This window comes from Chlorocebus sabaeus, chromosome 15 (genome assembly GCF_047675955.1).
Source record: "Chlorocebus sabaeus isolate Y175 chromosome 15, mChlSab1.0.hap1, whole genome shotgun sequence".
Lineage (NCBI taxonomy): Eukaryota > Metazoa > Chordata > Mammalia > Primates > Cercopithecidae > Chlorocebus > Chlorocebus sabaeus.
Window position 1 is genome coordinate 91,689,671 of NC_132918.1, and position 116,961 is coordinate 91,806,631.

The window sequence follows — 116,961 nt, forward strand, 5'->3', positions numbered from 1 at the left end:
AGTGAGCTACTGAAACAATGAGGGCCAAAGGGGCTAAGATTCTGGAGAGGGGAAACCCAGCAAGCAAACTGATGTTTGCAGCCACTTTTTTCCCTGCTAGTATGAGCTACTTTGTAAGATAAGGCTGGGCAACGTGGCTCATGCCTTTACTCCCAGCACTTAGGGAGGCTGAGGCAGGAGGATCACTTGAGCCCAGGAGTTAAAAACCAACCTGAGCAACACAATGAGAATCCAACTCTACAAAAAATGTAAAAATTAGCCCGGTGTAGTGGTGCGCGCCTGGAGTTCCAGCTACTTGGAAGGCTGAGGTGGGAGGATTGCTCAAGCCCAGGGGTTTGAAACCAGCTTGGGCAGCATAGTGAGACCTTGTCTCTACAGAAAGAAAAGGAAAAAAGACCAGCCGGGCATGGTGGCTTCAGCCTGTAGTTCCAGCCACGTAGGAGGCTGAAGCAGGAGGATCACCTGAGCCTGGGAGGTCAAGGCTGCACTTCAGCCTGGGCAACAGAGTGAGAGTATCTTTAAAAAAAAAAAAAAAAAAAAAAGGGAAATTGAACTATAGGATCAGTTAACTTTTTTTTTTTTTTTTTAGAGACAGTCTTACTCTGCTCCCCAGGCTGGAGTGCAGTGGTGCGATCATAGCTCACTGCGACCTCCAATTCCTGGACTCTAGCAGTCCTTCTGCCTCAGCCTCCCAAGTGGAAGGGTCGCTGGGACTACAGGAACATCCCACAACACCCTGCTAATTCAAACAATTTGTTCTGGTAGAGATGGGGGTCTCGCTGTGTTGCCCAGGCTGGTCTTGAACTCCTGGCTGCAAGCAATCCTCCCACCTCGGCCTCCCAAAGCATTGGGATGACAGGTGTGAGCCACCATGCCTGGCAGGCCCAGTAACTTTGACATGAGTTTGAGAATCAAACCAGAGTCATGTCATGCAGGAGGGAAAAAATAAAATAATTTTCTTTGTAACTTGGTCTCTACTTGTGTGACCTTGCGGGAGCTAGTTAGCTTTCATTACATCACTTTTAAATTTGTGATGAGGGGCCGGGCGCGGTGGCTCAAGCCTGTAATCCCAGCACTTTGGGAGGCCGAGACGGGCGGATCACGAGGTCAGGAGATCGAGACCATCCTGGCCTACACGGTGAAACCCTGTCTCTACTGAAAAATACAGAAAACTAGCCGGGCGAGGAGGCGGGCGCCTGTAGTCCCAGCTACTCGGGAGGCTGAGGCAGGAGAATGGTGTCAACCCGGGAGGCGGAGCTTGCAGTGAGCTGAGATCCGGCCACTACACTCCAGCCTGGGTGACAGAGCGAGACTCCGTCTCAAAAAAAAAAATAAATAAATAAAATCAATAAATAAATAAATAAATAAATTTGTGATGAGGCTGGGTGCGTTGGCTCACACCTGTAATCCCAGAACACTGGGAGGCCAAGGCAGGCGGATGATCACCTGAGGTCAGGAGTTCAAGACCAGCCTGACCAACATGCTGAAACTCCGTCTCTACTAAAAATACAAATACTAGCTGGGCGTGGTGGTGCATACCTGTAATCCCAGCTACTCAGGAGGCTAAGGCAGGAGAATCATTTGAACCCGGGAGGCAGAAGTTGCAGCAAGCAGAGATGGCACCACTGCACTCCAGCCTGGGCGACACAGCGAGAGTCTGTCTTAAAAAAAGAAGAAGAAGAAGATTGTAATGGACATCATAATGTAACCACCAGAGTGGCTAAGTACCGTGTAAAGCAGCTGGCACGGCCCTGAGAAAAATAGTCCTTAATAAGTGACAGTTCCTTCCTTCTGGCTCTTCTCCACCCCCACTGCTCTGCCAGTCCCACTTTTTTCTTGGAAGTCTCGCTTCTTGGAGTCATCCGTGACTTTGTGCCACCTTAAGTCCCCAGATATGGCATCCAATAAATTGCAGTGACCTGTCTTCTGATGAAGGCTCCACTTACTTCTTCCCTGCCAGATGTATCCTGGGTCACAAGAGACCTTGGCTCAAGAAGAAACTGATTCTCAGAAATGCCTCTTGACTTACTCAAGTTCTCATACTAGCTCTGCATATGTGGTGTGGATCAAAGTTTGGAAAACAGACACCAAAAACTTGGAGGTATTAAAAAGGCAGGATCATGCAGGTGAGGAGTAATCCCAACCTGTAATCACAACACTTTGGAAGGTCGAGCTGGGAGGATTGACGAAGCCCAGGAATTCCAAACCAGCTTGGGCAAAATGTTGAAACCCCATCTCTAATATATTTTTAAAATTTTATTTATTTTTTTAAAGACAGGATCCATTTGGAAGGACATACAAGAAAAATAAAAAGACTGGAGAGTTGAGTGTCTATTGTGGGAGAGTTGAGTGTGTATTGTAGGGGAGTTGAGTGTGTATTGTGGGAGAATTGAATCTATTGTGGGAGAGTTGAGTGTGTATTGTGGGAAAGTTGAGTCTGTATTGTAGGGGAGTTGAGTCTGAATTGTGGGAGAGTTGAGTGTGTATCGTAGGGGAGTTGAGTGTGTATCGTAGGGGAGTTGAGTGTGTATTGTAGGGGAGTTGAGTCTGTATTGTAGGGGAGTTGAGTGTGTATTGTGGGAGAATTGAGTCTGTATTGTGGGAGAAGTGAGTCTGTATTGTAGGAGAGTTGAGTGTGTATTGTGGGAGAGTTGAGTGTGTATTGTGGGAGAGTTGAGTGTGTATTGTGGGAGAGTTGAGTCTGTATTGTGGGAGAGTTGAGTGTGTATTGTGGGAGAGTTGAGTCTGTATTGTGGGAGAGTTGAGTCTATTGTAGGAGTTGAGTGTGTATTGTGGGAGAGGTGAGTCTGTATGGTAGGAGAGTTGAGTGTGTATTGTGGGAGAGTTGAGTGTGTATTGTGGGAGAGGTGAGTGTGTATTGTAGGAGAGTTGAGTGTGTATTGTGGGAGAGTTGAGTCTGTATTGTAGGGGAGTTGAGTGTGTATTGTGGGAGAGTTGAGTCTGTATTGTAGGAGAGTTGAGCGTGTATTGTGGGAGAGTTGAGTCTGTATTGTAGGAGAGTTGAGCGTGTATTGTGGGAGCGTTGAGCCTGTATTGTAGGGAAGTTGAGTGTGTATTGTGGGAGAGTTGAGTGTGTATTGTGGGAGAGTTGAGTGTTTATTGTGGGAGAGTTGAGTCTATTTTACGAGAGTTGAGTGTGTATTGTGGGAGAATTGAGTCTGTATTGTGGGAGAGGTGAGTCTGTATTGTAGGAGAGTTGAGTGTGTATTGTAGGAGAGTTGAGTGTGTATTGTGGGAGAGTTGAGTGTGTATTGTGGGAGAGTTGAGTCTGTATTGTAGGGGAGTTGAGTCTGTATTGTGGGAGAGGTGAGTCTGTATTGTAGGAGAGTTGAGTGTGTATTGTAGGAGAGTTGAGTGTGTATTGTGGGAGAGTTGAGTGTGTATTGTGGGAGAGTTGAGTCTGTATTGTAGGGGAGTTGAGTGTGTATTGTGGGAGAGGTGAGTGTGTATTGTAGGAGTGTTGAGTGTGTATTTTGGGAGAGTTGAGGCTGTATTGTAGGAGAGTTGAGCGTGTATTGTGGGAGAGTTGAGCCTGTATTGTAGGGAAGTTGAGTGTGTATTGTGAGAGAATTGAGTCTGTATTGTGGAAGAGGTGAGTCTGTATTGTAGGAGAGTTGAGTGTGTATTGTAGGAGAGTTGAGCGTGTATTGTGGGAGAGTTGCGCCTGTATTGTAGGGAAGTTGAGTGTGTATTCTGGGAGAGTTGAGTGTGTATTGTGGGAGAGTTGAGTGTGTATTGTGGGAGAGTTGAGCCTGTATTGTAGGGAAGTTGAGTGTGTATTGTGGGAGAGTTGAGTGTGTATTGTAAGAGAGTTGAGTCTGTATTGTAGGGGAGTTGAGTGTGTATTGTGGGAGAGTTGAGTGTGTATTGTGGGAGAGTTGAGTGTGTATTGTGGGAGAGGTGAGTCTGTATTGTAGGAGAGTTGAGTGTGTATTGTAGGAGAGTTGAGTGTGTATTGTAGGGAAGTTGAGTGTGTATTGTGGGAGAGTTGAGTGTGTATTGTAGGGGAGTTGAGTCTGTGTTGTGGGAGAGTTGAGTCTGTATTGTGGGAGAGTTGAGCCTGTATTGTATTTTTACCCATTTCTTCTTCCTATGTAAAGATCATCATAAACAATCATAACTTTAAATTTTCAGTCTGATTATTTTCTAGAATATTTTGCCTGGTTTTGGCAGGATTTGTAACATGGACCCTGAGTTCAATGTGAGTTTGGGGCAACCTTGACTTTTGTGGTGTCAGGCTGCTACAAGTAGGCTTCATCCCTACAGCTTGAATTCCGAAGTCTCTCTCTTGGGGAGGGATCATAAATTGAGTCTGCCTGTCCATACTTTCTTTTTTCTTTTGTTTTCTTTCTTTCTTTCTTTCTTTCTTTTTTTTTTTTTTTTTTTGAGACAGACTCTTGCTCTGTCTCCCAGGCTGGAGTGCAGTGGTGCCATCTCGGCTCACTGCAACCTCCACCTCTTGGGTTCAAGTAATTCTCCTGCCTCAACCTCCCAAGTAGCTGGGACTACAGATGCCTGCCACCACCAGGCCCGGCTAGCTTTTGTATTTTTAGTAGAGATGGGATTTCACCGTCTTCGCCAGGCTAGTCTTGAACACCTGACCTCAGGTGAGCCACTTGCCTCGGCCTCCCAAAGTGCTGGGATTACAGGCGTGAGCCACCGCACCTGGCCCCTGTCCATACTTTTCATCATTGCTTTCCATGTCTTAAGGCTCATGAAATGTTCAGTTGTCTCTTTTTACTTCAGGTCAGACTGACTCACCATGGACTTCTTGAGTTGCAGGATGAGGAGGAGAGCTCTGTTCATGCTGGTTATAACTGGGCATATTGTTCAGGGTCTGGTTGAGAAAACAGAAACAATGATAAGGATTTCAGCAGAGGGTATTCAGTAGAGGGAATTGGTTACACAGGTTTTGGAGGAAAAGGGAACACTGAGATCACCTAAGGACGGTAAGCGGAGGAAGTGGCTCCCCACTTCAAAGGTGAGAAACAAAAGGGAAGGGTTTCGATGACTGGAAGGTAGGAGTTGAGGGCTGGGGTAAGTGGACCCTGCAGACCCTGAAGAAGTGTGCAGACCTCTGAGGAGGCACCTCCCAGCTGCTGCTGCTACCTCTGAAATGTCCCAGTGAGTCTACTTCTAGAAGGGCTGGAAGAATTTGGAGGCTGGAGTCAACTGGCACTGCTGGGCACCATGGACAAGAGGAACAAAGAAGAAGCCTCCTTGGCCGGGCGCGGTGGCTCACGCCTGTAATCCCAGCACGCTGGGAGGCCGAGGGGGGCAGATCACTAGATCAGGAGTTCAGGACCAGCCTGGCCAACATGGTGAAACCCCATCTCTACTAAAAATACAATAAATTAGCCAGTGTGGTGGCGGCGCCTGTAGTCCCAGCTATTCAAGAGGCTGAGGCAGGAGAATCGCTTGAACCTGGGAGATGGAGCTTGCAGTGAACCGAGACCAGGCCACTGCACTCCAGTCTGGGTGACACAACAAGTCTCTGTCTCAAAAAAAAAAAAAAAAAAAAAAAAAAAAAGAAGAAGCCTCCTTTGCCCTTCCTCCTTCCTAGGACCGCTTATTGATAGAACTTTACAGGAAGCCAACTGGCAAAGGAGTCTGGGCAAAAGGTTTTTATATCAGCAGAGTTTAGAATGGCAGGTTTGACGCTACAAGACAAGAGAGGGAAAGAAAACACACCAGAGATGTTTTCCTTTAATAGATTCTGGACTAAGGTGTCTTGAAATGTCTAAGGCACAAACCTATAATGCTCCTATCCAGACAAGATGGATTAGTATGTGTGGAAAAATGATGCTTATTCACAAATTCCCGGGAGAGGTTAAGCCTCATTAAGGATCTATAGGAGAAAACTAAAGAACCTTTATTTTTATTTATTTTATTTTATGTTTTTGAGATGGAGTCTCGCTCTGTCACCCAGGCTGGAATGCAGTGGTGTGATCTCGGCTCACTGCAAGCTCCGCCTCCTGGGTTCAAGTGATTCTCCTGCCTCAGCCTCCCGAGTAGCTGGGATTACAGGAGTCTGCCACCACGCCTAACTAATTTTTGTATTTTTGGTAGAGATGGGGTTTCACCATGTTGGCCAGGATGGTCTTGATTTATTGACCTCGTGATCTGCCTGTCTCGGCCTCCCAAAGTGCTGGGATTACAGGTGTGAGCCCCTGCGCCCAGCAAATGCCCTCATTTTAATAGACAGATCAGGCTGGGCACAGTGGCTAACACCTGTAATCCCAACACTTTGGGAGGCCGAGGTGGGTGGATCACCTGAGGTAAGGAGTTTAAGACCAACCTGGCCAACATGGTGAAACCCCATGTCTACTAAAAATACAAAAATTAGCCAGGTGTGGTGGCGGCGCCTGTAATCCCAGCTACTTGGGAGGCTGAGGCAGGAGAATCTCTTGAACACGGGAGGTGGAGGTTGCAGTGAACCGACATTGCACTCCAGCCTGGGCAACAGAGCAAGACTCTGTCTCAAAAAAAAAAAAAAAAAAAAAAAAAAAGGGAGGGCATTGGAATAATTAAAAATAGATCATAATGAAGTAATTCCCCAGAGTAAACCTACATTACAACAAATCAAGAGAGAGAAGTTGTATAACAATTGTAGCAGGAGGCACTGACATGATACTAAATCAACTTGGTTTTAACATGCGAGAGAACCTTTCCACCCACAGAGAGCTCGAGCAAGGTGCTTTAATTTGTACAACACTATTATCAGTTTATTGACTGGAAAACAGTGCTTAAAAATCTCAGAATCAGGGGCCGGGCGTGGTGGCTCACGCCTGTAATCCCAGCACTTTGGGAGGCCGAGGCGGGTGGATCACGAGGTCAGGAGATCGAGACCATCCTGGCTAACCCGGTGAAACCCCGTCTCTACTAAAAAATACAAAAAACTAGCCGGGTGAGGTGGCGGGCGCCTGTAGTCCCAGCTACTCGGGAGGCTGAGGCAGGAGAATGGTGTGAACCCGGGAGGCGGAGCTTGCAGTGAGCTGAGATCCAGCCACTGCACTCCAGCCTGGGCGACAGAGCGAGACTCCGTCTCAAAAAAAAAAAAAAAAAAATCTCAGAATCTCAGGAATCTCCCAGCACTTTGGGAGGCCAATGTGGTAGGACTACTTGAGGCAAGGAGTTGGAGAAGAGTCTGGGCAACGTGGAAAAGAATCTTATAAACAAAAAAATTGAATGGATTCCTTCTATTGGCAAATGCTTAGAAAACATTTTAAATCTTTTATTTGGGTAAAGCTAAAAATGACATGAATTTAACTAGCTTGATTTTAGAAGAATTTAACTTTTTAAATGAATAGTACTTTTTGTTTGTTTTTTACTTGCCACACGTTGGGCGCAAACCAGTGGTACTTTTTAAAGCATGATCTTAAAAACAAATGTTCCTTTGGGGCTGGGAAGAATAGGTCACAGTCTGAGAACACGATGAGAGCTAATTATCTCAGACTTAGGTCTTTAGAGGAGGAAGTGGCAATTTAAATGTTACGTAATAGCAAAAGCCTTAAGTTTCTACGGCAACCAAAAGGGTTCTGAACTAACCACTCCTCTTTTCTTTGGCTTTAAAAAATCATTCGTGGCCAGGCCCGGTGGCTCACGGCTGTAATCCCAGCACTTTGGGAAGCTGAGGCGGGCGGATCACCTGAGGTCAGGAGTTCGAGACCGGCCTGGCCAACATGGAGAAGCCCCGTCTCTACTAAAAATACAAAATTAGCTGGGCGTGGTGGCACATGCCTGTAATCCCAGCTACTCGGAAGACTGAGGCAGGAGAATTGCTTGAACCCGGGAGGCAGAGGTTGCAGTGAGCCGAGATCGCACCACTGCACTCCAGCCTGGGTGACAGACCAAAACCTCCATTTCGGAAAAAAAAAAAAAAAAAAGAAGAAAGTGAAAACATTTATTATGACTGAGGTTGAGGTTAGGCTTTTTTTTTCCCCAGTGTTCTGAGCCATTTGTAATTATTTGAGCTCTTTTCCTATTTTTCTATTGGTTTGTTGGTCATTTTCTTCTCAATTTCTAGATTTTTTTTTTTTTTTTTTTTTTGACAGGATGTTGCTGTTGCCAGGCTGGAGTGCAGTGGCGTGATCATAGCTCACTTCAGCCTTGAACCCCTGGGCTCAAGCGATCCTTCTGTGTCAGCCTCCCTATTAGCTAGGACTACATGCGTGAGCAACAATAACTGGCTGAATTTTTTTTTTTTTTTTTTTTTTTTTTGGTGGGGTGGGTGGTAGAGACAGGGTCTCACTATGTTGTCCAGACTATTCTCCAACTCCTTGCCTCAAGCGGTCCTACCACACCGGCCTCCCAAAGTGCTGGAATTATGAGGGGGAGCCACTGCACCCGACCTTAGGTGGTCTTTGTATATTAGGAAGATTGACCCTTTCTATATAATGAGTTACAGAAACATTTCCAAATGCAAATCAGAGTTCCCACACTCCTAGGAAAAGAGATTGTTCTACAGCCAACAAGTAACCACTAGAACAGGTTATAAATCTATCAAATCAGTCAGGGACAACTTGGTTCATTGAATACACCTCAAAATCAACAGTCATTGACAGACTCATATTTTGAAAGTCAGCGCATGGCTGGGCACGGTGGCTGTAATCCCAGCACTTTGGGAGGCTCAGGTGGGTGGATCTCCCAGGTCAGGAGTTCAAGACCAGCCTGATCAACATGGAGAAACCCCATCTCCACTAAAATACAAAATTAGCCAGGTGTGGTGGCATGCACCTAAAATCCCAGCTACTTGGGAGGCTGAGGCAGAAGAATCACTTGAAACCGGGAGGTGGAGGTTGCAGTGAGCTGATATCACGCCATTGCACTCCAGCCTGGGCGACAAGAGTGAAACGCCATCTCAAAAAAAAAAAAAAAGAAAAGAAAAGAAAGAAAGTTATCTCATATCAGTTATTTCAAACCAGAAAATGCAGTTCTTTTCTTTTCTTTTCTTTTCTTTTTTGAGATGGAGTCTCACTCGGTCCCACAGGCTGGAGTGCAGTGGCACAATCTTGACTCACTGCAACCTCTTCCTCCTGGGTTCAAGTGCGTCAGCCTCCCAAGTAGCTGGGACTACAGGTGTGTGCCACCATGCCTAGCTAATGTTTCTATTTTTAGTAGAGATGGCGTTTCACCGCCAGGCTGGTCTCGAACTCCTGGCCTCAGGTGATCTGCCTGCCTTGGCCTCCCAAAGTGCTGGGGTTGCAGACTTGATTGAGCCGCCTCGCCCAGCCATCATGGGAGCTCTTGCTTGAGAGCACTAGCTTTCCCAGTCTCCGCTGACAGAAAGCAGGACAGTGGCTAATGAGATTTGCAGAGACAGTAGAGACACCTCTTTGGATTCCTTTGTTTACCTTTTTCTTATGGCAGCCACTGCTATAGCAACCAGTTCTTTCTTCCAGTGTTTTTTAGAGGAAAAGCGTCCCTCTGTTGCCCAGGCTGGAGTGCCATGACGTGATCACGTCTCACTGCAACCTCAAACTCCTGGCTCAAATGATCCGCCCACCTCAGCCTCCTAAGTGGCTGAGACCACAGCCATGCTAATTTAAAAAACAAAATTTATAGAGACAAGATCTCCCTGTATTGGTCGGGCGCGGTGGCTCATTCCTGTAATCCCAGCACTTTGGGAGGCCAAGGCGGGTGGATTGCCTGAGCTCAGGAGTTCAAAACCACCCTGGGCAACATGATGAAACCCCATCTTTACTAAAATACAAAAAAATTAGCCAGGCGTGGCAGCGAGAGCCTGTAACCCCAGCTACTTGGGAGGTGGAGGTGGGAGAATCACTTCAGCCTGAGAGGCGGAGCTTGCAGTGAGCCGAGATTACGCCACTGTACTCCAGCTTGGGCAACAGAGTGAGACTCCATCTACAAAAAAAAAAAAAAAAAACAAAAACAAAAACTCCCTGTATTGCTCAGGGTGATTTCAACCCCTTGGGCTCAAGCAATCCTCCTGCCTCAGCCTCCCAAAGTGCTGGGATTACAGGCAGGAGCCACTGGGCCCGGTCTCTAGCACCCAGTTCTCACTGGGCTCCGAACAGCTTCTGGTGGTTACCACCACCCAGCGCCTGACCTCAAGCCTGTGCCATGTGTCAGGTCTAGGATGATTTTACTAACAAGCTAGTAAGAGCCTATTACTGCTTCATGAATGTTGGCAGAGGACATTCAATTCCTGGTGTGAGAGAAAGGACTTTATTACTCATGGCACAGCAAGCAGCAAGAATATCATGTTTGTGTCAGTTCTCCTTGCCAAGGAGTACAGACGAGGGAGCCGCAGTACTTCATAAAGGAAACTCATTCTTGGATAGCTACAAGAATCTTTTGGGGAGGCGTTTTGAAGGAAGCTGAGGTTCTGTGTGAGCAAATGAGGGGTGAGCTGCCAGCAAAGTTGTGGGTAAGTGCTAATGTGACCTTATTTGCACCCCTAGGCTGATAAGAACTGGAACATTCAAGTTACACTTTTAAATGCCTGTAGGTATTGTATGATGAGATGTCAAGGACAGGATCCTAGAATCAGATAGACATGGATTCAAATTCTGCTTCTATTTTTTGTTTTGTTTTGTTTTTTGAGATGCAGTCTCGCTCTGTCACCCGGGCTGGAGTGCAATGGCACGATCTCAGCTCACTGCGACCTCCACCTCCCGGGTTCGGGCAATTCTCCTGCCTCAGCCTCAGTATCTGGGATTACAGGCGTGAGCCACTGCGCCTGGCCAAATTCTGCTTCTAGCTGTGTAGCCCTAACCTCTCTGAATGTTTCCTAAACTATAAAATAGAAGTTATTTCTCATAAAATTGTTGAAAAGATTCAGTGACATCGCATATGCATGATAGGATAAGTTTTTAAAATATTAACCAATATTTTACCCTATCCTTGGATTACGTGATCCTTCCCTCATTTAGTCACCTGGGCCATTCTCCATTTCTTCCTTCAGGAAAGGGTTCACCTGGGAGAAAAAGAAGTTAGTTTCATGCTTTTGCATTTCAAAAATCTACCTTTCAGAGAGAAACAGAACGAACTCAACACAAGAAAATAGATTTGTAAGTATACCTGATGTTGGCTGGGTGTGGTGGCTCACACCTGTCATCCCAGCAATGTGGGAGGCCAAGGCGGGCAGATCACGAGGTCAGGAGTTCAAGACCAGCCTAGCCAACGTGGTGAAACCCTGTCTCTGCTGAAAATACAAGTAATTAGTCAGGCCTGGTGGCAGCGCCTGTAATCCCAGCTACTCGGGAGGGTGAGGCAGGACAATCGCTTGAACTCGGGAGGCGGAGGTGGTGGTGAGCCGAGATCACGCCATTGCACTCCAGCCTGGGCAATAAGAGCAAAACTCCTTCTCAAAAAAAAAAAGAAGCCGGGCGCAGTGGCTCACGCCTGTAGTCCCAGCACTTTAGGAAGCTGAGGCGGGTGGATCACGAGGTCAGGAGATCGAGACCATCCTGGCTAACACAGAGAAACCCCGTCTCTACTAAAAATACCAAAAAAAACTAGCTGGGCGTGGTGGCAGCACCTGTAGTCCCAGCTACTTGGGAGGCTGAGGCAGGAGAATGGCGTGAACCCAGGAGGTGGAGCTTGCAGTGAGCCGAGATCACGCCACTGCACTCCAGCCTGGGCGACTGAGCGAGACTCTGTCTCAAAAAAAAAAAAAAGAATACCTGATGTTGAGTGAGACAGGGTTCCCTGACCTCAAACCAAATAAAGACTTCCTGGGTCAGAAGAGGTGGTGAAGAAGCAGCATTACAAGTTCATGGCCAGGCCCGGTGGCTCACACCTGTAATCCCAGCACTTTGGGAGGTTGAGGCAGGCTGATCACCTGAGGTCAGGAGTTCAAGACCAGCCTGACCAATATGGTGAAACCCCATCTCTACTAAAAATACAAAAATTAGCCGGGCGTGGTGGCAGGCACCTGTAATCCCAGCTATTCAGGGGGCTGAGGCAAAAGGATCACTTAAACCTGGGAGGCAGAGTTTGCAGTGAGCCGAGATCGCACCACTGCACTCCATCCTGGGTGACAGAGTGAGACTCCATCTCAAAAAAAAGAAGCATTACAAGTTCAGGTGCAGTGTGAGCTCCTAGAGAACGACACCTTGAGCCCCAGACCCCTGCAAGCTCCAAAACAACATAGCAAGGGTGACAGCCTTAGCTCTGAGCTTTCCTTGCCCCAACATTTCCTGTATGCTCAAGGGTGACACAGACTGGCAGGCCAGACAACCTTTAGGCATGAAGGCACCCTACAGATGAGAACGCGGGAGAACGCCCCCGCCCCGTCTTGGAGGGGGTGAAGCAGCCCAGAGACCATGAGGATAATTCAAGGATCGTCGTGTGGGTAGATGACAAAGCTCATGTGCCTCCCGAGGCAGGATGTGTGTGTGCTAGAGTAAGTCCCCTTAGAATGTAGGCATCACTTAGTGCTTGAGGAAACCAATTTAACTGAAACTAGATTTTGCTACTGCAGATGGAGGTTAACAATAAAAATAACCTTGAATTATAGGATAGTAAAGCTACTGTACAACTATTTCTGGCTCAAGGTTAGTATCAGTTATTTGTGGAGTTCATCCAGGATGTCTTAGAATTCCAGGGGTCCCATATCCATTTGATATGACTCAAAAAAACAAATAGAAAAAAAAAAAACACACACACACACACACTAACCCTAGACTAGAATTAGAACTGAGGGCCAAGCACGGTGGCTCACACCTGTAATCCCAGCAGTTTGGGAGGCTGAGGCGGGAGGATCACTTGAGGTCAGGAGTTTGAGATCAACCTGGCCAACATGGTGAAACCTCATCTCTACTAAAAATACACAAATTAGCAGGGTATGGTGGCGCTCACCCATAATCCCAGCTACTCGGGAGGCTGAGGCAGGAGAATCCCTTGAACCCAGGAGGCAGAGGTTGCAGTAAGCTGAGACTGCACCACTGCACTCCAGCCTGGGTGATAGAGCAAGACTGTTTCAGGAAAAGAAAAAAAAAAAAAAAGAATGGTGGCCGTGCTTGCATCAGCAGCACATATCCTAAAATGGGAACAATACAAAGAAGATTAGCATGGCTCTTGCTCAAGGATGACACTAAAATTCATAAAGTGTCCCATAAAGTTTTAAGATTTTTAATTCTTTTTTTAAAAAAGAAAAGAGGCCGGGTGCAGTGGCTCACACCTGTAATCCCAGCACTTTGGGAGGCCGAGGTGGGTGGATCACGAGGTCAGGAGATCGAGACCATCCTGGCCAACATGGTGAAACCCTGTCTCTACTAAAAATACAAAACATTAGCTGGGTGTGGTAGCGGGTGCCTATAGTCCCAGCTACTGGGGAGGCTGAGGCAGGAGAATGGCTTGAACCTGGGAGGCGGAGCCTGCAGGGAGCCGAGATTGCACCACTGCACTCCAGCCTGGGCGACAGAGCAAGCTTCCGTCTCAAAAAAAAAAAAAAAAAAAAAAGGCTGGGCGTGGTGGTTCACACCTGTAATGTCAGCACTTTGGGACACTAAGGTGGGAGGATTACTTGAGCCCAGGAGTTTGAGACCAGCCTGGGCTACATAAGGAGACCCTGTCTCTATTGATGTTAAAGAAAAAAAAAGAGCCTAGATTAGTTGGTGATCATCTTACCCCTTGGGTAGACAACCAACGCCCTGAAACTGGCCTATGTCGTCTGAGAAGGAAGATGAGAGATGGCATGGCTGGCCGTTAGGCTCCTGTTGCTTTTAAGCTGAGTTGGTGGCTCTGCCTTTTATTTATTTATTTATTTATTTATTTATTTTGAGATGGAGTTTCACTCTTGTTGCCCAGGCTGGAGTGCAATGGTGCGATCTCGGCTCACTGCAATGTCCGCCTCCCGGGTTCAAGCGATTTTCCTGCCTCAGCCTCCCGAGTAGCTGGAATTACAGGTGCCCACCACCACACCCGGCTAATTTTTGTATTTTTAGCAGAGACAGGGTTTCAGCATATTGGCCAGGCTGGTCTCGAACTCCTGACCGTGTGATCTACCCGCCTCGGCCTACCAAAGTGCTGGGATTACAGGCGTGAGCCACCGTGCCCAGCTGAATCTGCCCTTTTTAAAAGGCATACGAGACCCATCAGATGAGGCACCTAGCTCAACGGAAGTCATGTCCCTGGCGAGCAGAGGGAATGGAAGGAACGGAAGCGTTATTCCAGCAGGAAAACTCTACAGGGGAGAAGAAAGAGGGACTCAGGCAAGTGGATGCAGGTGAGCACATCGCCTTGGATCCAGGCTTTTCGAAAGACTTGAGGAGCCGTAATGTATTGTCTATGGCTGTGTAACAAAGTACTCCAAAATGACAATTACTCAAATGACAATAAACATGTATTATGTTACATAATAAATGATCTCACATAGCTCCTGTGGGTGAGGAATTCGGGGGTAGCTTAGCTGGGTGGTTCCGGCAGGGCTCTCCTCAGGTTCTAGCGAAGATGTCAGCTGCGGCTGCAGGATCTGAATGTTTGAACAGGGCTGGAAAGTCAGCGCTGGCTGTGGGCAGGAGGCCTCAGTTCCTGAGCTGCTTGAGTGTTCTCATGACACGGCAGCTGGTTTTCCCCAGGACGAGTGATGTACGAGAAAACAAAATGAAAGCTGCCATGTTTTTGATGACCTCGTCTTGGAAGTCTCACACTTCTACCACATTTTCATTAAAAGCAAGTCATTAAATATGGCCCCACTCAAAAGGGGAGAGAAAGTAGGTATCATTTTGTTTCCTCTTTTTATCACGGCTGCAGTCAAGGGAAGGAATCATTTTTTGAAGAAAGGTATGTCAAACAATTCATACTGTATTTATTTATTATTTCTTGCTCTGTCACCCAGACTGGAGTGCAGTGGCGTATTCATAGCTCATTGTCAGCTCAACTCCTGGACTCAAGTGATTCTCCTGATGGCAGCAGGTGGCCCATCTGGAGCGGCTACTGCCATCACGCTGGCTGCAGCAGGGAGGCATGGCCAGGGCTGCACGCTCCACAGGACCGGTGGGAGCCAGAGACAGGTGGGAGCCCAGCCCCTTTCGAGTTGGTGGGGCGGGACCTGCCCAGGTGCAGCTGCCCAAATTGTGGCTGCAGATCTGGGCCTCCCGCTCCAGGTAGCAGGCAGGAGCCCTGCCCCTCCCCACCTTGGACACAGCTGCAGCCGCCCAAACCGCAGCTGCGGACCGAGGCATCCCTGCACTCCTGGGGGCCAGAGAAGGCCCCGCCAGCCCTCACGGGCTCAGAAGCGCCTGCTCTTGCTGTCTGGCTTCTCCCTGCTGTTGGCACCTGCTCCAATCTCAGAGCAAAGTTGGGGCTGAGCCTGGGTGCTGTCACAGCCTGGCCAGGTGTGCACATACTCAAAGCGGTGCTGACACACCAGTCCCCGGCCGTCTCAGCCCCCTCCAGACTTTGGGTGCTGACAAGCATAAGAGGGAAGCCAATGGGAGACTGAGGACAGCTCAGTGCCAGCGTGCAGGCACCTCTTGGCACCTACAGCCTGGGCACCATGAATGGGAACAGGAGGCAGACACGTTCCTGGGTGGAAGGGGATAGGTCCCTGGTGAAGCCCCACCTTCAGACCTGGGAGGTCCTGAAGGTTGGGGGCCAGGCTGCCAGGCCACAGACTGGAGTCGGAACTTGTGCTGCCTTTTCCGGGCTTGCCCATGCGCGTGGGGTCTGGCCACTGTGCACAGTCAGGCGTGCTGACTTTTTTTCAGTAGAGATTAGGTCTCACTATATGTGCCCAGGCTGGCCTTGAACTCCTGGCCTCAAGTGATCCTCTCACCTCAGCCTCCCAGGTGTGAGCCACCATGCCTGGTGGATAATATTTTTAAACCACCATAGCCCTGAATTGCTTTGTAAGAGGGAGTTCCTGGGGCCAGGGGCGGTGGCTCACGCCTGTAATCCCAGCACTTTGGGAGGCCAAGGTGGGCGGATCATGAGGTCAGGAGACCGAGACCATCCTGGCTAACACGGTGAAACCCCGTCTCTACTAAAAATCCAAAAAATCAGCCGGGCATGGTGGCGGGCACCTGTAATCCCAGCTACTCGGGAGGCTGAGGCAGGAGAATGGCATGAACCCGGGAGTGGAGCTTGCAGTGAGCTGAGATGGCGCCACTCACTCCAGCCTGGACGACAGAGCGAGACTCCATCTCAGAAAAAAAAAAAAAAGAGGGAGTTCTTTTTCTGTGGAATTAAATCTAGACAAATACCCAGATCCCATTATCATAAGGTGAGGGACTTGGATAAGAAGTAATTTCCTTTGCAATTATGCCCTATAACACAATCAGGGCCAAAGAGAGAAATGCAAGAATCCACTGGGGGGCTCTGGAAAAGCTCTTGCTTTGTCCTTCAATGTTCGTGACTTAAGCACTGGCACGATGGCTGGAGCTGCAAAAGCTTTCCCGCAGACACGAGCAAAAGGCCAAGAGTTATCGCTCTGACCTCACTGGACCAGTACCAGCCTGCCTTCTTGTTATGTAAGAGAAACAGGCTGGGCGCGGTGGCTCACCCCATAATCCCAGCACTTGGGAGGCCGAGGCGAGTGGATCATGAGGTCAAGAGATTGAGACCAGCCTGGCCAAGATGGTGAAACCCTGTCTCTACTAAAAATACAAAAATTAGCCGGGCGCGGTGGCGTGGGCACCTGTAATCCCAGCTACTTGGGAGGCTGAGGCAGGAGAATTGCTTGAATCCGGGAGGCGGAGGTTACCGTGAGCTGAGATCGCACCACTGCACTCCAGCCCGGCGACAGAGTGAGGCTCCATCTCAATTAAAAAAACAAAAAACAAAAACCCCAGAGAAACAGTCTTCGATCACTAAAGCCTCTGGTATTCAAACGTTCTGTTATTCGCAGCCAAAAGCAGTCCTGACTAATGCCATTGACACAGTAGCAAGTTAGGGGAATGAGGGAAGAAAGGAATAAGTTGTTAGCTTTTGTGTTTTTGTTTTTTTTTTTTTGTTTTTTTGTTTTTTTTTGGACAGACAAGGTCTTCACTCTAGTTCCCTTCTGAAAAAAATAAATGAAAATGTTAAAAAAAAAAAAAAAAAAAAAAAAGAGGAGAGAGAGACAAAGCCTTGCTCTCTTGTCCAGGCTGGAGTACGGCGGTGTGATCATAGTTCGCTGTAACCTCCAGCTCCTGGGCTCAAGTGATCCTTCCACCTCCGCCTCCTGAGTAGCCAGGGCTACGTGTGTACCACCCCCCCTAGTCATTCTTAAAACGTTTTTGTAGAGACAAGGTCTCCTATGTTGTCCAGGCTAGTCTTGAACTCTTGGTCTCAAGGCATCCTCCGGCCTTGGCCTCCCAGAGTGATGAGATTAGAGGCGTGAGCCACAGCCACAGCTTTTGCTTTTTTTCTTTTTTTGGAGACAGGGTCTCCCTCTGTTACCGAGGCTGGAGATTATGGCTCACTGCAGCCTCAACCTCCCAAGGCTCAAGTGATCCTCCTGCCTCAGCCACCTGAGTAGCTGGGACAAGAGGTGCACACCACCACACTGGGCTAATTTTTGTATTTTTAGTAGAAACAGGGTTTTGCCATGTCGGCCAGGCTGGTCTCAGACCCCTGAGTTCAGGCAATCCACTCACCTTAGCCTCCCAAGTGCAGGGATTACTAGCTTGAGCCACCATGCCTGGCCAGCTTTTGAATTTTAAAACCTAAGCCTCGTTGTTACTTTTTTTCGTTGTTACTTTTCCTATGGTGCTGATGGGGATAATAAAAAGTAAATTGTTAAACTGAGTTATAGAAAAATAAAATTATATTTCCTGTTACATGAGTTTGTGTATGAAGATACACACTTACAATATAGCAATTCTCATTTGATTGAAAATGTTATTCCTTTCTTACCTTTTGATGTCTTACTATTACACTTTTCTCTGCATGTCCATGGGGAATTGGTTCCAGGACCTCACTTGGATATCAAAATTTGAGGATTAGCCACGCACGGTGGCTCACATTTGTAATCCCAGCACTTTGGGAAGCTGAGGCAGGCGGATCACTTGATGTCAGGCGTTCGAGACCAGTCTGGCCAACATGGTGAAAACCCATCTCTATAAAAAACCCCAAGAAATTAGCTGGGGCCTGGTGCGGCGGCTCATGCCTGTAATCCCAGCACTTTGGGAGGCCAAGGTGGGCCTGAGGTGGGCTGAGGATTACCTGAGGTCAGGAGTTTGAGACCAGCCTGGCCAACATGGTGAAACTCCATCTCTAACAAAAATACAAAAATTAGCCGGCATGGTGGCGGTTGCCTGTAATCCCAGCTACTTGGGAGGCTGAGGCAGAAGAATCACTTGAACCTGGGAGGCGGAGGTTGCAGTGAGCCGAGATCATGGCAAAGCACTCCAGCCTGGGAAACAGGGCAAGACTCTATCTAAAAAAAAAAAAAAAAAAAAAAAAAAATTAGCCAGGCTTGGTGGCAATCACCTCTAATCCCAGCTACTCAGGAGGCTGAGGCAGGAGAATCACTTGAACCTGGGAGGCAGAGGTTGCAGTGAGCAGAGATTGCACCAGGGCACTCCAGCCTGGGACACAGAGTGAGACTCTGTCTTACAAAACACACACACACACACAGACACACACACAAACACACACCCCAAAATCTGAGGATGTTCAAACCCCTGATATAAAATGTGTACTATATGCATATAACCTACATACACCTTCCTGTGTACTTTAAGTCATGTCTAGGTTACTCAGGGTACCTAATAACAACATGCACGTTGGTCACGTGCAGTGGCTCACGCCTGTAATTCCAGCACTTTCAGAGGCCGAGATGGGTAGATCACTCGAGGTTAGAAATTCGAGACCAGCTTGGGCAACCTGGCAAAACCCTGTCTCTACAAAAAATACAAAAATTAGACCAGGTGCAGTGGCTCACGCCTATAATCCCAACACTTTGGGAGGCCCACGTGGGCAGATCACCTGAGGTCAGGAGTTTGAGACCAGCCTGGCCAACATGGTGAAACCCCATCTCTACTAAAAATACAAAAATTAACCGAGTATGGTGGCACATGCCTGTAATCCCAGCTACTCAGAAGGCTGAGGTAGGAGAATCGCTTGAACCCAGGTGGAGGTTGCAGTGAGCCGAGATCGCACCACTGCCCTTCAGCCTGGGCGACAGAATGAGACTCTGTCTTAAAGAAACAAAACAAAACAAAAAACATATAAATGCTATGCAATAGTTGTTATATTGTATTGTTTAGTGAACAAATGACCAAAAAAAAAAAAAAAGCTTATACATGTCCAGTACAGATAAAAACCAAAGTCGGTTGTTGTCTGAAAATTTGCTTTTCTTTCTGACCTCTTGCTAGAAACAAACTTTTTATCATTTTTTGGTTTGTTTTAATTTGTTTTTTACTTTTATTTTTTTGAAACCTTTTTTTAATCTCCTTCCAGGTTTAAAACCTTGAAGTTGCCCTTCACTTTTTCCTCTTCCTCAGCTCCTCGGTCCCTCTGCTGTCATTTCTTGACTTCTCTACCTTTTAGCTGATCTGTGGGGGAAGGTATTTGAATAGACAATGAGAATAACTGAAAAGCTAGATATTGTTTTAAAACAAACAAATATCCCTCTTAAAGTCATCACAGAGGTGGCAAGATAGTAAGGAATGAGTGGGACAAATCAAATCTTAGAAAGGAAAAGGAAGGCTGGACACGGTGGCTCACACCTGTAATCCCAGCACTTTGGGAGGCCAAGGCAGGCGGATCACCTGAGGTCAGGAGTTTGAGACCAGCCTGGCCAACATGGTGAAATCCCATCTCTACAAAAATTAGCAAGGCGTGGTGGCTCACGTCTGTAATCCCAGCTACTCGGGAGGCTGAAGCGGGAGAATTGCTTGAACTCAGGAGGTGGAGGTTGCAGTGAGCTGAGATCGTGCCATTGCACTCCAGCCTGGGCAACTGAGAGAGACTCCATCATCTCAAAAAAAAAAAAAAAAAAGAAAACAAGAAAAAAGGAAAGAAACAAAAGAAAAGAAAAGAAAAGACAGTGGTGGCTGGGCACGGTGGCTCATGCCTGTAATCCCAGCACTTTGGGAGGCCGAGGCGGGTGGATCACCTGAGGTCAGGAGTTCGAGACCAGCCTGACCAACATGGTGAAACCCTGTCTCTACCAAAAATACAAAAAAAATTGAGCCAGGCGTGGTGGCGCCTCCCTGTAATCCCAGCTACTTGGGAGGCTGAGGCAGGAGAATCACTTGAACCTGGGAGGTGGAGATTGCAGTGAGCCGAAATTGTGCCATTGCACTCCATCCTGGGCAACAGAGTGAAACTCCGTCTAGAAAAAAAAAAAAAAGTAAGCTGCAGACATCATCTTTTACCCAAGTATGTTAGAGTGCATCTCTTAGAAATGAGAACACTCGGGCCGGGCGCGGTGGCTCACGCTTGTAATTCCAGCACTTTGGGAGGCCGAGGCAGGCGGATTATCTGAGGTAGGGAGTTTGAGACCAGCCTGACCAACATGGAGAAACACCCTGTCTCTACTAAAAATACAAAATTAGCCAGGCATGGTGGCGCATGCCTGTAATCCCAGCTATTTGGGAGGCTGAGGAAGGAGAATCGCCTGAACCTGGGAGGTGGAGGTTGTGGTGAGCCAAGATAGCACCATTGTACTCCAACCAGGGCAACAAGAGTGAAACTCTCTCTCAAAAAAAAAAAAAAAAAAAAAGAAATAAGAACACTCTTTTCTATAACTATGATGTAATTAAAACATCTAAGAAAATTCTAACTTTGTAATGTTATCTCATAATATTGAGTCCCTTTATAATTGTATTTCCCCAAAAAAGTCTTCCATAGATTTTTTTTTTTTTAATGACCAGGATTCAATCAAAGTTTTGCATCTGCTTGTAATGTCTTTTTACTCTCTTTTCATTCATAGTAGTTCCCCTGTTTCCCTCTCTCCCCGTCTGTTTTCCACCTGTGACATTGACTTTTTATTGCTTTGGTTTTTATTTGTTGACTTTCACTTTTTTTTTTTTTTTTTCTTGAGGCAGAGTCTCGCTCTGCTGCCCAGGCTGGAGTGCAGTTGCAACCTCCACCTCCCAGGGCAAGCAACTGTTATGCCTCAGCCTCCCGAGTAGCTGGGATTACAGGTGCCCGCCACCATGCCTGGCTAATTTTTGTATTTTTTGTAGAGATGGGGTTTCACCATGTTGGCCAGGCTAGTCTCCAACTCCTGACCTCAAGTGATCCTCCCACCTCGGCCTCCCAAAGTGCTGCGATTACAGGTGTAAGCCATTGCGCCTGGCCTTTTAAATTAAATTAAATTTTTTTTTTTTTGAGACGGAGTCTTGGTCTGTGGCCCAGGCTGGACGGCAGTGGCACAATCTCAGCTCACTGCAACCTCTGCCTCTCAGGTTCAAGCAATTCTCCTGCCTCAGCCTCCCTAGTGGCTGGGATTACAGGCACCCACTCTCCATGCCAGGGTAATTTTTGTATTTTTGCTAGTGATCGGGTTTTTGCCATGTTGGTCAGGCTGGTCTCGAACTCCTGACCTCAGGCGATCTGCTTGCCTCGACCTCCCAAGGTGCTGGATGGACAGGCTGAGCCACTGAGCCCGGCTGACATTCACTTTTTGAAGGGACCAGGACAGTTATCTTATGAATGCCCGTAGCCTAGATTTGCCTGAGTGCTTCCTCATGGCCTCCTTTAATTTGTATCTTGATCTTCCCATACATTTGGTAGTCTAGAAACTAGGCCTAGAGGCTTGATTGGCACAATTTTGCCAAGAATACGTCATACTGCACATTTCCTAACACATCACATCAAAATTATCAGGTTGTCCCACTCTTATTGGTGTTAAGTTGGATCACTTGGTTAAAGTCATGGTTGCCAGATAGCTTCCCCAATTTGACATTAAGAATCACAGGCCAGGCCGGGCGCGGTGGCTCACACCTGTAATCCCAGCACTTTGGGAGGCTGAGGTGGGTGGATCACCTGAGGTCGGGAGTTCGAGACCAGTCTGATTAACATGGAGAAACTCCATCTGTATTAAAAATACAAAACTTAGCCAGGAGTGGTGGCTCACGCCTGTAATCCCAGCTACTTGGGAGGCTGAGGCAGGAGAATATGCTTGAACCCAGGAGACGGAGGTTGCAGTGAGCCAAGATTGTGCCATTGTACTCAAGCCTGGGCGACACAGCGAGACTCTGTCTAAAAAAAAAAAAAAAAAATTAAATAAAAAATAAGGAATCACAGGACAGTTTTTCAGCTTCTTATAATGTCAAATATACACTCACAGCCCGGTGGGATGGCTCACGCCTGTAATCCCAGCACTTTGGGAGGCTGAGACGGGTGTATCACCTGAGGTCAGGCATTTGAGACCAGCCTGGCCAACATGGCGAAACCACATCTCTACTAAAAATACAAAAATTAGCCGGGCGTGGTGGCGGGTGACTCTAATCCCAGCTACTCGGGAGGCTGAGGCTGGAGAATGGCGTGAACCTGGGAGGCGGAGGTTGCGTGAATCGAAATTGTGTCACTGCACTCCAGCCTGGGCGACAGAGCGAGATTCTGTCTCAAAAAAAAAAAAAAAAAAAAAAAAAAAAAAAAAAAAAAAATACACTCACTATATGAGCCAGCAATTCCTCATGTAGGTGTTTTTCGAAGAGAAATAAAAACTTATGTTCATACAGAAACTTGTACATGAGTTTATAGTAGCTTTATTCATAATTGCCCCTAACTGTAGATAACCGAAATTCTCTTCAACTGGGGAATGGATAAACAGACTGGGATGCATCCTTATGATGGAATGATACTCAGCAATGAAAAGGAAAAAAATACAGACGCAGACACCACCATGATGAATTTTAAATGCATTGTGCTAAGTGTAAGAAGCCAGACTCGAAAGACTACTGCATTCTGTTTGATTCCATTTACATAACATTCTAGAAATAGCAAAAATCAGAGGAACAGAAAACCCTAATCCTAAACCAAAATATCAATTTTTAAATTTAATATTGAGAGAGAGATGTTTTCAGTGACTGACATACTCATTCAGTACTTTCCTAGTATCAAGAAATCTGGAAAAGTTAAGTGTCAATCAGAAAGACTCTAGGCAAAGGTGGAATCAGAACAAAGGGAAGTGCAGGAAGCTTCGTGAATGGAGCGGATTTTGTTAATTGCCTAATTAACATTCATTCCCCTCCTTCTTTCTCCTTAAAAGCACCAAACTTTGGGGAGGTATCCACCTTCCTCCACAAAGCCATATGCTTTACTACACCAGTTATGTTTATCTCACATCCCTTGGCAGAGACTGGTTTAGGAACAGAATTGTGACTCAATTCAGACTCGATTCAGACGAATTTTGAAGGAATCTCTCTCCCAAGAGACTTCTAGGAACTATGTCCTTTCCCACAGAAGAGACGAGATGCTGCTGCTTCCTTTGCATGTCACTGCACCTGAATGTGATGCTTCAAACTACTGCAGCTGTCTTGCTACCAGCCTAGAACAAAGCTCAGGCAGACCTGGGAAAGTCGGGAGAATCAGAGGCAGAGCTGGAGCCCTGCGGTGCTGGACATCGGCTCTACCCTATGTCCTATATTTAAGCTAGCTACATTGGGTTTTCCCGATATAACACCCAATACCCTAAACAACTTAATGCCCGTCCCACAATATAATATGTGTTTTTGGTGGTAGCAAGATTGGCCCACCTGAGAGGTGCTGAAAAAATAACTGAAATGTTTTTATTCTTTGAACTTTCTTTTTATATAATAATTGCTATGCACATCACGTCCCCAAACTTTTCGTCAATTCATTTTGTCTGGGTTCAAATCCCAGTTTCACCTCTTACATTACAGCTGTTTCTTTCTTTCTGTCTGTCTGTCTTTTTTTTTTTTTTTTTGACAGTCTCACTCTGTTGCCCAGGCTGGAGTGCAGCGGCGAGATCTCAGTTCACTGCAACCTCTGCCTCCCAGGTTCTAGCGATTCTTATGCCTCAGCCTCCTGAGTAGCTGGGATTACAGGTGTGTGCTACCACGCCCGGCTAGTTTTTGTATTTTTAGTAGAGATGGGATTTCATCATGTTGGCCAGGCTGGTCTCCAACTCTGGGCCTCAAGGGATCCACCTGTCTCAGCCTCCCAAAGTGCTGGGGTAACAGGAGTGAACTGCCGTACCTGACCAACAGATGTTTCTAATTTTAATGAAGTCAGCTTTATTAGTCATTGCCATTATGGTTTCTGATTTTATGTCTTCGTTATAAAATCTTCCCCTGGCCGGGCGCGGTGACTCAAGCCTGTAATCCCAGCACTTTGGGAGGCCGAGATGGGCGGATCACGAGGTCAGGAGATCGAGACCATCCTGGCTAACACGGTGAAACCCCATCTCTACTAAAAATACAAAAAAATAAGCCGGGCGAGGTGGCGGGCGCCTATAGTCCCAGCTGCTTGGGAGGCTGAGGCAGGAGAATTGCGCGAACCCGGGAGGCGGAGCTTGCAGTGAGCTGAGATCTGGCCACTGCACTCCAGCCTGGGTGACAGAGCGAGACTCCGTCTCAAAAAAAAAATAAAAAATAAAAAATAAAATAAAATAAAATAAAATCTTCCCCTTCCTTGATCTGGACTTCCATGATCCACAACTTCAAGGCTGTCCAGTTTTGTCATGTTGTGTGCAGGGCACTTCCTGGGACACAGAGTGGATGACATCCCCTTTAAGTTGTGCAAAGCAATTCTATTTGAAATCACTAGAATAAGCCCCTATATTTTCTTGTGAAAGTTGTCAAGTTTTGACCAGGTGCAGTGGCTCACGCCTGTAATCCCAGCACTTTGGGAGGCCAAGGTGGGCAGATCACCTGAGGTCCGGAGTTTGAGACCAGCCTGGCCAACATGGAGAAAACAGCCTCTACTAAAAATACAAAATTAGCCAGGCGTAGTGCTGCATGCCTGTAATCCCAGCTACTCAGGAGGCTGAGGCAGGAGAATCACTTGAACCCGGGAGGCAGAGGTTGTGGTGAGCCGAGATTGCGCCACTGCACTCCAGCCTGGGCGACAAGATCGAAATTCTGTCCCCCAACCCCCCCCAAAAAGAGAAAGTTTTGCATTTTGTTATTCTCATTTAAATCTTTCGGAAACATATAATTTATTTTTGTATCTGATTTGGGATTGGAATCCAATTTTACCTGGTCCCGGGGTCCTAGTGCATCCTATCCTCCACTGGTTAGTAATGCCACTTCTGCCAGTGTCTGTATATATTTGTGTTGTTTTTGGACTCTCTATTCTGTACTCTATTTGTTTACTCCCTACCAATACCACAGTGTGAGTAGTCTTAGTTACTACACCTTTATTTTATATATATATATATATATAGAGAGAGAGAGAGAGAGAGAGAGGCAGAGTCTTGTTTCTATCACCCAGGCTAGAGTACAGTGGCATGATCTTGGCTCACTACAACTTCTGCCCCCAGGCTCAAGCGATTCTCCTGCCTCTGCCTCCCAAGTAGCTGGCATTACAGGCACGTGCCACCACCCCCAGCTAATTTTTGTATTTTTAGTAGTGACGGGGTTTCACCTGTTGGCCAGGCTGGTCTTGAGCTCCTGACCTCAAGTGATCCGCCTGCCTCGGCTCCCAAAGTGCTGGGATTACAGGCGTGAGCCACTCCGCCTGGACTATAAAAATTCTTGATATGAGGTAGGGCAAGACTTCCACGTGTCCTTTTACTTCAAAAGTGTTTTGATTATTGTTGACTCTTTACTCATGAATTTAAAAATAACCTTACAAAAATGCTTGAGAGACTCTGTGGGATTTTGATTGGAATTAAATTGAATTTGCTGACTAATATATGGAAAACTGGCATCTTTATAATATTGAGTCTTTCCATACACGAATATAGCTTTTTTTTTTTTTTTTTTTTTTTTTGAGATAGGGTCACACTCCATCCCCCAGGCTGGAGTGCAGTGGTGCGGTCATGATGGCTCACTGCAGCTTCAACCTCCTGGGCTCAATCAGTCCTCCCATCTTGGCCTCCCAGGGAGCTAGGACCACAGGCATGTGCCACCATGCCTGAATAATTAAAAAAAAAATTTTGTTTTTGTAGTAATGAGGTCTCACTATGTTGCCCGGGCTGGTCTCGAACACCTGCGCTCCAAGCGATGCTCCCACTTAGGCCTCCCAAAGTGTTGGGAGTATAGGTGTGAATCAAGGCGCCTGGCCCTGAATATAGGTTTTCAATTTACTGCCTATTCTTGTCTTACTGCCATGGTTAGGCCCTCTAGAATGATACTGAGTAGACGTAATGATAGAACACATTCTTCTTAGTGACGTTAAATGTCTAATTATTAAGTATGATGTTGTTTACTCTGCATTTTTGGTAGATACATTTTATTAGATTAAGGAAGTTTCTTTATCTAGTTTGTTAAGGTTTTTAAAAAATTTTGTGAATGGGTATGCATTTATATCAATGGTTTTCCTGTCTGATCAAATGAATCAAATAATTTATCTTATTTATTTTACTATGGTGAATTACATTGACAGAGTTTTTTCTTCTTCTTCTTTTTTTAATCTGGAGTCTCTGTTGTCCAAGCTGGAGTGCACAGGGTGCAATTTTAGCTCATTCAGCTTCAAACTCCTATACAGTTGGGCTCCAGCGGTCCTCCTACCTCAGCCTCCTGAGTAGCTGGGATTACAGGGGTGAGCAACTGTGCCCAGTTTGAAAGAGTTTTTACTGTAAAATCATGCTGGCATTCCTGAAGTAAACCCAATAAGAACATATGTACATGTATGTATGAATATGTGGATTTCTTTTTTTTTTTTTTTTTTTTTTTTTTTTTTTGAGATGGAGTCTTGCTCTGTCGCCCAGGCTGGAGTGCAGTGGCGCGATCTTGGCTCCCTGCAAGCTCCGCCTCCCGGGTTCTCGCCATTCTCCTGCCTCAGCCTCCCGAGTAGCTGGAACTACAGGCGTCCGCCATCTCGCCCGGCTAATTTTTTGTATTTTCAGTAGAGACGGGGTTTCACCGTGTTAGCCAGGATGGTCTCGATCTCCTGACCTCGTGATCCGCCCGCCTCGGCCTCCCAAAGTGCTGGGATTACAGGCGTGAGCCACCGCGCCCGGCGAATATGTGGATTTCTGAATTCTGGTTTAAGGTATCTGTTTGAGTAGTCATGAGTGCGGATGAGTTCTCATTTATTATTTTGTTTGATTTGATATCAGGGTTAGGCTACCCTTATAGAAGGAGCTATTTGTTCCCACTGTTCTTTACCTGGAAGCATTTGCATAAGTTTGGGATAATCTGTTTCTTAACTTTTTTGGTAGTGATCTCCTGTAAAATTACTGGGGTGTGGTTATTTGTGTGGCAGATTTCATTTTGTTAATGGTCATAAGTCTACGCATAGTTGAGTCCCATTTTGTTAATTATTTCTTCTAGGAAACTGTAATTTATCTTCTAATTCATCAGCATAAAATTATTCATAATATTCTCTTATTTTTCAAGCCACGGCTCTATCTGCCATGTCTTTTTTTCATAATATTGTTTGTGTCTCTTTTTTCTTAATCTGTCAAAGGTTTTATTTTTATTTTTATTTTTTGTTTATTTTTTGAGATGGAGTCTCACTCTGTCATCCAGGTTGGAGTGCAATGGTGTAATCTCGGCTCACTGCAACCTCCACCTCCTGGGTTCAAGTGATTCTCCTGCCTCAGCCTCCTGAGTAACTGCGAATACAGGCACGTGCCACCATGCCCAGCTAATTTTTGTATTTTTAGTAGAGACGAAGTTTCACCATGTCGGCCAGGCTGGTCTGAAACTCTTGACCTCAGGTGATCTGCCCACTTCGGCCTCCCAAAGTGCTGGGCCTACAGGCATGAGCTACCACACCTGGCCTATCAAAGGTTTTCAATATTGTTATTTCAGAGAACCAGCTTTTGGTTTTAAGAGTCCTCTCTTCTGTATTTTGTATTCTATTTTATCAGTTTCTGCTCTTTATTGTATTTTCTTCATATTTTTCCTGTCACATTTCCCTGTTTGCTGAGTTGTTGTTCCTTCATTAACTTCTTGATTAAATGCTGCGCTACTTATTTTCCAGTCTTCTTCTCTAATATAACCAGTTAAGGTTATATATTTTCCTTTAGCTTCTGTTAAAACTCCACAAGTTTTGGGCCAGGTTCTGTGGCTCACCCCCGCTGTAATCCCAGCACTTTGGGAGGCCGAGACAGGTGGATCACTTGATGTCAGGAGTTCGAGACTAGCCTGGCCAACATGGTGAAACCCCTTCTCTACTAAAAATACAAAAATTAGCCGGGCATGGTGGTGTGCTCCTGTAATCCCAGCTACTTGGGAGGCTGAGGCAGGAGAATCGCTTGAACCCAGGAGGCAGAGGTTGCAGTGAGCCAAGATCTTGCCACTGCACTCCAGCCTGGGTGACAGAGAGAAACTGTCTCAAAAAACAAAACAGGATGAAACAAAAAAGACCCAAACAAACCAGAAAGCTCCACAAGTTTTGAAATGTATTTCCATGACCATTCCGTTTTAAGTCTGTGCCCATACATTTCCTCTTTTCCATCCTGCTCTCTGCCCACGGGGCTGCCTGTGGGAACTACCAGGGGCTGCTCGCTGTGCCTTCTGTCTTCCATTTGGGTTCGGCCATTGAGGATTCCCGGCAGGAGACGAAAGAGGAGATCGAGGTCAGGGTATTTATTTCCCTGGGCTCTTCTCTGAGATTGCCTCAACCTGCTCATGTCCCTTGACAGAAGGTCATTGCTTCTTGCATGGTGGTTTGCTCTACAAAAAATCTCATTTGGGATTTCTCTAACTTCTGTCTGTTCTCATCTCTTTGGATGTATGGGTTGTGACAGTTCTACTGTTACTAGATCTTCCACTGTTTCTTGTGATTTCCACATATCTTACCCAGGCTGGAGTGCAGTGGTGCCATCACGGCTCACTGCAGCCTCGACCACCTGGGCCCAAGTGATCCTCCCACCTCAGCCTCCAGAATAGGTGGGACTACACGCTTGCACCACCATGCCTGGATAATTAAAATTTGTTTTTCTTTTTTCAGAGATAAGGTCTCCCTATGTTGCCTAGGCTGGTCTCGAGCTCCTGGGTTCAAGTGATCCTCCTGCCTTGGCCTCCCAAAGTGCTGGGATTACAGGCATGAGCCACCGCACCCATCCTTCATGTTCATAATCACTCTTTTTTTTTTTTTTTTTTTTTTTTGTGAGATGGAGTCTCACTCTGTTGCCCAGGCTGGAGTGCAGTAGTGCAATCCTGGCTCACCGCAACCTTCACCTCCTGGGCTCAAGTGATTCTCCCGCTTCAGCCACACGAGTAGCTGGGATTACAGGGGCGCGCCATCATGCCCAGCTAATTTTGTATTTTTAGTAGAGACGGTGTTTCACCATGTTGGTCAGGCCAGTTTGGAGCTCCTGACGTCAGGTGATCCCCAGCTTCAGCCTCCCAAAATGCTGGGATTACAGGTGTGAGCCACTGCACCCAGTCAGTCCTTCATATTCTTTAATAATCCAAAAAAGCTTTTCTTTTCTTTCTTTCTTTCTTTTTTTTTTTTGAGATGGAGTCTCGCTCTGTGGCCCAGGCTGGAGTGAGTAGCGTGATCTCGGCTCACGGCAAGCTCCGCCTCCCGGGTTCACGCCATTCTCCTGCCTCAGCCTCCCGAGTGGCTGGGACTATAGGCGCCGCCGCCACGCCCGGCTATTTTTTTTTGTATTTTTTAGTAGAAATGAGGTTTCACTGTGTTAGCCAGGATGGTTTCGATCTCCTGACCTCATGATCCACCCACCTCGGCCTCCCAAAGTGCTGGGATTACAGGCTTGAGCCACCGCGCCCGGCGCAAAAAAGCTTTTCAAGGTTGTATTATTCATCAATTCGTTATTTATTTTTCCCAGTTCCCTGGTTATCCATGGAAACTGTCTCATTTTCTTCCCTTCCTTCCCTCCCACCCCCCACCGTGGAATCTTTTTGGCCCCTGTCTCATTTTCTTTTATCTTATTTTTTAATTTCTAAAAAAATGCCTTCTGGAGTTGTGGATGCCACAGCCTTTATCACCTTTTCTTGCACTGTTAATCTAAATCATATCATTAAATCTGAATTATAAGACTCTGGAAATAAACCTGGTAAGCCTGCAGAGCTCATTGCTAGCTTCTCCATCTGATGGAGGTACAGTAATCACTGTGTTAGTTTTTGTAGTTAATGGTGTTATACCATTTTATGTGGAGCTTGATTTTGCATGGGTGGCTAGTGACTCAGCCTTTAGGATGAAGGGTTAGGGAGACAGAGATAACACTTTCTTGATTTGACTTTCTTCCCTTGCGTGTTTTTGCACCTCTGCATCAAAGGTGAAGGAATCAGCTTCTGAAATTCATGACTGGTCCCTGTCCTTCCTCGGCCCATCTAGAGAACGGCAGCAACCTGGAAGGCAGTGCCAGGACCAATCTGTCATTGAACTTAAAATACTTTTTTTTTTTGAGACAGAGTCTTGCTCTGTCACCCAGGCTGGAGTGCAGTGGCATGATCTAGGCTCACTGCAACCTCCGCTTCCCGGGTTCAAGCGATTCTCCTGCCTCAGCCTCCCAAGTAGCAGGGATTACAGGTGCCTGCACCACCACAGCGGCTAATTTTTGTATTTTCAGTAAAGGTAGGGTTTCGCCATGTTGGCCAGGCTGGTCTCGAACTCCTGACTTCAGGTGATCCGCCCGCCTTGGCCTCCCAAAGTGCTGGGATTACTGGAGTCTGCTTTCTTTTACATTAATCATATCTTCTTGAAACAACAGCCCGGCCGGGCACGATGGTTCACGCCTGTAATCCCAACACTTTGGGAGGCTGAAGCAGGTGGATCACTTGAGGTCAGCAGTTTGAGACTAGCCTGGTCAACATCATCTCTACTAAAAATACAAAAATTAGCCGGGTGTGGTGGTTCGTGCCTGTAATCCTAGTTACTCGGGAGGCTGAGGCAGGAGAATCGCTTGAACTCAGGAGACGGAGGTTGCAGTGAGCTGAGATTGCGCCACTGCACTCCAGCCTGGGCAACAGAGCAAGACTCCCTGTCAAACAAAACAAAACAAAACAAAACAAAACAAAACAAAACACTATACCCCTTGATTTGACATGGCTATTTAAATTCTCCCCAATACCATATTTACTCTTAAGATGTGTCAATTCTTCAGATAGCTCATCCCATCTTTTATTGGGCCGTTTTCTTCGGACGATGCAAAATATGTGGGTGGAGGCTGGAAAGTGGGAGGCTAAAACAAACGGAATCACATGGAATCTCTTTTTTTTTTTTTTTTTTTTGAGACAGAGTCTTGCTCAGTTGCCCAGGCTGGAGTGCAGTGGTGCAATCTCGGCTCACTGCAAGCTCCACCTCCCGGGCTCACGCCATTCTCCTGCCTCAGTCTCCCCAGCAGCTGGGCCTTTAGGTGCCCGCCACCATGCCCGGCTAATTTTTTTGTATTTTTAGTAGAGACGGGGTTTCACCGTGTTAGCCAGGATGGTCTCGATCTCCTGACCTCATGATCCGCCCACCTCGGCCTCCCAAAGTGCTGGGATTACAGGCGTGAGCCACCGCGCCCGGCCGCACGGAATCTCTTTTAACTTTATGGGCAAGGTGGGGGATCATTAGATTTGAGCGCACCCCACTCATGTAACTGTTTTACAAAATACTTAAAATTATTCAAGTAACACACGAATATATATATATATACACACACACATGAATATATATATATATATATATTTTTTTTTTTTTTTTTGAGATGGATTCTTGATATATTTCCCAGTCTGGTCTCGAACTCCTTGCCTCAAGCGATTCTCCCACCTCGGCCTTCCAAAGTGCTGGGATTACAGTCATAAGCCACCGCGCCCGGCCAATAATGTTTGTTTAAAAATAAAAAGATAAATAAGAAACTCGAAGTAAAGTCTGCTTTGACCATCGTGCCCATCGTTCTCCTCTCTGAAGGTAACCATTACCAGCGTTTTGAGCACACTTTTCCAGTGTCCTTTCTATATGTCTTCTTAACTCTATTGCATATACAGAGTTTCTTTTTATACACATGACACCTCTTGGGGTCTCACTAAGACGCTAACGGGAGACGTGATGGCCGATTTATTGAAGGAAAGCAGACTAAATAATCGCTGATGAAAACCCACTGGGTGTCAACCCTGCGCTAGGTGCTTTCTTTGGCACGAAGGGTTCTGGAATTTCACTCGCCACAGTCGGTGAGCTGAGCCATTAGTCTAGAGGCTCGGGGGCGGGGACGGGGAGAGTCGCTTTAAAGCGAGGAGGCAGGGTTTGTATTTTGATGGGACCTAACAGAGTGCGGAGCAACTGCGAAGCAGAAAAAATACCGTTACCGGAGTTGGCCCTGTCAATAAAGCTCGCGAAGCTGAAATGCGAAATATCTGCGAAGACCGAAGCTTCCTTCGGAATGTAGGAATCGACACTGCGCCTGCGAGACTAGCCTTGGAGCCCGGAGAGGAAAGCACCAGCAGCGGCAAAAACGATGCACCGGGCAGGCAGCAACCGAACAGCCAACCGGAGAGCGGGGAGCGCTCCGGCCCGGTGGGCAAGTGCGCCTGCGCAGACCGCGGGGGGGCCAGGGAGGGGCGGGGCTTGGGGGCGGGGCTTGAGGGGCGGTCAATGCGCCTGCGCACACCGCGCGGCGAGGTGGGGGAGGGCGGTCCGTGTGTGTCTGTGTTGTTGTTCGGCGGCGGCGGCGGCGGCGGTAAGATGGCTGCCCACGGGGGCTCCGCGGCGTCCTCGGCGCTGAAGGGGTTAATTCAACAGTTCACCGCCATCACCGGTAAGAGACGCGGTTACCGGAAGGTGGGGGGGGGGGTTCGGAGCGGGCGGCGGGTCTGCCCCGGGCTTCCCCTCACCTTCAGGCATTCCTCCTTCGGGCTTTCCCCACAGCTCCCGTCCTCCCTCCTGAGGAAGAGGCGACGACGGCGTCGGGGTCTCCGGGTTCAGGCGGGAGACAGCCCCCCGCGCTCCCGAGACCCTCGTTCTCTGTCTCCTAGTGGTGTGGAGGGAGATCCCCCAGCCCCCCGCCAGCCCAGACCTGGGAATGGGCCGAGTCCGCCGCCCCCGCCGGCCCGGGGACCCGGGGGCGGGAGGAGTGGGGGGCCGCACCCGGGCCACCGCCCTCCTCCTCCTCCTTCATCCTCTCCCTTCTCCGTGCAGCCCTGCGGGGCGGTGCGTCTCCTCACCTCCGTTTTCCTTTCTTCCCCGGCCAGGTCATCCTGCCCCGGTCCCCGGCCTGCCCTTCCCCTTTCCGGGCCCCTCGGAGCCATCGCCGTGGCCCTGGCGGGTTCGGGCCCTCCCGCCTTCACGGCGAGGCCGGTGGGTTCGGCCGTGCCCGTACACTTCCCGGGGGATCGGCCGCCAGAAGCGGGGGTGCCGAGGAGGACCTCGGGGACTGCGGCTTAGAGGGAAGAATGAGGGGGAACCCCGAAGCCGAAGCGGGGAGGCCTGGAGGAATCCTGGGTGGCGTTTCCCACCTCCCCATAATAAAATCATAAAGACGGAGACGATGGCGCCGGGGCCTCCTGCTGATAAGATAGGGATGGCGGCAGAAACTTCTTTGAGAGAAAATCTGTTTCTGGGTGTCGGTATCCCCGAAACCCTAGGCCTAGGTTGTTCTCTCCCTTTGGACCCCTGCGAAGGGCACACGCAGATCCTCTTACCGCCTGGAGGAAAGGCCCTAAAGCCATTCTCTGAATTGTGTCTTGTTTCCCTCTGATGGTGCTGAACTTTTCTTGCATGAGTTATTAGAGGGCGGAGCAAATGATGAAGTGCTCTGTGGAGGGATTTGAGGGAAGAGTACTCCAGTGTGCCTGAGTGTGATTTTGCCGTTCTAGTTTGTCATTTTGGAAGGAGGTCAGAATGTTAGTTCCCTTTCTCAACGGATCTTTACTTTATCTCGGAATGTGTTAGATGCGGAGAATGTTTCCATGTTAACGTTCCTAGAGTTTAACGTGCAATATCTGGTTAAGTAAAATTTTATATTGTTTTAACTACTATAGGTTGTATACTAAAGTTTTATATTAAAGCTAGCTTTATTTTTTTGCTTTGCAGTGATAACGAGATATTTGACGCATTGTTATCTAGCTTGTGGGCATGGAACATCAGGTCAAAGTTAGTAAAGTAAAATTTGTAATGAAATTGGGGTGAGGAGTTACATGATAACTTCTCTTAATATTTTTAAACTTTGTGATTGGATTATTGAAGATATAAAGGATTTAATTATTATATTAAATATATAAAGGATTTCATAATGTCTAACATCATTGCTATGGAGAAGATTATTGTGTATATAAGTTAGTGTTGATGCGTTATGCTTATATAGAAAAATTTTCGCAGTGAATCTGATAGAGAAGTGAATATCACTATTAATCCTTTCTTTAGATTTCCTAGAGATGGTTTATGATGCCACTTGGGCCTGGCGCGGTGTCTCACACCTGTAATCCCAGCAGTTTGGGAGACGGAGGCTGGAGATTCACATGAGGCAAGGAGTTGGAAACCATCCTTGGCAAGACATAGTGAGGCCCCATCTATACAGAAAAAAAAAAGTGAGCTGGATGTAGTGGCACCGACATGTAGTCCCAGCTACTGGGGAGGCTGAGGTGGGAGGATTGCTTGAGCCTAGGAGTTCAAGGCTGCAGTGAGTTGATCATGCCACTGTACTCCATCCCTGGCAGGAGAGCAAGACCATTTCTCAAAAAACAAAAAGAAGGAAAAAAAGCCACATTATTATTATTATTTTGAGACAGAGTCTCGCTCTGTTGCCCAGACTGGAGTGCAGTGGCACGATCTCGGCTCACTGCAACCTCCACCTCCCGGGTTCAAGCGATTCTCCTGTCTCAGCCTCCCTAGTAGCTGGGACTACAGGCGCCTGCCACGAGGCCCGGCTAATTTTTGTATTTTTAGTAAAGACGGGGTTTCGTCATGTTGGCCTGGCTGGTCTTGAACTCCTGTCCTCAAATGATCCACTCACCTCAGCCTCCCAAAGTGCTAGGATTACAGGCGTGAGCCACCTTGCCTGGCCCTAAAAGCCACTTAATTAATTTTCAGGTTCTTATGCTAATTACTAGTCTTCCCAAACTCTGATTGGTTTAACGCCACTTTACTACTTCTGTTGCAACATTTTTATTAGGTGCACAAAAAAACCAAAGTGTGATGAGATGAATTGACTCACTTAATTGCTTCAATTCTGTTTCTGTTAGTCTACACAGCTTGATTTCTGGATCAAGTTGGAGGCCCTCAATCAGTAGACAATGATATCTGAAAATCTACAGAGGGAAGATACCTTAGAGTGTTCTTGAAATACTGTGAATTTCTATTGATAATTTTTGGGATTCTTCTTACAAGTTAGTGATTAACCATTAGAAACACATGATTGGTTTCTTTTTGCCTTTTTTACATGCCTTAAAAAGAATTTTTTTGGAGTTCTCTCCACATATGTTTAAATCGTAGTGTTTATGATTAAAAGGTATTTTACATTTATTAATTGCTGGATGAATTATAGTGACCTTAATCGCTTATGCTCTGATTTCACAGAGGTTTTACTTGGAAGCTCAACATTCTTGTAAAAACAAATGCATCATCAAAAATGTGAGTCCTTATTCCTTAGGCAGGAGGGAAAAAAAGAAAAAGAAAAAAATTAAAATAAATGTGAGTCTTATCTTTTCTTTGGCATTTAGAAATAGAACGGAAAATTGAAAGATTTTAGAAAAGTCTTATTTCTTACTGAATAGAATAGATCTCTCTCTGATTCAGTGAGTATGACATAATGACTGATTTTTGATTTTTTTTTTTTTTTTTTTTTTTAAAGAGATGGAGGTCTCCTCTCTTTGTTGCCCAGGCTGTTTTCCAACTTCTGGGCTCAGCCATCCTCTTGCCTCAGCCCTCCCGGTAACTGGGGCTACAGGTGCACATCAGTGTGCCTGGTTCAGTAATGGCTGATTAAAAAAAGAGATTATTAAAAAGATAATATCATAATAACTTTTGTTGTTGTTGTTGTTGTTTTGAGATGAATTGGGTCTTAAACTGCCACGCAGACTGAAGTGCAGTGGTCTGATCATGGCTCACTGCAGTCTCCTCCTCTTGGGTTCAAGCGATCCTCCCCCCTCAGCATCCAGGGTAACTTTCTATATTTTTTGTGGAGATGGGTCTCACTTTGTTGCGCAGGCTGGTCTTGAACTCCTAGGCTCAAGCAGTCCACCCACCTTGGCCTCCCAAAGTGCTGGGATTACAGGCGTGGGCCACTGCACCTGGCTGAAATAATTTTGATAAAAGGGAAAAGAACTAATCCTCCTTCTCACAACAGCAATATTTGTTTTACATATTCCACTTCTTGTTTATATACTTATTTTTACATTGTAGATCATAGTATATACAATTTCTGAGATTTCTTTTTCTTTTCTTTTCTTTTTTTTTTAAAAGATGGTCTTGTTCTGTCACTCAGGCTGGAGTACTGGAGTACAGTGGCATAGTCATAGCTTGCTGCATCCTTTACTGTCTGGGCTCAGGTGATCTCCTGCCTCAGCCTTCAGAGCAAGTTAGGACTACAAGCGTGTGCTGCCATGCCCAACTAAAAGACACAGTTCTGGAATTCTCACTAACATTATGCCATAAACAGTTTTTGCATGGTCAGACTGATAAGCAGGTGGCCAAGAGAAGTTACGACCTTTGTAGTAACCATACTGAGAAGCTATGTACAGCATGGTTTGCCATTTATGCTTGCTTTTTGGGTCCCCCCCCCCCCACAGAATTTCACTAAGTCACCCAGTCTGGAGCGCAATGGCGTGATTTCAGCTCACTGCTGCCTAAGAAAACCCGTCTTGTTACTTTTATAGTCATTCCACATTTTACAATACTACTGTTTGATCTCCTCTGATTTATCTTTGAATTACTGTTGAACACTTTCAGAAGTCATATCAATTCTCAAAACATGAAGGAAAAATATGCAGCTGGATCTATTCTGAAATAGCAGTTTTTAAAAGTATGTTTTGAAGCCGGGTGTGGTGGCTCACACCTGTAATGCCAAGCACTTTGGGAGGCCAATGCGGGTGGATCACCGGAGTTCAGGAGCTTGAGACCAGCCTGGCCAACATGGTGAAACCCTGTATCTGCTAAAAATATAAAAATTAGCTGGGCATGGTGGTGCGCGCCTGTAATCCCAGCTACTCAGGAGGCTGAGGCAGGAGAATCTGGTGAACCCAGGCGACAGAGGTTGCAGTGAGCCGAGATCGGGCCACTGTACTCCAGCCTGGGCGACAGAGCGAGACTCTGTCTCAAAAAAATAAAATAAAATAAAATAAAATTAAATTAAATTAAAGTATTTTGAGCCATGGCAGTATTCCATTAGCACCAACTTTGGGCTGACATCTGTCACACATATACACTAGTGCACATGTGTAATCAGAATAATTCATGGAGTGAAGGTGAGGGATACATAGACACTATAGAACAGGTGCAAAATAAACTAGAAGGTAAGGACAAATGTGAGGGCATAGAAAGTAGAGGCTAAGAAGAGTACAAGAGGTTACTGGTACAGAAATTCATAGAGCTTTGTGCACAGTGGCAATCACCTACTTCAGAAAATTATAGAACCTCAGTTGTAGAAGAGGCCTTAATCTTTCAAATTGTTGAGTGAGTACATATTTATTATAAAAATTAGGAACTGTCATGTTTATAGTATTTAGCTTGATGGCCAATTTCCATTCATATTCCTTTTTTTTTTTTTTGAGACGGAGTCTCACTCTGTGGCCCATGCTGGAGTGCAAAGGCATGATCTTAGCTCACTGCAGCCTCTGCCTCCTGGGTTCAAGCAATTCTCCTGTCTCAGCCTCCTGAGTAGCTGGGATTACAGGCATGTGCCACTGTGCCTGGCTCATTTTGTATTTTTAGTAGAGACTGGGTTTCTCCATTTTGGTCAGGTTGGTCTTGAACTCCCGAACTCAGGTGATCCTCCTGCCTTGGCTTCCCAAAGTGCTGGGATTATAGGTGTGAACCGCTGTGCCCAGCCTCATTCATATTCTTTTGTACGGAACATTTCCTTTCTCTTGGGTTAATATTAAAATGTGAGGCCGGGCGCGGTGGCTCAAGCCTATAATCCCAGCACTTTGGGAGGCCGAGGCGGGTGGATCACAAGGTCAGGAGATCAAGACCATCCTGGCTAACACGGTGAAACCCCGTCTCTACTAAAAAATACAAAAAACTAGCTGGGCAACGTGGTGGGCGCCTGTAGTCCCAGCTACTCGGGAGGCTGAGGCAGGAGAATGGTGTAAACCCAGGAGGCGGAGCTTGCAGTGAGCTGAGATCCGGCCACTGCACTCCAGCCTGGGCGGCAGAGCGAGACTCTGTCTCAAAATAAATTAAAAAAAAAAAATTAAAATGTGATTAAGTTCTCTGTGTCCGGAAAGGTGGTCACAGTATTATAGATGTTAAGAGAAAACTTCAGGAATTTTAACAATAGTTTCAATAGGTGATAATTAAGTTTCAGAATTTCTTTTTTTTTTTTTTTTTTTGAGACCAAGTCTCATCCTGTCACCCCGGCTGGAGTACAGTGGTGCGATCTTGGCTCACTGCAATCTCTGCCTCCCCAGTTCAAGTGATTCTCCTGCCTCAGCCTCCGTAGTGGCTGGGACCACAGACACGAATGCTCGGCTAAATTTTTTGTATTTTTAATGGAGATGGGGTTTCATCTTGTTGGCCAGGCTGGTCTCAAACTCTTGACCTCAGGTGATCCACCGACCTCAGCCTCCCAAAGTGCTGGGATTACAGGTGTGAGCCACCACGCCTGGCTGAAGTTTCAGAAATTTAAGGGAGGTAATTTTGAGTTGCGAATGGAATCTTATTAGTAAATTCATTATTTATTGATAGACTGCTATGTGCACAGGCGTGGTTCATATCTTAAGGATACAATTGTGAGCAAGCCATGGTGTCTGTCCTCAGAAAGCTTAAAGGTTAACAGGAATAGAGACACATGAATAGGTATTAGAATCCAGTGAGAGAATGGTAAGGAGCTAATACGGGAGCACTAAAGAGGTAGGTCAAGAAAGGCTTCCCAGGAGAAATAATTTTTTATCTAAAATCTGGAAGGTGTTTCTGGTAGGAGGAATGTGCAGAGACTTGGAAGAGAATTGGGCAGACATATATACAGACAGAGATGAGAGAGGTGAGACAATAGGTTTAGGGAATTGATAATTCCAAATGAGTAAAGCACAGCTAGTGCAATAAATGGACTTCAGGAGATAAATGGGAGATTGGATTGGGCCTTGTAAGCCATGTTAAAAAAAATCTTGGCTTTATTCTGAGAATAGTGGGGAGTCAAGGGTTTTAATTAGAAGAGTGAGACTGGGCACTGTGACTCACACCTATAATTCCTGCACTTTGGGAGGCTGAGGTGGGAGGATCCCTTAAGGCCAGGAACTTGAGATCAGCCTGGGCAGCATAGTGAGACCCCATCTCTACAAAATATATTAAAAATGTATTTATTAAAAAGGAGTTACATCTGATTTGGCCTTTTTTTTTTTTTTTTTTTTTAAAGAAAGAGTTACTTGGCTGTAGTGGAGAAGAGATAGGTTCAGAGATCAGTATTGTATAATCAGTATAATACTGTTGTATTAACCCAGGAAAGATAGATAGTGGTGTCCTGAAAAAAAGTTAGTGGCAGAGAAGTGGACTCCAAAAGATAAGGGAAGAAATCAGAGTTAAAATGAAGTTTAGGATTCTGTTTTGGACACCTAGGTATGTAACAGTGCTATTTATGAAGGTATGGAATAGCAAAAAGGTGTGGGGAGAAGGTGGTTAGCTCAGTTTTGGATAAGTTAAGGTGCTGCTGATAAGACTTCCAAATGGAGCTGTTCAAGCAGGTGAATATTTGGATCTAGAAAGAAGTGTGAGAAATCTGTCATATTGATGGCAGTTAAAGTTATAAAAATGGGGCCGGGCACGGTGGCTCACACCTGTAATCTCAGCACTTTGGGAGGCCAAGGTGGGTGGATCACCTGAGGTCAGGAGTTTGAGACTAGCCTGACCAACATGGTGAAATCCCATCTCTACTAAAAATACAAAATTAGCCGGGCATGGTGGCGTGTGCCTGTAATCCCAGCCAATCAGGAGATTGAGGCAGAAGAATTGCTTGAACCTGGGAGGCGGAGGTTGTAGTGAGCCAAGATCGCTCCATTGCTCTCCAACCTGGGCGACAGAGCGAGACTCTGTCTTTAAAAAAAAAAAAAAAGTTGTAAAAATGGATGAGGCAAGGCCTAGTGGCTCACACCTGTAATCCTAGCACTTTGGGATGCCAAGGTGGAAGGATTACTTGAGGTCAGAAATTCAAGAGCAGCTTGGACAACATAGCAAAGAGCCTGTCTCTACAAAAAGTTAAAAAAAAATTAACTGGGCCTGTTGGTGCGTGCCTGTAATCCTGGTTGACTTGGGAAGATTGCTTGAGCCCAGAACTTTGAGGGTACAGTGAGCTATGCTCCTGCTGCTACCCTCCAGCCTGGGTGACAGAGAGAGACCTTGTCTCTAAAAAAAAAAAAAATTAGGAAAAGAGAAAGGATGGCATCTTACAGGAGAGAGTGTAGTGTGGGAAATAGTAGACTCCAGGACACAATGCTGAAGGGACCCCAACATCTGGGGGACTGCAAAGAGGAAAGTGCAGAGAAGACTCAGGAAAAACCAAAGATGTAGGAGGAAAACCAGGAGAATATCATGGCACTTAAAACATCAGGAGTGGCCACGCATGGTGGCTCACACCTGTAATCCCAGCACTTTGGGAGGCTGAGGCGGGTGGATCACACGAGGTTAGGAGTTTGAGACCAGCCTGGCCAATATGGTGAAACCCTGTCTCCACTAAATATACAAAAAATGAGCTGGGCATGGTGGTGAGCTCCTGTAATCCCAGCTACTCGGGAGGCTGAGGCAGGAGAATCGCTGGAACCTGAGAGGCGGAGCTTGCAGTGAGCCGAGATCATGCCACTGCATTCCAGCCTGGGCAAGATGAGAGTGTGACTCTGTCTCAAAAGAAAAAGAAAAGAAAAGTGAAAAATTATTTTGTAGATGGAATAATGATTACTCTCTAATTTGTCCTTTGTTTAGCTTAACACAATTAGCTTCAAGATGACTCTCTTCTGTCCCTGTGGTACTTCAGAATCTTAGTGTTGATAAAATTCACGTAAGTGCTCCAAGGTACTTTGGGTTTATTCACTCACCCTGTCAGGTGGATAAGTCAGATGGGGGTTGAGGGCCAGGCAGGTAAGCAACTGGTCTCCGAGACTGGGATTGTCCTGCTCTGCCCCGCCTTATGCTCCCTGAGGCTCTGAGCCGAGTTTCAGGCCTCTGCCATGTCCCTACTCTTCCATGCCCCAGCTCCACAGTTTCCCAAGGATACAGTGAAGCCAGCTGGCACCTGATGGTCAGGCAGGAGGGGAACAAGTACCCCAATGCCCATCACAGCCAAGAAAAGAGGCACAGTGGCCAGGCCACAATCTGGAGCGAGTGAGGGGGCCAGCTCCACCCATCCCAGTGGGATACCTGGCCCTGCAGCTCCAGAGAGGGTCCGCTGGCCCACATAGGCACTATCCACACACTTCTCTCAGGGACCGGCTTGTTGGAGGGCTTGTTGCCAATGTTCGTATACATGATAGATGCTCAGTAAATGTTTGCTGGCGTGGAAACACTTACGCATTGCGGCGGCCTGCCAGTTTAGCCCACATGCCTGGCCTTCTGCCCTCCCTCCCCAGGGCAGCTGTACCTCAGCCCCTTGTGGTAGAGACGATCCCCAGACCAGGTGGTGACTGGCCCCGCTAGGTTGGGCTGTTGTGTCCTCTGGCTGTGGCTTGGTCAGGCTGGCGTGCAGCCAGGCGAGGACTTGGCGGGCTGGGCTGCCTATAGCCTAATCTGTTTTTAGTCTCCTGTTTTCCAGAATGTCATGTAAGTGGAATCACAATATGTAGCCTTTTGAGTCTGGCTTCTTGCTCTTAAGCTTTTGCATTTGAGATTCATTCATGTTGTCGTGGTTCGTAGTTCCTTCCTATTTATTGGGGAATAGTATACCGTTGTATAGTTATACTGTGGTTTGTGTATGCATTTATCAAATGAAGGGTACTTTCCAGTTTGGGGATATTATAAATAAAGCCAGAAACAGTAGTGTACAAGTGTGTGAATATTTTTTGAAAAATACCTAGGAGTGTGTTTATTGGATCGTATAATAATAGTTATATTAACTTTCTAAGAAGCTGACAAAGAATTTGTGGCTTTCTGGTATAGTGACTTTCTAAAGTCACTTTGGAAAGTATAGTGGCTTTGAGAGGCTGTGGGAGGATTGCTGGAGGCCAGGAGTTTGACGCCAACCTGGACAACAAAGGAGACCCCTCCCATCTCTATTAAAAAAATAAGAGGCCGGGCGCGGTGGCTCAAGCCTGTAATCCCAGCACTTAGGGAGGCCCAGACGGGTGGATCACGAGGTCAGGAGATCGAGACCATCCTGGCTAACACGGTGAAACCCCGTCTCTACTAAAAATACAAAAAACTAGCCGGGCGAGGTGGCGGGCGCCTGTAGTCCCAGCTACTCCGGAGGCTGAGGCAGGAGAATGGCGTGAACCCGGGAGGCGGAGCTTGCAGTGAGCTGAGATCTGGCCACTGCACTCCAGCCCGGGCTACAGAGCAAGACTCCGTCTCAAAAATAAAAAATAAAAAAATAAAAAATAAAAAAAAAAAATAAGAATAGTCCGGGCGCGGTGGCTCACGCCTGTAATCCCAGCACTTTGGGAGGCCGAGGCGGGCGGATCATGAGGTAAGGAGATCAAGACCATCCTGGCTAACACGGTGGAACCCTGTCTTTACTGAAAAATAGAAAAAATTAGCTGGGCGTAGCGTCAGGCGCCTGTAGTCCCAGCTACTCGGGAGGCTGAGGCAGGAGAATGGCGTGAACCTGGGAGGCGGAGCTTGCAGTGAGCCGAGATGGCGCCACTGCACTCCAGCCTGGGTGACAGCGAGACTATGTCTCAAAAAAAAATTAAAAAATAAAAATAATAGTAATAATAAAAGAGAGTTCCAGTTGTTCTGCATTCTTGCCATCATTTGGTATTTTTAGTTGTCTTTTTTTTTCTTTTGGTACAAGATCTCACTCTCTTGCCCAGGGTGGAATGCAGCCGTGTTGTCGCAGCTTACTGCAGCCTCAAGCTCATGGGGTCAAGTGATCCTCCTGCCTCAGCCTCCTATGTAGTTGGGACTACAGGCACACACCACCATGCCCAGCTAATGTTTTATTTTCTGTATAGATGAGGTCTTCCTGTGTTGCCCAGGCTGGTCTCAAACTCCTGCCTTGGTCTCCCCCAGTGCTGGGGTTACTGGTGTGAGCCTCCACACCTGGGGTTGTTTTGTTTGTTTGTTTTTTGTTTTTGAGATGGAGTCTCACCCTGTCACCCAGGCTGGAGTGCAGTGGCGTGATCTCGGTTTATTGCAACCTCTGCCTCCTGGGTTCAAGCGATTCTCCTGCCTCACCCTCCCAAGTAACTGGGACTACAGGCGCACACCACCATGCCTGGATAATTTTTGTATTTTTATTAGAGACAGGGTTTCACCATGTTGGCCAATCTGGTCTTGAACTCCTGGCCTCAAGTGATCTGCCCGCCTCAACCTCTCAAAGTGTTGGGATTACTATGAGCTACCATGTCCGGCCATTTTTTTTTTAAAGCTATTTCAATAAGTGTGTAATGGTATGTCATTGTGGTCTTAATTTGCATTTCTCAGATGACTAATGATATGGGGCATTTTTCATGTAATAACGTACCATCTAGAAATCTTTTTTTTTTTTGTTTTTTTTTTTTTGAGATGGAGTCTCGCTCTGTTGCCAGGCTGGAGTGCAGTGGTGCGATCTCGGCTCACTGCAGCTTCCACCTCCCAAGTTCAAGCTGTTCTCCTGCCTCAGCCTCCCAAGTAGCTGGGATTACAGGCGCCCGCCACCACACCCAGCTAATTTTTTGTATTTTTAGTAGAGACGGGGATTTCATCATGTTGGCCAGGATGGTCTTGATCTCCTGACCTTGTGATCCTCCTGCCTTGGCCTCCCAAAGTGCTGGGATTACGGGTGTGAGCCAATGCGCCTGTCCATCATCCATAAATCTTTCACGCCCCAACTTTTAATTATTAGATTCAACAGACATAAAATTACTCTATCAGATTGCTGTAAATGTTTCTGAATGCTTCCACTAGAATTTGTATTTTTATCTTGTCACAGACTAGTAAGAGATAGCTGGTCTAAGGACTACCGTTTGGGTAGCACTGGCCTAGGTGATGGCAGAACAGGAACTGGAACTCAGGCATCTTGGCTTCTAGGCGCATGCATTTCCCACCATTAGCACTAGTTCCCGCACCACTGGTTCCTTTTGTGAACTGATGAATGTTTGCCTTATCTATCCCCTAACTTAATAATTCGATTTCTCTGTACTCACTTAGTTTTTTTTGGTATGCATTTAAAAATGTTTTCAATATTTGAAAACTTAAAAACTCCAGGATTAGAGGCTGAGGTTAAAATTTCAGCTTATTTCTCACAACTCTCATCCACTCCCATATCCTTGGCAAGTAGTTTAGCTTACTTTGGTATCATTGCTGGGGAAAATGTGGAACGGAAAAGTAACCTCTTGTCCCTGTCATTTCTGTACGGGGATGAGGATGATTGTTTTAAAGTCTCTGTGACTGCTATACTTTGGTTTCTGGATGGTAGTGAAGAGATGATCACTGTCCTTCTTTTGGCACTGAGAGTAGTGTAGACAGTGTACGTAAGAATATAAACTAGAAGATAGCAGCATGAAAATGGCCATCATAAATTGTGTGCCACAGCTGGGTTAAGTAATGCCCTTTGGTGCCATTCATTAGCAAGTGTAAGACAGATGGAGAGAAGGGCAGATAAAGGAAGTTTCAGAAGGGGGTTCATGTGGTGAGAAACAAAGTAGGACTCCTGTCATGGGGTATAGATGACTGGATTAAATTAAGCTACCCTGCTGCTGCCTACAATATTGGAGCCTCAAAATAAGCCCATTTTTAATTTTTTTTTTTTCCTTTTTTTTGTTTTTGAGACGGAGTCTTGCTCTGTCACTCAGGCTGGAGTGCAATGGCGCAATCTTGGCTCACTGCAACCTCCACCTCCCAGGGTCAAACGATTCTCCTGCCTCAGACTCCTGAGTAGCTGGGATTACAGGCGCGCATCACCACGACTGGCTAATTTTTTTGGTACTTACAGTAGAGATGGGGTATCACCATGTTGGCTGGTTTCTCCTGACTTCAGGTGATCCGTCCACCTTGGCCTCCCAAAGTGCTGGGATTGCAGACGTGAGACACAGTGCCCAGTCCCAGTAAGCCCATTTTTAACAAGTTTGCAAATAGTTTAAATCTGTAAACTTGTCGAACTTGTTTTATTAGCCCCTGCTTAAAAAAAAAAAAAAAGTTATGTTCTTCTAACTGCAGTAAGATAGAAGTCCAAATTCTTTACAGCTGATCCATCAGTAATTGTTAAGTACCTCTCGGGTGTATAGGTAAAATGTAGGTAAAATGTGTAACTTCACTAAACTTGTTTATCACTGTTCCTTGCCTTACATCATTTAGCCCTCCTTACTTTTCAACCTCTTCCCTTTCAGTTAACCTTCACTTCTTCATATTCCTCTGTGTAGCTCAGTGATAGTGTTATTGGCAATTGCAGTAGGACAGTTCTATCCATTCCAGAAGTTTAACACTTTTAGTTGCCTTGCTGACAAATTACGGCAAATTGAGTGGTTTAACACACATTTATTCTGTCATGGTTCTGGAGGCTGGAAGTCTGAAATGAAGGGTCGAGTAGTCTTTTTTTGTTTGTTTGTTTGTTTTTTTTTTTTGAGACGGAGTCTCGCTCTGTCGCCCAGGCTGGAGCGCAGTGGCCGGATCTCAGCTCACTGCAAGCTCCGCCTCCCGGGTTCACGCCATTCTCCTGCCTCAGCCTCCCAAGTAGCTGGGACTACAGGCGCCCACCACCTCGCCCGGCTAGTTTTTTGTATTTTTTTAGTAGAGACGGGGTTTCACCATGTTAGCCAGGATGGTCTCGATCTCCTGACCTCGTGATCCGCCCGTCTCGGCCTCCCAAAGTGCTGGGATTACAGGCTTGAGCCACCGTGCCCGGCCTCGAGTAGTCTTTTGGGGGACATTTTTCAGTCCACCACATCACCCCTGGCTTCTCTCCACGAAATTCCAGTAGTGTCCCCAACTCCCCAGGCATGAAACACCAAAAATGGTCTCTCATGTTACTGAATGCCTCCAGGGCTCCGACACTGAGAACCACTGGAACCTTTAATTCTCTTTCAGTTAGCTCCTGTTTCTAAAATGATTCACTAAGTGTTACGCTAAGAACAACTGATGATATAGGAACAGATGGCTCAGTTTGGCTTTATTTAAGAGAGTGAATGGTATACTTTGCTTCATGGACTTCTTTCTAGCACTACCTTTGTTCAGACTTACCAAGATTTAGCATGTGCTTCCTTTTTAAAAAATCTGTGTGTGTAGTGGCACTTTTTTTGGAAAGCTCTTGCAGGTCACTGTCCTGACAGAATCCAAAGATGGAAGTCATCCTGTCATATTATTTATTTATTTATTTAGAGATAGGGTCTTGCTCTGTTGCCCAGGCTGGAGTGCAATGGCATGATCTTGGCTCACTGCAACCCGCGCCTTCTGGGTTCAAGTGATTCTCCCACCTCAGCCTCCCTAGTAGCTGGGACTACCGACGCCCACTACCAGGCCCGGCTCATTTTGGTTATTTTTAGTAGAGATGGGGTTTCGCCATGTGGGCCAGGCTGGTCTCCATCTCCTGGCCTCAAGTGATCTGCCCGCCTCGGCCTCCCAAAGTGCTGGGATTACACGCATGAGCCACTACGCCTGACCTCAGATTGTTACCAGTGGTATGGTAGCACCATCTCAGGAATATACTCCCTAAAGGTTAGGTTGTCACATTAAATGGTTGTGTGAAGACTGTAGAAAGAATGGCAAAATAGTCTTTCCCCATCCTCTAACTCTGGACCCTGAGTGCTGACATCATCTGCCCCAAAATATTACAGTTGTTATTTCCTTTACTATAGTTTTATTTGTTGTGCATTGTAATGCCATTCGGTGTAGAATCCTTTTAATAAATTCTCTTGTAATGTTTAACTCTATAGACCTATGAATCTTAGAAATTTTAGAATACATACTGTACTTCTCTTTAGTTTTCTACTGCCTTTATATCAGCTCTCAATGCTTCTCAGTCACACTGGAGTGCTGTTACAGATTTCTTTGAAGCAGATCCCTTGCATGTATCCTTTTGTTCTCTATGCATACCATTCACTTTCTAGTGTAACAGTTTTTTGCTGTCTTCATTGTACTGCCCTTAAAAAAAAATGAGTGTTTAACTTGAATGAGACACATGTTCATAGCATCAGATGAGTGAGAAAAAGAAAAATGAGATGTCTTTCTCTGCCTGTTTACTGTCAAAAATGTATTTCTCCATAAGCTATATATATTCACACTTTATACGTCCATGTCATTTACATATAGAGTACTGTAAACTTGGGACTGTCCGTCCATCTCCCTCCCTCCCTCCCTCCCTCCCTTCCTTCCTTCCTTCTTTGTCTTGTCTTCTTTTCTTTCTTGAGACGGAGTCTTGCTCTGTCACCCAGGCTGGAGTGCAGTGGCGTGATCTCGGCTCACAGCAACCTCTGCCTCCTGGGTTCCAGCGATTCTCCCACCCCAGCCTCCCGAGTAGCTGGGATTACAGACTCCTACCATCATGCCCAGCTAATTTTGTGTTTTTAGTAGAGACAGGGTTTCACATGTTGGTCAGGCTGGTCTTGAACTCCTGACTTCAAGTGAGCCACCGTGCCTGGCCAGTCTGTTAATAGCTAACTGCTAATTGAGAGGTATCCCAAGTTCTTTAATGTGAATTTTTTTTTTCTTTAAGAGACAGGATTTTACTCTGTCACCCAGGTTGGAGTGGTATGATCATAGCTCACAGCAGCCTCAAAACTCCTGGACTTAATCAGTCCTTCCATCTCAGCCTCCCGAGTAGCTGGGACTATAGGCACTTGCCACCACGCCTGGCTCATCTTTTTATTTTTTGTAGAGATGGGGGTTTTTTACCATGTTGCCCAGACTGGTCTCAAACTTGTGAGCTCAAGCAATCTGTCTGCCTCCGCCTTCCAAAGTGTTGGGATTACAGTGTGAGCCACCACGCCCAGCTGAATTCTCTTTTTTTTTTTTTTTGAGATGGAGTCTCGCTCTGTTGACCAGGCTGGAGTGCAGTGGCCGGATCTCAGCTCACTGCAAGCTCCGCCTCCCAGGTTTACGCCGTTCTCCTGCCTCAGCCTCCCGAGTAGCTGGGATTACAGGTGCCCGCCACCTCGCCCGGCTAATTTTTTGTATTTTTTTGGTAGAGACAGGGTTTCACCGTGTTAGCCAGGATGGTCTCGATCTCCTGACCTCGTGATCCGCCCGTCTCGGCCTCCCAAAGTGCTGGGATTACAGGCTTGAGCCACCGTGCCCGGCCTCCAGGCTCTTACTAAATCATGTCTATTCTGTACTCCTTAGCATGAGTACAGAAGGGAATTTGAAGAATATTTTCTCTTTGTTACTGGGCATAAGACAGGGCAGAGGCAGGCCGGGCGCGGTGGCTCACGCCTGTAATCCCAGCACTTTGGGAGGCCAAGGCGGGTGGATCATGAGGTCAGGAGATCGAGACCATGCTGGCTAACACAGTGAAACCCCGTCTCTACTAAAAATATGAAAAAATTAGCCAGGCGTGGTGGCGGGTGCCTATAGTCCCAGCTACTCCGGAGGCTGAGGCAGGAGAATGGCGCAAACCCGGGAGGTGGAGCTGGCAGTGAGCTGAGATCATGCCACTGCACTCCAGTCTGGGGGACAGAGTGAGACTCCGTCTCAAAAAAAAAAAAAAAAAAAAAAGGCAGGGCAGAGGCAAAGGTTTTTATACATTAATTTTAACTTCTTGCTGTGTCTGTGGCTCCAGGTGCTTAATGTCTTTTCATGCCCTAAGTTGCCCTCACGTGGTACTGCAGGCCTTTCTGACCTCTTCCCTGAAAGGCACTTGTGACGCTAAAGCTACTTATATCCCTCTTCTTCTAAATCAACACCCTTTTCCTCTATGTATCAACTCTAAATTCACTGTTACTAGCTTCTAAGAGAAGGCAATATGATTGAATTAATTTAGATTATGAAATGATTGATACATCCTTAACTCTAGTAAGTCTTCATATTTTTAAATAGGATGTTTGTTTACCCAAATTAATCTCTGAATTGGAAGTATTTTAGGCAGCATAATAACATGAAAAAAAAATAGGCACTTAGGAAAAGACTTTTGGGCTAGGCAGACTAAAATGTTGACAGGCCTGCTGCTTGAGGATTGACTTTACAAGTTCTGATTCTTACCAGAACCCACAAATTCTCTAAATGGTTCCCCTGGCAGTGGCATTGGAGTTCTGGTAGGTGAAGGGTGGTGGAAAGGGTGGCAACAATATTTGTATGCAGTGGCATTTTTAAGTTGAATTTCCTTTTTTTTTTGAGACAGTCTTGCTCAGTCGCCTAGGCTGGAGTGCAGTGGTGCGATCTCAGCTCACTACAACCTCCGCCTCCTGGGTTCAAGTGATTCTCCCGTCTCAGCCTCCTGAGTAGCTGGGATTATATGCTCCTACCATCGTGCCTGGCCAATTTTTGCAGAGACAGAGTTTCACCATGTTGGCCAGGCTGGTCTCGAACTCCTGACCTCAGGTGATCTGCCCCCCTCAGCCTCCCGAAGTGCTGGGATTACAGGCGTGAGCCACCATGCCTGGTATAAGTTGAATTTCCTATGACCAGATATGTTTGTGAGTGAAAGTAGCCAGCATTGGTTGCTGTTACGGCAGAAGTGAGTTTAACTTCACCATCAACATGTTCTTTCTGCTTTTTTGTAGTGCTGTAGTGCAGTATGAGCACTTAGACAAGAGCCACAATAGTGTAAACTTGGCCACTGAATTCTCTGAAAAGAAAGTTTGGTCCATACCTTGAGAAGCTAGTTTTAGGGTTCATTGGGAGGCAGATGTTAACAGATTGTGCATCTCTGCTAGAACAAGCAGCCAACAGTAGTCTTCCTGTAAGAAACCTTTAATTTTCAGCTGCTGTCTAAATTAAAGTGGTAAGAGTACAGTAGTCACTGAACTTTTTTTTTTTTTTCCCCGAGACGGAATCTCTTACTGTCTCCCAGGCTGGAGTGCAGTGGCACGATCTGGGCTCACTGAAAGCTCCGCCTCCTGAGTTCACACCATTCTCCTGCCCCAGCCTTCCGAGTAGCTGGGACTGCAGGCGCCTGCCACCATGCCTGGCTAATTTTTTGTGTTTTTTAGTGGAGACAGGGTTTCACTGTTAGCCAGGAGAGTGTCCATCTCCTTACCTCGTGACCCGCCCGCCTCGGCCTCCCAAAGTGCTGGGATTACAGACGTGAGCCACCACGCCCAGCCTTTTTTTTTTTTTTTTGGGGGATGGGAGTCTCGTTCTGTTGCCAGGCTGGAGTGCAGTGGCGCAATCTCAGCTCACCGCAACCTCTGACTCCCTGGTTCAAGCGATTTTCCCACTTCAGACTCCCAAGTAGCCGGGATTACAGGCACACGCCACCACACCCAGCTTTTTTTTTTTTTTTTTTTTTTGGTATCTTTTTAGTAGAGATGGGGTTTCACCATGTTGGCCAGGATGGTCTTGATCTCCTGACCTCGTGATCCACTTGGCCTCTTGGCCTCCCAAAGTGCTGGGATTACAGGCGTGAGCCACCGTGCCCAGCCCACTGAACTTTTATAGACTAGCATTTAAGAAGTATGATAATATGGCCGGGCGTGGTGGCTCACGCCTGTAATCCCAGCACTTTGGGAGGCCGAGGTGGGCAGATCACAAGGTCAGGAGATCGAGACCATCCTGGCCAACACAGTGAAACCCCATCTCTACTAAAAATACAAAAATTAGTTGAGCATGGTGGTGGCGCCTGTAGTCCCAGCTACTCGGGAGACTGAGACAGGAGAACCGCTTGAACCTGGGAGACGGAGGTTGCAGTGAGGCAAGATGGTGCCACTGCACTCCAGCCTGGGCAAAAGAGCGAGACTCTGTCTCAACAAAAAAAAAAAAAGAAAAGAAGAAGTATGATAATACAACACAATGTAACTGGAGACAGTGTACAAATATTAGGGAAACACTGAAAGCCTCAGGTTTTATGAATAAGATTATGGTAGCATATGTGTCTTGAAATTGTTTATCAAATTTGTGCTGTTTTTGCCCGAAGAATTTGTATTTAGTTGCATAACATAAGGTTGGCTGTGGGGATATTAGAACTTTTCCTTTCCTTCAAAAAATTGCATTTGTGTTTTTGTTTTGATATTTCATTTTTTAAAGTGTTTTATGATATTTAGAATGTTAAATTTGTATATACTGCAATTTAACTTTTGGTTCAGCTCCACTGAGAACTTAGGAAGAAGTAACTGGGATGACAAAAGTGAGATCTGGGCTAGTTGAGTGAGCTTTTAAAGTTTGAGAGACAGAAGAGCTAGCAGAGACAAGGGTAGAAATTATGACTCACTGGAAAAGTATATATTTGTTCCTGCTTCAGAGTGAGCAGGGAGGGGAAATGTTCAGAACGTAACAGAAAAGTGGGTGTTTGGTTTGTTGTCCCAACTGCTATCCAAATCATGCAAACATAGGGCTTTATAAAGTCCTACCAAGGGAACTGCCTATATGATGCCGGTAGGTCCGTGTGGCTGAGGGGATGGTACAGAGGTGAGATGAGAGTAGAGGGATATAAAATGGGAGGGGTAAGGAACAAATCTTGTATGCAGCTTGAGAGGGATTAAAACTTTTCCAGTCAGTAAGACAGAACCGTTGAAATAGGAAGATAGACAATTGAACTTACATTATTTTGCTGTGTTGGAGGTACACCCGGCCCTCCATATCTATGGGTTCTGTATTGGTGAATTTAGCCTGTGTATTGAAAATATTCAGGGAAAAGACCAGGTGCAGTGCAGTGGCGCATGCCTCATAATCCCAACACTTTGGGAGGCCAAGGTGGGCAGATCACCTGAGGTCAGGAGTTCAGGACCAGCCTGGCCAACATGGCGAAACCCTGTCTCTACTAAACATACAAAATTAGCTGGGTGTGTTGGCAGACGCCTGTAATCCCAGCTACCTGGGAGGCTGAGGCAGGAGAATTGCTTGAACCTGGGAGACAGAGGTTGCAGTGAGCAGAGATGGTACCACTGCACTCCAGCAAAAAGAAACAAAATATTCAGGGAAAAAGAAAACATTGTTGCATCTCTACTGAACACATAGGCTTTTCTGTTTGTTATTATTTTCTACAGTATAACAACTGTTTACATTGTATTAGGTACAGTGTAATAGCATTTACATTGTATTAGATGCTATAAGTAATCTAGAGATGATTTAAAGTATAGATTGTTTGCAAATACTGTACCATTTTGTGTGAAGAACTTGAACATTCTCAAATTTTGGTATTTGGGCGGTAGTGGAACCAATGCCCCATGGATACTGGAGGGATGACATATTATATATCAAAGGGGGCCAAGAGGCGTGAGATACAGTAATTCATGTAAGAGATGTTGAGGGCTTGAGCTAAGACTGTGGCAGTGGACATAGGAAAGGCTGGATAGGAGTGGTATTAACTAGAAGGAACTATAGGCCTCTTTGGTTAACTGATGGGATGTTCACTTGGGGGAGTAAGAAGTCTAAGAATGTTTCTCAAATTTGAGTAATGTATGAAGCTCTTTGGAAAAACCTCCCTGGTCCTGTGTAACTTAAATTACCATACATACCCCGATAAAAGGCAGACTCCAAATGAAAGGCAATTGTTTTTCTCTAATTTCCCAAAAGGGTGTTTTTTTCAATTTTTAAAATTGTATTAACATATACATAACAAAATTTATCATTTTAACCTTTTTTTGAGACAGAGTTTTGCTCTTGTTGCCCAGGCTGGAGTGCAATGGAGTGACCTCAGCTCACTGCAGCCTTTGCCTCCTGGGTTCAAGCGCTTCTCTACCCTCAGCCTCCCTAGTAGCTGGAATTACAGGTGCCCACCACACCCGGCTAATTTTTGTATTTTTTAGTAGAGACGGGGTTTTACCATGTTGGCCAGGCTGGTCTCAAACTCCTGACCTCAAGTGATCTGCCCACATCAGCCTCCTAAAGTGCTAGGATTACAGCTGCGAGCTACCGTGCTTGGCCCATTTTAACCATTTTTAAGGGTACAGTTCAGTGGTATTAAATACATTAATAATGTGTAACCATTACCACCGACCCTCTCTGTAACTCTTTGTCTTGTAAAACTAAAACTGTATACCCATTAAAAAATAACTCCCTATTCCTCATTCTACCTTCCTCCAGCCCCTGGCAACCATCATTCTACTTTCTGACTGTGATTTTAGTGCTCTAAATATCTCACATAAGTGGAATCATATGGCATTTGTATTTTTGTGACTGGCTTATTTCATTTAGCATAATGTCCTCAAGGTTCATTCATGTCAGAATTTCTTTCCTTTTTAAGGCTCTATGATATTCCATTGTATGAATATACTACTTTAGTTTATCCATTCATGTGTTGGTGGGTACTTGAGTGACTTCCATGTTTTACCTACTGTGAATAATGCTGTTATGAAAATGGGCATGTAAATATCTTTTTGAGACCCTGCTTTCAGTTCTCTGGGTATATCTCCAGAAGTGAAATTACTGGATCATATGGTAATTCTGTTGTTAGTTTTTTGAGGAATCACCATAGTTTTCCACCCTAGTTGTACCATTTTATATTCCCATCAAGAGTGCATGGTGGTTCCAGTTTCTCCACATCCTCACCCACACTTGTTATTTTTTGTTTTTTACTAGTAGCCTTTTTAATGGGTATAACCTGGTACTAAAAAAACAGTTGACTGTCAACTATGTGCGTTTCTAGAGATTTAAGTGAAATGATCAGGTGCTTTCTTGGGTAATTTTTATTGATTTAACATTATTACACACATTGTATATTCATGCCTTTTTTTTTTTTTTTTTTTGAGATGAAGTCTCGTTCTGTCACCCAAACTGAAGTGCAGTGGTGTGATCTCAGCTTGCTGTAACCTCCGCCTGTTGGATTCAAGAGAATTTCCTGCCTCAGCCTCCCTAATAGCTGAGATTTCAGATGCCTGCCACCATGCCTGGCTGATTTTTGTATTTCTAGTAGAAGACGGGGTTTCACCCTGTTGGCCAGGCAGTCTGGAACTCCTGAGCTCAAATGATGCCCCTGCCTCAACCTCCCAAAGTGCCAGGTTTACAGGCACGAGCCACCGCACCTGGCTGCCTTTTTTCAGTCATATTTTATGAAATGAGTTTATTCAGTTGTTTTCATTTGCACCTTAAATATATATCTTTACCAGTTTTCAGAAAAGGCTATAGCTACTCCATGTCATCTGCTAGTTTGTTTGTTTTTGAGATGAAATCTTACTCTTGTGCCCCAGGCTGGAGTGCAACGGCTCACTGCAACCTCTGCTCCCAGGCTAAGTGATTCTCCTGCCTCAGCCTCCTGAGTAGCTGGAATTACAAGCGCCTGCCACCACGTCTGGCTAATTTTTGCATTTTTAGTAGAGAAGGGGTTTCACCATGTTGGTCAGGCTGGTCTTGAACTCCTGACCTCAGCTGATCTGCCTGCCTCGGCCTCCCAAAGTGCTGGGATTACAGGTGTGAGCCACTGTGCTCGGCCATCCGCTAGTTTTTTGAAGCATGTTATTTTCACTTCTTTTTAAATGTATCTTAAATCCATTAATCCAGCGTATCCATTTGCCATTTATTTCCACAGTGTAACCATACTGCTTTATAAATTAATTTTAAAACATAAGTATATGCACGAAGTACAAAATTAAATTGTTATAAAAGGGTTGCCAGAGGTTTTGACTAAGGCCTGCTCCCTCTCTCTCTAGTGTATAGCTAATGAGTTAAAGTACTATGAGATATCACTAAGTTTATCAGACATTGATCACATGCAAGCAAGCCTGATGCCAGGTGCTGGGAGATACCGAGGCAAGAAAACCAGTTCCTCTGCTCAAGAACCGTCTATTCTTTTAGGGGAGCCAGAAAATAAACCAGCATTTATTAGTAGTATATCCATGGATATAATAGAACGTTATCTCAGGGATGGGAATGGTCAGGTAGGCTAGTATACAAATCAACAAAGTAACATTTCTGTTGATTTCAGCATGCATGAACTAGATGAGGGGATGATGGGGAGGATAAGCATTCCAAGCAGGTAATGAATTTGACTATAGTAAACTATGTAGGATGAGGAAGAAGAAAGGCAAAGCCAGAGAAATAAGCTGAGGCCTGATCACAAAGGGCTTTCCAGATCATAAAGACTTGAATTTATACTGCAGGCATCAGAAGAAAGCCGTTAAGGGATTTTTTTTGTTTTTGTTTTTGTTTTTTTGAAACGGGGTCTTGCTCTGTTGACCAAGCTGGAGTGAAGTGGCACAATCTCAGCTCACTGCAACCTCCGCCTCCCAGGTTCAAGTGATTCTCCTGCCTCAGCCTCCTGAGTAGCTGGGATTGCAGGTGTGTGCCAACACACCTGGCTAATTTTTGTATTTTTAGTAGAGACGGGGTTTCACCATGTTGGTCAGGCTGGTCTCGAACTCCTAACCTCCTAACCGCCTACTTTGGCCTCCAAAAGTGCTGGGATTACAGGTGTGAGCCACCATGCCTGGTCGCCATTAAGGGATTTTAAACAGGAGGATGATACAATGAGACTTATATTTTGGAACATACCCTCTGCAGCAAGGTGGAAGATGGAATAATGATCAGTTAGGAGCCTGTTGAAGTAATTGAGGTAAGTATTAAGGATTTGCCTTAGAGACAGTAGTAGTACAGAAGAGAAAACAAATGAGAGACAGTAAGAGTAGAGTTAGCACTTCCATTTCTTGCAGTAAGGATAATGTAGAGTGATAACATGAATAACCCTGCTGCTGAGAAAAACAGTGCTGAAGAATGTATGTATTCAAAAAAATTTTTAAGGCCTAGTGTGGTGATTCACTCCTGTAATCCCTGCACTTTGGGAGGCTGAGGCGGGCGGATCACCTGATGGGCGGATCACCTGAGGTCAGGAGGTCAAGACCAGCCTGGCCAACATGGTGAAACCTTGTCTCTACTAAAAATACAAAAATTAGCCCGGCGTGGTGGCAGGCACCTGTAATCTCAGCCACTTGGGAGGCTGAGACAGGATTGTTACAGTCACATTTCCCATGTGGTCTTGAAACACTTCCAAGTCAGAAATGCGTTTAAAGTGATCTCTGCTAGTGCCCGTGGGTGCCTTGAAAAGTCTGTCAAATCATATCCTCTTAGGATGAAATGTACCTTCAACCCAAGCTTCAGAATTCTGCAGATTAAAATTTCAAGGCACATGACATCACAGTGAAAAAAACACAAATCAGACAAAAACTGTGGCATAGTGAGCAAGATCCAGCAGAAACATGAGATAGTGACCTATAGAAACTGTAGAAATTTTATATTTTCCCTTAGTGATTCCAATAAGTTTGGTTAATGTGCTTGAAGAAATGAAAGATTGAAATAGGAGTATGAATTAAGGATCTCCAAAACATGATCAAGCAGATGAGGAAGTAAACAAAAACAGAACTTCCAGTTATAAAAAATTAGCTGAAATCAAAAGCTCAGTGAGCAAGGGAAGAAACAGATTGGCACAGCTAAAAGGAAAATGTGTGAACTCGAAATAGCATTGAAGAGATTAGCCACAATGCACATAGAGAGCTAAAGAGACAATACGCATGTGAAAGAAAGGTTGAGACATAAAGGTTAGAGTGAAGAGTTGTAACGTACATCTAATTGGAGTTACAGAGGAGATAAGTGTGAATGGAGGGTGAGGCAGCGATCAAATAGAAATTGCTGCGACTTTTTCAGAATTGATAAAAGACAATCTTCAAGTGGTAAAAGTCCACTGAATCCCAGAGAGGATAAATAAAATCAACCCTGACAAATCAGAGTGAAATTGCAGAAGGCTAAAGACGGAAGGTCTTAAAAGCAACTAGAAACAACAGATTGCTATAAAAACATTTTTCTGTAGTCTGGCAACTGATTTCCCAGCAGCAACAACAGAAGCCAGAGGACATTGGAATGCTATCTTCAATATTCTGAGAGAAAATAGCTGTCAGCTTTGAAATGAAATACCCAGTAAAACTGTCAGGAATGACAGCGAAATAAAGACATTTTCAGGCAAAAACTTAAGAGCATTTACCATCAAGAGAAGGAGATTCTAAGGGACATGATTCAGATAGAAGAAAAATCATCCCAAATGGAAAGCTTGAGGTGCTTTTTAGTGGCCATAAAATGTTCAATTTACATTCTATCATTAGACATTTTTGTTGTTTCCAACTTTTCAATATAAACTGAAGCTATGCTGGACATGTGTATGAACATGTTTGTGCATATAGTATTTTATGTAGATTTTATTTTATTTTGACTAGAAGCCGAAATTACTGAGTCAAAAAAGGAATGAGTATTTTTGTTTCTGGAATACATGTTGTAAAATTGTTTTCTTAAAGGACCTTACCAATTTACATTTCATTTAGCAGAGTCCGTTAGCTTTACTTTATTTACAAATGAGTTAGTTTGTAATAGGGACATTTTTAAATGATGAAGATTGACATTTCTTACCAGATTTTGACTTAGTTATGTCTTAGACAAAAAAATGTTCCTTCTCACTTGTTTGTCATTGGTATTAAAGATGCCTTTTTTTTTTTTTTTTTTTTTTTTTGAGACAGAGTCTCGCTTTGTTGCCCAGGCTGGAGTGCAGTGGCATGACCTTGGCTCGCTGCAAGCTCTGCCTCCTGGGTTCAAGCGATTCTCCTGCCTCAGCCTCCCGAGTAACTGGGACTATAGGTGCCTGCCACCATGCTTGGCACATTTTTGTTTTTAGTAGAGACGGGGCTTCACCATGTTAGTTGGGCTGGTCTCCAACTCCTGACCTCGTGATCCAGCCGCCTCGGCCTCCCAAGGTGTTGGGATTATAGATGTGAGCCACTGTGCCCAGCCTGATGCTTTCTTTTTAACAGAAACAGAAATGCTAACTGAAATGTATTCTTTCTAACAAAGCATTTCTAACTTTCTAGAACGTAGTCTTTCATTTTTCTTTATCTTTTTTCAGCTTATTCCCAAATATATACTTTGGCCATTTAAATAAATGGCCAAAAAAAAAAAAAAAAAAAACCAGAAGTGGCCAAAAAATGCTTTAATATTTAGTTTTTGTTTTATTATGAAGGATGATTACTCTTTAATGCTTCTACATTCTTTTCTAGCTCTGTGTGTTTCACTTCAAGAATGTGTGCATTTTTTTCTAGCTCGGTGTATTTCACAAGAAATTCATTCTAAAAGGGAAAAATACTATTGATTTACTTGGGAATTCTAATACGAGCTGAAAAAAGAGGCTGTCTTTTTTTTTTTTTTTTTTTTAACGTTTTTCCTGTCTTTTTACTGTTTCAGGTGCAAGTGAAAGTGTAGGAAAACATATGCTTGAAGCGTGCAACAATAATCTGGAAATGGCAGTCACTATGTTTTTGGATGGTGGAGGAATCGCTGAAGAGCCCAGTACCAGTTCAGCAAGTGTCTCTACTGTCAGACCACACACAGAGTACGAATTTAATATGTATTGTCAGGAGCTATCCATTGCCTAAATTAAGTAGTTGCATTTTTATCAAAGCTAGGTCAATTCTCTGGTTTTGAAATAAATGAAAGGCTGAAAGCCTGTGAAAAAGTATGCAGTGGAAATTTTGTAGTAACATACGTTCGATTCTTTAGACACTGTCTTGCCGTGTTGAATCCTCAAAGGAACCATGTAGGCTCTGTGAAGTCGGGGAGATGGGGTTGGTGGGAGAGTGTGGCTCTGTGAAGTCGGGGAGATGGGGTTGGTGGGAGTGTGGGTGCTGCTCTGCTGGGATTGGCCCGTGGCCAGCAGGGCCTGTGTGCCTCACGGCAGCAACAAATAAACAGAAACCTTATTGGATGGCATTATCAACATTTTACCAATAAGGAAGCAGAGGCATAGCCATTTCCGCAAACTACACAGCATTAAGTCGCAATAAAGCTCAGATTTCCCAATTATAGATTTTTCTACATTCACAGAAATGTTTTGAGTTGCCATGAAAAATGTTTGAAACTAGGCTGGGCATGGTGGCTCACACCTATAATCCCAGCACTTTGGGAGGCCGAGGCAGGCTGATCATGAGGTCAGGAGTTCAAGACCAGCGTGATCAACATGGTGAAACCCTGTCTCTACTAAAAAGATACAGAAATTAGCCAGGCGTGGTGGCGGGTGCCTGTAATCCCAACTACTCGGGAGGCTGAGGCACAAGAATTGCTTCAGCCCAGGAGGCAGAGGTTGCAGTGACCAGAGATCATGCCGCTACACTCCAGCCTGGGTGACAGAGCAAGACTCTGTCTCAAAAATTAAATAAATAAATAAATAAATAAATAAATAAATAAATAAAAATAATTTTGTGTAGAGTTTTTTTCTGTTAATGTTGGCCATGTATTTCACTCCCAATATAGTTCAGACTTTTAACAGAAATCAGTATGAGAACCTAATACTTAAAAAAAAAGTCCAGGCGTGGTAGCTCATGCCTGTAATTCTAGTACTTTGGGAGGCCAAGGCAGGAGGATGGCTTGAGCCCAAGAGTTTGAGACCAGCTTGGACAATATAGCAAAAACCTGTCTCTACAAAAAAATAGAAAAATTAGCCAGGTGTGGTGGTGCGCAGCTGTAGTCCCAGCTACTTGGGAGGCTGAGATGGGAGGATCACATGAGCCTGGGAGGTTGAGGTTGCAATGAGCCATGATTGTGCCACTGCACTCCAACCTGGTTGACACAGAGTGACCCCCTGTCTCAAAAAAAAAAAAAAAAAAAAAAAGATTAAAAACAAAAAACCACCTAATACAGAAACTTGAATGGCAAATATTCATAGTTGATTTGGGAGAGCATATTTATCCTCATTGTATAAAACATGTTTTCTCAATTGTGTTGAAAAATAGTTTTGGTAAATGAATATCTTTTCCTAATGAATTCCCCTATATATATTTTGGCTTAGATAGTTTGTATTGCTAGTTGATCAACATTCAATAATGGCTCCTAATTCCTAAAGTATGATTTTCTTTATTCACTTTTTTCTATTGCATCCTTCCATTCTTGGTAGCTGACAGTCTTGGTACAGATACCCTCAGATAATGTGGTAATCAAGACTTTTCATGTAAGGACAACTGTACTGTTTAATCCACCCCTCTAATTGATGCATTTAGTCAGATTAAAGTTTGTTTATAGAACAATTCAGTTGTCTGAGATTGAGACAATTGTGTGTGTGTGTATATATATATATATGCTGTAAAGCGAGGTATAACAATAATGGAAGGTTTTGTTTAGGTAGAAGTTTTCTTTCTTTCTTGTTTTTTTGTTTTTTGAGACAGAGTCTCTATCGCTAGGCTGGAGTGCAGTGTGGTGATCTCGGCTCACTGCAACCTCCACCTCCTGGGTTCCAGTGATTTTCCTGCTTCAGCCTCCTAAGTAGTTGGGACTACCGGCACACGCCACCATGCCTGGCTAATTTTTGTATTTTTAGTGGAGACGGGGTTGCAGCATGTTGACCAGGATGGTCCCGATCTCCTGACCTCGTGATCTGCCCACCTCGGCCTCCCAAGGTGCTGGGTTTACAGGCATGAGCCATTGTGTGCGGCCAGTTTTCTTTTTTTTTTTTTTTTTCAGGCTGGAGTGCAGTGGTGCAATCTCGGCTCACTGCAAGCTCCGCTTCCCAGGTTCACACTGTTCTCCTGCCTCAGCCTCCAGAGTAGCTGGAACTACAGGCGCCGCCACCACTCCCGGCTAATTTTTTGTATTTTTCTTTAGTAGAGACCGGGTTTCAGCATGTTAGCCAGGATGGTCTTGATCTCCTGACCTTGTGATCCACCGGCCTTGGCCTCCCAAAGTGCTGGGATTACAGGCGTGAGCCACCATGCCCAGCCAATGGCCAATTTTCTTAAGATAATTAGCTCTTTTTTTAAAAACACAGTCTTCCTCTGTCACTCAGGCTGGAATGTAGGGGTGTGATCTCTGCTCACTGCTCTCGATTCACTGCAACCTCTGCCTCCCGGGTTCAAGCAACCTCAGCTCCTCAAGTAACTGGGACTATAGGCACATGCCACCACACTTGGCTGATTTTTGTATTTTTTGAAAGATGGGGTTTTGCCTTGTTGCCCAGGCTGGTCTTGAACTCCTGAGCTCAAGCAATCCACCTGCCTTGGCCTCTCAAAATGCTAGGATTGCAGGTGTGAGCCACCATGGCTGGCCGGCCTATTTCCTTTTGATGAAAGGATTGACAGAGCTTCCTCTTATAGATGTATTGTCTGTTTCTTCAGATGATTGACATTTTGTGTGTGAGCACCAGGAAAGAGTACTTAACATAATTTTGAATTATCCTTTAGTCACGTGGTTTATTGGAAATTTCTTTAACTGGTTGTTCTTTGATTACAGGATGTTATTGTTGACAAATGAGTATTCCTACTTCATTTCATAAAGGATGTTTTGGAGTTCCAATGCTTAAATATCAAAAACAAGGTCTTTAGTTGTTACTATTCAGAACACCTGAATGAAAACCATTAGGGCTAACATAAATTTATATGGAATTTACATGCTTATATAATACTTATTATAAGCAGGAAGATAATGAAAATTAGGAAGTTACTATTTGCTGTGAACATTAATCAGCAAAGTTCAATACTTGAGTTACAACTATAAAACTATTTCTTTTTCTTTTTCTTTTTTTTAGAGATGGAGTCTTGCTATGTTGCCAAGGTTGGTCTCGAACTCCTGGGCTCAAGTGAGCCTCCCGCCTCCTCTCCCAAAGCACTGGGATTACAGGCATGAGCCACCGTGCCCAACCTAAAATAAAGTGTTCTTTAAAGGCACACACCATTTTTACAGTGTATCTGAATGAGTTTTTTGTTACTGGAAGAGATGGATTATCAGTAAACCCTGTGAATGTAAACTTTGAAGACAATAGGCTTTTAAAAGATGAGTAATTACTTTTTTTGTTCTGTATATTAGGATCTTTTTAGTAAATAATCCAAGATCATACCTGTTAGCCTCTTTCATAATTAGCATGAAATTCACTGCCTTTTAAAGTTTATTTTAATATGTCCTTATGATTTAATTATTCTTTGATGTAGTAGTAATGTGATATTGCTTCTATTAAGCCTATATTTTTCTATTCATTTCTGCCTGATTATTTTGGGGAAAATTTTTTTCTTTTTTTCTGACAGAATTTAAGGTAGGAAACTTGAGAGGGAAAGGGAAATTGTTTTTATTTCTAAACCATTTGAGCTATATATTCCAGGTACTCATTTCCACTTGAGCTTTATGTGGAAACCATCTAAAACTCACTTATCAGCTGGATGCAGTAGCTCACGCCTGTAATCCTAGCACTTTGGGAGGCTGAGGTGGGTGGACTGCCTGAGCTCAGGAGTTCAAGACCGGCCTGGCCAACATGGCGCAACCCTGTCATTACTAAAAATACGAAAAAAAATTAGCCAGGTGTGATGGTGCATGCCTGTAGTCCCAGCTACTAGGGAGGCCGAGGCACAAGATTTGCTTTAACTCGGGAGGTGGAGGTTGCAGTGAGTCAAGATCGTGTCAGTCCACTCCAGCCTGGGCGACAGAGTGAGACACTGTCTCCCCTGCCAAAAAAAAAAAACCAACAAAATAAATGTATCATTATTACTGTGCTTCTAAAAGTCACTAAGTTAATTTGAATATATTCACAGTAATTACAGAAAGCAAACAGGTAGCAGAAAACAGTTTTCATTTTTTATTTTCCCATTTTTTTTTTAATAGAGAAGAAGTTCGTGCCCCAATTCCTCAAAAGCAGGAAATACTGGTGGAACCAGAACCATTATTTGGTGGTAAGTTCACTTTTTTCCCTTAGCTTTATTTGATTTTGTTCTTTAGGATTTTAATCAAACCATCAAAAGATGTGAAGGCTTCCTAGGAGACTGTTAGAAGTGTAGTGTCAGTTCTTACCTTGTTTTTCTATAGTCCTGTCAGGAAAGTTGCACAGTTGACTCATAAGGAGTGAAGCAGATGTTTCAAATTGATATTTGTTGGAAAAGGCCAAAAGGAGGAACGTTAGCAAGAAGAATTGCTGCCTTGTAATGGGAATGCATAATGATAAAAGGTTCTGATTATTTTCCTTTTCTGGATACCTGCTTGACTGCCAAGTCCCTACTCTCTAGATAGGCCGTACCTTCTCTCTCAATTTCTAGAAGTGCTAATCCTAATTTGAATGAAGGGCACAGTAACCCCTAATTCATGTAAAACATTGGGATATTAGTCTGGATAGAGAATGGTGATAGAGAATGGGACATTTAATCAGATTAATTTATAGTTAAATAAGCACGTATTTCCCTTTTGTAAACCAAAGAGTTTATGTGTTATTCATGAGTTTATATAGAAAAAATACAAGATAGAATTATAATCTGGTTGGTCAGACCAAGACAGAAAACTGTATATAGTATATATTGAGAATAATTATGCAGAGAAATACTTTGTGTTGAGGTGGCTCACACCTGTAATCCCAGCACTTTGGGAGGCTGAGGTGGGCAGATCACTCAAGGCCAGGAGTTCGAGACCAGTCTGGCCAACATGTCAAAATCCCATCTCTACTAAAAGTACAAAAATTAGGCATGGTAGCACATGCCTGTAATCCCAGCTACTTGGGAGACTGAGGCATGAGAATCACGTAAACTGGGAGGCTGAGGTTGCAGGGAGCCGAGATCGTGCTACTGCACTGTAGTCTGGGCAGTAGAGTAAGACTCTGTCTCAAATAAATAAATACAATTGAGTACAAGAGACATAAACTTTTTTCCCTCCAACTTTTTTTTAGGTTCGGGGTACATGTGCACGTTTGTTACATGGGTAAATTGCATGTTGCGTGGGTTTGGTGTACAGATTACCACCCAGGTAATGAGCATAGTAGCCAATAGGTAGCTTTTCTGTTTTCTTTTTTTTCTTTTCTTTTCTCTTTTCTTCCCCTCCCCTTTTCTTTTCTTTAACAGACACGGAGTCTTGCTATGTTGCTCAGGCTGGTCCCAAACTCCTGGGCTCAAGCAATCCTCTGGCCTCAACCTCCCAAAGTGCTAGGATTACAGGAGCGAGCCACCATGCCTGGCTTACAGGTATTTTTTCCAATCCTCGCCCTCCATCCTCAAGTAGGCTCTGGTGTCTGTTCCCTTCTTTGTGTCCATGTACGCTCAGTGTTTAGCTCTCTCTTATGAGAACATGCGGTATTTGGCTTTCTGTTCCTGCATTAATTTACTTAGGATGGTACATATGTAGCCTTCATGGGTAGACTAAGACAGAGGAGGAAATACACGTTATAACAAAAGAATGAATAAAATTATATGTATGTCTTTTGATTTGATAAAGTACTTTAGTTGAGAGTTTTTATGAGATAAACGTTTTTAACTTGGCAGCTTTGGTGTTTATTATAGAAAGAAACAAAAGAATATACTGTCTAGATTCAGAAATAAAAGGCAAGAGGAAAGCTGTAAAGTCTGAGTACTGTAGTGTAATGAAGTGCTTTCTGGCTGTTCAATGCGGATAGTCATTATGCTGTTGATATACCAGATTGCTCATAATTTTACAAATATAAATGCTAGGAATAGATTTGGAGCAAAAGAGTAATGCCCTTGGAAGCTTTATCTTCTCTTTATTGCAAGGAATAATACAGGATCTTTGAGCAAGTGGAACTATAGGAAGTAAATTCTGTGCTATATTGCTTTTGAACAGAGGCAAAAGAATTCCATTTGAAAGTCCCACTTTACTCTTTTTTTTTTTTTCTTTTGTATTACAGAGATGGAGTCTCTGTTGCCCAGGCTGGAGTGCGGTGACGCAATCCTAGCTTACTGCAGTCTCAAACTCCTGGGCTCAAGAATTCCTCCCACCTCAGCCTTCTATAGGTGTGTGCCACCACACCTGGCTAATTGTTTTGTTTTGTTTTGTTTTGTTTGTGGAGACAGGGCATTGCTGTGTTGCCCTGGCTGCTGTGGAACTGATCTCAAGCAATCCTGCCACCTTGGCCTTGGCCTACCAAAGTACTGGAGTTACGGGCGTGAGCTACCGCACCTGGCCGCTTTCTTCCTTTTTTTATCTCTGAATTGATGTACAGTAAGGAGGATGCTAAGAATGACTTTTTACAGTTAGGAAGTCATTCTTACCTTTTGTTATTAGATGTTATAACTTGAAATGGGTCTTTAGAAACTATTTTCTTAAGGCAGTATTGATTTAAATCACCGTTCAGGTGTGGTCTCAGGTCCCTAATACCCTTTCAGGTTGTCTGTAACATTAAAACAATTTACAATAATAGTACTAAGGGTTTGTTTGTTTGTTTGTTTTTGAGATGGGGTCTTGCTGTGTTGCCCCAGTTTTTGAGATGGGGTCTTGCTGTGTTGCCCCAGGCTGGAGTGCAGTGGTTGCTCACAGGCGTGATCCCACTAATGATCGGCACGGGAGTTTTGACCTCTGTTTCCAACCTGGGCTAGTTCACCCCTCCTTAGGCAACCTGGTGGTCCCCCTACTCCCTAGAGGTAATTATATTGATGCTGAGCTTAGTGTAGACACCTGACTGGCATAGCACACTACAGGCCAGAACTCTTAGGCTCAGGTGATCTTATCTCAGCCTCCTGAGTAGCTGGGATTATAGGCATGCACCATGGTACTGGACATCAAATTATTTTCGTTGTGGTGACATTTAGACTGATAGTTCAGAAACAATGATGAGTCAGACTGTTGGCTTCTTGGTTGAATTCGTGCAGTGGCTTCAGACTGTACCACTAGATAGTGAATTCTTCACTGCTACATGAAGTTTACAAAAAAATTTAAAAGGCAGGGCCAAGTGCAGTGACTCATGCCTGTAATCCCAGTCCTTTGGGAGGCAACAGTTGAAAAGATCACTTGAAACCAGGAGTTGGAGAGTAGCCCAGACAACATAGGAAGACTCTTATCTCTACAAAAAATAAAAATAAATTTGTTAGGCGTGGTGGCACGCGCCTATAGTCCTTGTTGGGAGTCTGAGGTGGGAGGATCGCTTGAGCTTAGGAGTTCTAGGCTGCCGTGAACTATGCACTGCAGCCTGTGTGACAGAGTGAGACCCTGTCTCTAAAAGAGAAATAGGACAGGTGCAGTGGCATACACCTGTAATCTCAACACTTTGGGAGGCTGAGGCGGGAGGATTGCTTGAGCCCAGGAGTTTGAGACCAGCCTGGGCAACATATTGAGACCCCAACTCAAAAAAAAAAAAAAAAAAGTTAACTGATTTAAAAGCAGTTTTATTTAATGATGTTCTTGATGAAGCAGTAAAAATGATTAATTTCATTAAATCTTGACCCTTGAGTACACAGTTTTAAAATATAGTTTGAAATAGTAGGTACGCACAAAGCACTTTGGTGTCATGAAGTACTATGATTGCTTTAAGGAAAGGCACTTGTGTGATTGTTAGAGTAGGGAGCTTTTTTCATGGAACATTCTTTTTACTTGAAAAATCACTGACAAACTATCAGTTTACACTTTGACAGTTGGCATTTTCTTAAAAATGTGAGCTTGTTACTTCAATACAACTGAGAGTGTTTGTTATCAGTGATTTTAAAAAAGAGGTTTGGCTGGATGTGGAGACTCACACCTGTAGTCCCAACACTTTGGGATCACTTTGGGAGGCCGAGGCGGGAGATTTCTTGAGCCTGGGAGTTCCAGACCAGCTTGCGCTACATAGGGAGACCCCCATCTCTACAAAAAAATTAAGAAAAAAATTAGCTGGGTGCGGTGGCACATGCCTGTAGTCCCAGCTCTGCGGCCGAGGGGTGAGAAGATGGCTTGGGCCTTTGAGGTCAAGGCTGCAGTGAGCCATTATTGCACCACTGCACTCCAGCCTACTGGTGACAGAGAGACCTCGTCTCAAAAAAAAAAATGATAAAATACATTAAAAAAGAACTTTCAGGCAAAAAACAGGATTTTAGAAAAATTTTTGTACCTACCTTTGTGAGCTTGATACTTTCCCAATACTTGAAGGCTTTCTGATAAGCTCAGTGGTGACATGAAACAGATCTTTTAACATGATTTTTAAAATACTGTATAATGAAATCATTAATATTTGAAATGTTTCCATTACTCAGTAAACAAATATTTTTGAATAACCAGTGCATGATACTACAGAGTTGTGCACAGGTAAAAGATCCATTCAGACTGCGAGATGAATTGTATTAGATATTTATTGCTGAGTAAAAAATTGTTCCAAAATTAAACTGCCTGAAAAAAAGCAAAAAACAAAGAAAACAATTTCAGTTTCTTTGGGTCAGTAATCTGGGTGTGGCCTTTGGTTAGGGTCTCCTACAAGGGTGTGGTCAACATGTCAGCTAGGCTACCATTCATCTCAAAGCCTGAATGGAGGAGGATCTCCTAAAGCATTCATGTGTCTGTTGCCTGGGGGCATCCATTTTACACAGCAAATGAGAGCCTGAGAGGGCAGCCCAAGATGGAAGCCATTCCCTTTTTGTAACGTAATCTGGAAGTGAAATCCCATCAGTCTGCTACATTCTGTTCAATCCTGCCTGTACTCAAGGTCTTCACACACAGGGTACGAATACTGGGAGACAGGGAAAATCGGGGGCTGTCTTAGAGACTGCCTACCACATAGTACAGTGGGTTATAATCAAACAGTATGAAAAGCTCATTGATAAGATTTCAGATTCCACTTTGCAGCTGTCCTCTAAGAAACTACCATTGGTTAAGTATTAGTGTACTATTAAAGAAGAATATCCACAATCATCTAAGACTGTAAAACACTCCTCACTGCTGGGTATGGGGGCACAGGCATGTAGTCTCAGCTACGCTGGAGGCTGAGGTGGGAGTATGGCTTGAGCCCCAGGAGCTCTTGACTGTAGGGCCCTATGTTGATTGGGTGTCTGCACTAAGTTCGGAATCAATATGGTGGTGACCTGCTGGCAGTGGAGGACCACCAGATGACCTGAGGAAGAGGAAACGGAGCAGGTGCAGATCAGTAGTGGAATTGTGCCTTTGAATAGCCACTGCCCTTCAGCTTGGGCAACATAGTGAGACCCCCATCTTTTAAAACAAAAAGCCCACTCCTCCCTTTTACAACTGCATGTCTGCATGAGAGTACATTTTAATTTTCTTTCTGTACTTGAACTGAAAGAATAGCAGCAGATCTAAAGGAATGCAGAAGCAGATCTGAAGATCCAGATGCCTTCTCTGAAGCCAGATATGAACAGCTATGTGGACATGTAAAACAGTGCCACTCTCCAGCTGTCCCTCCCCTATGCTGACTTTGAAGCTCCTTCTGAATCTCTTTTAGCTCTTTATAGCTTAGTCTCTTTGTCTTCAGTGACCAGTACTTCTGTTATGTGGGCAGTAGAGTGAGGACAGAGGACTGATGTTTGCTTGTGGCAGATGGCTTAGAAGAGCCAGGAGACCACATTGAAAAGGCAGGTAACAGTAATAGGCCTAGGGCTAGAGGTGGTGTGGTCTGAGGAGAGGTTTTTGCTTACAAATAGGGTAAACGAATGGAAGACAAATGGGAAGAGGGATATTAGCCCAAGAAGTAAAATAAATTGGGTAGAAGGATAGCAATAAGAGGAACTAGTGAGTATACCCAGATTGGTGCCTTATAGAGAAGGGGGAGGTTGGAAAGGTGATGTGAAATAATGTGGAATATTGACTAACCTACCTTTGGCAGTTTAAAGGTAGAAGAAAATTACCTTTTATGTGCTACCTTCCTAAAATAATATACTTTCTTAGGCAACTATTCTTATTCTAAGATATCCTTGGTTTGTTTGTTTCTTTCTTTCTTTCTTTCTTTCTTTCTTTCTTTCTTTCTTTCTTTCTTTCTTTCTTTCTTTCTTTCCTTCCTTCCTTCCTTCCTTCCTTCCTTCCTTCCTTCCTTCCTTCCTTCCTTCCTTCCTTCCTTCCTTCCTTCCTTCCTTCTTTCTCTCTTTTCTTTCTTTCTTTCTTTCTTTCTTTCTTTCTTTCTTTCTTTCTTTCTTTCTTTCTTTCTTTCTTTCTTTCTTTCTCTTTTTTTTTTTTTTTTTTTTTCTTTTCTTTTTTTTTTTTTTTTTTTTTCTTTTCTTTTTTTTTTTTTTGACAGAGTCTTGCTCTGTGGCCCAGGCTGGAGTGCCGTAACGTGATCTTGGCTCACTGCAAGCTCTGCCTCCCAGGTTCACGCCATTCTCCTGTGTCAGCCTCCCCAGTACCTGGAACTACAGGCGCCCACCACCACGCCCAGCTAATTTTTTCTGTTTTTTTAATAGAGACGGAGTTTCACCATCTCAAACTCCCTACCTGGTGATCTGCCCGCCTCGGCCTCCCAAAGGGCTGGAATTACAGGCGTGAGCCACAGCGCCGCTGAGCCTCCAGCCAGTTTCTTAATTGTTAGAGCTAAAAAGTATCAGATATCCAGTTTTTTTTAAATTAATTAATTTTTTTTTTTTTTTTTAAAGAGACAGGGCCTCAGTATGTTGCACAGACTGCACTCGAACTCCTTGGCTCAGGCGATCCTCTCACATCAGCCACCTGGGCAGCTGGGACTATAGGTGCATGTCTCTGCACCAGGGCCAGATAACTAGTTTTAGAGGCATTCTTTGGCAGGTTCTGTTATTCCTGTTAGAAGCCATATACATTTGAAATAGGAGCTCTTGATCAAAAATAGTTCCAAGATTGAAAAGTGTGACATTTCTTGCTTTTTCTTGAATAGAAATGAAGAAAGGAGGGAGGGAGGAAGGTAGAGAGGGATGCAGAGTGCAATATTTAAATTAAAAATAAAATTCAGGCCAGGCTCGGTGGCTCACTCCTATAATTTCAGCACTTTTAGTGCCGAGGCAGGTGGATCACTTGCGATCAGGAGTTGGAGACCAGCCTGGCCAACATGGTGATGAAACCCCCTCTCTACTGAAAATACAAAAATTAGCCTGGCGTGGTGGCACACACCTGTTGTCCCAGCTACTAGGGAGGCTGAGGCAGGAGAATCCCTTGAACCTGGGAGGCGGAGGTCACAGTGAGCTGAGATCATGCCACTGCACTCCAGCCTGGGCAACGGAGTGAGACTCTGTCACAATAAGTTAATTAATTAACTAATTAATTAATTCAGGCTAGGCGTGGTAGCTCATGCTTGTTATCCCAGCACTTTGGGAGGCTTAGGGGGGAGGATTCCTTGAGCCCAAGAGTTCCAAACTAGCCTGGGCAACGTAGTGACATACCTGTCTCTTAAAAAACAAAACAAAACAAAACAAAACTGAATGTGGTGCTGCACACTTGTAGTCCCATCTACTTGGGAGGCTAAGGCAGGAGGATGGCTTGAGCCTAGGAGGTTGGAGTCTGCAGTGAGCCATGATCACACCACTGCAATCCAGCCTGGGCAACAGAGCGAGACACTGTCTCAAAAAGTAAAAAATAAAACATGATAGTGTATTACAAAATCTCTTTTCCCAGAGATGGTAATGTGATTGTTTAACATAAATACTGATACACATATACACAGGAATCATATGCATATGAATATGTTTTAAATAAAAATGAAGTTTTTAATATGTTCGGCATTTTTTTGTTGCTCTGTTTTGCCTTTTACTCGGTAGTGTTGGATGTGAATAATTATCCTGTGTAATCACAAACACGAGTTATTGGGAAGTATGTTTTGACACGGGTTAGGAGTTTCTATAGTCTCTGTCTAATCTTGATACTAATCATTTCTCAACAGAGAATTATTCTGGTTACATGCTGGCCAGCCTTGTCATAAGCCAACTTAATAACTTACCCATATTGAGGGAATCATGAAAAGCCTTTATTTAAAGACTGGGTAATAGACAGTCTACAGGGGTAGTAGAATACCTTAGGTCGATCTGTTTGCTTCCATTGTGTACCTGTGAAAATAAGTTTCCAAAATTAAAAATGTTTTTTGTCTTGACGGTTCTGCGCGTATGTCCAATCCCTAAGACACAGTCCTTAAGTCTTATGGTTTAGAGTGTCAAATTACTGTATCCAATCCCTAAGAAACAGTCGTTCAGTCTTATGGTTTAGAGTGTGGAGTTACTGTATACAGCAGGGCAGTCGGAGATTGAAGGCTGTAACCTGAACAACAGGGCAGTCGGATCCCGAAGGCTGTAACCTGAATTGGATATCTGCAGCGTGTGTGTGGCTTCATCTCTACGTGGCGGTGTCCTCAAAATCTTCTTTCTTTCTGATGTCACCACTTGGATATTAAGATAGTAAACTTTTTTGTTTTTGAGACGGAATTTCACTGTTCTTGCCCAGGCTGGAGTACAGTGGCGTGATCTCGGCTCACTGCAACCTCTGCCTCCCAGATTCAAGTGATTCTCCTGCCTCAGCCTTCTAAGTAGCTGGGATTACAGGTGCATGCCACAACACCCCGCTAGTTTTTTTGTATTTTTAGTAGAGACAGGGTTTCACCATGTTGGTTAGGCTGGTCTCGAACTCGACTTCAGGTGATGCACCCGCCTTGGCTTCCCAAAGTGCTAGGATTACAGGAGGCATGAGCTACAGTGCCTGGCCAGGATAGTAAAGTTTTTTTTTTTTTGAGATGGAGTTTCGTTCTTGTTGCCCAGGCTGGAGTGCAGTGGCACAGTGTTGACTTACTGCAACCTCTGTCTCCAACGTTCCAGTGATTCTCCTGCCTCAGCCTGGGATTACAGGCAGTCGCTGGGATTACAGGCATGTGCCACCACGCCTGGCTAATTTTTTGTATTTAGTAGAGGTGGGCTCACCATGTTGGTCAGGCTGGTCTCAAACTCCTGACCTCAGGTGATCCACCCGCCTTGGCCTCCCAAAGTACTGGGATTACAGGCATGAGCCCCCATGCCCAGCCAATAGTAAACTTTTTACACAAGTTTCATCAAGTCTCTTTTAACTGGGCCTGAATTTTTTCGTTTGTAATACAAGGTGACTGAATGGAAGATGTTCAGATTAATTATACATGAATGATTTGAAAGTTTTTAAACTTTTTTATTTTTTGAGGGAAGGCACCATTATGAATCTGAGTGTTTTAAAGCAAGAAATACTGCTCGCTTCGGCAGCACATGTACTAAAATTGTACATGTACGAGACAGAGATTAGCATGATACAGAGATTAGCACGGCCCCTGCGCAAGGGTGACTTGCAGTTCGTGAAGGGTTTCATATTTTTTATTTTAAAAAAATACTTTTAGATGAGGACATTTTTAGAATTAAGTTTCAAAATTAATTTTTAAATTTTTCAATTCTGTTTTTTCTCTCTTAAAGCTCCTAAAAGACGACGGCCTGCACGTTCAATTTTTGATGGTTTCCGGGATTTTCAGACTGAAACTAGTAGGTATCTATGGACCAGTTTATCATCTCCCTCTTCTCTTCCTATTAAAAAGAAAAAGATGATTGCTGTTAGGCCCAATTACTTTAAGTTTTCACCTTATTTAAAAAGTGAAATTATGGATCCAGGATGTGATTAACTCTCCCCTGAGCTGAACTGTTCCAAATTCTAACCTATTTGGTTATAGAAAAATAGTAAAGGAGATGGAGATAATGTAGGAAATCTGGTAACTGATAAACTTAATTCATTTGTGAATAAATACTTAAAATGCTTACTATAATAAACTGATTTCCCTCAGGATCCTGATTTCTGTCAATGAAAGGACTATATAATGAAAATGGTTATTGTAAGAGATTGAAAAATAAGAGAAAAAGCCATACCTCCCAGAGCAGCCTATTAATATTTTGGTTACAGTTGTTTGAAATATTTTTGTGTGTAAGTTAGAATGAGAATCTTGGTCTTATACTTTTAGAGGATCTAGTATTGATTTAGCAATGGAATCCTAGAGAAAGGACAGTTATGTTTTTTTTTTTGAGACGGAGTCTCGCTCTGTCGCCCAGGCTGGAGTGCAGTGGCCGGATCTCAGCTCACTGCAAGCTCTGCCTCCTGGGTTTACACCATTCTCCTGCCTCAGCCTCCCGAGTAGCTGGGACTACAGGCGCCCGCCACCTCGCCTGGCTAGTTTTTTTGTATTTTTTAGTAGAGACGGGGTTTCACCGGGTTAGCCAGGATGGTCTCGATCTCCTGACCTTGTGATCCGCCCGTCTCGGCCTCCCAAAGTGCTGGGATTACAGGCTTGAGCCACCGCACCCGGCCTGGACAGTTATGTTAAGAGGATATATGAGAAACCCTTGGACCATGCTTGATTTTGTGGTTTATTTATAATGAGTTCATTGAGGCACAAATAGGTCTTGTAACTTTGGAGAGAATTAATGGGGAACCTGAACTGACTCAAGTCATCTGGGGAATCCTGTGTCCTCCCAGTGGAAGGTGACAACAGTGGTCATCATCTCTACTGTTAGAATCTTTTTATTATTATTTTTATTTATTTTTAAGATGGAGGCTCGCTGTATCACCCAGGGTGGAGTGTAGTAGTGCAATCTCAGCTCACTGCAACCTTTACCTCCCAGGTTCAAACGATTATCTACCCTCAGTCTCCCGAGTAGCTGGGACTACAGGCTTGTGCCACCACGCCTGGCTAATTTTTGTATTTTTAGTAGAGACGAGGTTTCACCATGTTGCCCAGGCTGGTCTTGCACTCCTGACCTCAGGTGATCCACACGTCTCAGCCTCCCATAGTGTTGGGATTACAGGCGTTAGCCACCGTGGCTGGCCCAGAGTCTTTAAAGATTGAGAACATAGCTAAAAACAGCAGATGAGGCTGGGCGCGGTGGCTCAAGCCTGTCATCCCAGCACTTTGGGAGGCCGAGACAGGCGGATCACGAGGTCAGGAGATCGAGACCATCCTGGCTAACACGGTGATACCCCCGTCTCTACTAAAAAAATACAAAAAACTAGCCGGGCGAGGTGGCGGGCGCCTGTAATCCCAGCTACTCGGGAGGCTGAGGCAGGAGAATGGCATGAACCCGAGAGGCGGAGCTTGCAGTGAGCTGAGATCGCGCCACTGCACTCCAGCCTGGGCGACAGAGCGAGACTCTGTCTCAAAAAAAAAAAAAAAAAAAAACAGCAGATGAATTTACATTGCTTTCAGAACTAGATAAATGTGGATGAAAGTTTTCCCCTATGCTTTTTGTTTTGTTTTGTTTTTTTGAGATGGAGTCTCGCTCTGTTGCCCAGGCTGGAGTGCAGTGGCGCGATCTCTGCTCACTGCAACCTCTGCCTCCAGGGTTCAGGCCATCCTCCTGCCTCAGCCTCCTGAGTAGCTGGGACTACAGGTGTGCTCCACCTCGCATGGCTGTTTTTTGTTTGTTTGTTTGTTTGTTTTTGTACTTTTAGTTGAGACGGGGTTTCACTGTGTTAGCCAGGCTGATCTCAAACTCCTGACCTCAGGTGATCTGCCCACCCTGGCCACCCCTAGAATTATAGGCATGAGCCACTGCACTCAGCCTCTCCCATGTTAATTAGTTTCTGAATATGTGAAGAAGTTACTTTGATTATGTGACTATTTTCAGTTAATTTTCTTTGTATCCTTGGAATAGGGAATTCCACCAAGTCTTAAGATTCCTCTTGTCTCCCTTTGCATTTTTTTTTTTCAGAGTCAATATTAGATCTTTGTATTTGAGGTCAAGCCTATTGACAGCAATTCCTTCAATTGACAGAAGTTTTTATTTTTTAATGTGATTCGTGATTATTTTATGGCTAACTGAAACTTTTTCATCCTTCTGTGTTATAGTTCGGCAAGAACAAGAATTAAGAAATGGAGGAGCTATCGATAAGAAATTAACTACCCTTGCAGATCTATTCCGGCCACCCATTGATTTGATGCATAAAGGCAGCTTTGAAACAGTAAGTTGTTGGAGAGTCAGTGCCTTAACTAGGAATGCTTTTGCATTTTCAATGCCTTTTAAAAAAAAATTACTTGTTTTAGAGGCAGGGTCTCGCTGTGTCATCCAGGCTGGACTGCAGTGACACAATCATAGCTCACTTCAGCCTTGAACTCTTGGACTCAAGGGATCCTCCCACCTCAGCCTCCCTAGTAGCTAGGGCTACAGGCATGTGCCACCACACTCAGCTAATTAAAAAAAATATTTTTAGTAGAGACAGGGTCTCACTGTGTTGCCCATGCTGGTCTCGAATGCCTGGGTTCAAGCAATCCTCCCGCCTCGGCCTCCCAAAGTGTTTGGATTATAGGTGTGAGCCACTGCACCTGGCCTTCAGTGACATTTTTTATTTTTATAAGAGCAAAAAAACATGGTCCGTGTATAGGGAATTGGCATTATAATAAGTATATCTACATGATATGCCTAAAGGTTACATTGATTTATATTTCTACCTGCAATATATGAAATATATTTCTACCAGCAAGATATGAAATATGTTTCTACCAGCAGTATATGAGATTGTTTGATGAAATCCTTTTATTACCCTTGTGTGGTGTCATTTTAGAATCTTTGCCGTTTTGATAGCTTTTTAAAATATCTCACTTGTTCGTGTATCTTTGACTACTACTGAGAATAGTGTGTGTGATTTGTTAGCCATTTGTAAATTGTTGATAGGTATCTTTTGCCTAAATATTTCTGTGCGGATCCTAGTGTGTTTGAAAAGAGTGTCTCTAATTGGAGAACACATTCACCCTCAGTTCTTCTTGGTTTTATCATGACTAAACCCAAAGAAACACTTTCCAAAGTAAGTTTACTTGGTTGTCCGCTAACTTACAGACTTACTGAGGGCAGAGGGAAGATAATTTTTTTTAATAATCCTTGGGACCTGTTCTCATGCATTAGGGGGAACACATTATATGTTAAATGAAGGAGTTTAGTAAAGATTTTAGATACTCGTCTGTTGTGGTGTTCACACAGCTTGCCTTTTCGTGTTGAATAGCATGTTAATGCTCTTTTGAGTTACAATAGCATTTCCATAGATGTAAATCACTTAAATTTCAGTTAAGTCTTTTTTTTTTTTTTCCTTGAGATGGAGTCTCGCCGGAGTGCAGTGGCACGATCTCAGCTCACTGCAACTTCCGCCTCCTGGGTTCAAGTAATTCTCCTGCCTCAGCCTCCTGAGTAGCTGGGACTACAGGTGTGCGCCACCATGCCTGGCTGATTTTAGAGACAGGGTTTCACCATATTGGCCAGGCTGGTCTTAAACTCCTGACCTCGTGATCTGCCCACCTCGGCTTCCCACAGTGTGGGATTACAGGCGTGAGCCACCGCGCCTGGCCTTCCGCGCTTGGCCTTCAGTTAAGTCTTACCTATTAGGATCATGTAGGCCAAAGAATAACTGCAAAATGTATATCAAGCCCAACAGGTGGCACGAACTACTACTTGGGAGGCCGAGGTGGGAGGATCCATTGAGTCCAGGAGTTCGAGGCTGTAGTGTGTGATGATCGTGCCTATGAAAAGCCACTGCACTCCAGCCTGGGCAACATAGTGAGACCCTATCTTTCCCTTTTCTTTCTCTTTTTTTTTTGAGACAGGTTCTCATTCTGTCACCTGGGATGGAGTGCAGTGGCAGAATCATGGCTCACTGCAGTCTCCAATTCATGGTCTCAATTGATCTAACCTCCCAAATACGTAGGGCTACAGACACCCACCACCACACCTGGCCAATTTAAAAAGTATTTTGTGGAGAGGGGGGTCTTGTTGTGTTCCCCAGGCTGGTCTCAAATTCCTGGTGTCAAGTGATCCTTCTGCCTTGGTTCCCAAAGTGCTGGGATTACAGACACGAGCTGAGACCCCATTTCTTAAACCACCGATGTATATCAGCTGTACATTTGAACATGTTATGATTATATTTTTAAAAAATTTGTCCTTCGATATACTTTTACACTGTCATACATGAAGTGTTTAGGAGAAGGAATTTCATTGTTAGCTTGTGTGTTAGTTTGCTTGCATTGCCAGAAAGGAATCCCTGAGACTGGGCAATTTATAAAGAAAAAGATATTATTTTGACTGACGTTTCTACAGGCTCTATAGAAAACATGGTGCTGACATCTGCTTCTGGTGAGGCCTCAGGAAGCTTGCAGTCATGGCAGAAGGCAAAGGGGAAGCCGGTGTAACACATGGTATGAGGAGCAAGGGGTCAAGCCATTCACGAGGCGTCCGCCCCCATGACCCAGACACCACCTATGAGGCCCCACCCCTGACACTGGGGATTACATTTCAGTATGAGATTTGGAGGGGACAAATGTCCAAACCATATCAGCGTGCTCTCCAGTTTCAATTTTCTGAATCAGAAAACCATGAAAGTGGTTTGGCTGCATGGAACCGAAAACCCAAATGATGATAATTTGTTGAAACAGTGATGGGTTTTTGTCAGTAATAAGCTTAGAGTTGAAGAAATTATTGGTGTTCGTTCATAATTTCAAAGATGTCAGGTTAGATGCCTGCTCAGTTTTCTTCATTTTTCCCTCATGGTCTCAACATGGCAGCTGCCTGTTCTTCCTAGTATTCTGGTGATAATACAGACATTGAGAGAGAGAATAGCAGCAAGATGAAAGGCAGAAAAGGATCTTAGTTTGTTTTGGCATGTTTTCTATTTTTATTAGCTTCTGAGTTGCTCTAGGACATGATGCAGTAACTAAGCTTGATTAATTTGGTCACTTTGGAGTGAAGAAGCAGTTACTCTTCTGCTTGCTCATTAAGGGAAAATAGGAATCTCTTTTGATGTTGTCCCCTGAATTGTAGGTTATATCACCTTTTTTGCCTTGTATGTCATGGCCTGTGTTTACTGCAGTCTTTTTTTTTTTCACTGATAATATTATGCTTAACCATCTGCAAGATTTTAAATGAAATAAACATTCCCTTCCAAAAGCAGGTATTTCATTATGGTTAATGATACATGTATTAGTTTTATAAAAATTAGGGAGATAACATGCAAAATTAAGTCATTGAAGTTTAGAAAGATAAATGTTAAAAATTAGAGGGATACTCTTTGGCTGACCAAGGAGGGCCCATAGGTTTGTTCCTCAATATTAGATGTGAATGTGAGCCACAGTTTTGCAGGTTTAGAAACTAGTGTAACTAGAGGTAGATCATGTCCAAGGATTCTTTCTGGCTCATGCTAACCAGATGAGAGAGACTGATTAATTCACTTGTTCACTCAATGCATATTTATTGAGTCCTTGTGTTGCAGGATCTAGTTTTAGGTGATGGAGAGTAAAGGTTTGACTGCATGTGAGAGAGACCGGGAAAAAAACAAACAGTAGCTTATTTATGTATTTGTTTATTTAATTATACTTTAAGTTCTAGGGCATATGTGCACAACGTGCAGGTTTGATCCATAGGTATACATATGCTTTGTTGGTTTGCTGCCCTATCAACTCGTCATCTATATTAGGTATTTCTCCTAATGCTATCCCTCTCCCAGCCCCCCAGCCCCTGACAGGCTCCAGTGTGTGATGTTCCCTGCCCTGTGTCCAAGTGATCTCATTGTTCAATACCCACCTATGAGTGAGATCATGGCAGTGTTTGGTTTTCTGTCCTTGCAATAGTTTCTCAGAATGATGGTTTCCAGCTTCATCCATGTCCCTGCAAAGGACATGAACTCATCCCTTTTTTATGGCTGCATAGTATTCCATGGTGTATATGTGCCACATTTTTTAATGCAGTCTCTCATTGATGGACATTTGGGTTGGTTCCAAGTATTCGCTATTGTGAATAGTGCTGCAGTAAACATACGTATACATGTGTCTTTATAGTAGCATGATTTATAATCCTTTGGGTATATACCCAGTAATAGGATTGCTGGGTCAAATGGTAATTCTAGTTCTAGATCCTTGAGGAATCACCACACTGTCTTCCACAATGGTTGAACTAATTTACACTCCCACCAACAGTGTAAAAGTGTTCCTGTTTCTCCACATCCTCTCCAGCATCTGTTGTTTCCTGACTTTTTAATGATCGCCATTCTAACTGGCATGAGATGGTATCTCATTGTAGTTTTGATTTGCGTTCCTCTGATGACCAGTGATGATGAGCATTTTTTCATGTGTCTGTTGGCTGCATAGATGTCTTCTTTTGAGAAGTGTCTGTTCATATCCTTTGCCCACTTTTTGATGGGGTTGTTTGTTTTTGTTTCTTGTAAATTCATTTTAGTTTTTTTGTAGATTCTGGGTATTAGCCCTTTGTCAGATGGGTAGATTGAAAAAATTTTCTTCCATTCTGTAGGTTGCCTGTTCACCCTAATGGTAGTTTCTTTTGCTGTGCAGAAGCTCTTTTGTTTAATTAGATCCCATTTGTCTATTTTGGCTTTTGCTGCCATTGCTATTGGTGTTTTAGTCATGAAGTCTTTGTCCATGCCTATGTTTTTATGGTTTTAGGTCTAACATTTAAGTCTTTAATCCATCTTGAATTAATTTTTGTATAAGGTGTAAGGAAGGGGTCTAGTTTTAGCTTTCTACCTATGGCTAGCCAGTTTTCCCAGCACCATTTATTAAATGGAATGCTTTTATTATTCAAGGGAATCCTTTCCCCATTTCTTGTTTTTTTTTTTTTTTTTTTTTTTGAGACGGAGTCTCGCTCTGTCGCCTGGGCTGGAGTGCAGTGGCCGGATCTCAGCTCACTGCAAGCTCCGCCTCCCGGGTTTACGCCATTCTCCTGCCTCAGCCTCCCGAATAGCTGGGACTACAGGCGCCGCCACCTCGCCCAGCTAGTTTTTTGTATTTTTTTTTAGTAGAGACGGGGTTTCACTGTGTTAGCCAGGATGGTCTCGATCTCCTGACCTCGTGATCCGCTCGTCTCGGCCTCCCAAAGTGCTGGGATTACAGGCTTGAGCCACCGCGCCCGGCCCATTTCTTGTTTTTGTGAGGTTTATCAAAAGATTAGATGGTTGTAGATGTGTGGTGCTATTTCCGAGGGCTCTGTTCTGTTCCACTGATCTATATAATCTGTTTTGGTACCAGTACCATGCTGTTTTGGTTACTGTAGCCTTGTCGTATGGTTTGAAGTTAGGTAGCGTGATGCCTCCAGCTTTGTTCTTTTTGCTTAGGATTGTCTTGGCAATGCGGGCTCTTTTTTGGTTCCATATGAATTAAAGTAGTTTTTTCCAATTCTGTGAAGAAAGTCGTTGGTAGCTTGATGGGGATGGCATTGAATCTATAAATTACATTGGGCAGTATGGCCATTTTCACAGTATTGATTCTTCCTATCCATGAGCATGGTATGTCCTTCCATTTGTTTGTGTCCTCTTTTATTTCACTGAGCAGTGGTTTGTAGTTCTCCTTGAAGAGGTCCTTTACATCCCTTGTAAGTTGGATTCCTAGGTATTTTATTCTCTTTGAAGCAATTGTGAATGGGAGTTCACTCATGATTTGGCTCTTTGTTTGTCTGTTAATGGTGTATAGAATGCTTGTGATTTTTGCACATTAATTTTGTATCCTAAGACTTTGCTGAAGTTGCTTACCAGCTTAAGGAGATTTTGGGCTGAGATGATGGGGTTTTCTAAATGTACGATCATGTCATCTGCAAACAGGGACAATTTGACTTCCTCATTTCCTAATTGACTACCCTTTATAAATTTGTCTTGCCTGATTGCCCTGGCCAGAACTTCCAAAACTGTGTTGAATAGGAGTGGTGAGAGAGGGCATCCTTGTCTTGTGCTGGTTTTCAAAGGGAATGCTTCCAGTTTTTGCCCATTCAGTGTGATATTGGCTGTGGGTTTGTCATAAATAGCTCTTATTATTTTGAGATACATTCCATCTGTACCTAGTTTATTGAGAGTTTTTAGCATGAAGGGCTGTTGAATTTTGTCAAAGGCCTTTTCTGCATCTATTGAGATGATCATATGGTTTTTGTCATTGGTTCTGTTTATGTGATGGATTATGTTTATTGATTTGCATATGTTGAACCTGCCTTGTATCCCAGAGATGAAGCTGACTTGATCATAGTGGATAAGCTTTTTGCTATGCTGCTGGATTCGGTTTGCCAGTATTTTTTTGAGGATTTTCGCATCAATGTTCATCAGGGATGTTGGTCTAAAATTATCTTTTTTTGTTGTGTCTCTGCCAGGCTTTGGTATCAGGATGATGTTGGCCTCATAAAATGAGTTAGGGAGGATTCCCTCTTTTTCTGTTGATTGGAATAGTTTCAGAAGGAATGATACCAGCTCCTCCTTGTACCTCTGGTAGAATTTGGCTATGAATCCATCCAGTCCTGGACTTTTTTTGGTTGATAGGCTATTAATTATTGCCGCAATTTCAGAGCCTGTTGTTGGTCTATTCAGAGATTCAGCTTCTTGCTGGTTTAGTCTTGGGAGGGTGTATGTGTCCAGGAATGTATCCATTTCTTCTAGATTTTCTAGTTTATTTGCATAGAGGTGTTTATAGTATTCTCTGATGGTAGTTTGTATTTCTGTGGGATTGGTGGTGATATCCCCTTGATCATTTTTTATTGCGTCTATTTGATTCTTCTCTCTCTTCTTTATTCTTGTTAGCGGTCTATCAATTTTGTTGATCTTTTCAAAAAACCAGCTCCTGGATTCATTGATTTTTTTTTTGCAGGGTTTTTTGTGTCTCTGTCTCTTTCAGTTCTGCTCTGATCTTAGTTATTCCTGGCCTTCTGCTAGCTTTTGAAAGTGTTTGCTCTTGCTACTCTAGTTCTTTTAATTGTGATGTTAGGGTGTCAATTTTAGATCTTTCCTCTTGTGGGCATTTTGTGCTATAAATTTCTCTCTACACACTGCTTTAAATGTGTCTCAGAGATTCTGGTACGTTGTTTCTTTGTTCTCATTGGTTTCAAAGAACATCTTTATTTCTGCCTTCATTTCGTTATTTACCCAGCAGTCATTTAGGAGCAGGTTGTTCAGTTTCCATGTAGTTGTGCAGTTTTGAGTGAGTTTCTTAATCCTGAGTTCTAATTTGATTGCGCTGTGGTCTGAGAGACAGTTTGTTATGATTTCTGTTCTTTTACATTTGCTGAGGAGTGCTTTACTTCCAACTATGTGGTCAATTTTGGAATAAGTGCGATGTGGTGCTGAGAAGAATGTCTATTCTGTTGACTTGGGGTGGACAGTTCTGTAGATGTCTATTGGGTCTGCTTGCTGCAGAGATGAGTTCAGGTCCTGGATATCCTTGTTAACCTTCTGTCTCGTTGATCTGTCTAATATTGACAGTGGGGTGTTAAATTCTCCCATTATTATTGTGTGGGAGTCTAAGTCTCTTTGCAGGTCTCTAAGGACTTGCTTTATGAATCTGGGTGCTCCTGTATTGGGTGCATATCTGTTTAGGATAGTCAGCTCTTCTTGTTGAAGTGACCCCTTTACCATTATGTAATAGCCTTCTTTGTCTCTTTTGATCTTTGTTGGTTTAAAGTCTGTTTTATCAGAGACTAGGATTGCAACCCCCGGGTTTTTTTTTTTTTTTTTTTTTTTTTTTTTTGGCTTTCCATTTGCTTGGTAGATCTTCCTCCATCCTTTTATTTTGAGCCCGTTTGCGTCTTTGCACGTGAGATAGGTCTCCTGAATACAGCACACTGATGGGTCTTGACTCTATCCAATTTGCCAGTCTGTGTCTTTTATTTGGGGCCTTTAGCCCATTTACATTTAGGGTTAAGATTGTTGTGTGTGAATATGATCCTGTCATTATGACGTTAGCTGGTTATTTTGCTCGTGAGTTGATGCATTAGTGCTTCCTTTAGGAGCTCTTGTAGGGCAGGCCTGGTGGTGACAAAATTTCAGCATTTGGTTGTCTGTAACGGATTTTATTTCTCCTTCACTTATGAAGCTTAGTTTGGCTGGATATAAAATTTTGGGTTGAAAATTCTTTTCTTTAAGAATGTTGAATATTGGCCCCCACTCTCTTCTGGCTTGTAGGGTTTCTGCTGAGAGATCTGCTGTTAGTCTGATGGGCTTCCCTTTGTGGGTAACTTGACCTTTCTCTCTGGCTGCCTTTAACACTTTTTCCTTCATTTCAATCTTGGTGAATCTGACAGTTGATGTGTTTTGGGGTTGCTCTTCTCGAGGAGTATCTATGTAGTGGTCTCTGTATTTCCTGAAATTGAATGTTGGCCTGCCTTCCTAAGTTGGAGAAGTTCTCCTGGATAATATACTGAAGAGTGTTTTCCAACTCGATTCCATTCTCCCCATCACTTTCAGGTACACCAATCGAATGTAGATTTGGTCTTTTCACATAGTCTCATATTTCTTGGAGGCTTTGTTTGTTTCTTTTTACTCTTTTTTCTCTAACCTTGTCTCCTCGCTTTATTTCAGTAATTTGATCTTCAATCACTGATACCCTTTCTTCCACTTGATCAAATCAGCTATTGAAGCTTATGCATGCGTCACGAAATTCTCATGCCATGGTTTTCAGCTCCATCAGGTCACTTAAGGTCTTCTCTACACTGTTTATTCTAGTTAGCCATTCGTCTAATCTTTTTTCAAGGTTTTTAGCTTCCTTGCAATGGGTCCGAACATCCTCCTTTAGCTCGGAGAAGGTATAACCAACCTTCTGAAGCCTACTTCTGTCAACTTGTCAAAGTCATTCTCCGTCCAGCTTTGTTCTGTTGCTGGCGAGGAGCTGCGATCCTTTGGAGGAGAAGAGGCACTCTGGTTTTTAGAATTTTCAGCTTTTCTGCTCTGGCCTCTCCTCATCTTTGTGGTTTTATCTACCTTTGGTCTTTGATGTTGGTGACCTACAGATGGGGTTTTGGTGTACATGACCTCTTTTTTTGATGTTGATGCTGTTCCTTTCTGTTTGTTAGTTTTCCTTCTAACAGGTCCTTGAGCTGTAGGTCTGTTGGAGTTTGCTGGAGTTCCACTCCAGGCCCTGTTTGCCTGGGTATCACTAGTGGAGGCTGCAGAACAGCAAATATTGCTGCCTGATCCTACCTCTGGAAGCTTCGTCCCAGAGGGGCAGCCGCCTATATGACGTGTCTGTTGGCCCCTACTGGGAGGTGTCTCCCAGTTAGGCTACACGAGGGTCAGGGACCCACTTGAGGAGGCAGTCTGTCCTTTCTCAGCACTCAAATGTCATGCTGGGAGAACCACTGCTCTCTTCAGAGCTGTCAGACAGGGACGTTTAAGTCTGCAGAAGTTGTCTGCTGCCTTTTGTTCTGCTATGCCCTGCCCACAGAGGTGGAGTTTAGGGGCAGTAGGCCTTGTTGAGCTCTGCCCAGTTGGAGCCTCCCAGCCACTTTGTTTACCTGTTCAAACCTCAGCAATGGCGGATGCCCCTCCCCCAGCCAGGCCTGCTCCTTGCAGACTGCCACGCTAGCAGTGAGCAAGGCTCCGTGGGCGTGGGACCCACTGAGCCAGGCACGGGAGAGAATCACCTTGTCTGCCGCTTGCTAAAACCTTGGGAAAAGCACAGTATTGGGTGGGAGTGCTCCGTTTTTCCAGGAGGTCTGTCACGGCTTCCCTTGGCTAGGAAAGGGAAATCCTCCAACCCCTTGTGCTTCCCAGGTGAGGTGATGCCTTGTCCTGCTTCAGCTCGCCCTCCGTGGGCTGCACCCACTGGCCAACTAGTCCCAGGGAGGTGAACCGGGTACCTCAGTTGGAAATGCAGAAGTCATCCATCTCTGCGTTGATCGTGCCGGGACCTGCAGGTGGAGCTGTTCCTATGCGGCCGTCTTAGAATGTCCCACCACAAACAGCAGCTTCAGAGCTTCAGCAGGTAGAGTCCAGACCGTCAGCAGGACTCGCTGTGTGAAGTGATCAGAGCTGCAGAATTTTTTCTGTCTTGCTCTGCCATCCCCTGTGTCTTGCTTGCCCTTGTCTGCATGATTCAAGTTGGCTTACCACCACATTTGCTTACTAAACAGCATGGAAGGCTGCTCTGCCTATGGAGTAACCGTTCTTCATTCCTTCACATTCTGAATAAACCTGCTTTCACTTTATAGACTCGCCCTGAATTCTTTCCTGTGCTAGGTCCAAGAACCCTGTCTTGGGATCTGGGTCTGGACCCCTTTCTGGTAACATCGTTCTGGCAACCACAGAAGGGTCAATACTGAGGAAACCCCCAACCCAAAGGCTAACTTTGATGCCACCTTCTGTTGGGACTCGAGTTACAAATGGTGCTCGCCATACAGATGCTTTCAGACTGAGGTCCTGTCTATTCTGAATGCAAGAGGTCTAATAGGCAGGAATATCATCATCCCTGTTAAGCATGAAGAAGTTACAGAAGATGAATCTTTCTCCCTCTGCAACCCTTAGGATTAAGGGTTCTCTTAAAGGGAGGGAGGAACTGTCAGAAGCATTTAAAACAGAGTGACTCCATTTTTTTTTTTTTGAGATGGAGTCTTGCTCTGCTGCCCGGGCTGGAGTGCAGTGGCCAGATCTCAGCTCACTGCAAGCTCCGCCTCCCAGGTTTATGCCATTCTCCTGCCTCAGCCTCCCGAGTAGCTGGGACTACAGGCGCCCACCACCTCGCCCAGCTAGTTTTTTGTATTTTTTAGTAGAGACGGGGTTTCACCATGTTAGCCAGGATGGTCTCGATCCCCTGACCTCATGATCCGCCCGTCTTGGCCTCCCAAAGTGCTGGGATTACAGGCTTGAGCCACCGCGCCCGGCCAGCGACTCCATTTTGAATAGGGGCTCGGTAAAATAAGGCTGAGACCTAGTGGGCTACATTCCCAGACGGTTAGACATTCTCAGTCATGGGATGAGATAGGAGGTCAGCACAAGAAACTGATCATGAAGACAGTGCTGATGAAACATGTTGCAGTAAAGAAGTCGGCTAAAATCCACCAAAACCAACATGGCAATGAGAGTGACCTGGTCATGCTCACTGCTCCACTCCCACCAGCACTCTGGCAGTTTACAAATGCCATGGCAACATCAGGAAGATGCCGTATATCCTCTAAAAAGGGGGAGGAGCCCTCAGTTCCTAGAACTGCCCAACCTTTTCCTGGAAAACTCATAAGTAATCCACTCCTTGATTAGCATGTAATCAAGAAATAAACATAAAAATTGGCAACCAGCAGCCCTTGGGCTGCTCTGCCTCTGGAATAGCCATAGTTTATTCCTTTACTTTCTTAATAAACTTGCTTTCACTTAAAAAAAAAAAATAAACAGCATGGAAGAGGGAAGCACTGATAAGGGTACACATTTCCCTTTAAAGGAACAACCTATGTACACAGCACTTCTATTACATTCCATCTACTATAATTTGGCAGCATAGCTACACCCATTTGCAAGGGACACTAGGAAATCCAGATGCTTAGTTAAAAATTGGAGGTTTTATAAGTAAGAGGGACAAGGGGAGAATGGGTTATTTGGTACCGATAAGCAGTTTCTGCCACAGGGAGATGGTGGTAAATTATATAAAACCCTTGCCATTGTAGCGTTTATAATCTAGTAGGAGAAACAGACTATAAACAATGTAAAACAAACATACACAAACACATATATATAGTAACAGTGAATACATGTGTTTATCTTTGATGGAGAGAGAGTGTGACATTCATTTCAAGTTACAGTAGTTGCTTGGAGAAAGAATAAAATATGCCAGGACGCAGTGACTCATGCCTGTACCAATCCTAGCAGTTTGGTGGGAGGCTGAAGGGAGTAGATCACTTGAGCCCAGGAGTTCAAGAGCAGCCTGGGCAATATGGTGGAACCCTGTCTCTACAAAAAAATAGAAAAAAATCGGCTGGACATGATGGGTGCAGACCTGTGGTCCCAGCTATTCAGGAGGCTGAGGTGGGAGGATCGCTTGAGCCCAGGAGGCTGAGGCTGCAGTGAGCTGTGGTGGTGCCATTGCCCTCCACCCTCAGCAACATAGTGAGACCCTGTCTCAAAAGAAAAAGGAGAATAAAATACAATAAGGGAAGGAGAGGGGGGGCTGTTTTTTGTTTGTTCAGGGCCATTTTATGTGTGTGGTCTGAATTGAGTTAAGCATCTGGAAATTTGTAGTGTCCTTTGCAAGTAGATGTGTCCATGTTGCCAAATTCTGTTTCTTCTTACAGCTAAATTGAAAGCCAGGTTGATTTCATAGGTTCCACATGTGTTAGTAATTGTGAGGAGAAAGGACTGTATTAGGAAGATTAGAGAAGATTTCTGAAAGGATGAGATAGGAATAGAAGCCTTAGTGAAGCGAGGGAATACGAACGGTAGGGAGGTCTGAGGGAAGAGTAGATAATGCAGTGTGGACATACTGATGTTGGAAAGAGCTGGCACAGTCAAGAAAACCAGCTGAGTGAGCCAAACACTGAGGCCAAATGGTCTGACCTGGGCAAGGGAACGTTTCCTTTGTTTTCTTTCCCCACCATCCTGTAAGCTGTGTGAACACAGGGACTTTGTTTTCTTGACTGTTATGTGTCCACAGGGCCTAAAACAGTTCAATTAGCCTTGATGAAATCGTGATTATGCCAGAAAGAATATTGTGCAGAAAGAATCAGAATAATTTCTGTAATCCTCCCTCCCTCCCTCCCTTCCTCACGATCTAAACTCACTGCAGCCCCAACTTCTGGGCTCAAGTGATCTGCCCACCTCAGCCCCCCAAGTAGTTGGGATTATGGGCACGTGCACCATGCCTGGCTAAATTTTGTATTTTTTATAGAGATGAGGTTTTGCCATGTTGCCCAGGTTGGTCTTGAACTCCTGAGCTCCAATGGTCAACCGGCCTTGGCCTCCCAGAGTTCTGGGATTACCGGTGTGAGCCACGGAACCCGGCCAATATTTCTAATTTCATGAGAGAAAAAAAAACCCCACATTTTAAATTGGTATCCCATTACATGTGCACCTAGCCCTAAGAGTATTTTGTTAATTTCAAAAGTATTTAGTATAAATGCAAGTTAAAATACGTAGCCGAAAATGTGAAGAAGAGCCTACTTAGTAACTAATTTTTTTTTTCTTTTTCTTTTTCTTTTTTGACAGAGTCTTGCTCTGTCACCCAGGCAGGAGTGCAGTGGCGTGATCTCGACTCACTGCAACCTCCGCCTCCTGGGTTCAAGTGATTCTCCTGCCTCACCCTCCCGAGTAGCTGCGACAACAGGCACACACCACCACTCCCAGCTAATTTTTGTGATTTTAGTAGAGACAGGGTTTCACCATATTGGTCAAGCTGGTGTCAAACTCCTGACCTTAGGTGATCCACCCACCTCGGCCTCCCGAAGTGCTGGGATTACAGGAGTGAGCCACCGCACCTGGCAATATATAACATTTTTCTGATTAAACTTATATATTGTTTACATTTAATTTTATTCAAATTAGACAAATCATTGAAATTTATAAAATGAATAAGGAAAAATGAAATTGTAATTTCCATTTCCATAAAAAAGTACTGTGTATATTTTAATATATTTTCTTCTTGACTTTATGTATATATATTTACTGAAACATACTAAATTTGTTCAAATCGTACATTTTCGTTTCTTTTTTTGAGGCAGTCTTGCCCTGTTGCCCAGGCTGGAATGCAGTGGCATGATCCCAGCTCACTGCAACCTCTGATTCAAGCAATTCTTGTGCCTCAGCTACCCAAGTAGATGGGATTACAGGCATGCACCTCCACCCTCGTCTAATTTTAGTGTTGTTAGTAGAGATGAGGTTTCGCCGTGTTGGCCAGGCTGGTCTGGAACTCTTGGGCTCAAATGATCAGCCCACCTCAGCCTCCCAAAGTGTTGGGATTGCAGGCGTGAGCCACTGCACCCGGCCTATTCAAGACTCTTTTATTCCCTCCCAATATTGTTGTTTTGTTTGAAAATTGTGTCTTTGGACCCTTCCTTTTAGCAGTAACAACTTTTTAACAGTATCTTCAGTGTGGTTAGTATCATTTCCAAGTTTCTTTTGCTAGTATTAGGTTTCTCCCCCATTGGAAGCTTCATGAAGGCAGGAATTTTTATGTTTTAGAACTGCTATAAGTTCAGTATCTCTAACTGTACCTGAAACATGATGAGTACTCAGTATTTGTTGAATGAATAAATCTGAGCTAATGAAAGCATGAATGTGAGTAAACAAATTTTTAAAAGCACACACACAAAAAAAGACTTCCATTTTAAACTCTGGACTTTTATTCATTTTCAGTTTTGTACATTTTTTTCTTGTCAGTGTTTTTGGGGCAGACTTCTGTAAATTTACCCTGTTATAGGAATATATGCTCTCTAGTCTGTCTCTAGAATGTATGGTCATTTTTCCGTTTATTTTCAAATACTGTTTCTGTAGTTAAAGCAGCTTAATTATTCATTTATCATTCACTTTTTAAATCTTTGTCCTATAAGGAAGTAAATGGAAATATTACTTCCTATAAGCAAGAAATTATTATATTTGTATATTTTAAAATAAGCCTTTGACCAGTTAAATGCAGCTTCCTGGCTCAATATGAGTGATATTTCTTCTTAGACCTTGGGTTTTCGCCCATGGAATCAGTAAGCAAATATTAGAAGATCATATATTCTGGGGCTGAGTGGGGTGACTGACACCTGTAATCCCAGGACTTTTGGAGGCCAGGGCAGGAGGATCATTTGAGGTTAGGTGTTCCAAACCAGCCTGGCCAACATAGTGAAACCCCCATCTCTACAAAAAAATGTAAACAACAAAAAAAGAAAATAATTTATTCTGGGGGATTCATACAAAAAAAGCTATTTGTGAGATGATGTTAACTTTCTTAAAACAGAAGATATTCTCCGTCTTACATTTTTCAATACCCACAAAATGATGTCCAGTGTGTTCTTGGATTGTTATTACACCAAATTCATTGATTCGTAAGATTTTCCCATGTCACACTGATTTGGAGAAGAATATTGTTCTAGGATAAAGTTATTCCAAAACTATGGTTTTGTGTCACTGTTCTTTCCTAGGCAGAGATTTGAGGCAGCATTTATTTGCTCATTTGCTTTTCTGCCATTGTTTTCCACTCAGCAGCATTTCATGGGTCTTTATGCTGACAAGGGACTGACAGGCAAAAGGCACACACTAATGATTGGTATATTGATATTTGTGGTATGAATCGTAGAGTTGTTTGGGGATCATTCTCAAACATTCTTTGACCTTGTAATCCCAATTTTTGAAATCTGCTCCTAGGAAGACAACTCTTAAGAAAAAAAACTCTCAGCAGTTTTTACTAAAATGTTTAGGGTGATTCTCCCATATAGCAAATATGCCTAATAATAAAGATTAATAGGATGTTTAAAAATGTTCCAGAAATTATGTTGAAGAAAACAAAATAAAATATGCATACCAATTGCTTTCATTAAAAAGAAGTATATTTGGCTGGGCACAGTGGCTCACGCCTGTAATCCCAGCACTTTGGGAGGCTGAGATGGGTGCCTCACCTGAGGTCAGGAGTTCGGGATCAGCCTGGCCAACATGGTGAAACCCCGTCTCTCTACTAAAAATATATAAAAAATTAGGCATGGTAGCACAGACGTGTAATCCCAGCTACTCGGTAGGCTAAAGCAGGAAAATCACTTGAACCTAGTAGGTGGAGGTTGCAGTGAGCCGAGACCATGCCATTGTGCTCCAACCTGGGCAACAAGAGCGAAACACGTCTCAAAAAAAAAAAAAAAATTTTGTTGATGGAGGTTGCAAGAGAATAAAATTATGTGACTTGATCTTAAGTTTGTTGAATCCTTTTCGGGTAAAGATGTTTAAACATACATTAAAAATTCAGCCATTACCGGGCATGGTGGGTCACACCTGTAATTCCAGCACTTTGGGAGGCCAAAGTGGACGGGTCATTTGAGGTCAGAAGTTTGAGACCAGCCTGGCCAACATGTTGATATCCCGTCTCTACTAAAAATACAAAAATTAGCCAGGCGTGTTGGGGCACGCCTTTAATCCCAACTACTTAGGAGGCTGAAGCAGGAGAATCACTTGAACTCAGGAGGTGGAGGTTGCAGTGAGCTAAGACTGCACCACTGCATTCCAGCCTGGGCAATAGAGTTAGACTTTGTCTCAAGAAAAAAAAGAAAGAAAGAAAGAAAAAGATCAGCCATTATAACAGATAACTGGATAAAAGAGAAATGAGTTAATTTAAATTTGAGAAGTGCTTGAAATAGACAGTATAGTTATACATGCATATGCAAAGTAAATATATAGAATATATAAATACTGAAAACTCTAGATGTTATATCTGGGCAAAAACTTAGTATTTTTAGTGAAAGACAGCCTCTGAACAACTATGGAAACATCTGTCACCAAATAGAAATTATTTCTAACAAATGTGTAACTTTACTTTTGCAGGCCAAAGAGTGTGGCCAGATGCAAAATAAGTGGCTGATGATAAACATTCAAAATGTGCAAGACTTTGCCTGTCAGTGCCTCAACCGCGACGTGTGGAGCAACGAAGCTGTGAAGAATATTATCCGGGAACATTTCATTTTCTGGCAGGTGAGAAGGAGAGTTAATCAGAAATTTTGTAGAATTTTACTTTTGTAGTGTGGGATGTTGAGGGAAAGGAATTGGGTTATAATGAATTAAGACATTTTAAAAAAGGTAAAACCGGCTGGGGGCAATAGCTTACGCCTGTAATCCTAGCACTTTGGGAGGCTGAGGCCGGCGGATCACCTGAGGTCAGGAGTTCGAGACCAGCCTGGCCAACATGGTGAAACCCCGTCTCTACTAAAAATACAAAAAAATTAGCCGGGCATGGTGGTGGGCGCCTATAATCCCAGCTACTCGAGAGGCTGCGGCAGGAGAATCACTTGAACCCAGGTAGTGGAGATTTCAGTAAGCCAAGATCGTACCATTACACTCCAGCCTGGGCAACAGAGCAAGACTCCGTCTCAAAACAACACAAAACAAAACAAACAAACTGTACTGTTCAGTAGAAATATAACGTAAGCTATACACATAATTTAAATTTTTCCAGTAGCCACGTTAAAAAAGATTAATCGGCCGGGCGCAGTGGCTCAAGCCTGTAATCCCAGCACTTTGGGAGGCCGAGATGGGCGGATCACGAGGTCAGGAGATCGAGACCATCCTGGCTAACACGGTGAAACCCCGTCTCTACTAAAAAAAAATACAAAAAAACTAGCCGGGCAAGGTGGCGGGCGCCTGTAGTCCCAGCTACTCGGGAGGCTGAGGCAGGAGAATGGCGTAAACCTGGGAGGCGGAGGCTGCAGTGACCTGAGATCCGGCCACTGCACTCCAGCCTGGGCGACAGAGCGAGACTCCGTCTCAAAAAAAAAAAAAAAAAGATTAATCAAAATAGGCAAAATTAATTTAAATAATATATTTGGTTAAATCAATATACCTGTATAACTAATACAAAAATAATGAGATGATTTGCTTTTATTTGGTGTTAAGTCTTCAAGATATGGTTTGTATTTATACTTACATCCCTTCTCTATTTGGAGTAGCCAAATTTCAGGCGCTTCAGTAGCCACTTCTGGGTAGTGGTTGCTGTATGAGACAGTGCAGGTATAGAAGATCTTGAGGTCATTGGAAGCATTTGGCTAAGACTTAGATTTTAGCTTGGGTTTGATACTTTTTAATTCTGTGTTCTTAGACATGTCACTTTAGTCTTCCTAGCTAATGAGATAAGGTTAGAGACCTTGTATCATTTTTCCCCTTGTGAGACAGGGTTTTGCTCTGTCACCCAGGCTGCAATGCAGTGGCATGAACATGGCTTAACCTTGACTTCCTGGGCTCAAATGATCTTCCCACCTCAGTTTCTTGAGTAGTTGGGACCACAAACATGCACCACCATGCCCATATAATGTTTTTTTTTTTTTTTTTTTTTTTGGTGGAGATGGGGTCCTGCCATATTGCCCAGGCTCGTCTCGAACTCCTGGGCCCAAGCCATCTGCTTCCCTTGGCTTCCCAAAGTGCTGGGATTACAAGCATGAATCACCGTGCCAGCTCAATTTTTTTATTTTGTGGAAAGTTATAGAAAATAAAAACTTACAAATGAACTTAATTTTTTCCCCTACTGTAAGATATGCTATTAATGTTATTAATTTGCCTATGTATATTTTACAGGCCCCTAAATTTAATATAATTTTAATGGTAAAATTTCTTGTATTTTATTCAACAAATATTGATCGAGCAGCTCATTGCTTAGCACAGTGCTGAACTCTAGAGCTTATAATCCTTTTTTCTTTCTTTCTTTCTTTCTTTTTCTTTCTCTCTCTCTTTCTTTCTCTTTCTCTCTCTCTCTCTCTCTTTCTTTTTCTCTCTTTCTTTCTTTCTTCTTTCTTTCTATAAATAGGGTCTTGCTCTGTCACCCAGGCTAGAATACAGTGGTGCAGTCATAGCTCACTGCAGCCTCTAACCCCTATAGGCTCAAGGGATCTTCCCATCTCAGTCTCCTGAGTTGCTGGGACTATAGGTGCACACCGTTAAACCTGGCTAATTTAAAAACAAAAACAAACTTCTTGTAGAGATGGGGTTTTGCTGTGTTGCCCAGGCTGGTCTCAAACTCCTGTCCTCAAGCTGTCCTCTGCCTCTGCGCCACAAAGTGCTAGGATTATAGGTGCGAGCCACCATGCAGAGCCATAATCTTTTTTTTTTTTTTTTTTTTTTTGAGACAGAGTCTTGCATTGTCGCTGGGCTAGAGTGTAGTGCCACAATCTTGGCTTGCTGCAGTCTCTGTCTCCCAGGTTCAAGCAATTCCCCTGCCTCGGTCTCCCGAGTAGTTGGGACTACGGGGCACGCATTACCATGCCCAGCTTACTTTTTGTATTTTAGTAGAGATGGGGTTTCACATGTTGGCCAGGATGGTCTCGATCTCCTGACCTGTGATCCACTCGCCTCGGCCTCCCGAAGTGCTGGGATTACAGGCATGAGGCACCGCGCCCAGCCCATAATCTTAATACATTGTGATTTATTAAGATGTATCTGGTTGAGAGTTATGAATGACATAGGTTGACAGATAACTTGAGCGGGAAGAAGGATACCTCATCTGAACTGGGAAAGGAAGAGGAATGGATTGATATGTTTATGGTAAATTTCCAGAGGGTGCTGAAAGTAGGAAGTTGAAGGAGTTCGAACCAGATGACCTTCATTATCTCTTTAGTGTAGGAGTGAGATCTTAATACATATGCCAGAGGTGTATTTGGAGAGCTAATTGATGTTGGTATATAACAAGGTTATAGTTGGTTCTTTTCTTAGAGGCTGACTTTTTTTTTATATCAATGATTTAACAGGTTTATCATGACAGTGAGGAAGGTCAGAGATACATACAGTTTTATAAGTTAGGGGATTTCCCCTATGTTTCCATATTGGACCCACGGACAGGTAAGATTTATATCAGCATGCAACTTTTAACCTTTCACTTGTCTTTCAGTTATCTCAATTGATCTTTAATATTTGACTGGATCTGTTTTCAGAATTATAGTAATTTAGGTGAAGGTTTCCTGTTTTTTTTCCCCTTTATATTATTTAAACATCTATTGATGTATGTAGTTAAGACATCTTTTTCTGGCAACATTGGGAGATGGTAGTATTTTATGTTTGTGCAGTTATGTTCTTTTGAAGAATAACTGATATATTCATCTTACCTTTTTAAAGGAATTTTTTAAAGTTTTTTTAATCATTAAAATGTTAAGATTGCCCAGATACTAGTTGTGATCCCACCCAAGAAGCAGAGCGTGGAGCTGGTTTTATTAATTAATTGTGTTTTATATAATATTGCTTTCTCTGAATCTCTTCTTCCTAAATGGCAGTAAGTGATAGCAGCAGATAAGATAGTTGCTCTATCATGATGGGTGGGAATCTGTTAGGTGAGTATAATTGATGTGACTTCTAGGTTATGAAGACAGTATATAGCATAAGCTGGTGGAGGGTGTCTTTACAGTACACTTTAATTATGCATATGCTGAAAGAGATACTTAATGAGAATGTTCAGAAAGATTATAGATATTATATTTATATATCCTGGTTTTTAATCTTTAGGTCAGAAGCTAGTAGAATGGCACCAGTTAGATGTATCTTCTTTCTTGGACCAAGTGACGGGATTTCTGGGTGAACATGGACAACTGGATGGACTTTCTAGCAGTCCGCCCAAAAAATGTGCCCGTTCAGTAAGTATAATTAGGAGGTGGTGATGGGAAAATAAATGTAATTGGTCATAAGCATCTTACATAAAATGTTTGATGTTAAGATGGTAACGATAATCGAACTAGTGGACAACTGTCACTTGTGGCTATAGCATCTTAGATATCCTCCTCAATTTCCCACTTGAGAGTTCCATCTTCTCGGTGAAAACATGATACTCACACTCCTCCCAGTCTGTCTTGCAGCTAGAGTGCAGGCAGATGCCCCCAGATCTGGATTTAGAAGGAAGCAATGTGAATAGGTTGAGCAGGAGGACTGACCTGGCAAGCCTAGAGGTAGAGGGATCTACTTCCTTAGGGACAGCTCTGGGAGGGCTTCTGATAGCCAGGTCTAAATGGCAGTGAAAGTGGTGGGTTTTTGGTGTGTTTTGTGTTTTGTTCTGGAGATGGGATCTTGCTATTTTGCCCAGGCTGTCCTGGAACTCCTGGGCTGAAGCAGTCTTCTCACCTCAACTGCCCGAGTAGCTAGGACTACAGGTACATGCCACCATAGCTGGCCGGAAGTGGTGTTTTTCGTTTTCGTTGGAACAACTCTCGTGGTATAGTTGAGCGTTATTATTGGTTAATATAGTTTTAGGGCCTGGCTCTCTGTCCCTCCTAGAATTTATTTCTATACTTAATTTCTAGAATGTACTATTACTAGGTAGACATGTTTGATAATTGGTATCAAGATTAGTTACAAATAAGAGACTGAACTTGCAAAGATACAGCAATCTCACATAGGTTTTCATGGCTCTTTGGGTTTGATAGCTGTAGGGATAAAAATAGTTTTGTTTTATTGGTTTTTTTTTTTTTTTTTTTTTTTTGAGCCGGAGTCTTGTTCTGTCACTAGGGCTAGAGGGCAGTGGTGTGATCTCGGCTCACTGCAACCTCCGCCTTCCGGGTTCAAGCAATTCTCCTGTCTTGGCCTCCCAAGTAGCTGGGATTACAGACATGCACCACTGCATCCGGCTAATTTTTGTATTTTTAGTAGAGACGGGGTTTCACCTTGTTGGGTAGGCTGGTCTCGAACTCCTGACTTCAAGTGATCTGCCTTCCTCGGCCTCCCGAAGTGCTGGGATTACAGGCGTGAGCCAGCTCGCCTGGCCTGTGTTTTTCTTTAGACAGGATCTTGTTCCGTTTCTCAAGCTGCAGTGCAGTGGTGTGATTATGGCTCACTACAGCCTCCACCTCTTGGGCTCAAGCGATCCTTCCACCTCAGCCTCCTGAGTAGCTGGGACCACAGATGTGCATCACCATGCCAGCTAAGTTTTTAAATTTTTGTAGAGACGGAGGTCTCCATATGTTGTCCAGGCTGGCCTCAAACTGGCCTCAAGCAATCCTCCTGCCTCAGCCTCCCAAAGTGTTGGGATTCTGGGCATGAGCACCACACCCAGCAAAATTTTTATTGTGTTGTGTTGTGTTGTACTGTATTGTATTGTATTTTTTGAGATGTGGTCTCACACTGTTGCCCAGGCTGGACTGCAGTGGCATGATATTAACTCACTGTAGTCCTTGCAACCTTGAGAGAACATGGAAAAAAAAAAACAACTTGCTAGCCTTGAACTCCTGGGCTCAGTCGATCTTCTTGCCTCCGCCTCCTGAGTAGCTAGGACTATGGATGTGCACCATCTTGCCTGGCTAATTTTTTATTTTTGTGGAGGCAGGATCTTGCTATGTTGCTCAGCCTGATCTGAAACTCCTAAGCTCAAGCCATTCTCCTGCCTTGGCCTCCCAAAGTGCTGGGATTATAAGCATGAACCACCATACCATGCCCAGTCTAAAAATAGTTTTAGAAGATGTGAGGAACACTTCCTTCAGTTATCACCTATAATAAAGTGCCTATTTAAGGAAAAGCCCTTAGGGATAGTATAGAAATTTTGTTGACCTCAGGCAGTCCTGCTTGATTTACAGTTTTTTGGGCGCTTTGTTGTTGTTGTTTCCTCTCTCCCATGGAATGCTTCATAATGTCGTGTTCTGCTTTTGGTAGCATGTTAATGCTGACCTCACAATAAATTGAGAAGTGTTTCTTCCTCTTCTGTTATCTGCAGTAGTGTCTGTAGAATTTTTGTTATTTTTTCCTTAATGTTTGATGATATTTACCAGTGAAGCGACATGGGCCTAGAGGTTTTTTTTGTGGAAAGTTTTAAACTACAAATTCAGTCTTATTGGTGGATACCTGACTACTTGGTTATCTGTTTCTTCTTGGATAAGCTTTAGCAAGCTGTATCTTTCTAGGGATTTGTTCATTTTACTATATTGATGAGTTTATTATAGTCCCTGTGATGCCATTGATGACTATAGAGATTATAGTTGTCCCTCTCTTCATTCTGTTTTTGGTAATTTGTGGCTTCCCTTTTTTCCCCGACAGTCTGGCTAGAGGCTTAGTAGTTTTATCTCAAGGAACCAGCGGGGGTGTGGCATGTGCCTGTAGTCCCATCTGCTTGGCAGGAATATTGCTTGAGCCCAGGAGTTCAGGAATGTGCTGTGCTATGATCATGCCTGTGAGTAGTCACTGCACTCCAGTCTTTGGGCAGCAGTAAGACTCTGTCTCTTAAAAAAACAACAACAAGGCCGGGCGCGGTGGCTCAAGCCTGTAATCCCAGCACTTTGGGAGGCCGAGACGGGCGGATCACGAGGTCAGGAGATCGAGACCATCCTGGCTAACACAGTGAAACCCCGTCTCTACTAAAAAATACAAAAAACTAGCTGGGCGAGGTGGCGGGCACCTGTAGTCCCAGCTACTCGGGAGGCTGAAGCAGGAGAATGGCGTAAATCCGGGAGACGGAGCTTGCAGTGAGCTGAGATCTGGCCACTGCACTTCAGCCTGGGCCACAGAGCGAGACTCCGCCTCAAAAAACAACAACAACAACAACAACAACAACTGCCTTTGGGATTTTGGTGGTGTTTTTGTTTTTTGTTTTTCTCTATTGTATTTGCTTTCTAGGTCATTTATTAATTTATGTTTTCTTTGGGCTTAATTTTATTTTATTTTCCTGGATGTATGCTCTTTTTTTTTTTTTTAAGGTGGGGAAGCTTAGGTCATTAATTTGATACCTTTCTCTGTTCTAATAAAAGCATTTAATTCTATAATTTTTCAATAAGTACTGCTATTGCTCAATACTATTTTCTAGCTACAAGAGAAATTAGTAAAATGAATTTTTTAGTTGAATATGTTTTATAAACTTGATTAGGGTTCTGTAAGTAAGGAAATCAGAGGAGAATGAAATTCAATAGGAGGTTGATAGTATCTGCCATGGCCACAATTTTTAAAGTCAAGCTACACGCTATCTGTGCAATGTCATTGCTATAAATTTACGATCCACCTAAGCCATTGCATGTCACACAGACACCTCTGCTTGCTTTTTAGGGGCGGTAAATTAGTTTATTTTTACTTGGCCGGGTGTAGTGGTATGTGCCTGTAGTCCCAGCTACTTGGGAGGCTGAGGTGGGAGGATTGCTTGAGCTTGGCAGGTGGAGGGAGTAGTCAGCCAAGATTGCACCACTGCATTTCAGCCTGGGTGACAGAGTAACCTGTCTCAAAAAAAAACAAAAAACAAAACGTTTTTCCCTTTAATTTTTTGCTACATGATTGCCTGATAGTAAAAGACAAAATGTGGTTTCTTTAGTTTTTTATTAGCAACCCACATTTTTTTTTTTACCTATTTATTGTGGAAAATTTTAAGCATATTCAAAGTTGAAGTAGTTTATTGAGCCTCTTTGTATTCATTAGCTTATTTCAGTAATTATCAACAGATGGCCAGTCTTCTTTCCTCTAGATCCCATATCTGAATTATTTTGAAGCAAATCTCAGAATTCATTGTTTCATTAATACATACTCTGGGATTTATATTTAAAAGATAAAGGCTTTTTTATTTTTAAAAATACTATCACAATGTCATTATTATACCCTTAAAAATTAGCAGTAATTCTATAATATCGTGAGATATCCAGTGTTCAACTTTAGATTATCTTACAATTTTTTTCCTCTATAGTATGTTTGAGTCAGGAGTAAGTTCCACTCAAACAACATTATTTTGTGATTCATTAAGTTTAGTAGAATCTATGGCATTAGAACTTTACCAAGGGAAAAACTGTAGAAGTTTGCATTTCTCGTTATCATAATGAAAACCTTCATTATAATTAATGGAATTACTAGTTGAAGAATAAAGTGGTGAACAAAGTAAACACTGGTCTCTATGTTTTAGTCATTTTAAAGAGTGGTATTTTGACTTTATAGTTAAAACTTTTAATTCTTGTCTTTCTCTAGGCAGGTAATAGATAAACGTTTCTTGATTTTGTTCATTTTGATTTTTGTTTTGTTTTGTTTTTGAGATGGAGTCTTGCTCTGTCACCAGGCTGGAGTGCAGTGGCGCGATATCACGGCAACCACCTCCTCCTGGGTTCAATTGATTCTTCTGCCTCAGCCTCCCGAGTAGCTGGGACTACAGGCGCACACCACCATGGCCAGCTAATTTTTGAATTTTTAGTAGAGATGGGGTTTCGCCATGTTGGCCAGGCTGGTCTCCAACTCCTGACCTCAGGTGATCCGCCCACCTCAAGCCTCCCAAAGTGCAGGTGTGAGCCACTGCGCCCGGCCTGTCCTGCTTTGTTATCATTTGTGTGTTCACTGGAGTAGCACTTTTAATTTCCTTCAAGAACCTTTCCTTGCATTCACAGCTTGGCTGTTTGGTGCAAGAGGCCTAGCTTTGTGTCTGTCTCAGGTTTCAACATGCCTTTCTCACTAAGCTTAATCGTTTTTAGTAGAGACGGGGTTTCACCATGTTGGCCAGGATGGTCTCGATCTTTTGACCTCTTGATCCACCCGCCTTGGCCTCCCAAAGTGCTGGGATTACAGGCATGAGCCACCACGCCTGGCTTTCATTTTGATATTTTAAAAAATGCCTATGATCACTTGAGCCCAGAAGCGCAAGACCAGCCTGGGGAACATAGTGAGACCCTGTCTCTTAAAAAATATATAGATATATATAGGCTGGGTGCGGTGGCTCATGCCTGTCATCCCAGCACTTTGGGAGGCCGAGGTCGGGAGTTTGAGACCAGCCTGGCCAACGTGGTGAAACCCTATCTCTACTAAAAATACAAAAAAATAAGTAAATAAAAATTAGCTGGGCATGGTGGCGGGTGCTTGTAATCCCAGCTACTCAGGAGGCTGAGGCAGGAGAATTGCTTGAACCTGGGAAGGCTGAGGTTGCAGTGAGCCAAGATTGTGCCACTGCACTCCAGCCTGGGCAACAAGAGTGAGACTCCATCTCAAAAACAAAATAAAACAAAAAACAGGCTGGGCGCGGTGGCTCACGCCTGTAATCCCAGCACTTTGGGAGGCCGAGGCGGGTGGATCACAAGGTCGGGAGATTGAGACCATCCTGGCTAACACGGTGAAACCCCGTCTCTACTAAAAATACAAAAAAAAAAATGAGCCGGGTGAGGTGGCAGGCGCCTGTAGTCCCAGCTACTCGGAGACTGAGGCAGGAGAATGGCGTGAACCCGGGAGGCGGAGCTTGCAGTGAGCCGAGATCGCGCCACTGCACTCCAGCCTGGGCGACAAAGCGAGACTGCGTCTCAAAAAAAAACCCCACAAAAAACAACAAAAATGTGTGTGTGTGTGTGTGTGTACACACGTATATATATCTATATTCCAATTTGGCTATGTAAGACACAGTCCTTGCTCTTAAAGTAGAAGGGATACAGTCAGCAGAACATAATAATGAATGGCAAGCTATGATATTTCTTATGCTGTTTGACCTGTTTTTTGGTTTAACTTGTTCTTCTTCCTGTGTTTTATGACGCCATCTCACAGGAGAGCCTTATAGATGCAAGTGAAGACAGCCAGCTAGAAGCTGCCATCAGAGCCTCCTTACAAGAAACACATTTCGATTCAACACAGACAAAACAGGATAGCCGCTCAGATGAAGAATCTGAATCTGAACTTTTTTCTGGCAGTGAGGAATTCATATCCGTTTGTGGCTCTGATGAAGAAGAAGAGGTAGAGAATCTTGCCAAGTCCAGAAAGTCTCCCCATAAAGATTTGGGGCATAGAAAAGAGGAGAATAGAAGGCCGCTGACTGAGCCCCCAGTCAGAACTGATCCTGGAACTGGAACAGCCACAAACCACCAAGGATTGCCAGCCGTGGATTCAGAGATACTTGAGATGCCACCTGAAAAATCAGATGGAGTAGTGGAGGGGATAGATGTAAATGGTGAGTTACATTATAGACATACTTTCCTTCAAACTTGGATATTGCACTCCAGCCTGGGCAACAAGAGTGAGACTCCATCTCAAAAGTTCAAGGTTAGGAGTTCAAGACCAGCCTGGCCAACATGGCAAAACCCTGTCTCTACTAAAAATACAAAACTTAGCCAGGTATGGTGGCATGTGCCTATAGTCCCAGCTACTTGGGAGGCTGAGGCAGGAGAGTGGCTTGAACCAGGGAGGCGGAGGTTGCAGTGAGCTGAGATCACGCCACTGCACTCCAGCAAAACACTTGAATAATCGCTGAATGGTTGTATTTATTTACATATTTATTTAAACTAATACTCTATCTTAAACTCCTGTATCCCGTTTTTTGTTTTTTTTTTAAACCCTTCCTTTAGGACCAAAAGCACAGCTGATGTTGCGGTATCCAGATGGAAAAAGGGAACAGATCACTCTTCCAGAGCAAGCTAAACTGCTAGTAAGTACAGGCTTGCTTTGGTTCAGTTCCGACCACTGCAATAAGACGAGTCACAAATTGTTTGGTTTCCTGGTGCATATAAAAGTTACGTTTGCATTATTCTGTAGTCTATTAAGTGTACAGTAGCTTTACATCTAAAAAAAGGCACGTGATTTAATTTAAAAAATCTTTTGCTAAAAAGTGCTAATGATCACCTGAATCTTCAGTGAGTCATCTTTTTGTTGGTGGAGGCTCTTGAAATTGATGGCTACTGACTGATCAGGGTGATGGGTGCTTGTGGCAGTTTCTGAAAATGTGACAGCAGTGAAGTTGCTGCATCAGTTGGTGATGTCTTCGACAAACAGTTTCTCTGTGGCATGTGTTGCCGTTTGCTAGTATTTTACCCACAGTAGGACTTCTTTCAAAACTGGAGTCATTCTCAAATTTGCCGCAGCTTTATCCACCAAGTTTATGCAGTATTCTAAATCTTCTGTTGTCATTTCAACAGTGTTAAAAGCATCTTCACCAGAAATAGATTCCATCTCAAGAAGTCACTTTCTTTGCTCATCCATAGGAAGCAGCTCCCTTCCCTTTAATGCTTGATCATGAGACTGCAGCAGTTCAGTCCCATCGCCATCCTCCACTTCTAATTCTAGTTCTCTTGCAGTTTCTACCCCACTTGCAGTGACTTCCTCCAGTGAGTTCTTAAACCCCTCAAAGTCATCCATGAGGGTTGGAATCAACCTCTTCCAAAGTCCTGTTCATGTTTGTCTTTTGACCTCCTATGAATCATGAACGTTCTTAATGATATTCAGACTGGTGAATCCTTTCCAGAAGATTTTCAGTTTACTTTGCCCAGATCCATCAGAGGAATCTATATTTATGGCAGCTATAGCCTTTGGGAAAAAAAAAAGGTGGTGCGGGGGGGGGCCTCTTGCCCATGCTGGAGTGCAGTGGTCGTAGCTCACTGTAACCTTGACTCCCCGCCCCGGCTCAAGTGATCCTCCTGCCTCACTCTCCTGAGTAGACCACCACACTCAATTAATTTTCTTTTTTGTAGAGATGGTTTCTTGCTGTGTTGCCAGGGCTTGTCTCAAACTCCTGGACTCAAGTAATCCTCTCACCACAGCCTCCCAAAGTTGAAATTTGGCCCCATGCCTGGCCAAAATGTATTTCTTAAATAAGATTTAAAAGTTGAAATGACTCCTTGATCCATGGGCTGCAGAATGGATGCTGGGTTAGCAGACTGGAAACAACATTCATTTTTATTTACATTTTCATCAGAGCTCTTACGTGACTAGTGCATTGTCAATGAGCAGTAATATGTTGAATCCTTTTTCTGAGCAGTAGGTCTCAACAATGGGCTTAAAATATTCAGTAAGCCATGCTGTAAATTGATGTGCTATCTTTCCAGGTTTTGTTTTTACAGTTCTAGAACACAGACAGAGTAGATTTAACATAATTTTTAAGGGACCTGGGATTTTGGAATGTTAAATGAGCATTGGCTTCAACTGGAAGTCACCAGCTACATGACCCCTAACAAGAAAGTCAGCCTGTTTGAACCTTTGAGTGCAGATGCTGACTTCTCTCTAGCTGTGAAAGTCCTTGATGGCATCTTCTTCCAATAGAAGACTGTTTTGTCAAACTTAAATCATATTTAGTGTCGTTACCTTCATGAATTATCTTAACTACATCTTTTAGATAAGTTTCTGCACCTTCTGCATCAGCATTTGCTGCTTCACCTTGTTGCACTTTGATGTTACGGAGATGACTTCTTTCCTTCAACCTCATGAACCAACCTCTGCTAGCTTCCAGCTTTTCTTCTGTAGCTTCCTTAACTCCCTTCGCCTTCATAGGATTGAAGAGAGTTAGAACCTTGCTTTGCATTAGGGTTTGGCTTAAGGGAATGTTGTGACTGGTTTGATTTTTCCATACAGACCACTAAAACTTTCTCCTTTTCAGCAGTACAGTAAGGCTGTTTTGCTTTTTTTTTTTTTTTTTTTTTTTTTTTTTTTTTGAGACAGAGTCTAGCTGGGTCGCCTAGGCTAGAGTACAAAGGTGTGATCTCAGTTCACTGCATACTCCGCCTCCCAAGTTCAAGTGATTCTGCCTGCCTCAGCCTCCCGTGTAACTGGGATTACAGGCGCCCGCCACCACTCCCAGCTAATTTTTGTATTTTCAGTAGAGATGGGGTTTCACCATGTTGGCCAGGCTGGTCTCCAACTCCTGACTTCAGGTGATCCGCCTGCCTTGGCCTCCCAAAGTGCTGGTATGAGCCACTGCACCCAGCCTGTTTTGCTTTGTTATTTGTGTGTTCACTGGAGTAGCACTTTTAATTTCCTTCAAGAACTTTTCCTTGCATTCACAGCTTGGCTTTTTGGTGCAAGAGGTCTAGCGTGTCTGTCTCAGTTTTCCAACATGCCTTTCTCACTAAGCTTAATCATTTTTAGCAATTGATTGATTTTGAGGATGTACAACACTTCCTTTCACTTGGATACTTAGAGGCCTACAGTGGTGGGGTTATTAATTGGCCTAATTTTAATACTGTCATGTCTCAGGGAATAAGGAGGCCTGAGTAGAGGGAGAAAGATGGGAAAACTCCCAGTAGGTGGAGCAGTCAGAGCATAAAGTTTGCAGTCTTGTGTGGGCATGGTTTGTGGTGCCCAGAAACAGAATAGTAACATCAGAGATAATGCTCACAGATATTGTAACAGATAAAATAATGAAAAAGAGAAACACCACAAGTATTACCAAAAGGTGACACAGAGACACGCGGTGAGCACTCGCTGATTGAAAAATGGAGCCAATAGAGGCGCTTGACACACGGCTCCCACAAACCTTCAATAACAGGAAGTATAATGAAACAGGGTGTGTCTCTATAGCTAATTGGAAGCATTTTGTCGAAGCAGAGAAACTAATTAATTGGAGTAAGTTCAGTGAGTTTTGCTTGATAATTCTTTGAAATAGGTATGGGAGGCCAGGTGCAGCGGCTCCCTCCTGTAATCCCAGCACTTTGGGAGGCCAAGGTGGGAGGATCACTTGAGTTCAGGAGTTTGAGACCAGCCTGGGCAACAAAGTGAGACCCTGTCTCTATTTAAAAAAAAGAAAAAATAGAAAAGAAAAGAAAGAAAGAGGTGTTAGATGTTTAGTCTGATCATAACTGCAAACTGTGGTGAGTCATTTTGTTGTTGGTGGTTGGTTGGTTGTTTTGAGACAGGGTCGCTCTGTGACTTAGGCTGGAGTTTGGTGGCCCAGTCTCAGCTCACTGCAACCTCTGCCTCCTGGGCTCAAGCGAGCCTCCCACCTCAACCTCCCAGGTAGCTGGGACCACAGGTGTGTGCCACCACACCCAGCTAATTTTTTAAAATTCTTTTTTGTAGAGAAGGGTTCTCACTTTGTAAACCAGGCTGGTCTTGAATTCCTGAGCTCAAGTCATCCTCCTGCCCTAGCCTGCCAAAGTGTGGGGATTACAGGTGGGAGCACCCGCTTGTGAATCTTATCTCTGATTAGTTTATTTTCTTCCCAGATTAACTTAGGTAAGCCACATAAGGTATGTTCCAGTGAAGATTTTTCTGTTTCATGCCTGCATGGAATAGAAACCCAACTGAAATGATTACTTCTGGAAAAGGACGACGGGTTATTTGAAGGGAATAGTGGTGTAGGTCCTAGCAGCTGGAACTGCAAAGTGTTTAAGAACCATATCTGTTTTCCTCTATGGTTCTCTTCTGGGGCCTGTAGGTTTTCTCTTGGGGTTCCCTGCTTCACACCATTCTCTGCATACTGGTGGCTTTTCTTTATTCCTCAGCTCCCACATTGTTCATCATGGTGATGCTGCGGGCGTTGTCATCTAACACAGCTGATGAGCTTTCGGTGGTTTTTGTTTTGTGTTTCCTTTTCTTGGAGACAAGATCTGGCTCTGCCCAAGATTACTCCCAAGATCTCCCCAAGATTACAAGATCTCCCCAAGATTACTCTGTGGGGCGTAATCTCGGCTCCCTGCATCCTCCGCCTCCCAGGTTCAAGCAATTCTGCCTCAGCCTCCCAAGTAGTTGGGATTACAGGCACCTACCACCACACCAGGCTAATTTTTTTGTATTTTTAGTACAGACGAGGTTTCACCATGTTGGCCAGACTCGTCTCGAACTCCTGACCTCAGGTGATTCGCCCACCTTGGCGTCTCAAAGTGCTGGGATCACAGGCGTGAGCCACCGTGCCTGGCCAATATTTTTTGATGAGATGGGGTTTTGTCGTGTTGCCCAAGCTGGTCTCCAACTCCTGTGCTCAAGCTGTCTACCTTCCTTGGCCTTCCGAAGTGCAGGGATCACAGGCGTGAGCAATCATGCCCTGACACCCTGTGTTTTTAACTACTGGAAACAGAATCTTGAGTGTGACTATCTTAGCTTAGCTGTGAATGAATTCCTTGGGTCAGGCATTCCTGGCCGTTTGCTTTGGCTGGAGATTAATTAGGCTGATTCTTGAAGACTGTGTTACTAAAATGCAAGCTGTGTAGAAGTTTGATGGGAAGCAGAGAGGGAGGTGTTGAGGAAAACTGCAAAAGATGGGAAGGGCCCAGTTTCTGAGAAGGCAAGGAGAGATTCAGTGCACAGGTGGCAAGACTGGGTGTAGTGGAATGAAGGACCGGGTGTGGTGGAATGGAGGACCGGGTGTAGGTAGAATGAAGGACCGGGTGTGGTGGAATGAAGGACCGGGTGTAGGTAGAATGAAGGACCGGGTGTGGTGGAATGAAGGACCGGGTGTGGTGGAATGAAGGACCGGGTGTAGGTGGAATGAAGGACCGGGTGTAGGTGGAATGAAGGACTGGGTGTGGTGGAATGAAGGACCGGGTGTAGGTGGAATGAAGGACCGGGTGTGGTGGAATGAAGGACCGGGTGTGGTGGAATGAAGGACCGGGTGTAGGTGGAATGAAGGACCGGGTGTAGGTGGAATGGGGGACCGGGTGTGGTGGAATGAAGGACCGGGTGTGGTGGAATGAAGGACCGGGTGTAGGTGGAATGGGGGACCGGGTGTAGGTGGAATGGGGGACCGGGTGTAGGTGGAATGGGGGACCGGGTGTAGGTGGAATGGGGGACCGGGTGTGGGTGGAATGGGGGACCGGGTGTGGGTGGAATGGAGGACCGGGTGTGGGTGGAATGGAGGACCGGGTGTGGGTGGAATGGAGGACCGGGTGTGGTGGAATGGAGGACCGGGTGTGGTGGAATGGAGGCCCGGGTGTGGGTGGAATGGAGGCCCGGGTGTGGGTGGAATGGAGGCCCGGGTGTGGGTGGAAAGGAGGACCGGGTGTGGGTGGAAAGGAGGCCCGGGTGTGGGTGGAAAGGAGGACCGGGTGTGGGTGGAATGGAGGACCGGGTGTGGGTGGAATGGAGGCCCGGGTGTGGTGGAATGAAGGACCGGGTGTGGTGGAATGAAGGACCGGGTGTAGGTGGAATGAAGGACCGGGTGTAGGTGGAATGAAGGACCGGGTGCAGTGGAATGGAGGACCGGGTGTAGTGGAATGGAGGACCGGGTGTAGTGGAATGAAGGACTTGCCTTCCTTGATAAAAGGAAGAAAGGAAAATGGATAGAATGTTTAAAAATGAGAACAATAATTTTATAAATAGTGACTGGATGTATTTATTGGGGAGACAAATAATAACTGTGTATTTCAGTCTCACTTAATGGCTGTACGTAATTGGGTACAGATTTCTCTCCCCATCCAAAGGTTTCTTCTAGTGGCCCTTCCATAAGGGCAAGCTTTGGTTATCTGAGAGAACTTACACTTAATAGCTGATCTAATATGATGAAAAAGAGAATATTTTATATTTCATTCACTAATATGCTCTTTCCTTTTATTTCCATCTAATGGCTTTGTCTTTCTCTTGTTTGTATAGGCTTTGGTGAAGCACGTCCAGTCTAAAGGATATCCAAATGAACGTTTTGAACTTCTCACCAACTTTCCTCGAAGGAAATTATCTCATCTGGACTATGATATTACATTGCAAGAGGCAGGCCTTTGTCCTCAAGAGACTGTCTTTGTACAGGAAAGAAATTAACACCATGGCTTGACCTCTCTCAGCTTACCCCTTTTTTCCCTTTTCCTGTGAGATACCATGTCACTAAGTATGCATTTTGGCTCATAGGACCACAGAGCCAAAGTTGGGCAAGCAAGTCACCTTCCTTCTCTGATTTCTTGATCTCTCCTGTGATCAGTCTCTTTCTCCCCCTTTGTTTTTCTCTTCTGTTTTCTCCCTCCCCACTCCGTACTCTTCCCCCTCCCCTACACTTTCTTACCTAATCTGGTGACCAAATTGAAGTGTAAGAATAAGACCTCTCCTAGTATTGGCAGCAGGAATTGTGTGTCCCAGTAAGTGGTCTTCTGCACGGCACTTTTTTGGGATCAAATGTTAACGTTACTCCCCAGACTCTTTGGGCAAAGGAATGGCTAGATTCAGAGTAAGAACAACCCTCCCTTTTTTGTAAGCCCCCATGTGTAGCAGGGAGAAGAAATTATCTAACGTGGATTTGGTTTTGTTGTGTTCTTCATGTAGGAAATATCACTTAAGAAAATATCCAGGCTTTTGTTTCCGTGGAAAAAGCATCCCTTGTAATTATTGCTCATCATACCTAAAAACTTTTTTCAAAGGATTTTCATGTTCCCAGCTGTAAGAACTATTTCCATGACATGTGTTACTAGCAGAATGAGTGTTAAATATGGAGCATATAGCATGGGGTGACTTTCATTGTCCTAGCTGAGACAGTTTTCTTTATTACTCTGTATTGGTCCTGCTAGTCCAGGAATGGACATTAAGTGACCCTATCGTGGTGACTGGGATAGGAAGATGCTTGCTGTTTTTGCCAGCACAGCAGATTAGCTCCTTTGGAGCCCTCCATTGTCCGAGTCTGAGTGATCTGTAGGAAGGCAGCTGGTCAATAATCATGCAGTGCAATGGCTTGTAATTGTAACCACTGTGGTTATTGATTGTCCTGTGGTGTTTCAGGCATACTTAGGTATGTCCCTGGGGAAAAAAAAAAACCATTCAGCTGAGAGTTGCTAACCATGTTCTTCTGGTTAGAAATAATGGTTCATTTTTTGCCCCTGGTTGGAATAGTCTCTGAAAGGCTGTGGTGACTGAATTGAACATGAGTCCGCATGCTGTTTTCTTTCAAAAGGTATCAGAACTGAAAGCCTCTCTAAGGGGAAGACTTTTAAACTCAATTCAAAAGACAACATTTAGTAAAAAGTGGGGGTGGCGGAGGGTGCTAGTCATTTTCAGATGTTGTGGGTTTTTTTCTGCCAACAAAACCGAAAATCAAATTTGAGTTGGTGAAAGCTTTCTTCGGTGTTTTTTAGAAGAGGCCATCTTGAATCTGTAGAATACCATTTACACACCAACTTCACCCTATGCTCAGTTCATATTTTGAGCTTAAATGGAATCCTCTGAAGGGGTAGTCGTGATTCTAGAAGTTTTAACTTGTAAAATGAAAATATTAAATGGACCTTTTTGTCAATTGAGGATTTAGATTGATTCTTTTATCCGAGGAACGTAAGTTCCTCAGCGGTTGCTTAGAGACCTTTAGGTTTTCATCTACTTTAAGATTGTCTCTTGGCAATGAGGGGATTGGGGAAAAGAAGAAAAAAGATGCTGTGTGTTGCTAGTACACAGTTACAGACTATGGTTTCTAATGGTTGAATTTTGAGGAACCTCCCAAAAGAATGAGTTCTGTATCTCCTCAAGGAAATCATGGACAATTCTGTTTATTCTTCAGTGAGTCCTTTTGAATTAATGTTCTTACATTTTTTTCTAAGTCTGTGTAAGTGCTTATGTATAAGTATATAATTGTATAAATATTTATAAATATATTTATATAATTACAGTTTCATTTCTACCTTGAGTCAAAGTTCTCTCTTTAGATTGGTGACTAATACTTACACTTTGGTGTTTTTTCATAGGCTCTTGAGGCTTAACTAGCAGCTTCTGATTTATTGAGTGAAAGATGGTTTTCATGTTCATTCCTCAGTTGTATCTCTGAACTTGGATAACATACTTGCCGTTTGAAGAATAGAGCTGTATATTATCAAAGGTGCACTGGAGGGTAAAACATTTGTTGGTAGCAGACAAGGTCAGAAATCTAAAAATTCAGGGAGGCACAGGGTAAGAAGAGGAGGTTTGCTCAGCTTTGCGCTCTGATGGTGCCCATCTGTACTCCAGCAAAGTCATAGCTGAAGCCCAGCTCGCTCAAACATGTCAAGTCAGCCGTTTTTCCTGTCGGGCTCTGTTTCATTCTCTTTACCTTCTAGCTTCTCGATAGAACAGCTGGGAGAACTGACATGTTCATCAGTGAGAGGCTGTAGCTCTTTCTGACATGTTCAGCACATGCATATTCATTGATGAGAAACCAAAGTGACTTTCTCAGTTTGGGTTACCGCGGGATGATTGAGTAGAGAGAAACTGATTTAACAGACAGCATGGTACTTTCACCCAGCTTAACATGCAGCTGGGTCGTCTACAATACAAGATGTGGTGGGCTTTATTTTATTTTATTTAGAGGCAGGAGTGTAATTATCTCAGGGTTGATACAGAGGCCCATGGGAGTAGTTACGGCTTGTGCATGAGAAGAGTCCATAAGGAGTATTGCCTTGCTCGAGAGTTCAATCCACTGACAGAGTAGGCGTCTTCCAGTTTGCCTTATTTCCTCTGCAAGTTTCTTTGCTCTTTAGGGCAGAGGTTTTATTGAATAGATTAAATGAGGTCAGTAAGGTTAGTTAAAAATAGTCATTCTTTGTGGGTGTTGGACACAGCTGAAAGAGAGTGTTAAAAAAAAAAAAAAAAACTAGAGAGGAAAAGAACAAGAAAGATAGACTTCGAGAGTGATAAGAGAAAAATACAGGGAGATGAAATGGAAACTACTGGGAAGGCCAGGCCATGGTGGCTCACGCCTGTAATCCCAGCACTTTGGGAGGCCGAGGTGGGCAGATCACCTGAGGTCAGGAGATCCAGACTAGCCTGACCAACATGGAGAAACCCCATCTCTACTAAAAATACAAAAATTACCCGGGTGTGATGACAGGCACCTGTAATCCCAGCTACTCAGAGGCTGAGGCAGGAGAATGGCTTCAACCTGGAAGGCAGAGGTTGCAGTGAGCCAAGATTGTGCCACTGCACTCCAGCCTGGGCAACAGAGTGACACTCCATCTCAAATTTAAAAAAGAAGAAGAAGAAGAAGAAAACTAGTGGGAAAAAAGTGAGAGGAATACTTTTTGGAATTTGATATCGGAAGGAACTGGAGAAGAGAAAGAACAGTGCCAAATGAGAAAAGAACAGGAAACTTAATACTGAGTAACTGGCATGCACTAGGTACTTTTATGTACATTTTCTCAGTCTCCCTAAGAATTGTACGAAATATATATTTTCTTCCCATGTTAAGAAAACAGGTATAGAGAACTTATTCAGGATGTCACAGCTAGTGAGTGGCAAATCAGAATTGGAATCCAGAGTCCATACTGTTTCAACGTCCACGCTGTGTTCTCCGACAGCAAGAGAATCAAGCCACCCAAATGGTTATCTTCTCATTGTTGGGCTTTGTAAATTCTCATTTAGTTTTGTTGCCATAAATATAGAGGAAGTAGTTGGGTTAAAGTTGTGGGATTTGCACTATGCCTATAAATGTTTATTTATGCCATTATTTTGAGAGGCTGATTATTGCTTTTTTAAAATGATGCACTGGGGAAGATGTGAAAGGAAAATTGCTATGTGGCATTATTTGCCAAGAATAAATGAAAGGGTAAAAAAAGAATTTTTTCTTTTTTTAAACATTTTCCAGAAAAGACACAATTATCTTTTTTTTTTTTTTTTAAATATAGGTGAGCACCACCACGCCTGGCTAATTTTTGTATTTTTAGTAGAGACAGGGTTTCACCATGTTGGCCAGGATGGTCTTGATCTCTTGACCTTGTGATCCGCCCACCTCAGCCTCCCAAAGTGCTGGGATTACAGGCGTGAGCCACCATGCCCGGCCTACAATTCTGTTTTCTGTGTCCCATCCATACCAGATTATTGAACCCTCGGTGTGTATGTTTTTAAATCTTGTATATAATTCTTCCTTGACTTAGACATCATCAACTAGCTATTGAGTTCTTTATAGAAGTTGGAAATATTTTGAAATCTGAGATCTAATTCCTGGCCAGGTGTGGTGGCTCATGCCTGTAATCCGAACATTTTGGGAGGCCAAGGTGGGGGAATCACCTGAGTTTGGGAGTTCGAGATCAGCCTGGCCAACATGGTGAAACCTTGTCTCTACTAAAAAATATAAAAATTAGCCAGGCATGGTGGCTCATGTCTGTAATCCCAGCTGCTGGGGAGGCTGAGGCACGAGAGTCTCTTGAACCCGGGAGGCGGAGGTTGCAGTAAGCTGAGATCACACCCCTGCACTCCAGCCTGGGTGAGGGAGCGAGACTCTGTCTCAAAAAATAATAAATGAGATCTGATTCCTGCCTGTTTTATCCAGTTAGGGAGACACACTACACATGAAATAACTGGAGAGCATGTAAGTGTTTACCTATTAGTTCAAGCTTAGGGAAAGGGAAGAGTATGTTTTAGTCAGCAAAGTCTTAAGCAAGACTGAAAAGTGGCAAGCACTGTAGCTCAGATTTTCTTTTGACTCACCTATTTCTTTAGCTCCACCTTTCGTAACTTTAGATTTAGGGCATGAAATTCTGCCAGTAAGGCATAACCAGTACCCAAGTAAGAAAGGATTACTGATCCCCCGGAGTAAACGTTTCTAGCTAGCAGGGATCTCACTTGTACACTTCGGAAAAATACCAGAGGGAGCCACTAGCAACTGAAAAATGAGGAAGATTTAATTTCTCTACAGGTACAAATCAGATGCACAGCATAGTACATATTATATGCAGAAAGGGCACTAGGGGTGTAAGTGTACTTGGGTAACAGCTCTGCTAGTTGTTACTTCACACTTCTCTTTCTTCTTAATCTCGGGTTTCTTATCTGAAAAATGAGAGAATTGGACTAGATTAATAGTGCTCAGCCTTTTCTAGACCAGCAAATCAGATTATCTCTGAAGTCCTTTTTCCACTCCAAAATTTTACACTTCCAGTCTCTCCCCTTTATTGCATACTATCTCTAGGCTAATTAAAAGTGTGCTGGTTAATCATTTTCTTTTCTTTTTTTTTTTTTTTCTGTGTTCAGGTATCATTTGACCAGTAACTTGCTCCTAATCTTACTGTGATGACTGAAACCTCCAAAGAGGAGAGTATAATAGTTATAGGTCTAGTAATAATCTTTTGAACAATTCATTATTTTTAAAAACTTAATGCCTGTGCCTAATCAGTATTGAGTATGACTAAAATGTAAATGAGAACCAAATATATCACTAACACTGGCACTAAATTTTATTTTTACTTGTGTACTTAAAGTACTTTACTGGCCTGTTGGCCTGTTGTATAAGTTGTAAGATTCACTCCTGGTTTTGGCAGAAGCAACTTTTTAAAGATACAATTAGGCCGACTTTTAAAAATGTTTTTTATCCTGTAGAATGTATCTTTATTATGTGATTCTTACCCCCTCTCTGCCTTTTTTGACCATCATTTAACTACTCAGTAGTAAATCATGGGGTGCAGGCTGATGAATTAGTAGTCTTGTGTAAACCTAAAACGTAATGAGCATAGGAAGAACCAGCTCTTCCGGTGAACATGGCAGTTTTCCGGTACTACCAGCCTTGATGAATAGGCTGAAGACAGCTGTGTACTATGGACATTTGACCTCACTGGATTGCCTTGCTTAGCATTTCAGTTATTGTCTTGCCATGAAACGTGGTGTTGCATAGTACACATTTTAGAATAGTGGCAAGAATGTTCTTTAGAACTGCAAATAACCCAACAGAGTGTACCATGCCAGTATATCGGTTTCTCCTGTTATATAGAGATTTGGTATTTCAGTGATGGTTATTTTGGGTTTTGACTCACCTGTGTGTCCTGCTACAGAGACAGTATAGAATCAAGAATTTCTTGACGTCTTTTTAAAAATAGAGATTATAATGTCCTTGGTGGTTTTCCTGTGAAGTGAACTTACATGGCTGGATTATTGAATGTGACAGTGAGACTCTTCATTAGAAAGTCTTGTAATCCTGCTTTCTAGTTTCCTTCTCCACCATTCACTTTTAACGTTCATTCTCTGAAAATAGTTATGATTTTTAATGTAATTGGCTATGTTTAAGAAATTCCATGTCAAAGTCTTAATATGTAACAATCTTCATTTTTTATAAAATTGAAGGAAATTTTTGAGGCAAACTTACTTTTATAGCTCATTTTTTCTCTAGCTCATTTTTTATAGCTCATTTTTTCTTTCATTTTTCTCCTTAGAATTCTCTTAAGGAGAATTCTCTGGTTTCAAATAGAGAATGGCTAGCTCTGTGATGCCCCACTCTCTTTGTGGCCTACCAGTTACTGTTTTGTTGCTTAAAATTGCAGATATTCTCATAAATGTGATGATTTTTGGCACAGGCCTTTCTTTGGCATATTGATTTCAAAATAGAGTTGGGTAATCCAATTTGAACTACTTTAGTAAACATAATTTAGCATTTCTGTAATGAGAAAGTATTTTCAAAAGATAACCAGATTTACTTCTAGGATTAGAGACGGCAAATACCAGTGATAGTATTTTTCCCAAGAACCATCACATGTTAATCTATAAATATGAGAAGTTGTAGATATTGTCGTACTTAATTCTTTGGCAACAAACAGCAAGTTTTTATTGTTTGTTTAATTGTATTTCCTCTAGAGATCACAATACTCTGGGTATTTTATATCCCTTCTAAAGGTCATTTGGGTTTTCAAATGGGAAGAATAGTCAAGCTAAGCTGGACTAAACCCAAGTAATATTTTATCTCATCAAAAGAAGTTATTAATCCAACTGGGTTAGCATGAGTCATTCATTTTTTAGACATGGTAAATGGGAAACATTTCAAATCATTAGATAAATTCTGACCTGGAATCGAATTCTCCCTTTCTTAAAATCTTTTTAATTTGCTTTTTTCATAGGCTCAGTATGGAACTCTTAACTGATAAGGGAGAGATTCTTGATCTGGAACCATTCCCTGCCATTCTGCTTTTTTCTCTCTATCAATCAGGGTAGCTGGCTCCATAGTGCCTGTTACTAGGGTCCATTTCAGGTTGATGACATTAGACCATTTACACTCAGTTGGATACTTCCCTGTTTTCAGCAACATGATTTTACAGGATGCTTTTCTCAAAGCTTTGCATTCTTAATGGAAATATCAAATGGTGTAATTCCAAATATAAATATGTTTATGACACTAATCATATGCTTTTAATGATAACTTTTTGATAACTTACTGCCCTGTAAGGTTAAACCTTACACGGAGTGACTGTTGCCATCAGAAAATCCCTTTTTACCTGCTAATGAGAGTGAAAGTAGTATGTGACCTCCACTTTCAGTGACTGAGTAGCATGCTTCTCGGAGGGGCTGCTTCTCTTACCCGTCTGGGGTCTTGGGCCTTGTTACTTTCCTGGGTTTGTCCCTTCAGCTGGAAAGGCTGTTGAAAACACTTGCCAGGAAACAGTAAAGCTGTGAGAGAATCTTCTAGTCTTAGATAGAGAGAAATGAGTACCAGTTGATGCTAACGTGATACTTAGACTTTGAGGGGCTTCCATCCAAGCTTTGGCATGAATCTGTTAGACACAGTTTTCTTCACTTCTCTGATAATCTTTTTTTCCAGAATGGCTTTTTGTTGTTGTTGTTATTAACAAATTGTAAACATTGGTGTTTTTTTGTTTTGTTTGCCCTTTCGGAAAGTCCTTCGAGTAGGTATTGATGGTTCCATGGAAATTCTCAGCAGTGTCTGTGTAGGCTCTGTGCATGCTTTGTATGAGTTCAGTTTGAACAATGCATTTGGAATCACCTGGGATGTCCAATTCTGGCATGTCTTCATTGATTGTGTTTTTAAACATGTCTCTCGTCATTTTCCAAACCTCACTTTACATCTTACTCAGAGAAGTTAATCAAGGAATGAAATTTCTGGGGGGATAGGGATGAGGGTGGGTTGGGGACTTGAGTGAAGTCAACTCGGGGTATTTGCTTTAAAGTGTTTTCTAAAGCAGTTCCTAACAGTATTTAGAGATTCCCTGGGATGTTTGTGTGCTCAGCTTATTCTGGACAAAGTGTGTGGGCGGGGGGGGGGGGTCTTACTGAGATTTGCATTCTTAGTGCAGGACAGGCTCTAAATTTCATCTGTACTCTAGATTTGTGATTGAATCCAAGAAGATAACCGGGACAGTGCTCCTATCGTAACATTTCTGGCAAGTGCTCCCTAAAATGCACATCGAATTGTTTTCTGGACCTTTTCTCCCATGGTGCTAGGAGATATCATTGATTTCTGCAGCTCTTCTCAGTGCTGGGAAGAAGTCTTTGGGATTATTGAGCAAGGGGCAGCCGGACCATCCACTAAATTTGTTTGTTCAAGACACATTAGAGACCCTCCTGTATATCTAGTAAGTCATAATAAAGGTGCTCGGGAAAGCCTTAAATTTGAAGACACATGGAGGCGGTAGAAAATTAACCTTGTAAGAGGAGAAGAACATGCCGTTAGGTAAACCAGAGCTGTAACTGCTGGCTAAGACTTAATGGAACTTCCACTTGCTCTAAAACCAGGGAAATCTTAGATAACTGGGTGTGATCTATCTATAGATCTACATAGTCTATGGGTAAATAATTTCCAAAAGGAGGATCTTGCTATCCGTTGGTGATCCTCTGGTTTGGGCTGTACCAAATTGTGAATATTCTTGCTGTGTTGTACCCAGTTGCTTTATATGAATACTGCAACTTGAAATGGGGAGGGTGGGGGGGGACAACGGGGTGGGGGAGGGAGGGGAGTGGGACGATAAGTCTTTTGAAGACATCAGCTCACTGTGCTGAGAGAGGGACCAAACTCAAGGAAACCTCTGATCTATACATTCAACTGCTGCATTTTTTTATAAATACATGTAAATGTCCTGTTGTAATATTTGATCTTGGAAATAAAAACAAAAACTTTTCAGTATTAGTTTTTTTGTGGTGGTGTTTTTGCAAGATAAGACTCTCTGGATATTACTTTCAGTAATACAGTTTAGATTCCAAAAGCTTGCCACACCTCCCCCCCATGTTCTCATTTAGGTCGGCTCCTGTTGATTGACAAAGGCTACTTTGTAGTCCCATCGTCAGCCTAATGCTCGCCAGCCTTTTTCTGCTCTTCCTGGCATTTCAAACATTGATGGTGAACACTCTGTAAATGTTAGTCCAGTTGTTACAGAAACACTGGGTGAGCTAGCCTTGTTAGGTGAGTATGATTCTGTGTTGGACATACTTGGGCAA

The 116,961-nt window shown here is 43.8% G+C and overlaps 1 protein-coding gene and 2 non-coding genes across 3 annotated transcripts; all 3 read left to right on the forward strand.

The window, feature by feature from the left end:
- Positions 1 to 13,003: 13,003 nt before the first annotated feature.
- On the forward strand, positions 13,004 to 13,110 carry LOC119625979 (U6 spliceosomal RNA). The gene has a single exon (XR_005242192.1). It is a non-coding gene; the product is annotated as a U6 spliceosomal RNA (small nuclear RNA).
- A 19,489-nt stretch (positions 13,111 to 32,599) lies between these two features.
- On the forward strand, positions 32,600 to 110,439 carry UBXN7 (UBX domain protein 7). The gene is made up of 11 exons (XM_008009659.3): positions 32,600 to 32,713; positions 58,468 to 58,615; positions 62,860 to 62,927; positions 72,321 to 72,386; positions 74,738 to 74,850; positions 91,117 to 91,263; positions 94,023 to 94,113; positions 94,771 to 94,898; positions 100,729 to 101,128; positions 101,523 to 101,602; positions 107,470 to 110,439. The coding sequence occupies exons 1-11, from the start codon at positions 32,641 to 32,643 to the stop codon at positions 107,629 to 107,631; spliced, it is 1,476 nt and encodes a 491-aa protein (XP_008007850.3). The 5' UTR covers positions 32,600 to 32,640; the 3' UTR covers positions 107,632 to 110,439.
- On the forward strand, positions 72,121 to 72,225 carry LOC119626029 (U6 spliceosomal RNA). The gene has a single exon (XR_005242228.2). It is a non-coding gene; the product is annotated as a U6 spliceosomal RNA (small nuclear RNA).
- Positions 110,440 to 116,961: the final 6,522 nt, after the last annotated feature.

Excerpts from the sequence above, each read along its gene's own strand:
- UBXN7 (XM_008009659.3), top strand. The coding sequence starts at position 32,641 with ATGGCTGCCCACGGGGGCTCCGCGGCGTCCTCGGCGCTGAAGGGGTTA. Across the intron at positions 32,714-58,467 it reads ACAGTTCACCGCCATCACCG|GTGCAAGTGAAAGTGTAGGA; the intron begins GTAAGAGACGCG and ends TTACTGTTTCAG. Across the intron at positions 62,928-72,320 it reads ACCAGAACCATTATTTGGTG|CTCCTAAAAGACGACGGCCT; the intron begins GTAAGTTCACTT and ends TCTCTCTTAAAG.